The sequence below is a fragment of the Podarcis liolepis genome (assembly GCF_965112155.1).
Source record: "Podarcis liolepis genome assembly, chromosome: 6".
Classification (NCBI taxonomy): Eukaryota; Metazoa; Chordata; class Lepidosauria; order Squamata; family Lacertidae; genus Podarcis; species Podarcis liolepis.
In genome coordinates this window covers 58619105-58763283 of record NC_139559.1, presented here as the reverse complement: position 1 = coordinate 58763283, position 144179 = coordinate 58619105, and the positions used below count along the sequence as shown (strand labels likewise).

At 42.5% G+C, this 144179-nt stretch overlaps 4 protein-coding genes and 2 long non-coding RNA genes across 11 annotated transcripts in view; 4 read left to right on the top strand and 2 right to left on the bottom strand.

Moving 5' to 3' along the window:
- C8B (complement C8 beta chain) overlaps window positions 1-14309 on the top strand; it is a 33685-nt gene extending 19376 nt beyond the window's left edge. Inside the window, exons 7-12 of the mRNA XM_083509934.1 lie at window positions 3728-3968; window positions 7243-7371; window positions 8715-8878; window positions 10544-10697; window positions 11927-11995; window positions 13229-14309. Coding sequence (XP_083366060.1) covers window positions 3728-3968; window positions 7243-7371; window positions 8715-8878; window positions 10544-10697; window positions 11927-11995; window positions 13229-13374 — 903 coding nt within the window. The 3' untranslated portion in view covers window positions 13375-14309. The remainder of the gene's footprint in view (window positions 1-3727; window positions 3969-7242; window positions 7372-8714; window positions 8879-10543; window positions 10698-11926; window positions 11996-13228) is intronic.
- A 3738-nt stretch (window positions 14310-18047) lies between these two features.
- Window positions 18048-22558, top strand: LOC310710037. The gene is made up of 2 exons (XR_014527744.1): window positions 18048-21530; window positions 21581-22558. It is a non-coding gene; the product is annotated as an uncharacterized lncRNA (long non-coding RNA).
- On the bottom strand, window positions 20620-52419 carry C8A (complement C8 alpha chain). Its single transcript, XM_083510305.1, has 11 exons — window positions 52077-52419; window positions 42482-42578; window positions 40964-41108; window positions 38178-38316; window positions 37516-37705; window positions 35673-35873; window positions 33250-33490; window positions 27360-27494; window positions 26206-26363; window positions 23425-23647; window positions 20620-22938 (listed from the first exon to the last, which is right to left on the bottom strand). The coding sequence occupies exons 1-11, from the start codon at window positions 52190-52192 to the stop codon at window positions 22787-22789; spliced, it is 1797 nt and encodes a 598-aa protein (XP_083366431.1). The 5' UTR covers window positions 52193-52419; the 3' UTR covers window positions 20620-22786.
- Window positions 52420-63885: 11466 nt separating this feature from the next.
- On the top strand, window positions 63886-103318 carry FYB2 (FYN binding protein 2). 5 transcript variants are annotated; one of them, XM_083510293.1, is made up of 19 exons: window positions 63886-64021; window positions 70638-71424; window positions 73180-73311; window positions 73799-73832; window positions 76233-76327; window positions 77256-77287; window positions 78035-78063; window positions 83929-84013; window positions 84393-84519; window positions 87222-87354; window positions 87462-87502; window positions 89661-89730; window positions 90158-90247; window positions 94007-94035; window positions 95113-95173; window positions 97586-97682; window positions 101109-101268; window positions 102225-102258; window positions 102598-103318. In XM_083510293.1, the coding sequence occupies exons 1-19, from the start codon at window positions 63989-63991 to the stop codon at window positions 102602-102604; spliced, it is 2076 nt and encodes a 691-aa protein (XP_083366419.1). In that variant the 5' UTR covers window positions 63886-63988; the 3' UTR covers window positions 102605-103318. The 5 variants fall into 5 exon arrangements, 4 of the variants coding, with proteins under 4 accessions (XP_083366419.1, XP_083366418.1, XP_083366417.1 ...); XM_083510292.1 differs by having other exon boundaries at window positions 63888-64021; window positions 102595-103318; XR_014527732.1 differs by having other exon boundaries at window positions 63894-64050; window positions 97586-98015; window positions 100005-101268; window positions 102595-103318.
- PRKAA2 (protein kinase AMP-activated catalytic subunit alpha 2) lies at window positions 69199-135617 on the bottom strand. Of its 2 annotated transcripts, none has more exons than XM_083510342.1 (10): window positions 135469-135617; window positions 129096-129237; window positions 127660-127753; window positions 124469-124613; window positions 123330-123417; window positions 122554-122778; window positions 121219-121720; window positions 115287-115413; window positions 113212-113450; window positions 69199-69215 (listed from the first exon to the last, which is right to left on the bottom strand). In XM_083510342.1, exons 1-9 carry the CDS (start codon window positions 135566-135568, stop codon window positions 113215-113217), a joined length of 1659 nt encoding a protein of 552 aa, XP_083366468.1. In that variant the 5' UTR covers window positions 135569-135617; the 3' UTR covers window positions 69199-69215; window positions 113212-113214. The 2 variants fall into 2 exon arrangements, with proteins under 2 accessions (XP_083366468.1, XP_083366467.1); XM_083510341.1 differs by lacking the exon at window positions 69199-69215 and adding an exon at window positions 104873-108863.
- A 5170-nt stretch (window positions 135618-140787) lies between these two features.
- On the top strand, window positions 140788-144072 carry LOC310710052. The gene is made up of 2 exons (XR_014527764.1): window positions 140788-140965; window positions 142548-144072. It is a non-coding gene; the product is annotated as an uncharacterized lncRNA (long non-coding RNA).
- The last annotated feature ends 107 nt before the right edge of the window (window positions 144073-144179 follow it).

Here is a 144179-nt window from a genome sequence, read left to right as displayed (position 1 = left end):
TTACTCATAACTATAGTCTGCTCCTGTAAGGTTCCCACCAGTGAAAACATCCTTTCGATTTCTCTCAGTATCTTTCCACCCACAGCCATTGTAATTCCACAGAGTTCCCCCTAGAGGGAATCTGATTACTTAATGGACTTTTCTCCAACAATCCTCTGTCCTGTTATTGTTTCTTTGTTTCCCACAATTTTAATTCAATTATAACTCCTTTTAATCCGGAGAGGTCTTAAGTAACAATTTTTCCACTATTAACAGTCCATTTGACAGCTTTGACAGCTGTCAAATTCTGCTCCTCTATACAGGCTCCAAAGCAGGTCGCTCCCGGGCCCGGGAGGGAGGGTTGTTTGCCACAAAACAAAGACTCTTCCAACACTCCACTCTCCTGCTCAAATTTGCCTTTCCAAATCTTGGAAGTTACTGTCTTTTTAAAACTCACCCTTTACAGGGTAGGCACTCCAGCTTAGCTCTTATATCGTTGCTCTGGATCGTCTGTAAGGGGGGGGTGGGGACTTCCTTTTGGCACACCCCCCGGTCGTCTCAAATTCAAAAGGTAAAAAATTTTTAAAGTTCAGTTCCAGATTACTCACGGGTTCTTTTTTTTTTCCAGTCCAAATTTCAAGGAAGGAAGTCAGCGCTCTCCAGTTATGGCTCGCGGCTTCGCTCAGCGGCGGTAGCGATCGACTCTCAGTGCCGCGCCGTCCCCCGTATCCCCTCCGTAGCCTTTAAAAAGGCTCTTCGCGAATCAGGGGGGGCGCTTAAGGCACCCGCCGAGTCTTCAGTCCGCAGGCATCCGCGCCTGCGGTTTTTAAGGGTCCCCGTGTCGCCGGCACGGCAAAGACCCATCCACCGCTGAGCCGATTCCCTCCGGAGCTCGGAGGGAATCCGCCATTTCCAGATCGCGCCAACCCGGAAGTCCTCGGTCTCCAACCAACTCTCAGCACCCCTACAAAACTACAGCTCCCAGAATTCTTGGGGGGAAGCCATAGCTCTTTAAAGTAGGTTCGTAGTGCTTTAAATGTATGATGTGGATGCAGCTACAATGACTTGCTGGGTCACATTTTCTGCAGTCCTGGCTTCATATGTAGGATTTCCATGTTGTCACCGGTGTCAGTGTTGACCACCTAGGGGGCCCTGAATCCAAACACTCTTATCTGCTTTCCCCTCCCATTTTATTTTATTTTATTTTAAAGTATGTTTTTATTGATTTATTTTAAACCTATATGCCAACTATCACATAACCTCATGCCCTGAGGGGGAATGAAGAAGATACAGTAACAGCTTTTTTCTAAAAGTTGTCGTATTTATTGTATGGTAATCTTTCCCCCCTTTTCTTTTTAAAGTGATGCCCAACCACTTTGTGAGGTCTTCCTGAAAAGTGATCTATATATACTTTAAAAACAAACAAACCGCCATACAAACAATAACAGAATGCTACACAGATCCATAATTTCAGGGAGGCTCCACAGAAAGAAAGTTGCGCAGTGATGTATATGGGCAGCAAGCATATATATATTGTGAACGTCTATGGAGGGATGTATGCAAAAGATCTGGCCATGTGAAAGTGTGCATTTCCATTTATTGGATAAGGCTACAGGGGATGTGTGAGAGTACCCTGCAGGTATGATAGGAATTTGACAGGAAGGCTGGGTTCAAAGCCCTAATGCCCCACCGCACACTTCTGCTTAAGAATCTGTTTTTCCAAGGGTACTTTCTGAGATGGCTGCCTTCCTGTCCTTGGAATTTCCAGAGGGATGTCAGCATGTGCATAAAAGGCCATGCTAATGTTAGACTGGTGAAACGAGACAGGTGCTGTCAGTTCAGAATATGGCAACAGAAGCAAAGAAACCAAGCTATTCTACTGCAGGGCAGTCATGACAGTAATATATAATGAAAACTGCTTGCAGGCCTTACATAGTTTAATTATAGACTGAAGCAAGCCGATTCACCTTGGAAGAGTCCACTGAAATGCCTTGTTCAGGAAAGCAGTGTGGGTTGCATGAAATACTCGCAGTTTCATTGCGGGAGGATGATACCGATCCATGTAGAATTTATTTCAAAAGAAGCCACTTGATACTTAAAAAGCAGGACTGGATTTCAGCACTGCAAAATTCTCAAATTCTTCAGCTCATAAAATTATGGGGAGAAGAAACCTTATTATCACTGATATGAAAAAATATTTTTTTAAAAAATGGTTATAAGATTTAGATACTTAGGCAACATAATTTTCAGGGGGGTGTTCCAGCTGGAACTCAGTTCTGGCACCTCTCAGGTGCCATTGCCATTTTAAGAAAATGAGGGAGGCATTCATGGTGAGTTTCAGCACCTCTTTTTTTTTCTAGAAAAATAGCACTGACAATTATTATTATTTTTTATCAAGTGCATTAGGAAATTTGATTCAGTGCCAGAATAATTAGTGTATTTTTAATTCACTAATTAAACTTGAAGATTTATTTTGATGAATGAATCATGTGAATACAGTTAGCTATACATATATCCCCCCTCCCCCCAAGTAAAATATACATCTAGCTGGCACAACTTTCTTGAAGGTTACTCTACTATTACATTTTCTCATATTTTTGGCTTAGACATGAGTCTGGATATCTTTGTCGCAAAGTCCATAGACTACCATACAACCCGGTGTTATTTCTGGCTTCACCCAAGGCAAAATCATTATTCAGTAGGGTTGGTGGGGCAGCACAGAACAGGCTTGTGAACCATGGCAGACTTGGGTACTATGGCACCCTGTGCAAAGCCAATATTTGGCACGCTCCACTGCCTTCCTAAAGGCAGTCACAGAGCCCTCCCACAGCCTTCCCAAAGCTGGAAAAGCACTAACTAGGCTTTAGGAAGGAAAAGGAAGGACTCTAAGAGCCTCATATTTCCTTTCCAAAGCCCATTGCCTCACTTGCTGGGCTTTGAGATGGCGCCCCCTTTTTGCACCATCCTAAATCCACTCCTGCTAGTTACCCAATGCAGAGGGCCATGTATGATTAGGCAGTGGGCCAAAAGCAGCCTGGGGAGCACATATCAGACATTTCTGAATATGAAAGGGGGTAAAAGGGGCTTCTTGGAGACTATGCATAGTGACTGGGGAATGTGCATATTTCTTGGAGAATGTACAAAATGCAGCCAAAATCACAGCTGGAGAATGTACAAAATTCAGTCAATCTATGCACATTCCCCAAAGCCTGTTGAGGAGTATGTATATTGACTAGGAAATGTGTACAGTTCTCTTTTCATGGAAGGATTATGTGCAGATTCTCCAGGAGACCTGATGAATGGGTGCAGTGAATGGGTGCACGCCCCCCCCATCTTTTATGAGAATACCTGTGCTTTCTAGAAACAACTAAAGATGATGCTGTTCCAACCAACTTTTCCAACCTTTGGTATCCATTTTGTATCATTTTAAAACCTATTTTCAGTTGTTTTTGTACCGTTTTAAAATCTATTTGTAGTGGTTTATAAGTCACCTTGAAACAAATGTAAAAGGTAATAAATCAATCAAAGCAGCAGCATCATCACCTGTACATTTATTTCATACTGAGGTTCAGTGTGATATATTTTTCATATTTTATTGTATTTCCAAAATGTATTTAATGCAAGCAGCAACACAGATTGTTGTAAATATATCTATGGATGTATAAATATATATGGGGGCCTGTAATGCAATGGTGGAAGACTTTACAAATATCCTATCTCTCATTTGAATGCATTTGCTTCAATTTAGTCTAGAAAATTTATTCATGCCCGTTCCGAACTGGAAGTTGCCCAATATAAACTGAAGAGTCGGAATTTAATGCTTCACCATGAGTTCTTCCAGAGACTTCTTCGCTTGCCTTTAGAGTACAGCTATGGGGAATATCGAGAACTCTACAGAGACTACGGAACACATTACATTACTGAAGCTACCCTTGGTGGAATTTATGAATATACTTTGATCTTGAACGATGAGCAGCTTCAAAGAGCAGGTATGTGGGCAGAGACGGCTGTAGACAAACCAGATTGTTTTATGCTGACATGGAACAATGTTCTGAACCCAGCATAGGTATTTGACATCACACAAGGTGGCATATTTGAGTAAAGCAATAGTTACCTGATTAATTCATTTTCCTGCAAAGAGATTTGTTTGTTTGATTTAGCTGGATGCTGACTGTCAGGCTCTTTCAATGAGAAAGCAACAAATATTTGTGATTACATGTCTGTATCTTTCTGCTGGTGACTTTGTTTGTTATTATTTGCTCAAAGTTTAAAACCATCTGTCTGATCTGAGCATTTACTATTATTATGTGGGATGCTGCTAATCCCACTATCTTAGACTCCCGAACCCAATGGACCTGGTTATCATTTTGACACAGAACTTTCAAGGCCTAACCATTTGGCTTATAGCTCTGTACATTTACACTGGGGGCCTTGGAAACTTGCATATATATTATTTAATTTTTTAATCTAGAATTTAATTCCTGAGTATGAAACAAGATAAATAAAGGCAATGTAACAAGTCATATTGATATTTAGTCCCTTAAGGAACAAGGAAGGTATTTATCTGACACCATGCCTTCCTGTATACAGTATTCATTTCCCTCACCCCCAAGAGTTGAGATGAAGTAATAAGGTTACAGAACCGGCCACCAAGATTGTCAAATGGCAAAATTGTCATTCATAAGAAGTTGGTGGTGGCTCCAGCTCTCTTTAATGGAATCCTTTCCCAAAGGAGGGGTGGCAGATGCATACAATTGGCCTTTCTGGAAAGTCTAAAAAGCTTCTAATTCTGGCAGTTTTAGCTCCATGTTTTAATACTGACTCCGTTTTTGTTTTGTTTTTACATTTTAGTGTGTGATATTGATATTGCTGCTTTTATTATTTTAGATCAATGCAAACCACTTGAAGGTGTGAGGTGTTTTTTTTAAATAATCCCAGCATTTATTACAAGGAAGTAATAAGTAATAAGTGGAAATTTAGTGTGGGATAATTATTGTTACATAGGTTGGTATCATGCAGAAATATCTGCAATGTTTTGTGTTTCCTTTGTTGCTTCTGTATGATAACTATGGCCTATAAGCATCACAGAAATGATGGTCATTTAAGCTACAATCCAGTACCAGGGAGGAAGCTGCATTTAACTTTGTGGAACATACTTTGTGCACACAGGGGTATATAAGGTTTCACTGTTAAAGTATTTTTTCAATCTCTTGAAAATGGCTTGGAAACACTTTCCAAGAACAATAAAGTGGCTAAATCCATTGATAAAATCTGAAGCTAACCCCCTCTCAATCTTGTAGGTTCTCTAAGGTTTCTAGTTGTGCCACTCCTCTCCATTTCTGTAAGCATACAGATCGTAGGACTCTGAGGAGTGGTAAATAATTTACTGGGATGACTCTCCTATCTGACATTGCTCTTACTGCTTGATGGATGGTGCTTTCACAAGGGCTAGTGTTTGTTGTGTAGAACAAAGAGAGCTTTGGGCTGTTAATCAATAGCTTCAGTCTCTTGTTTACCCATTGGCAACAGGAGCTTGACAAACTGTCTGTAGAAGGTCTTACTGGATTCCTCTCTATGACATGCAGTGACTCGGATCCAGAGAAGTCCATGCACACAAACAAAGCACTTCTGTGCAACCAGCATTTCTCTGGTGGCTGATGCTCTGGAAGTCCCGCAGCATTTTCCAGGGAGTTTTCAGGGGATGTGGGAGCTCAAGAGATGGGAAGCTGTAAAATTCCTGGTCGTGAAGATAAAACCTCATTCAGTGCTTCCAATCTCATGCAATCTGTTTTCTCATTTATTGGATAGCAAGAGGATAGGACAGGAACTACTAGCCCTTAGGCCATATCTGGGCCATGACACATCTAGCCTGTGGCCTCTCCACCTCAGCCCTCACACCCCTGTATAGAAATCAGACTTCCAGGGGAAGCACCCATTGGAGCCTATGAGAGCTTCTCTCACCCCCCAATCTAAGCATGATTGCTTTGTGAAGGGTGCTATTTTCTTTGGAAACATAGCTGTGGAGGGAGAGAATAGAATAGAAGATATTACACTACTACTGTTAGTGAAGAATTTATCCTTCATTGTGTGTATGTTTAGATGATAGATAGATATTGATGATATTGATATTGATATTGATATATAGATAGTAGCCCAAGTCTTTCTCTAAGGGCCAAGGTAGATGTGATATTTATTGCATACTTTGGCATTGTGCAGCTGTTTTTGTTTGTTTGTTTAACAAATAGTTGGGGAGCTTTAACTCATCATTGTTCAGCTCATGCATAAGCCCCTATTTGCAAGGGGGAGAAAGCTCCCGTTGGTGCTAATGACAGCTTTCCTCCCACTGGAAATAGCAGGAACAGAGGATTGATTCCATCAAGACCATAGGAGGGCAAAGGGTTAAACTCCCCCATTCCAAGTAGACAGGTAGGCACCTGTTTTTATATGGCCTTCTGGGGTGTTCTCTAGCTGTTTTCTGCTTAAAGGTAAAGGGACCCCTGACCATTAGGTCCAGTCGTGGCCGACTCTGGGGTTGCAGTGCTCACCTCGCTTTACTGGCCAAGGGAGCCGGTGTACAGCTTCCGGGTCATGTGGCCAGCATGACTAAGCTGCTTCTGGTGAACCAGAGCAGCACACGGAAACACCATTTACCTTCCCGCCGGAGTGGTACCTATTTATCTACTTGCACTCTGACGTGCTTTCGAACTGCTAGGCTGGCAGGAGCAGGGACTGAGCAACGGGAGCTCACCCCATCACAGGGATTCGAACCGCCAACCTTCTGATCGGGAAGCCCTAGGCTCTGTGGTTTAAACCCACAGCACCACCCGCGTCCCACTGTTTTCTGCTTACGCAGTGCCAATTGGGAGGAGCCTTGGCTTAGTGGTGGAAAACATCTGCTTTGCATACAGAAGGTCTCAGGTTCAATCCCCAGCATCTCCAGGTAGGGCTGGGATTGTTACCTACCTGAAATGCTGGAGAGTCATTATAGACAAAGCAGAGGTATGTAGAACAAAGGTCTCGCTCAATATGAGGCAGCTTATTTGGTTCCTATGATCCCATTTTCTCTCTCTGTTGCAATTCCCAGCAACGTGGATCCAGAGGGTCAGGAGACACTCCGAGTAGCTGGGGTTGGGTGCATTCTTCCTGATAGTGGAAGTGAAGTGTCATACACTCACACGGATTTCGGATCCAAACCTGTTTCTTTTAATAAATATTGTGCGCTCTCTCTCTCTCTCTCTCTCTCTCTCTCTCTCTCTCTCTCAGGCTACTCTTTAAATGATGTCCAGTCTTGTACAAATCACGGAGTCAAAGTTGGTGGAAATATTGAAGGTGTTTATGTATCGGCTGGAATATCAATTGCAGGTTGTGATGCCATTTTAAACGAAATTGGAAGTAAGTGAACCATGATCAAGGAATGTGAACAATCCACACACTAATTTAGAAATTTCATTCATGAACAAAATACTTGTTTCAAAAAGAAAACAATTTTGTTAAAAGGTGACTGCAATTGTTGATAAAACGTGAGTTTTAAGGGAGACAGTTTTGTAAAAAGCGTATTTTATTTTGAAATGTACCAGTCCATTGAAAAACAATGGGCTGCTATAATGTTTCAGTGGTTGTTACAAACATAGGAAACAGAAAATAGCAGCCCTTTTGTATATATCCTTCAAAACATACTAAAATAATAACACAAACGAAGAAAGAGAAAAGGAAGGCATAAAAAGGACCATCAGCAGTTTACCAAAGACACACTAAATAAATCAATTTAAAGTAAGGCATGACTGATCTTTGATAGTTTTATAAAATAGTAATTATGAATAGGGCTTAAAGCGGACTTCCCCACCCTGTTGCCCTTCAGATGTTTTAGACTACAACTTGAATAGCCATGCTGGCTGGGGCAGACTAGTGTTGTGATCCAAAATGTCTTGAAGACAAAATCTCTTGAGGACACCAGAAAGCTAATCTAGAGAATCACAAAGATACAATTTAAAAAATAATTAAAAATGATTGCATAAAACAGTGAATAATTCCTTACTCACTTGAGCTCATTGCTTATATTGCCTCTGTTTAACAATATTAAATTTAAGGTGATACAAGTGGACATTGCAGTGTCCCAAGCTGCTAAGTGGTGTGTTCCTCTTCACATTTCTGGACAACCTGGTGCAGGAATCTTGTGCTATTAAGGTCAGGGTTGGGGAAGTTTCAAGAGTGGAGAAGTCTTGATGGGCACTTTAAAAAAAAAGTTACCTCGCCTTATCCTGCTGTGCTATACTACTAAGACTTGATCAGGTGTGGATAACCTTTGGCCCTCTAGATGTTGCTAAACTATAATTCTGTCAGCCCCAGAAGGCATGCCCAATTGCCAGGGATTCTGGGAGTTGTAGTTCAGCAACATCTGGAGCACCAAAGGTTCCAGATACCTGCACTAGAGGTTTGAAAGGTTCAACCCTGAACATTCTGAAGCTTTATCATCAGGGGATTTTATTGCCAGGGAGTGTCTTTATAGATTCTGGAAAGCTTCAAAGGAAAAGAGCATTCCTTTTCCTTTCCTATCCTTCTGAAACATCCTGGGTTCATTATTAGAAGGAAGGATGGCATTCCGTCTGCAGCCTTGTATGCAGGAGGTCTTTCCACTTGTCCTAATCATTGCTTGATGTTACAGTTATCAGATGATAAATATTCATGTACGAATGCACATGTAATCTGAACTGATGTGTTTAATTGTGCCTCTACAGATAACACAGCGGAAAGGAAAATGGTGGATGACTTTGTCGCCCTTGTTCGTGGAGGTGCAAGCGAATATATAACAACACTTGCTTACAAAGACCTGCCCACTGCAGAACTGATGCAAGAGTGGGGAGATGCTGTTCAGTACAACCCTGAAATCATCCGGATGAAGGTGATGTAAAGCAATCACAATGCTATATTGACACACTGAAATGTGGTTGGCGATACAAGGCTTGTACAAATTTGCTAAAATTTAAGTATGTGAATTTCAAATTTTCACATTGGATTTGAAACTGTGATGTAATCAAGATGGAAAAATAAATTTGATTATATAATTGAAAGAGAAAAGACATGATCAATTAAATTTCACATTAGTTTCTATCCAGAGAAATGATTGGAAGCGGTCAGTAGAAGATTACTTTACAGTGCCCTGACTTCCCCAAGGAGCTCCCATGTCTCTCCTAAGGGTTGGGTGCTCTCATGGAAGGTGTCCTCGTCCATTTTTTTAAAAAGCATTTTCCACCCAATTCAGGAGTAGAGATTGGAGGATCTGTCAATTTTGGTTCCCTCTTTCGCATTTCCCTGATCATAAATTCAGTTCTCCACATTTTGCAGCAATGTGCAATTATCCTCATGAAAATTCATTAGCATTCTTATGCAAATTTCTCTTAACACAACTTTATATGCAGCTTTAACGTTTTTGCAAGCAATTTCCCAAATATATTTTTGTATGTTATTTCCCTCCCCCCAATGTCTTCATTTTTATGCACACTTACCCCATATATATGCATTTATACAAACATTGGGGGTTTTTTGTTTTTTTTTGGAGAACTGCATTGCAAAAATTGGATGTGCGAATTCTGAAGGATGGCTACACTTTTGTTTTGGAAAGTGAAAATTTCATCGCTTCAGCTTGAAATGAAAACTGAGTTGAATTTCTGTTCCATCCCTATTCCAGAGTGTTTACTCTGGAGGAGGAAGGGATACAAAAATCACCTTCTACTGGTCTCCTCCCATTGGCACATTTTTGGATTGAAACCTAAGGGTGGGCAAGCTGTAGTCCTTGGGTTGCATGTAGCCCTGAGCCTCATTTCAAAAGACCCTTGTAGGTTAACAGTTCAGATCTCTGGTGATAGCAATCTCTCCTCCACTTGCTGGGGAGAAAGGAGAGTTCAGAAAGAGAGTGAAAGCTGGTAACAGATAAAGAGAGAGGAACTAGGGCTCTGCCCACTGGCTGGTTTGTACCTTACCCACAAGCAGGTTGCCCCCCCCAATAGATTACCATCACAGGAGCATGGACCTTGACCCAAAAAGGTCCCCCAACTCTAGTTTAACAATAGCTATTAAAATCTGATTGCGAGGGGTGGATATAATGGATATAGTGTTCAATTATTAACTCTGAAGACAGTGACTGTGGAGGGAAGCTGAGCTTGACTCTTTTTCAAAGGTGCCACTGATGCCCACCCACCACTTGGTTTGGGGGGAGAGTAGTGATGGGTGGCACATCTGGCTCAGACCAATGAGGGGCTGTTCTGAGCCCTGGGGTCAGTGCCAGACCTGAGCAAACACTGGTGCTGGGTCTGAGGCCCACAGCCAGCATGGTCAGTGCTGATGGAAGTTATAATCTAAAACTTAAACTTATGTAACTTCAGTGGCCTGAAGTGCCTTTAACCAGCTGTGACAGATGCGACAACCATGGCTGTTTCTGGACAAGGAAAGCATGACCACAGTGGTTCAGGCATTGGTGACTTCAAGACTGGATGACTGCAATACACTCTAAAAACATTTTTAATTTAAAGTATATTACCACTTCTCCCCCCCTCCCCTCTCAATGTAGGTGGAGCCACTGTATGAATTAGCAACTGCCACCACCTTTGCAAATGCAAATACTCTGAAACAAAACTTGAGGCGTGCCCTGGAAGAGTTCCAACAGGAAACGAGTAGCTGTCACTGCAGTCAGTGCCAGGGCAATGGAAATGCTTTTTTGAAAGGTAAGATCTGGCCTCTCCCCTTTCATGCCCGACATCACTGATCAAGAGAGAGTGTGCTTTTGCCCCAGCTGTCTTCGTTTCCCCATTAAATATCATGAAGGGAATATAATAAGAAGAGATATTCATTTAAATGTCACTATTGTTTCGTGGGCAGTGCAGCGAGATATCGGACTGTGCCGCTTTGGCAAGTGGAATGTAATCTTAATCATTTACATTTAGGAAGGCTTTTCCAACTCAATTATGCATAAAACACAAAGTTGCAATCTGCTTGAAATCTCTTTCGGAAATAGCTTTGCTAAGCTTAGCAAGCTGACTAGCTCTCTGGCCATTAATTAGTGTTTCTCCCAGCTCTTGGAAGATGAAATGCCATCTGCAACTGCTAAAGACTGTTATCATTATCATCACCAGAGATTCTGCATTGAGTGCTTCCCCCACCCTGCTCATGTTTTGGGCTGCTCTTTCTTTGAAGATGACACTGGCTTCACTGCACAGGGGAAAGTAATTTTTGAATTGTAATAAAATGAGTCACTCGGACATATGAAGCTGTCTTCATACTTTGTTAGGGTATCAGTACATCAAGAATGATCGGCGCTGTGAGCAGCTACCCAATAAGTCCAAGTGCAAAGACAGGGAGAGAGCGAACTGTCTGATATCAAGACACACCATTTGTTCAGCTAGCTCAGTAGGGCCAGCTCTGATTAGCAGTTGCTCTCCAGGGTCTATGGGGACTTGCACATCACCTGCTGGCAAAACACGAGGCTCGCCAAGATCCTTGTAGGCAGCTGTACATTGGTGGTGGGTTGCATTTGGCTTGGTGCATCTCAAGTTCTGCGAGATCAGCAACCTTTTGGGACCCAGCCCCACCTTTAACTGAAGCAAGAAACTAGGGACCCCTTTCTTTCTTTACTGTCAGATCAGGCTTCAGTCTAGTAGTGGCTCCTGAACAACCAGTTGAAGGCTAGTGTTCATGATAAGCATAGTTTCAACACTACTGAGATAAGGGCGAGGAGCACTCCCATTTACAACCCTCTTGCAGAAGTACAAGGTCAGCTTTTCCTGTGTTGTTACTGCCACCTCTTTAGAAAGGATTGGGAAAGAGCCAACACTGTGCTGATTGCTTCCTACCCTTTCTGCACTACATTTTTTTTTCACCTGCTTCTTGAGGCTTTGTGTGTATATATAAAATGGGTTCAGAAGAATGGGTTGACTCTACCTACTGTGTTTTTCAGGGACTCACTGTGAGTGTATATGCCCCCTGGGACATCGGGGTCTTGCCTGTGAAAACACACTAAGGACAGGTAAGAGATTAAAAGGATTTTTTTTATATAAAGAAAAAGAACAAACTATTGGGTGAAAATGACTACAGAATGATGTATTTGTTTTTAGTTAGAAGTATTTACATACGGCTTTATATTTAAACTGTCCAAAGCCATTTGGAGGCTACCTATCCTTTTCTTACTCATTTAGGAAGGTTTGCCAAAGTAAAATATGATTCTATAATATGCATATTTTGTGGGTGGAGAGGGGGTGTGTCTCTCAGTTCTAATCTCTATTCTGAAAGCATTGACATGCACTATCCCAGATGCCTTCCAGATGTTTTGGACTACAACTCCCATCTGCCCCAGTTAGGATAGCCAATGGTCAAGGATAGTGGGATCTGTAGTCTGCAACCACCTGGTTGCTTTTCCTGTGCTGTACAAATCCTGAGATTGCCTAGAACTGTGTATTCCCTTGCTTGTTACTGGCCCTCTTGCTTTCTCCCTCCCAGCTCAGGGTGACTTCCTACCATAGAAAGGAGACCTTTCAAGATAAAGATCTAGCCAGCTAACTGCCAGTCTGTGCTGTTAAAGGCATCCCTCTGCAATGGTTGTCAGGTCCCCACCTGAAAAGAGATCTTTGGAAGTGTGGATTGAGTCAGTTCACAGACAGCTTGACCAGTGCCTTCGAGAACTCTTTGGCACCCCAGTGCTCAGGGCTGGGCAGCCTCCTTCTTGAGCAAAGACACCTTTGAAAAAATGTATCTGCTGCAGACTGGAAGATCTGCACTTTCAGAGCTCCCCCCCTGCTAATGCACGCATCTGTACCTCACATGTAAACCACCTGTACCTCTTGCCTGACTATAAATATTTACGTGGCCATTTTAAGGTGTTGGGTGGGTTAAGTTATCATGAGGCTATTTCTTAACCTCCATGTTCATGCTATGAATTGATCTAGAGAAGGCACCTTAATGAAGTAAGTTCTCAAGCTACTGCACCCTAAATAATGTTCCAGATTTTTAAACGAATCAGTAGCATGGTGTGTGATAAAGAAATGTCTTTTAGATTCAGGTGTAGTTATCAATTTCAAATCCGTCTTGCTCACAGCTAAATGTATCACTTTGATGCATGGTCACTCTCACTGTATCCAAGATGTTTGCTAGGGCAGAACCTAAATAAGGAGAGCTAGCAGAAGAGAGGAAGAGTGACACCAGGCCAGCACCAAATCTGTAATACTTTTACAGTAACCCTGATTTTAATCTTTCATTATTCCAGATATTGCTATAGATGGGAACTGGAGCTGTTGGTCTAGCTGGTCTGCAGCTTCTGGAGGACAACGGACAAGAAGGCGAGAATGTAACAACCCAGCAGTGCAAAATGGTGGCAAGCCATGCATGGGGCCAAGCACTGAAACTGCTTAGTGAAATATTTGAGAAGTTACTTGGAAGAGCAATAGAAGGGCCCTAAAAACGTTTTCTATTTTCCTCTAGTATTAATTCTAGTTTTTTACATCGTTATTATTGTTATTTAGGTAGACACTTTAAATGGCTGTGGTCTAATATAGAAACTCCCTTCAGGCATGGAGACTCTGACAAAAGTATTGATATATGTTTTCCTATGCAGTTCAATGGATAGAGGGAATCACATTGCATGAGCAGTGTTGATGGTCCCCTTGTGCAGGACTTTTCTGTACTCTTCTGAATGAATACATATGACCTTTTGAACCAGAATATAAATCATATGGAAAATATAATTAATAGATACATGTTCAGAACATGCAGTAAATATATATTTTCAATATCTGCCACTGTGTTTTTTTCAATTTCCATATATACAAAAAGTCATCTGTTACTCTGACATCAAGAAATTCACACCTTTTTCTTTATTTGGCTGAACTTCAATCGACTATTTCCCATGAATGCCTAAAAATACACTTTTTTCTAATAGTCACTGGAGGGTGCTTCATCCTGCTGAGATAAATGAAAGCTTTAAATCTCAATCACAGCAGCCTCGTCAAATGTGAAACTTGAATCCAATGTGGTGGCGATAGACTCAGTTTCCCATTTATTGCATTGAACGTAAATTGTTTAACCAATTAGATATTGCCTTAAAGGGAGAAAAGTGAATTGTGAAGTGCTCTCAAATACCCCTGTGACACCCAATAATTTCAAAACTGTGTTATAATGATATGCTTATTCATTGGATGATTTTCCCCTGCAGATTACCCTCTATAAGAAAGACCTTCGCAAGCAACCTGGAACTGAATGTAAAAATGAAATGAAATAAATTAAAATTCATAAAGCTTATGGGCAAAAACACTTGATCCACACAAATAAAGATTAACCATTATGCTGTACGCTGAGAGTCAGCATGTTGCATTAGGAGTGATGTAAAACAGACTAGGTCACCTGCTATGTGCTTTTAATTGTTGGGCAGAAGCAGTGTTGGTACAGGTGATCTTGCAGGTATCAGTACCACTCACTAAGAGGGGGAGTCCATGACTGCATGGCCCACTGTGGGAGCACTGGGTTGCCTCCACCGATCCATCCACTCTGCCCTGACCACACCACTACTTCGCCCTGCCTTGTAAGCAAGTGGCCGTTGCTGGAAGGCTATTGCTATGGCTTTGCCACTGGTGAGCTGCTCCTGCTCTTCCATAGCTATTTCCAGGCTCTGGGAAGCCCATTGAGCTCCCCGGTCTCCAATGACCTTCTGCTGGCAGGCCTTTGGCCTCATAAGCTGGCTCATTATGGCCACAGTAAATATGCTGGTTTTTATGCCCTTTGATTGCTGTTTTGTACTTTGCATTTTATTGCTGTTGGAAACCCAGTTGGGTGAAAAGGTGAAGTCCAAATCTGAAAACTAAAAGAGCAAATTCTGAGGTGCACCCACAGCCAAAGAAAACTGATTAAGTGCCAGCCATGGTCATATCTGAAGCAAGGCGTCACAATAGACCCTTTTCATGTGAGTGGTGTACAGAGAAAGAAGCAGAAAAATGATGTCCCTGGAATTTCCAGTGCTGAATTACGATTTGGAGTGTTTTTACACGAGCTCCACCACCACCTTGGCCCGGTTTCAGAACTGCTCGTCATTTTTCGAGTGAGTAAAGAATGGAAGTTGACTGAGCTGTTTTCTGGACAAGAGTAAATTCTTTTATGTAAATTTCACCATCGTTCCTGAGCATAAATATGAAGCAAAGCTGGCAAGAGGCTGGAAGCTCATTCTGCATCTATCAATTGCATCTGCTGTTTCAAACACACACCACATCATAATGCTGAATGGCTCACTGAGCTAAAATAAATCAGGACTCATGACAGCGTGGCAGCATTGGGGAGCTGGGGGGGGGGCTCAGAGACTTTGCAAAAAATAATAATCAGTGAGGTGTTCATCTCATTATGAAAATGAAGGGATTGGGAATAATCAAAATATTTTCTTGGGCTTTTTCCCTAAGACCATGATATTCAGCCAATTAATTCTTTAAACAGAGGCTCAATTAATCAGGAAACAGATTTTATTTTACTATTTATTTATTTATTTATTTATTTATTTATTTAATATCCTGCCATTCTTCCCAAAGGAGCCTAGGGCAGTAAGGACTTATAAATGTATAGTGCAAGTACTTTTAAAAAGGGTGAAACTCCGCATTTATTCATTTTTTCTCCTTTGCAATTACTCTGAGCATGAGTCACCAGCGTATATTTGCTCTGGATTAGAGTGCACATTCTCTGAGCAAAGGCTTTCAGTATTACAACAAACGATCCTGGCTACCATGCAGTATATGAATGACGACAGAAGTCGTTCTTGATGGGGATTAAAGCAGACAAGGGTTTTTCAGGGGGGCTCTAGATAACTCACCAGGCCCAAGGGGGGGGAATCAAAATATACACCACACACTTGAATCCAATGCTGGAAATGCCTCTTTGCACATGCACAAGGGTGGGGAAATGTGTCCCTCCAGATGCTGCTGGACTCCAGTTTCCATAACACCCAGCCAGCATGGTCAGGCATTACACGAGATACAGCCCAACATCTGGAGCACCAAAGGTTCCCTGTTTTTGCATAAACACACAATTTCCTCTCAGTAGAGGTTGGCAGGGTGACATTGCTTACCTGGCTTCCCGATGTGGAGCTCACCGCCAGCAGCTAGGAGGAGTGAGGCAGTGGGGAAGTCAGCACAGTGCAAATGCAATGGCAGGAGTGTTGGATTGGCTCTGCTGCTGCACTTGCACCTTCCTGACCTTCTTCCTGCCTCAGCTCTCCTCTTCTTTGTGGTTACCAGCAGCTACCTATTCATTGGGAAGTGACTAACCTCACTTACTCCTGAAGGAATTCCTTCAGCTATGTGTAGTGTTGAGCAGTACTGCTTCCTCTTCCATTCACTCACAACCCCACAACCTCTGGCCTGATTTGTCAAAATTTAAATTATGCTTAACATGCAAATATGTGGGTATGTAGTACTTCTTCAAAGAATGTCTGTTAAGAAGGTAATCTCTGAAGACATTATTATGCCCAAGTATTTTTCTCATGTGCAAGGCAAACCTCTGGAGATCAGCAGCCAATTTTTCCAGTGAATATTCTTCTCATTTTTGCTTTGTTTCGCTTGCGGTAAAAAGTAAATACTAACCTATATGGCAGCTTTCCAGAACCTGATGCTCTTCGTATGCTGTTAGACTACAATTCCTATGAGACCCAGCAGGGGCAGACTTTGGTAATCTTTGGTAAATATAGCTTCTGAAGTGAGCCCCAAAATTGGCACCCCCCAATGGATCTTCTTAATTATAGATCTTCTCGATTTTGCACCCCCTCAGCTTGGTTCCCTATGCGTGAGAACTGCCTGCAACACCCTAAATCTGAACCTGAGACCCAGCCAGCTTGGTCAGGTATGATGAGCATTGTAGTGTGGGAGCCACATCTTGAGATTGGTGAGGGCTGATTTCAGAGAACTAGAAAGTCACATAGAGGGAGAGCACTGTCATACAGACAGAAGACACCTTTCTCTGCCTCTACCATTTTCAGCAGTTCTCTTATCTAGCTATCTTGACTCTGCACCTTGAAAACCTAAGGTACACAGCCTCCAGTCATTTACTATACACTGCTTCTTCTTTTTGTTAATAAGCCTGTTTGTTCACATCTACATCTGTGTCCCATACCTTTTAACCCAAGTGCCACCATCACATGAGTCGGACACAGAGAAATAAGGTTTCCCAGAAATATGGGAATGCAAAATACGTAGGATAACAGCTGCCTCGAATGTGTGTCAGTATGTATATGGGGATAGAATTCCTTCGTTACAAGTGGATGGCAACTGTAGTATTATTATTTTTTAAAGAAAATCTCCTATTATGAGCTTTTAATTTAGGCCAGAAAATGGCTGCGCCTTATCTCATCTGGTATGGCTCACATGCTGGGCCCTTCAGCACAGCTTATATTAGTTTCTTTGACTAGCACTGTAAATGTGTAATTGCTCATAATCTTTTACAGGCCTGGCAGGCAGGTTCTCTTTTCTCTCTCTTTCTCTCCCTCTCTCTCTCTCCGCACTTCAGCTTCATTGCACAAAACTCCTGTTTTTCATTGTTAAGGATTTGTGAGCTTCGGATAAAATGTGTGTGTGTGGCAGGGGGGATGCCTTGGGCTTGAGGAGATTTCTCTTTGACATTTGAAGAGAGCCTCAAAAGGGGCATTTTTGCTGCCATTTGTTAGGTGGCTCGCGGTGTATAGCCTTCCTGTACATTTCCTTGTCTTTTTGCCAGGGCTCAGACATATTAAACTCTTCAGGAAGGAGATAGGAAATAGGGGCTGAATTCTACTGACTGAATTAAACATTCCACCCAGAGTGATCTCTGGTTGTCTTGCAGAACATGTTGCCAGCATACACCTTCTCCATTTTCAATTACTGCTAATTATTTCCTTTAAGACTCTTTTACTTCTAGTGTCCTTTTAAATACCATCCAATTTGTATACTGGAAGGGTGGGTCCCTGGTGAATCAGTCTGTTTTCAGTCTATGTCACATTTGCACATGTACATACTGTCCTATTTCTCTGTTAATTAGCATTTAAAAATATATATACATATAGACAAAAATGTGCATTTCATATCTACTAAAATATGTATCTTTAAATAGATTTTCATCCACAGTTAAACAGATTTTTCTCTCAAAATACGCATTTCTCCAAATACATTTACTTTGAATATACCTTTTTGAATGCATTTTGGCTTTTTGTGTGTGCTGAGAACTGTATCAGAAGTTCAGAAAGAGTGAAAGCTGGTTGACAGCCATGATGGTTACATACTACCTGTTGGGGATATCCACGTAGCTGCACCTTAAAGTCCTAAATAGTTTGCTACTATAGAATATTAGGCTTCGGCAATACAGTTCCAGATGTTGATATATACACAGGGGAGTCCTGTATACACATGCTGTACATACAGGGGATTCTTGTCATCTGGGCAGCCCAGGACCTCCAAACACACTGCCCAGGCCTGCACTCTGGAGAGGTCACTTTGCTGCTTCTAATGCAGCATAAACAACATGGGAGGCAGTAGTTAGCAGTTAGCAGTCTCTGCAGCCACAGCAGGCACTGTGATTCTCCAGCAATTTTACTGCATTCCTGGAGACACATTCCATTGTCTCTCGAGACAGATGGATACCAATACCAACAAAAACAAGAACAACAACAAGCCTGCTTGCCTGCTTATTTTTAAACATGATGCTTGCCAGATTGGTGCAGTAGTACCCAAAGTGTTGGCCTTGTAAGTGTGGGAATGATTCAGCCACAAATTATCAAGCGGTCCTAATAAAATCATTCTCTCTCAGCCTAGCCTACTTAATGGGCTGTTGTGGAAGTAAAATGAAACCACAGTCCTTTGGAACAAATTACAAAGTCTTCCAGATTTTGGGGTGGGGGATGTGATGAGAAGGGGTTGCATTTTTTATTTTTCAGAGGCTGAAATGTTTCTATAACTACAAGCTTGAAGAACACACAGAGGCTGGGTACAATTTCGTTTGGTGTCTGAGTTTCGCTCATTTAATTCTTTACGGACCTCACAGAAGCGTGATGAAGCCACCAGGCCCAAACAAGAGACGAGACTATATTTCCCAGTTATCAGCATCATGTGTAGCTTGTGGACATCTCCCTTCTCTGGCTGGGCAGTGCATTCTGGACATTAGCATACAGCAGGTAGCTACGCTGGGTCTCAAATGTAATGGAAGTATAAGCAACGCTGGGAACCACTGTTTGGAGCCTGGTGTGAGATCAGAACCTTAAAGGATTACTGGAGCTAATATATGTGGTTCAGATCTCTGTGAAAAATAGAGATTTTTTCCCCTTTATAAAAATGGCAAAATACTGCACCATCTGTACAAAACCATGAATTATTATCAATTTGAAAGCGTTATACAGCTGGTTTCTCTCTTTCTACAGAAAAATCAAATCTTGGTGTTTAGAACAGCATGGCATAGCCCTTCGAACAAAAGCAAATTGCTTTCGTTTTGACAAGAGCTAAAAAAAATTCCACACACAACGTTAAAAAAGAAGAAGACTTTTTTCCTATCTAGAAAGGTCACATGAAGCATTGGTCTAATCCTCCAGGGTGTAAAGCAGTCAAGTTAGTGAAGCTACGATAAATTCTAAATGCTCATCGATATACTGTTGGAAAACATGCATCTCAAGACCACGGCTGTTATTAAAAGGCATTTTGTTAAGTAGTGGCTCTATCCCAGTGTTCTCTCATTGTCCTGTCCATTTTGCTTCATCAAGCATGGAAAGTGCTGGGTGTACCTCCACATGCCAAAATTGCCACTGCCCCAACCCTGACCAAATAAGCAGCAGCAGCCCCAGTGTCAGGAGAGGATCTATGTCCCACCACTCTAGTCTCTTCCGGTGTGAGATAACCATTCTGAGTGCAGCTCTGTGTGAAGAATGTGCTCATTTTGTCCTTTTGCTCAGTTAGTTCCTCTTAAGTTATCCCAACTCGAGTCAAATGTCAGGGCCAAATAACAACCACTGGATACAGAAACATGCCAGAAAGACCTCAAATCCATTCCTTTTCAGGAGGAGCCAATATCTAGCCTTAGTGGGGACAGTGTGTCAAGCTCTTCTTCTCCTACTTTATAGGCTTCACAGAGGCATTTGGTTGGACACTGTGAGCATAGGATGAAAGGGCCTATTGTCTGATTCAGGACCGCTCTTTTCATGTAGTTAGATGGAGTCAGTCTAGGCCCTAAACTACCTACAGCAGCTGTAATGTGTAGCTCCATGGATCACGACATGGAGCACTGTTCACAATTCCAAAGATTCCCAGTTCAAACCCAGCACCTCCTGGCAGCCACACGCCTGCATCTAGCACATCAAAGTCAGAGGATATAGGTTTCTTTTCCCAGTTTTTGCACTCTCCCATTGGTCACAAGGATTGTTCTCATGGCTATTCTAGCCTATGGCAGCTGTTGTGTTCACCAGTCCATGCCCTCTAGTCCTTCCAGCTAAGCCGACTGAGAGACACAATCAACTCTTTTGGGCAGAGAAGCAAATGGAGAGGGGCTATCTGGAAACCTGGTTTTAAGCATGATGTTGCTTGATTTTCTCCTCCTCTATTATTGACAGCCAGTCCACCATCATGATTCTTTAATCCCTTTGCAAAATGCACAGCACAATCAAATGCAGCATGGTTGATATTCACTGTGTGCATTGGTTTGTTTGTGCCTGTTTTTATTGTTTTTTGCAATCATTCATTCAAAGCATATTGCTGTGGACTCCCAACTACAGTCTTTGGAATCAGTTCAATCCTGTGCATATTCCTGTACTGAGATTTATGTCTTGTTTTCCAAAAGGGCTCCTAAATCAACTGGACTGTTAACATCTCCAGCTCTGGAACCCTTGGAGATAAAATGCTGGTGTTCTAATAGATGATTCATGGCCAGTCTTAAAGGGAAAATAGCCTCATTTGTGCAGCAATGTCCTCTGTGGACAGGCTGCATGTGGCTATGATTCTTTTATTCATCATCACGTTACATTAAAATATAGCAGCCTCGATTTTAGAATCTTTGAAGTTGGCAGTGTATCTGCTTGGAACAAAAGTAAAGCATTATCCAGGTTTTCTTGTCCACTATTCACCCCTGTTTTGATATCCAGTCCATTCTATGTGAATCAGGAATGTGGCATTTTTCAAGCAAATAAACAGTTAATGCCATTAGCAAATGTATCAATTGAACGAATTAGATGAATGGTGTGTATGAGCCCTTCTTTCCTTTCTGTATAGCTCTCTGTGATGCATGTATAGGATGGAGGGTACCTGTGGAGCATTTTCCCTCTGCCCACTTGTAAGCATGCGCTGCACTATATGTTATGTAGTTCTGACATAAGTGACATCTGGTTGTGGGGGGGGGGTTAATGCTTTTATTATCTTTACTTTGTAACAATTCAGATTGATCCACTTTCTTCAAATAAATGCATATCTGCTGCCAACATTTCAGAACCAGATCGGAAGAATTTACAGAATGTGTTTTGATATGACTGCCAAAAGAGTTGCACTGAATTCTGGGTCAAATGCTTGGGTTGTGTGATTCCATGGGCTCCAAAAGTATTGTGTGTGTGTGTGTGTGTGTGTGTGTGTGTGTGAGAGAGAGAGAGAGAGAGAGAGAGAGAGAGAGAGAGAGAGAGAGAGAGAGAGATTTAAAAAGGACGCTAAGGTTTCCTTTGGGATTGAAGACCTAGGGGACTAATTGTCTGGAAGGGCTATCCAAGTGGAATCAATTGTACTTAGAAGAAGCACAGTATATAAGGGTGCAATATTCTTTGCACAATCTAAGTACCATGTAAGGATGAGGATTGCTTTGTTTCAGAAATTTGTTCACTTGATGGTGGTGAATGGAAGAGGCAATGTATATGGTCTGCTCAGTGACTGCGATTCTCACCCCACCAATGTATCTCTACACGAGTCTGAGAAGGAAATGTCACATCAAAATGTCCTAACAGGACTCAGGCTTTCAATAGACAGTCTTTGAAGACTGTGAGGACCCAATCATCACATGACCATACCTAGCACTATTTTCTCCCATCCAGGGTAACATTTTTGTTACTATGGAAGTAAAATGGCAGTGTTAAACTACATGCATGAGCTCCTGATTTAGCACACTATTGCAAAACTAACACAAAATGGCATTTTGTGGAGGCTAAATAAGAAAAACAGGGCTTTGTTAGACTGCTGAAATGGCCCAGTCATAGCAACAAGGGGGGGGGGGCATAAAAAGTGGTTATAGGAATCAACCGTGAGATTTACAGACACAATAAACTCTGGTTGTATCCACTTGGCCTTGTAGTGAAGTGGTTGTGTAACACCTTGTTCCTCCATGCACAGTTTCCAACTGACTCCACACTTGCCACATCATCGAAATGTGGAAGTGATTTAGTTGTAAGCAGGTCTCATGGTGGAGGAAATTGCACAACCATAACCCTGAGGCAGCTCATCTACACTCAGTGCTGCTCCGCAAACTGAAGGTGCACGTGGAAGGTGAGCCTATGGACAGCCCTGTTGTAACTGTCAATCTGTGATATTGCAGGCCAGTAATACTCACTGCAGTCCCTTTCCTTTCATATTTTGTTTTAGGGGGAAAATACTATATTCCTTTTCATTGCAGCCTTATACATGACAACTAGAATAGCTGCCATAGTAGTTAGCCCCTAAGCACTGAGCCCCCTCCCCAATCCCCTCCCCTTTATTCATTCTGCTGGTCACCTTTATCACAGATATTAATGGCCCAATGCATTTGACTCAGCACTCATACCATAATTTTCTTGTTTGGCAACCCAACTCATTAACCCACTCATGACAAGATGTTAGCATCCCTGTATTTCTACACTCTTCCCTGCGCACATGGCTCCACCATTTTGTGGAACTGGGTTGATACACTGTCTTGTCCGCCTTCTAGATCCAGCTTGGCAGGGAGTCCATGGTGTCCAGCAGCTCCAACCACCATCCGTTGGACGACCTGTAGCACAATACATTATACGTACAAACTTAAAGACAAGAAATGGAACCTTGCAAAGGCACCTTGAGCAAGACTTGCCAGGAGGACTGGCCTGACCCTATGCAGACTTAGGTGCTCCAAAACCTGCTGAAATAAATCAGCTTAGGCACACCCACATCTGCCCCAGGGATGAGGCTGCAAGACTTTAACATTAATATTCAGTTGGTGCCATACTTTGGCTCAGGTCCTGCCGCCTCTGGTATGATTTATGACTCTGGAACATTTGTTACCTCTAAAACCTTCTTTGCTTAACCTGGCTTACTTATAATAATCACTTGAGCTGTTAATTTTATTCCTGTATAAGGCCCCTTGGGTTGCCTGGCATGCAGGATGATCAAAGGCATCGAAAAGAGGTGTTGATTGATGGATAGATCTCGGGAGGTATCAATTAGCCAGAGTCAGAATGATGTATTTAGCAGACCTTTCCCTCCAATGGTTTCACCTTACCCCTCTGTCTTGTGTTCTCACACGCTGGGCCTTCTGAACCCTGCTGGCACTCGCAAACACAGGAGGACCCCATCAGCACCGGTTCACCGTTGTTCTGGCACGGCCCACAGCGGCAGGCACTGAACTCGATTAAGTATTCATCCAAAGCTCTCTTCAGGTTTTGCCTTTTGGCTTCAATATTGGCAAGGTTGGTTCTAGGCAATATTTCAGTTATGGGTTGCAGCTGTGGAATAACAGATGGGGAATTATCCGTGACGTTGCTAATGGATGGGTAAAGGGTTGGAAATGCAATACCCAGGAGAAACAGCTTCTCAAAACTGGCAGAATAACTGTCAAATAGTAGCTTGGAAAGCCCTTTGGTAGGCTACCTGACGATGCTGGGCAGTGGGTGGCCTGAAGAAAACTTCTCACTTACTAAGGACACCTCACACAGTCATATGTCCTACTTTACAGAGATCAGCCCTCTATCTGAAAGGCTATTGGAAGACTGAAGAAATTTGAAGGGATTTCTGGCCCAAGTTTTAAGGAACCGTAAGAAGGAAGTGTGAGCAGGGACCTTGCAGTTGCCCTGCAATAGTCAGCACTTGGACAGTAGACTGAGCTTGCTTGCAATTCAGGTCACAACCTCCCCCATTATGCTGTGACATAGGGCATAAGGCACCCACACCCACAGAAGGACCACACATCCTCACGATCAGTCTTTGCAGCACAAGCCATCATGTACCACAAGCAGAGAGCAGGAACACGGCAGAAATATGCTGCCAGGGCAGCAGTTCATCTTAACAAATGAAAAACAACTTCTTGCAGAGCAAAGCAAAAATCCAACCACAGAAAACCAGGATTGCCCTGCACCTGATCATGGAAACCATTTTGTCTCAAACCTCAGTCAAACAGTCATCCTGGGGTGGGTGTGTAGGTGGGTGTGTATGTGCATGTGCGCAAAGGAGGACAGTGAGCCCCCCAGGAAGGAACAGCAAAGAGCAAGATATAGATACAAATAATGCTTAGAGCTGCCGGGACCACACAGGACAGTCTGTTTGCAGAGGTTTTGCTTTCTGTACTTCACAAGGGCGGTTCGGATTTCCACAGAAGAGCTGCGACATGGCCTTGAAAAATGATGTTTCGGAACAATATTTACACAAGGCCTTTTAGCAAACAACCATGAGTCAAGATAAGGGGACATTCAAGTGGACATAACTAATTATTGGGTGCTTGAATCCGCTCCAAAAGTACAAGCACTGGCAGAGCTCCTGCAGCAGCCATTTAAAGGTTATAGAGTAGGCTACAGGCAAACAGTAGTGTGTTTTGGGCAGCATTAATGGAAGATCTGTGCAGAGAATACCCAGGAACTGCTAAGAGCCTTTTCTCGTGATGAGCCTCAAAAACAAAGCACCATCACCCCATCACCCCATCACCTCAAACTTCCTCCCCACAATCACTCTGAAGCCCCCTCCCATTCGCCTGTCCACACAACTGCCAACAAAGCAGCAGCTCAGCGGGGTCCTTCTTCAGAGTGAGGCACTATAGGTGAGATCATCCATAGTGCACTGGATGACGGTGGTAAACAGGTATAATGGTTTTAGGTCACTTTAAATAGTATCTTGTCCCCATTGCAGCAAAGGAGCGGTGGTGCAGGCTCCATCCATGCGGCCTCACTCACAATGCCTTCCTCTGGAGGAGGACCTTCTAGAGCACATCATGGCTTCTTTCTCAGCTGCCAAGCCAGAACCCTCTTGGGTGCCACCCCACCAAGCCTGGCTCAGCAGAGAAATCAGGAGCTTCTGGTACTGCCAATGCTGCAGGGTGTGCAACAGACAGGTTGCACACCCCCTTCGGGCCACAGGGCTGTCCCTTTTACAACCACACAGTCTTCAAACCAGGGGCTAAAGCTTGAGAAACATGGGCTGTGGGAAGAGATTCTTAAGGCCTCCACTCACCTCTAGCCTTTTGTGGAGCTAGCTGCTCACTTGGTGCTGCACAGCTAGCCTGCCTTAGAAGTCTGATATGGATGGATTGCAACACTGCCTCCCCATACTCTGCTCCGCAAAGCATCTGCACCAAATGCCCACCTGAACTGGGAGAGTATCCTTGCAAGCTTCGTATCCACCCATCTCTCTGCTGTCCTTTATCAGAGACCGTGCATCAAAGCTGCATGGTTGTAGATGCACCCCCAGCAGGACTTCTTAATACCCATTGCTCCACAAGTCCACTCCACAAGTCTCCTGCACCACTTCCATGTCACCTGTCTGTGCATATGAATCCTTCTGCAGAAAGGATTCTTTAGAGCAGGCATGGCCAAACTCGGCCCTCCAGATGTTTTGGGACTACAGTTCCCATCATCCCTGACCACTGGTCCTGACAATGGGAGTTGTAGTCCCAAAACAGCTGGAGGGCCAAGTTTGGTCATGCCTGCTTTAGAGCTGCACTTGGTATCCTGGGGAGGGGGAATGTGCACGATTCTGCTTATCCTTTTCCAAGAATTATATAACATGGATGAATATGACTGTTTAAAGCTTCTTTTTGACAAGCTAGTCGCCATATTGCAATGAACCGAAACTTCGATATTTGAGATAGATTCTGTGTCTTATCTCCCTTGCTTCGAAGGTGCTGCTTTAAAAAAATGCATTTGCTCATTGTGAAATAGGTCAGCAGATCAGTGGCCCATTACATTTAATCCTGTCCTAAGATGGAATAGCAATAAAAATATAAAATGATCTGGTCTAGTACACTTTCAATCCTTTGGAGATGTGGCATTTCTACAACTGAAAGAAAAAGGCTTACCTCAAAATCAATAACAGTGGGATTAAGTTTTAATGACCTCCCCCAATAACGGTATGCATTGGCGTTCCAGCTTCCCATCAGCCTTCCAATCGAGGCTGCGTCTCCGCCTCGAACCCGGGGAATAATATCCTCGATGGCTGCCTTTTCGTTTTGAGTGTCTGGAAAGTTGGGCAATGAAATGGATTACTGTTCGCTTCTATGAATCCACTAGTGGAGTCAAAATTGGTTCGTCAAGGTGACTCAGTGGAGGACATTTGCCAGCAAGGCGCTATTACAAGGCGATGTAATAGACACTCATAGAGGTAAGATGCCAAAGGAAGCTCAAATGCTCCTTGTGTGCTCCTGAGCTCACTTAGGAGGATCTTTATTTTATTTGTTATTTGTTTTATCTAAAGGCAATTCAAGATGAGAGTAATAACAGTATTATAATAGCATCACATGCATTGCACTTTTCCAGCTGCAGGTGGTAAAAGTGCCTGAAAATGCCAGACAATTAAGGATTTTAAAATTAAATTATTTGCTGTTTGTTTGTTTTACTAACGGGACACATAGGATGACATTAAGGTTGCAAATGGTGGTCTTGGTAGCAGCTAAGTGACTGAGCCACGAACAGGCATGTCTTTCCTCTGAGCACAGGGTCTCAATCCTGTCAGGAGCTGTGCTGCAGCATTCTGCCCTAGCTACATCCTCCTGATCAAGCACAATAGAAGCTCCATATCGAGTGCCTTGTATGAATGAAGCGTCATGAGCACTTAACAGAGCAGCCCTGTTTAGGGAAGTTTTTAATAACTGATGGTTTAATGTATTTTTAACCTTCTGTTGGAAGCCGTCCAGAGTGGCTGGGGAGACCCAGCTGGATGGGTGGGGTAGAAATAAATTATTATTATTATTATTATTAAGCATTATCATTATCAAATGCACCTCTCCCTAAACACGATATGGAAGTAGGCCCCACTGGCTTCTACAGCACTTTCTACTACACCAGCCCCATTGGAAGAAAGTGGAGGGTATAGGACTGTTCTTGTGGGTGTGGTCCTTGAGATTACGAAGGAATGACTTTAGCAAACGATTCAGCTTTCCTGGAAGAAAAATATACCCTTTTCAAATATGAAAAAGAGGAAGAGGTTTTTGGAAAATGTGGATGCATTTCCTACCTGTGTTTTGGCCTGCATCCTTTGAGCAGTGTTTGAGGGACACCTTGGCACCTATGGTTATGTCCGTATCTTCAAGGTTATAGCTTAACCCTAATGATCCACCAAAACAGAAGCTTACCATGTCCCTTGTAACCCCTGAAGGAAAGGGAGGGAAGGCAAGTGTCAATCACAGTTTTATATCCCTAGATACTGACTATAAATCTTCAAGTGTTAAGATGTTACTCAATACATGTATGCAAACAATAACTCGAAAACGTACAGATCCATTTGAGCTACTTTTCATTAGTCACTGTCCGAGGGAGAAAGAAAGAAAAAATCAATAGCTGGAACCTGGAAAGCTATCACCAGTGAAGCAGTAAGTACAATTCTGCTTTCTGAAAACAATATAAATTTTATTCTATAGTTGCCACCGAATAAAGCCCCAGCCCATATTTTTTTTAAAAAAAGGTTAGAAACACCACCAAGAAATGTGTGAGGGCAACTGAAGCTACACATTCCAACACTGATTTGTAATCTCAGTTTTGAGAGAATTTGCTGCGAAAAGGCTCAGTAGTCATTTGGTTACATTGATGTTACGACAGGCAAAGAACTTCATTCATTTTCCATCGGAGTCAGCAGCAGAACGTCTATTGATTTCTTCTTCTTCTTCTTCTTCTTCTTCTTCTTCTTCTTCTTGAAACATAGGAGGAGCCCTGTGGAGCCCTGTTTGTCTCCCATCAATTGTAAAGGGTGATATTTCTTTGACAGATCATACAGCATTGTTGCTCAATGCTCTCTGCTGGGTCATGTCCCCTTTCACCTCCCTCTAGTATCTGGCTGCACCATGTACTTAGAAGGGGATGTTCCAACCAGCAGTGTGGATCAGAGTCACTAGAAGGACTACCAGCTACTCAAGTTATTTATTTGCTTTGGTGCTGCTAACATTGTGCTTAGGGATTGTACAAAATGTAAAATAGCACTACTGGTATACACACCACTGCAACCTTAGCATGACAAGAAGGGACCTGGGCAAAGACTTTCCCTGGCCCCACCCCAAATCACAAGTGCCTCTAATCAGCCATTGAGAAGTTGGATATATGTGGACAAAGGAGTAAATACTATATAAAACTGTGGAGCATTATAATGGAAAGGATCCAGAGCAAACTCTAGGCTTGCATGCTTCTCCTCTCCTCCCCTCTGGTGTGGCCACGAGGAGACTGGAAGCTTTTAAACTGTGATGAACCATAAGTATGGCTTGTTGAAACAAGGCAGCTTCTTCTACTCCATAGTTAAGACTAACCACAGTTTGTCACATTTGAATGAAACAACAAACTGTGTTTAACTAAAAATGAAAGCAAAAGTTTCTGAATTATTCTCCTTGCAGCTGCGATGAAGGCAGAGACTGAGGGAGAAAAGGGGAACACATGAATGGAAAATTTTAATCCAAATCAGCTACTGTTATGAGATTTTAGTTAAAGCAGATGCCAGAGTTAATCCACAGTTTGGAGTTTTGCTTTTTTTCAATCCTGAAAGTGTACATGTTAAGATGTGGGGCTTGCGCTGTTTGACGAGACTTCTAATTAACAGAAGTTGGGGCTTCTAGCTCCCTAGCGAGAAGGCTCTCAATAAAGTTATAGCTTGGTCAGTTCTTTACCACAGCTAATAAAACAAATTTCCCCAATTGCTGAATTTATATTCATTTGGTGCCTGCTGACAGTGTATTAATAAATCTATAGTATTCAATGGCTTGTGCTTAACTAGTCTACAACTGTTAACAACACAACCGAGTGAAATATATTTACTGTAAGCAATAGGAATGATTATTGTTTATCACTGTTTGAGTGCCATAAAATTAAAGTTGAACTACACTCTGATTAATTGATATATTATTGTTCCTGTTAAGTAATTATTTTCAACAAAGGCCAGTCAATACAATTTGTTATTGGTTGCCACAGGGGGGAAGAATCCAAGGCTGATCAATCTGAATGCAGCAGAAGCAGCAAAATGATGATCATACAAAATATTGGCAATTTAAGGAAGGAGTAAACAAGATTGCTTATTATGGGATGCAAATCCAATGATATGAATATGGCCCACCAATTAGATTGATTTATGCTTTTAATTTTTGAATTAATCACAAAAGGGGAAAAATCTCTTTCTGTGTAGTGATAAACCACAAGTAAATTGCATTGTTTCTCAGCAAAGTCATAAAACAAAAGTGTTTTCCTTCAAAAGAAAGAGTAAAATAACACTGGGGCTGCTCACGAGGATCCTGCTTTCCTCTAACTTCCTTGCAGATCGACAAACCCTCCTTTTCATAACAAATGACAGTTCATTTCATTCCTCAGTGGACCGTGTGGTAAGGCACCACTGCTCCACCTGAGCTCAGGTGAGTCACATCACTGCTGCTCCCTGGGAGGTAGAGAGGGAGGGGCGTGGTGGCTATGACGTGGGTGAGGTACACTGGAGCCAATCTGGTCACCTGCCGGTGCATTTGCACCACACCAACCTTGCTGCCATCTACCTCTCCACCAACAGCAGTGTGACCAACCAGCGTTCAGGTGAGCATGGGGAATCCCACCGCTTTCATTACAGTGGTACCTTGGGTTACATACGCTTCAGGTTACATACGTTTCAGGTTACACACTCCGCTAACCCAGAAATAGTACCTTGGGTTAAGAACTTTGCTTCAGGATGAGAACAGAAATTGCGCAGCGGCAGCGTGGCGGCAACGGGAGGCCCCATTAGCTAAAATGGTGCTTCAGGTTAAGAACAGTTTGAGGTTAAGAACAGACCTCTGGAATGAATTAAGTACGTAACCAGAGGTACCACTGTATTATCTTTTCTAACAAGTTTAGGGAGGTTTTTAATGTTTGATGTCTTATTGTGCTTTTAATTCTGTTGGGAGCTACCCAGAGTGGCAGATGGGCGGGGTATAAATAATACAATCATCATCATCATCATCATCCACAGGAACTGTCATCAGATAAAAAAAAGCTAGGATTGTATGCAACTGCAGTTCTACATGCACCCAAGTGTAGCATTTGTTTTGTGGGTACAAGGTTCTGCTTTCATTAAAAGAAGAAAAAAATCAAATGGAACAACCCCAGGTTTCTCATACCAAGTCAGAGCATTGGTCTCTCTCGCTCATGGCCTGGCAGCAGCTCCTGGGGGGGGGGGGCAATTTCCCTGGGGATGACAGAGATTGAATCTGGGACCTTCTGCCTTGCAACTGTAAAAACATGCTTGAAAGTGCATGGGCAATATCTGGTTAAATTTCAGAAGCCAGAATGGGCGGCTATGGGAAATTGCTGCCAAGTACATGTACATAGGATCACAGTCTTAATCTAGCAATTGCTCCGACCCTGACTGTGAAGGCAAGCTTCAGCAGTCAAGCCCTCGAGGCTGTATTTTCTGCGGCATTTCATCAGGCCATCCATGCCGGAGTGGGTACCAGTTGCATCCATCACCAGCATATTTAAAAGAAGGGATAAAAACCCATAATTCTTGAGAAAACATTTGCTTTCAGACGCTGGCCGTGCTGAAGCAAAGGGCTGCTGTTCACTGAACCATTGATTTGCGTCTCCTTACTCAATGTAGCACTTAACCAGAGCACCAGCTTGATAAATGTGCCCTCTTTTTATGGTATGCACTGTAGATGAAATTATACAAGTATCCTACATAAAAGTAAAAATTATGTCCGTTCTGGGACACATTTTTTGTCTCTTTTAGAACTTCAACTTCCCTCTTCCTTACAGTAGGGCCATCTTGTTGCAATAAATCACAGCACTTTTGAAATACAGTAAGCAAAATATAAAGTAAAATAATGGCTCTGTCTAGATGCTGCTAATTCATTCTTCCTCTTCACTTGGCAGTCAGCTTCCTGAAGCCCCTCTTGGCAAGCTCTTTTCTTTATCATTCAGCCTTCATGTCCAGGAAAGACACTTTCCCAAGAATATTAAGGACAAATAAATTAACGGGAGAGAAGGAGGGATGATGGGCTGCAGTTGGCTGGAAGGGGACTGGGAATTTTATAGCAGTCTCCCTACTCCCAAGCAGGAACGGGGATTCAATTCAGTTGGTGAACTGACCTAATTTACACTTTCCAAAACAATAAAAGGACTGAAATGCAGGCATCCTTCAGAATTCACATTTCTTCCAAATTTGGAAATGCAGTTCTCCAGCCAAGGAATGTGTACAAAAAAATTAAATATGGCGGTAAAGTGTACATAAATGTTAGTGAAAATAGCAGATGAAAATGCCCTATATTAGGGATGAAATTGCTTTGCAAAAATGTATATTAGGCAAAACTGCATGCAAATATGTATATATTAGGAGAAATTGTCACTATAATGCCAGTGAGTTTTTAGGAGTTTTTTTTTTAAAAAAAAAGATAATTACAAGCTGTTGTGGAAATGTGGAGAACTGAGATTGGAAAGATTGGAAAAATGGGAGACAGAGAAACTCATCCAGAAAATCACTGGGAATCCTGCTGACCCTAATCTAGGTTTGATAAAGACGTAGGCAGTGGCACAAAGAGAGCGATAACAGAGTGCACAACTTGCTAGTAAGTTGCTAGTGATGGTCCCTGCCCATGATGGTGTTGCCAGTTTGCTTTATTATGAGCTACCTTAAGTACACTTCAGTTTAGAATGCTGGGATATAAATCATTCAAATAAATAAACAAGGGCTACAGTGGGTCAGGATTCTCTTTGCAGACAGTAACCCCTAAACTTACACACATTTAATTGTGTGCCAGGAGTTTCTGCAAACAACCAAGATTCTTGTGAGTAGCTGGGCATTCTCCACCTCTGCTTAAAAGCTTGGTGAGTAGGTGGGGAAACTTGTTGGAACAACTTCACAGTTCCTGTGCAGCTGTGCAATTCTCACTACTTATCTTGGATTCATGAACCCTAGCCCTTGCTCTTAGACCAGACTTTCCCTGCTAACCCTTTGCCTTGTAAAACCTTCTGGACTATATCTGGCTCTTTCCTCACAACTGAATCTGCACTGTTAATCTGCCTTAATAAAGCATTACTTCCATGCCAGGTGCACCTGCTGCTATGTTTTGGGTGAGAGCCAAGACACACTGTGAAGACCAGGGATGCTGAACTAGTCTCCCTAAGATTAGAGATACCTGGCTAAGCCTGGTGTTGCTGGTGTCACCCTTTTCCGTAGAGAATCCCAGCATGAAGTCACCAAACCAGAACCTTTGGAAGAGAATGTGAATAACTAATATACTGGTATCACAGAAGGCACAGCAGGTTTTGGGTTTTTTGACACAGTAGATGGCTTTGCAAAAATGAACAAGAGAATCATGTTATTATAGGAAATTTCCCATTGATGATTAGAAGGGTTTATGCTTCAACTATCATGAAATGTGCATGGCAACAACTGCAGAAGCTTGGCTACATGAACACAAAGTGTAGGCAGAACTATGCTGTCTTTGGATGCCTTCATTTGCTGAAAGCTGAAGCTAGCAGAACTCTGTCATTCTGCAGTTTGAAAGCCACCTTGTGTAAAATGGTAGGTGCAATGCCAAAAACATTGTTTGTTTACACTTTATGAGTCAAGAAATGCCTTTGAATTTATCTAGGTCTGTCTGCAGGATGCTGTCTCGTGCGCTTTGAAATGCAGAAATTTCAAGGCTAAAGACAAGAAATTCCTGGAGTTATCATTGCTGTTATTTTTGCTATACCTGGAAGGAAATTATTTATTAACTCCAAGACACAAGTTTGGGCATGCAAGTTCATAATATTGTTGAATAAAAGAGCAGTGTGTTGAATAGGAATCTTGAGTTTCTGGGTCATTACAACATACTGCTGAATCAATATGCTTTACGTGTATCAAGAAATTAGTTTCCTCCATCCTACAATGTGCCAAGCGGGTAGAATAAATTAAACCTGCAAACCTCTTTTTCTCATCTCATCTTTGTTGACCACAAGGATGTATTCGAATATGCCTCCCATGGTCCCAGATGTCATAAAGTGGGTGCCATACTCATTAATGAACCTGGCATACATTCCGTAGTTGTACCGATCTGGAAGCTCCATCAGAGACTGAAGCATCTCCTCATCCAGGACAATGTCCTCTCTTCTCATCTTGAAACGGGCTGTCTGTACTTTGGTAAGAGCTCGAATAAATCCAACATTCTGTAGATGAAGCAGGGCAAAATACATAGTTTACCCACTTTTTTCTGAAGTTATATCCTTCTTTCTTTTTGGTGGGCACCAAAAGAGACCAATAGGGCAAGGCTGTGCTCTTATACCAGGGGTGCAGAACCTGGGGGGGGGCAAATTTGGCCCTCCATACCTCTCTACCTGGCCCTTGGGTAGTGGTTAAGAGTGGTAGACCTGTAATCTGGTGAACCGGGTTCACGTCTCCGCTCCTCCACATGCAGCTGCTAGGTGACCTTGGGCCAGTCACACTTCTCTGAAGTCTCTCAGCCCCACTCACCTCACAGAGTGTTTGTTGTGGGGGAGGAAGGGAAAGGAGTATGTTAGCCGCTTTGAGACTCCTTAGGGTAGTGATAAAGTAGGATATCTAATCCAAACTCTTCTTCTTCTTTCTTAGGCCATTCCACCTCACCAGACCATGCTCCTTACCAGCCTACCCTGCACCCCCCTCAAATTTTATTGCCAAGCTACAATGTGTTTGAACAGTGATACACTCCCTTGTAGCCTGGACAAAAAGGAGTGTGTGGGTATAAACCTGTGAGTGTTGCATGGCTAGAACGTAGTCTGCTATACAAAGGGAAGAGTCACATCCTTTGGCCTCTGGCCCTGTGCATCACTTGCATGTGGGTCCTAGCAGGATCTCCACAGGAGAATGTGACCCTCAGAGTGAACAAGGTTTTCCACCCCATTTTATACAATCCCAGTTTATTTCAAGCATGAAGCAACACATGTTGGGATGCTTGAGAACATTTCCCAGTGGGTGATCTAAAATGATGCTGTGGATAATGATCATCTGATTAAACAGCAAACTGAAGGAAATAATTTCTAAAGATGGAGAAGCAACTCTAGTTATAGAGTACGAATGAATGAAAAGATCTCGCCTGTTGCAGGGCTGACTATATCTTTCTTTTCTTTGTGGAACAATCCTAAGCTACAGAGTTTTGGTTATGTAATTATGACCTTAGGGGATGTGGGTGGCGCTGTGGGTTAAGCCACAGAGCCTAGGACTTGCCAATCAGAAGGTCGGCGGTTCGAATCCCTGTGATGGGGTGAGCTCCTGTTGCTCGGTCCCTGCTCCTGCTAACCTAGCAGTTTGAAAGCACATCAAAGTGCAAGTAGATAAATAGGTGGCCACATGACCCGGAAGCTGTGTGCTGGCTCCCTCGGCCTGTAAAGCGAGATGAGCGCCGCAACCCCAGAGTCAGCCATGACTGGACCTAATGGTCGGGGGTCCCTTTACTTTACCTTTAATTATGACCTTGGGGACAGCTAGTGGTGATATGCAAGGCAGGGACCAAAGGATACATGCCATTTACTATGAATCCTCCAAGCCTAACTGCCCCTCTCCCTGCAGATCCTTTCAGGAACTTCAGGAAAGTATTTTTCAGACATCAAAGGGCTTGCAAGGGTTGCAGAGCTGATAATTTAATTTGGGGAGGTAGTTTTTCTGCTCCCTTACAATTCAATCTGTGCTCCCTCATCCATTTGTTCATAGACAAATGCTGGATCCCTTGGCCTGAAAAGCGAGAGACCCCATAGTTGTCTTTGACTGGACTTAATCATCCAGGGGTCCTTTACCTTTTTTTACCATAGGTCCCTGCTTGCAACTACCCATTACACAAGGTTTCCACGCTTAAGCAAGACAAAACACAAAGCCCAGTCCTGTTTACATCTCTGGATTTCCCAAAGATTTCATATCCATTAAGAAAACAAATGCTTCTCGCAGCCATTCACTCAGGTTTGCACTAATTTAAACAAGATATATTTGTGACATTGGAACATGTTCCCCAAAGACAACTGTTGCTGACGTGCAATTCTTTAAATTCCCCCACTCTGTTCGCCACTCCAAGCACTTACTCATTTATATACTTAATGTCACCATGAAACAGGAGGGATGGGGCGAGATGGCATGCGTTGTTCTACTTGTAATTCAATTTCATTCCCATTACAATGCTTCTGTTTGCTTCAGTGTAATAAGGAAGGCAAACAGAATTGCTAATGATCACACGTGCAATTACATGAACAAATTAAGGTAGGATGATTATTGTTTCAAGGGGAAAACATGTGGGCAGGGAAATAAAGCAATATCAGTAACAGAGTGTTTGGGCGATTTAGCATCGCAGGAGTAAGAAGGCCCCTCCACCTGCTTTCTCATTACCTTTGCTGCGTATTCAGTAAAATTTCTCAGGGTCCCATGACCCAATGATAAGCCAATGCCTATACTCAGAGACAAAGGGACATCTGCAGGGCTTATGCCAAATGTAAAGCCAAAACTTCGAGAGGTGTCCTTTTTTATGGCATTCAGTAGGTCCTTGGCATCATCAAAATACTCTGAAGAAAAGCCAGAATCAGCATGTGCCTGAAATGAAAAGAGAAACATCTTAGCTGGATGGAGATATTTTAGATTAGCATATTGACTTAATGGGGGATGATTCTCCTTTGCTCTGGAGACTCAACAAAAACCAAGCCTGAGCAGTTTTCAGTGGTACTGCAAGACTTTTTTTTTTAAATGCTAAAGTTTGGTGGCATAATCATTTCAAATGATGCACCAGGATGACATCTTGTTTTAACTCATTGTTGCATTTTTGTAAGGATTTTATATGACTGGATGAAGTGTCTGTGTGGTTAGCCTCTATAATGAGGCTGGGGAACTTCTACTTCTTTGGCCAGTCCTCGCCTACCAGGGAGCCCAGTTTGGGCCACAAGGCCATTTTCCCTAAAGCCATGCCCATTTCCTGCTACCACTGTGTGGGAGGATGGGGTTAAATCCTGCATTGGTCACATACTCCTGTTTCCAGCAGGGAACAGGGCTGTGCAACCAAGGCAGCGGGGTTCAATCTCTGTTCATCAGCTGATGAGTGGGGCTGAAATCCTGATCAGTCCGGGTTTTCAGCCAGAAGCAAGGGGCTGCCCAAAAGCCCTCTGCAAGAGCACTTTCAAGAGAATTGTGCACAGACCCCTGTGCAGCCCACAGAGGATTCAATCAGAGCTCCATGCTCTTGGTCAGAGAGCAGAGAGCATCTTTGCATGCAACCCTCGGGGGCTTTGATGCTGCAGGGAACTGCCTTTCAAGAGCCTTCCTGAAGACCCTGGACAAGCAGGACCTGCAGCAGCAAGCCCTCTGTTCTCAGCTGGAGTGTTTCCACACAACTGCCATTCCTTCTTCCTCCCTGCTCCCACCCCCCTGATTAAACATGTGATCAGGAAGGGCATGGTGGAAGAAAGGAGACTACTTTACAGAATTGTTTCCACCATTTTTTTTATGGAGGCCACTGTTTCCCCACCCCAGTGCCCCAGAACAATGCCAGAGTTCAGGCCATTTCAGAAGATACAAAACGGGGGCCAGGCTGCCAACACAATCACTGACTGCCACTTGCCAGAGGTGTCATTTCACCTGCAGTGGCATCAACCCCTCAACCCCCCCCCCCCAAAAAAATAACAACCCACTTAGGAGGCACAAATGAAAAGAGCTGTGCTCCTGTCACTTCTGATGGTAAGCCTTACCACTGGGAAACTGTAGGATAATTTATCCTTCCCCTGGAGAAATCAGGTCTCCCTGATGTCTCTATCCTCAAGTAGGAGACTTTGGAGAAGCCATTTGTGCCCAGTGTATAGAGGGGTGTGCACATCAAAAGCATTGCATGTGGCATCCAAGTTTGGTAGAGGAAAGATGCATGGGGGGCCCCACTGGTAAGTGTCTTACAGATAAATCTGCTAGAAAGGGTTCAGAGGGATCTGCATATGCTTCCGCGCTCACATATTATCTGGTTGATATGTGGATAATATGTAATAAAGAGACCCCCCCCCAAAAAAAATATATATATAACACCTAAAACTGATATGACATGCTAATGTGATATTCTGGACAGTGGAAATTTTTAAAAGGTAGCAGTAAATGATATGGAACTTCAGAGGAGCTCACGTGTTGCAAGGGTCTATATTTGGCTGAGGTCCAATTGCCCACTCAGCCTTACCGCTAATGTTGGCCTACAAATACTTACAAGAAACTGATAGTAGTGGATGTTATATGGCTTTCGGAAATATTTCTCATCATCCCCGTAATACAGACGTTCACATGCCGCATCATACTTCAATTCTCGCCATTCTCCGTTATAGACAGATTCACACTGGCCTCCATAGAATGCAGGATCGTACACTATCTGTGCCTCTTTTTGTGTAAGGATATTGTATCTTTCAGGAGCAAAAGAGACAGGAGCAGGCATGTAAGGAGAGTTTGCTAGTGCTCTTACACACACACACACAGAGAGAGAGAGAGAGAGAGAGAGAGAGAGAGAGAGAGAGAGAGACTCTCACTTTCATTCCATACAATCCTTCTTGTTTCCTTCTAGGCTCATCAATTGTAGTTTGAATATAACAAACCACAATTCCTGGTCTGAATTTAATGCAGAGTGTGGGATCGTGGTTTGTTTTCTGCCAGTGCTCATGTGGAAGAGCAAAACAGGCACAATTTGCTCATGAGTTATAAGACAAAGTCCATGAAAATAAATAAACACATGGACTCCTGTTTCTCTCCTTTATGTAAGAAGTTTTAAAACTTGGGAGTTCTCTAAACTACACAACATAGCAAGTTAAAATTAAAGAGAAAATTTCCCAATGCTTAAATCATGTGTAAGAACCATAGTACTTAGGTAGGGCAACTCACCCCTGTGCAACTTTACTGATCCCGGGGACTGGATCCAGATCATCACAGAATCTTTCAGCATCCTCACAACTTGCCTCATCAGATTGATCTCTGCAGTCTGGTTCTCCATTGCATACAAGGTGGCGTTTAATGCAGCGACCTGCAGCACAGATAAAGATTTGTTATCCATTTCTAGAATCCATGTTTGCTCTAGCTAGATAAGGCTGGACTTAATGGTTCACTTAAACCAAATCACAAAGATAATGTAGGACCTTGCTCAGGTTGTGCTGTTGTCACTTTCTGACTGAGCAGGAGGTCTTTGTGAAGAATACTCAAAGAGAAATATGTTGAGAACAGGAGTGGTTTTGTGTGTGTGGCATGGAATTTCCTTTCCTATTCAGACTTCCCAGTCAAATGCAACAAGATATCATGTACAAAATTGCACACGACTCCAGGTGTCTTTTTATATTGACAGTGAAATGCACTTAGAATTTGAATTGTTATGTCTTCACATAACTCTGAAGTTAATGGGTTTTGTTGCTTTTTAGGGCCCTATAGGGTAAGGTCACCAGATTTTTTTCAATGAATCCAGGGACGCTTTCCAACTTCAGTCAGAATGGATGGATTTTGTCAAGGGACTGATCTGTAAATCTGGGGACTGTCCCTGTGAAAGGGGAACGTTGGTAACCTTACTATAGGGGCCCTTGTGTCACCTGATTATTTCTGGGCTAGAAGCTGCTATAACACCTTTTAACCATACCTGCAAGGTATCACTGGGAGGAAGCAATGGGCAGAACACACCTTGCCATGCTGCAGGATGAAGCAACCATGAGAAGATAGGTGAAGTAGGAATCTGTGTCTGCAGCAAGGTTTTTAAAAGTGTTGGTCCTAGCAGAGGGGTAAATGTTTGGGCTCAGTTTCAGGCCTGCATTGGCAACTGGGCCTCACTTATTGGAGGCTTAAAGAGAGAGACCAGCCAGGAAACTAGACAATAACTTTCTTGTCTTCCTTAAACAAGAACAAAACAGCACGAGGGAACTTTATAATTTTTTATTTATAAAGTTTCAAATATAACAATAAAAGGAAAACATTCCATTTGAATTATACATCCAATTCTAATCTTTCCACTTTCAGACTTCCTTCAGTCTATCTGGAAATTTTCATGTTTTCACAATTATTCACATTTCTTGCATCTGTATTGTATTGTTTTGTTTTTTAACCAAATTAATCTTAGCAATTATTATAAAACAATATTTCTTTCAGCACGAGGGAACTTTAGACTCCATCCATAAGCAATGTACATATGAATGCAGGAAACTGCCTGATAAGGAATCAGGCCATTGCTTCATCCTGCTCAGTATGGTCTACATCAGCTTTTCTCAACCTTGGGTTCCCAGATGTTTTTGAACTACAACTCCCATCATCCCTGGCCACTGGCCATGCTGGTTAAGAATGATGGTGGTTGTAGTCCAACAACATCTATGGAACCAATGTTGAGAAAGGTCTATACTAATTAACAGCATCAGGGTTTCAGGCATGGTCCTCTCCCAACTCTACCAGGAGTTGCCAGAGATTGAACCTGTGATGTCCTGCATTCAAAGGAGATGCTCTACCACTGAACTACAGCCCCTCACCTGTGCCACCTAGGGAATGAACTATATAGTGACTGAATTTGTTGAGATTCCTGCATTGCAGGAATCTTTAGGATCCCTTCCAACTCTATGATTCAGTGAACTACACACTCATTACAAGAATCTCCTTTTCAAGACCCTGGTGCCCTTTACTGTATTCTTTATCATTCCAGACTTTGGAGATCTCTCTTTGTACGAATGAAGGAAAGCACATTGCTTCAAGGGTGCTCCCAAAACTAGTTGCAGAAAGAATCCTGAAACTTTTCTTGTTCTCTGCCACTGCGGTAAGACAGGAAAAGCTTTAGCTGGGCACCTTTTCAGTTCTAAATAATGGATTATGAATAGACCGTGTGCTTCTCCTTGTCAGGTTCACTTTGTCAAAGCTCCCAGGATGCATTTGTTATCCCTGCTTATGGTTTTTAAAAGCAACTATAAGCCTAAAAGTCTCCTGCTGCTACTTTTTGGAGAAATGAACACTGTCAGCTTAAAGAATGGGCTGGCGCTGTGATGTTGCAGAATGTGCTCGAGAAATTTGTTGCAATAATGATGGCTAAGGCACGAACACTCAAGGAACATCCTTAAGAGTAGATTCCTGCCTTCTCCTGCTTTAGCCAGCAGTGTGGAAAGTGTTCCTGAAGAAAAAGGCAGGTGTGGCTTTTCACACTATAACAACAGCTTTGCCATACAGCACTCAACCTGAGTGAGGAGCAGACAAGAAAGCAATTGGTGTATCAGTGGCTCAGCAAATCTGTACCCAGAGGGCACCATTTGGGCCAAAGTCCAGGGTTAGCTTGGCCCTGCAGCTGCAGATTTGCAGATCTATTGTTGCAAGCACAAAATGTTACACATGTGGAGATTGGCACAAATGAGGATACAGTGCAGCTGGTCAGGCAGTCATTCCAGAATCTGCATGTGCAGCAGAGCACTCTCTGCACACATTGTCCTTTTGAACGCATGGATCAAGCTCACCTCACGCTATGATAGGGCTGGCATGATAGGGCTGGCTTTGGCAGATCCTTAGGCGATTCCTTCTTTTCCTAGATGTCACTGTGCCCCACTTTAACTTTATTGCATGGAACAGTAGATCAGTACCTTTTCCGCATTCCTGAAATGGGTTAATGGTGTGGAGCAGGATCACTGGATCAGTTAATGGATCTGTAATGGCATCATACTCACCAGTCTCCTCACACCGAAAATCAGCTCCACAGTCTTGGCTCACAATACATTCTCCTGCTGACTGGCACGCAGCTTCATCCCAAAGGTGGCCGGTACATATGTTCCCCTTGTATTTGGCTGGCTGTTGCAAAGTTCGATATCTGTGCTATAATATGCATTTTTAAAAAAATAAAAATAGATATCTGCCATAAATTATATATATATACAAAACGATAAAATTTGAATTCAGGAGGCAATAAAAACAGATCTATACAATATTTTAACCTAGCAAGAGCAAGCATTAATTATTTAAGTATTAAAAATGTAAAACAAATTAAGGCTTTATCAGTACAGCTATGCCTGCCAAAACCAAAAAATTACTTAAAACACAATTTGAAGCTCATAGGGAAGAAATGTGAAGGGATGAGAAGGTTAACAACACAGCAGAAGTATTTGCAGTTGACTTTTTCCATGCCTGTCAAATCATTCCCAATATCTTAAATGGAAGAGTAACTTCACTGGCTGATTGAAAGCCAATCCAGTCATGATAGAATGTCATATGACTGAGAGTTCTACTGTATGTGTATACAGACTACTTGTCTGTGCAAGAGGCTTGCCCCGTGCACTCCATGCATATATGAAGCTGTCCAGGGACGCGGACTTAGAAAAAATATTGGGGGGGCCCGGGAAAGCTCATGAATAATAAATAAGCTCATGAATATGCAAATAAAGTGGCTCCGGCCCCAAATAGGGCAAGCCACGCCCCCCAGCCAGCCGATTGGCTGGCTGGGAGGTGTGGCCAGTCGGGATTCCCCTGTTCTCGCGGGAGCTGAAACGAAGCAGCGAGGCAGGAGCCCCCGCCCCCGGGGATTCCCTAATCTCGCGGGGGATGGCCGGGGCTCTCAGACTAGGGCGCGCGGCTGGCTGGCTGGCTGGCTGGCTGGCTGGCGAGGGACGGCGGCGGCGCTCTGCTGGAAGGGCGCCCGAAATTATTGGGGGGGCTGAGCCCCCCAAAAAAATTTTTTGAGGGGGCTCGAGCCCCCTCAGGCCCCATGGAGTCGGCGCCTATGAAGCTGTCTCCATTCCAGCAGGGCTCTTCTTATATCCTTCATGGGCATCCTGCTTTGTTGAACTGCTGGTCACATAGACCATCTCCATCTCTCAGCTTAGGCCCATTGGTTTTAATGGGCTTGGGTAAACATGCATCTGTTTTCAACTGTAAACCACTGGCTTGTATTCAGTGTAGTGTTAAGTCACCATTCTACCAATGCAATGATTTTCACTTATGCAATGGGACACTGTTCCCCTGATGCACCCCCCTCTCAAATCTGTTCCAGGGGTTCCCTAACCCTCTGGAGAAGATTTGGGGAAGGCATGGGTTGTACAAGGAAGAAGAGGTGGGAGGTCCCATTATGCCTCTGGAAATCCTTGTGCCGATGGGACAGAGGTTGGATACTGCCCTTTGTGTTCAAAGTTTGTGTCTATTTTCACTGCAGGCAGCTATAAAGAACACTTGGCTATATTTGAGTGGATCCTTACTTTTCTTCCTTGACAAGGGAAACATTCAGTCCATCCTGACCACTGACTTAGGCGGCAATCGATGGGAGCAGGTGTTCCAGCTTGTCTTCTTGCTCTCCTGAGGAAAATAAAAGTGATTGGCAATGCTGAAAGTCCCTATATTGCACACTCCCTGTGGAAATCAGTTTCAGCAGGATACGCATGGCTGCAATAGATTTAATATCTACAGCTGAGGGGCCCCAAGATACCTTTTGAAAGGATCTTTCGCTGAGCACCTCTCAGACAGTCCTGCTTTAATTCAGGCCTAAGCACTGACTACAGGAAGTGGGGTGGGCGATTTAGACAGGTTCCTGAAGCTTTTCCTCCTCTTTCCCTTCCCACTGAGAGAGAAAATTGGGGTGTGTGTGAAAAAAACCTGATGCCTAGAAACAGATGAAGAAGTAGAGCATTCCTCCACCCTCACCAGAGCCCAGCAGGATGTCCGGTGAAGAAGTGGTTAAACTAGCTTCAGTCTCCCCAGCCCCTACATCTTAGGACCACAGCCATATTCTCAAGGCCCCCAGGCAGAGAGCAACTTTTAAGAAATTAGACTCAGTTTACACACTTACACACACACACACACACACAGAGAGAGAGAGAGAGAGAGAGAGAGAGAGAGAGAGTCAATTTTACAGTGATAGAAGTTTATATGTGAGGTTTCAAATGGACTCCCATGACATATTAGTAAAGAAATGGTTGAAGTGTAATTATATGTGTTTTGATGAAAAGCTGTTATTTCTCAGCAGTCATAAGCGAAAGCACCAAATCCTTGCAAATACCATATTTCACAAATGCATATATATGGGTGTCCTTTGCTGATGGTCACCAAATGTAAGAAAAATTAAACTCAGTCCCAATCCAGCGCAATAAATCTGTTTATGGAAGTAAGCATCTCTTGGGGCAGCCAGTGTGATTGTCCACCTTCTTATGTGCATTCCCAACTGGGGCCACCTGGAGTTGCACAGAGAATAGCCCTATTCAGGCATTCAAAGCCTGGTGCAATTAGAATTCTAATGGGAGTCTATTCACTGCCCTCCACCCTGTTGCATCCCCACCATCGAGCCACATTGCCACCCACATGTGGGAAGATGAGCATCTGCGGACCTTGCTGTACATAGAGACATCTTGGGTGCTTTTGAAACCTGACCATGCAAAATGTTGCAGTGTGGAGTGATGCTGTTCAAGATTCCAGCCACTCCATCCCCCCACCCACACACTCCAAAAACATCCCATGGACACTGAGTATCCTCAGGTCTCAGTGGGCTGTTTGGGGGTTCCCATCTTCTTCTCTCCCTTCTGAAAGGCTTTTGTATGTCTGCACACCTTGGGCTTCATCCAAGCCTACTGATGTCACCCTCTAGTGCATGGCTGGTGCCCTTTTGGATATGTAAGGAATGACACTCACCTCTGAACATCAAAGTCAGATGGAGTGATAAGAAAGCAATGATAAGGTGGAGGCACCCAGTTCAAAAGCCAGCAAGTTCATCAGTACTTCTACAGAGCTCTCTCTAACCCAACTTCTCCTGCTGAAATGATAGTACATGGTAGGGTGATTACACCGTGTCCTCCCATTTCAGAAGGGATGGGTCAATGGATTTCTAGACTGGAGTGCCACCTTCACGTGTAACCCAAGAGTGAAGATGCAAAAATATTTCCCAATACTAGCCCTGGTGATCATCCAATGTTTATTGAATGGATTTTCCCCCAAATTGATTTTTGAATTCTGAATTTATTGTTATTCACATTTTATACTGTATTTTATGCTTTTTTGTTGTTGCATCAATTAGGTGTTTTAAATTTGTTGTTAGCTGCCCTGATCCCAGTTTTCTGAACCAGGAAGGGTGGGGTATAAATAAAAAAAAATTTTTAAATTATTATTATTATTATTATTATTATTATTATTATTATTATTATTATCATTATTACTGCTTCAAGAGCAACTTAAACTTGCACAGGTGGTAATGGGAGATCAATGTGTGTAAACATGCCTCTGCATGCGGGTTGCCCCTCAGTGGGTCAGAGACTATTATGTGCACAAATACATATGGATATTACTGTGGGGTCCTATTATGTGTATAAATAATTCTGGATGTTAACTTCCTCCCCAGCACTAGGGGGAAAATATGACTCAGTTGTGTTAGGGGAAAGAGCAGCAAAACAACCTGAAGCACAGTGGAGAGATGCCAAAAAATTAGAAGGTTACAATCAAATCCTGTTTTTGGCTTCTTTCACAGCATCTCAGCACCAAAGTGCCAAGATAATGACATTTCCAAGTGCACGGCAGCCACTGCATTACAATAGCAAAATAAAATTAAACAGCAATTCACATTTGGATAATGCTTCAAAACATGTAGGTGAAACGAACACACGTTAGAAGTGCCTGATTTATGCTTCAAGGGATGAACTGCATGTCTACAATTTGCCCGCACACCTGAAATCAAAAGCAGTTCTTAGTATCGGGTTTGGGGCTGCATTAATTGTTTTGCTGTTAATCCTGCCCTATTGCATTCTCCATTGGTATAACTGGATAAGAGCAAATGTGATCAGTATACGTATGAGATGCATGTGGGAAGCTGTTTGCTGTGATAAACCTTTAGAAGTTCTGTCAAAACTAGTTTATTTTTGGTTTTTTCCACAATACACAGCCGGCTATTTGTGATTTTCCTTTTGTACACACTAAGGGTCTTCCCCTTAATTCGTCTCATTTTGGAGATAGAAAATTACACAGCCCCAGCAATGGCTATATAGTTAAGGCATCTGGTATTTTCTGCATTCAATGTTTTTAAAGCTCGGCTATTGTATTCCTTAAAAAAATCAAGATGATTTGTCCCATCACAGTATGCAATTGTCAAGGAAAAACTATTTAGCAAAAGTTGTAATCTGGTGAAAATTATCATGAGGATGCATTTGGTGCAGCAGTTTTTAAAATGGTCCTTTTAAGTGAAGACTTGACATTTTTCTTCTATATTTGTGACCATCCAAGTTTCCCCTTTTCGCCAGTTTATATTATGCCAAATGTCTAAGAGTATTGCTTTGGTCTCCCTTCTACTGGTCAGGTGAAAATACACTATGTATTCCTAAAGTTATGAGTTTTTAAAGTCAAGGCTTAGAAGTATGAACACTGAAAAATTGTGTGAGGAGCACAAAGCACACAATGGATAAGGAGTGTGGTGGAGTCTCCTTCTTTGGAGGTCTTTAAGCAGAGGCTTGACAACCATATGTCAGGAGTGCTCTGATGGTGTTTCCTGCTTGGCAGGGAGGTGGACTTGATGGCCCTTGTGGTCTCTTCCAACTCTATGATTCTATGATTCTATGACTTTCATGTTTTAAAAAATGGAAGTGGTTTTACTGTGGGTTTCTATTGATGAAAAGATTGGGAAGGCTGCATTCATCTATGAACAACGAATTTTAAAATTTAGATTAGATTAGATTAGATTAGATTATTATCTATGTTACTTTACAGAAAGCTGCCATACTTGAGGTATTATTCCTAATTAAACCTCCAGTAGAGGCATCCCTCATCACAACCTGATCTTATGCAGCCCCCAAACCAAGGGCCTTGTACATCCTTGGGGCTAAGGTGGTGGAGAGACCCTCTGCTTTCACCTTCTCCATCTCCTCCTCCCTGCCCTTGCTGCCTGATCCTCCCATACCTTTCTGACAACTCTAGATTTGCTCCAGGTGAACCCAACCCTATCTGGGGCTGCCTTGACCCAATGCAGAAGAGTCAAAATTTGGCCCAAATCATACCCATTTGGTTTAGGATTTGCGATTTGGCCAGATACATTGCACAGCCCTAGAATACCCTGCAAGTGTCCTGGAAAAACTGGGGCATCCTGTTTTTTCTTACAAGAGGACAGCAGCCATTTGAGGCACCATGATCTCATATAATTCACGCTTTCTAGGGGGTGAAATCACATGAGAATGCAGCACCCAAAATGGCCATCATCCTCTCATGAGAAAAATCAGAAAGATGGTGTCCCATAAATGGCATCCTGGGTTTTGCCTTTGATGTGTTGGACAACACTACATCTTATGCCCATACGATCCCAGTCTATTGCTCACAGATTTTGTGATTGTGTATCAAAAGCTGGATTATGTGTGTGGCAGTATATGTACATTAGTGGGTGAATGAAGGCTGGGCATAGATTGGAGTTTTACATAGCAACTATAGCTGGGAATGGCTGTGTGAATAGGCCCACATAAGCCTGTCCATGTAAAACAAAATTAACTGATTTCGTATTCCCATTGGTGAGGAATAATACAGAGTGCATTACTCACTCTGAATTCTTCCTGATCCTGTAACAAATTCCATATAAAACCAGGAAGCATTAGGCATGAGGCCAAATTTAACATTCAGGGCTAAAATGGATACAAGTGAGTCAGGAATGCTCCATGAAAATATACTGTGTCCTGTGGGTTTCCTTTAAAGCTCAACAAAATCAATAATAAATTCCAATGCAAGCAGATTAAATGTGTAGATGCAGATGAATTAAATCCATTCCAATACAAGTAAAATAGGCTTTTAAAAACAGTGCCATCTGCAATACAAACAACTGTTGGGCAGTCTTTGTGGCTTCAAAAGCCAACAGTACAGTACTGTAGCTAGAATGCTGGACTTGGGCCTAAAAAGTTGGCCTGTGAATGGTCTTTGGAAAGTTACTATTTCCTGCCTTCCTTCCTCCCTTCCCTAAAACTGGTAGACTGGCAATCAGTGTCACAGGGCCCATACACAATGCATGACATCAGCTGCTTTTGTTACCCATCCTGAGTTGAAAGGTAATTTCTAAGATAATGTTTGAAGCTCATGGATACAGTTTTTAGAGTGATCTCTTGAGCCTTTCCATTACACGATAACTGCAACATTCTCCAGAGATATCTGACAGGATTGTGTCGGATCCTGTTCAGCTCTGAAAAGGTAGGATGGTTGATTAATCCCCATTAAATCTTTTCAGATGAAGGTGCTCACACGATTCCTTTGAAATGCATGAGGCAGACATGACCCAAGACACAACCATTAATCTGGGCTATGGATTCAACAAGTTAGATAGATAGCCTGAGAGACAGACAGACAGCATATCTGCTGCAAGGAGGGTGAAAATTTGGGACTTACCCAAATAACAATGCAGCTAGCACCATGAGCTGAGTTTTAATTATTTATTTTAAACATTTATAACCTTCTCTCCCTCATAAAAAAGTAAGGGAAGCTAGCAAAAAAGTCAAACCATAATTCAACTTTATCAGCCGCAAAAAAACACTAAAGAGAACCGTAAAAATAACAACACAGAAACAGCTGCAGTAAAAGTTATTCCAAAAGATGCAGATAAGAACTTATACAATAAAGCAGCGATCCACCCCAAAGAAGCCTTTAAAAGGATGTGTTTCTTTGGTTTTTTAGTAAGTTCTTGATGGCCATTAAAGGAGGAGTGTGGCTGTGTTTCCCCCAGAAGCAACTGCCTGAGTGCAGGTGAAGCCATGGAAAATGCTTTCTCCCAGCCAAGTAAGTACATTTCAGGGGATGCTGAAACTAGTGGCATGGGAGAGGTGTTTTTCCCCCCCATATTTCATTTAATGAGCAGCTACCTATTTCACAGTCCTCAAACCAATACCTGAACTGAAACCCAAATATCCTTTGCAAGTTGCACATCTCTGAATTTTGTGATTCAGTTATGCAATGTGCACCAATAGGCATATAGAAATGAAAGTAACATGCAACATTGCATTACCTTAGGGGAAACTGCTTCAAACAATGTGCATACTAGTCAAAAGTGCATACAAAAATGTGTTTATTAGGAGGAATTCACACTAAACTGCTAATGCATTTTTGTGAGGATATAGATAGATAAATAGATAGATGATAGAGATGATAGATAGATGATAGATAGATGATAGATAGATAGATAGATAGATAGATAGATAGATAGATAGATAGAGATAAGATAGATAGAGAATTGAATCTAAGAGTGGGAAAATGAGGAATTGAGAGAACTGATAGATTCACCCATAGCTATTTAAGACATAAAGGCGGGCCTCAGTGAATGGACTGACCTGAGCAGGTCATCTGTCCATGACCATGGAACTATATCATGTTCCCCCACCTTCAGATTACCCTCATCCCATCCATCACAAAGCCCAAATCTTGAGAGGGCACTGCTGAAATTATCTGAGACAGACCCATGTTTGCCATGGCAGACATGAACTCCTGAGCTGCCCCGACAGAGAATTTTGGGCATGGAATATCAACATCCCCCAAATGGGATTAGGACTCTGGTCTTGTGTTTCTTGAGCAGGAACAATGGCACTCTTATCTCCCCCTGCCCCTCCCCATGCTGCATGGGAAACAACCTTTGTATCTTGACAAGACTTAAAAAACAGTGTGATGGGAGGGGTACATCCTCCATATGCTGTCCCACTAGTCCATCTCAGAACCAACCCACCCATGAGGCTGGGTGGGGCGGCCACCTCAGTCGGCATCCCCTCAAGGGGTGGCACACCTGTTCTGCTCCCCAGCTTTGCCACTGGTCTCCCCGGCCTCTAAGGTGTGATGGCCTGGGATTCCGATTCGGAGGATGAAACAGAAGAATCCCAGCCTGCACAGGAGTCCCCGCCCCCAGGGCCGGCTGAACTGGGGCAAGGCCTAAAGGCTGAAGAGCTTGCACCTGTGGCAGTGCAGCAGGAGCTGGCCCCAGGTGAAGTCCTCCTGGCCCCAGAGGAGCCTGATGACTCAGTGGCCACAGGTGAGCCTCCTCCAGGGCCCAGTAACCCTTCGGCCTCTCCTGATCTGCAGAGGCTTAGGGCAGAGAGGCGAAGGGAACTAGTTGCCCCCAGGAGGAGTGCTCGCCTTAAGGCCAAGGTAGGCGGGGCTCCTGGGGGTCGGGACCGCCCCTGACCTTAGAAGAGGATAAAAGCCCACTCATCCCGGCCCCAGGTTGCGGGAGCAACGTCGTTGTTGGCTTCGGACCTTCCTGTGATCCTGATCCTTGCTCGGCCTCCTGTTCCTGACTAACCGGTACTCCTGATCCCTGCTCGGCTTCCTGTTCCTGACTATCCAGTACTCCTGTTTCCTGCTCGGCCTCCTGTTCCCGACCATCCGGTGTTCCTGTTACCTGCTCAGCCTTCTGTTCCAGCGTTCCTGTTCCCCGCCCGTCTCTCTGCATCGGACCTCGCCCCGCTTCGTGTGGACTCTGCTACATTCACGGTACCTTACCCCCGGGGCCAGCACAGTAGGGCAGAGAGGGGCTGGTGGCAAAGCTCTGTGGAATGCCTAAGGGCAGAGAGGGGAGGCGTTCCACCATCCCGCTTTGCCACTGTCTCTCACACACAGAGACAGACAGACAGACACAGTGGTGTGATGGGGCTTTGCACTGGTTTCTCTTGAAGGGAAGAGCTGGAGCAAAGCCCCGTTACTGGGCAGGGATGAGAAAGCCCTGAAGGACAACCATCCCAGTGGGGAAGACTTGTTACAGAGTTTGTGCCCCCATCACAGGGTGGCAGTGGGGAGTTTCACCTCAGGTGCCCCTGGTCCATCAAGCTCAATATTGTCTATGTTGGCAGACAGCATCTTTCCGGGATTTCAGACAGGCAATCTCTCCCAGCCTCTGCTGGAGAACCTGGCAACCAATGGGGCACTGCCCTTCCCCTAAACATCTTGGTTCAGGCCCTGGTGTCTCCATTTACAAGGATTCAGTATTAGGTGATGGTGTGCCTGAGATCCCCAAGATCCACTGGTAGTCAAATTAGAACATGAATGGGGAACCTGTGGTCCTCACATCAGCCCCAGTCGGCAAGGCCAATGGTAACGGCTAATGGGAGTTGTAGTCAAACAGCATCTGGCCGGCCACAGTTTCTCCACCCCTGTAGTGGACAACATAGGGATGTATGGACAAGTAGTCTGATTTGATGTAAGGCAGCTTCCTATGTTCCTATGACATAAGTACTGTAGCTTGCTATTGGAAGGAGGAAGGGAGGGGGAAGAGGGCAAAAGTCCCAGTGAGCACAACTAAAGAAGCTCTTTGTATCTGTGGCCTTTGTGTTTCCCGCATTGAAATTCTGTCAAGTGACTAACAAGAGCCTGCAAGCTACAACAGTGTGAGGATGTGTCCCTTTGGGGTATATCCTCTAAAAGGAGCTTAGACAAAGAACAAAGCAAAATATGTATTTTCCCACTGTGAGACATAGCCATGATTTGCATCCTACATATTCCATAATAAGGAACACATCTAGTTTGATTATTCATTGATGGAGAAGGGGAGGAGATTGTCCCAGAATTACTTGTTATTGTTGGGTTTTTGACTAGAGCTCCATCATTATTGGTTATCATCTGTTAACGCCAACAAGCGGAACAAAACAGCAAAGACTCCTAGGGCACCTTAAAAACTGACACTTTATCCTGGCAGGAGTGAGGTGGTGTAGGCTAGAGCCTGTTTTGTCGTGTGACAGACAGGCTGTTTTTTGCTTAAGAGGCTGTGTATTTTTTTTCTTCTTCTTTTTGCAGGGTTATGGTAATTCTACTGATAATTAGAAGAGAGATTCATCAGAAGCTACAGAAGAAAGAACACTAAATGAAAAACTCAAATGCTCAAGAGATGAGCCTGTGGATACACATCAGTGTGTGTAGGATCAAATTGCAGGGTGTCTGTGGACAAGCAGCAGTCAAACAAAGAGAGAGAGAGGGGTGTAGGGGTGTGTGTGTGTGTGTGTGTGTGTGTGTGTGTGTGTGTACATATATTGTGGTGGTAGAAAGATGTGATGCCTCTATCCTTCAGCTTTCAGAAAAGTATTCAGTGAGTTCACCTTCACCTAGATTTAAAATGTGCCTCTTCATTATCCTGCTTTGTTTGATAACTTCATCAAACACCAAAAATCTGTTCTTTATTTGGTTTCTGTAAGGATTACTAGAATAAGCCTTCATAATTAAATGTATCTTTTCTTTCCTCTGCCTCCCCCCTCCCTGCGTCTATATCCCAATTATTACTGATACCACTTTTTGATCTTTCTACATTATATTTCCTTTGGTCCAGTTTGCAATTAGCAGCTTGGGAAAAGCCCCATAGAGTTTTCTTTAATACATGATTTAAATACATACGACCCAAACCCACACACAACATTATTATTTATTATTTATTATCCAATAAGATATTGAAAGAGAAGAAGAAAGAAGAAACGGCATCTTGATATATTTTCTCTCACTTTTGTCTGAATTACTTCATTATCACTGAAATAATATGAAATACCGTATCAGCTCATTGTGTTATGAAACAACGGCAGTTTAAAAGCTGCATATCAAATTAGAATATGTGAAAGATGAGAACTGAGGAATGAAATCTTCTTGAAGAAAAAATTGTAGTGCAGAAGGAAACGTATTAAAAAAGGTATAATTATAAGACGTCAAAATGGTTCATGTTTCAGCCCTCTCACCATATTGTGATGGGACTATTGTATAAATCGTTTTCTGCTAGCTGCTTAAAAGTAATAGGACCCACATGCCTCATTCTCAGTCTGAATTGATGCACTGACCAGATAGACAGCAATTTCTATATGTAAGGCAGTATCTTAAATTACATGGAGATAGACTTACCTCTGGGATGACAATCCTGTTAGCTTACTGTGTGCTGCAACTGTATCCTGACATGATAGTAGATAAGCTATCAAGAGAATCATAGGAGGAAAAAGCCTACTCAGATGGAACCACATTTTCTTTTAATAAAAACAAATGCTTTTCATTTTTGGTTTGGAAACCTCCAGGTACCTGTTTTGGAGAGTGAGCTTTTTAAAAAAGAAGGTTGCACCCTGAACTCTCATAGTATTGTGAATCATTAACAAAAGGCCCAGACATCACTGAAGGACATCACTATTTTGGAAATAGATTCCCGAACATTGGGCAAAGGGGGGAAATTGTTGTTTGCATACTAAAGTCAATGTGAGTGCTATCAGTGGAACTGAACTGAAACCCTCTGAGAGGTCATTAGGCAAAAATGGTTTCCTTTATAGAAAACTCCCCCATTGTTAAGGGAGCCACATTAAAAAATAAAGTTTTGGGTGCATGTGGTTGGTTATTGTTTGGTACTTTTTCAGCACACAAAAAATCTAAAATTCACAAATATGCTTGTGGGGGTCTGAACTGGTGGTGACTGACCAGCAATGACACCTTGGGGTTGTAATACTTTTGAATTCAATTTAAGTTTATTGTTCCAGCCAAAGGCCATGACAAACCTGCAGCAACAGTACCAGCCAATAAAACAAGGCAGATCACATACATCCATACTTCCATGAGGTAAGAGAGCGGTTACCAGAGATGTTGACAAACTCAAATCCAGCTTGATTTCCAATTAAACACCTCCAAATACCACAACAATCTAACTCCTTCCTCCTAATTTCTTTTGCAGCCAGTGCATAGAGGGCTGCTCCCTGTGCTGAAATAAAAAAATTAAGGAGATATATATATATATATATATATATATATATATATATATATATATGAGGGACAAAATGGTTTCAGGACTTTTTCTGTGGGGTTTCAGACATGTGATTTATATATGCAGTTATATATATCCTTATGATAAATGTTCATAACTGCATATATAAATCACATGTCTGAAACCCCACAGAAAAAGTCCTGAAACCATTTTGTCCCTCCCAAATTGACCTCAAATATTTCTCTGCAAGGTCAAAGAATGGAGAGGTTTGATCTTCTTGCAGTCCATGGGACTCTCAAGAGTCTCCTCCAGCACCATAATTCAAAAGCATCAATTCTTCGGCGATCAGCCTTCTTTATGGTCCAGCTCTCACTTCCATACATCACTACTGGAAAAACCATGGCTTTAACTACACGGACCTTTGTTGGCAAGGTGATGTCTCTGCTTTTTAATTCTGTGATGTAGGTATGATATTTGTGGGGGGTGGTCTTGGGTTACACCCCTTCTGTGATGTATGTATATGTATGTATGATGTATGGAGGGGTGGTGTTGGGCTCCAGAGCAAGGAGTTTAAAATGTCTATATAAGGGCAGGCACACCTTGGTTCTGGGTCCTCCTCCTTTCCTGTGTGTGAGGGGAGCACCCTGTTGCAACAGTTCAATAAAGATCAGGCTTACGAGCTGCTTTGCTTCTCTATATTCTCTGGTTGGCCTCTGTTATCTTCTCCTACAGATGGAGAACCTACAAAGGACTCTACAAGGGCTCTTGTGTCCCCCATAAGAGAATAAGGGCAGATTTTTGTTTATTACAGAGTTATGAAGCTATTGTTATCACTCAAAAGAAACGATCATTTCTGATGGGGTCTGTCTGCTTGCTTGTGTGAACAAAGGTTTCAGAAAGCAATTTCTTGGGTAGGGGCAGGCTAACAGGTGGCTAGTGGTGTCTTCCACCTGAAGTTGACTGTGTACAGGACCTTGTCGTAGCAGCCACCCAAGACTGCTGTGGGCGTCACTTGGAAATGCAGCTTTAGTTAAGAGAAAAGGTAAGAGGCGACATGAGTAAGAGATGACAAAGTGGCTGGGAAAACCCAGCCAGATGGGCAGGGTATAAATAATAAAATTATTTCTTACTATTATTAGTGATGTTTGTAAAAATTTGCATCACATGGAGCAAGTGGACAGAGAAAAGTTTTTTCTCACTCTCTCATAACATCCCATGGACATCCAATAAAGTGGAAAGTGGGAAGATTCGGGATAGATAAAAGAAAGCACTTCATAATGCAATGTATAGTTTAACTGCGGAACTCGCTGCCACAGGAGGCAGTGATATCAACCAACTAGGATGGCTTTAAAAGAGGATCAGACAAATTCATGGATGATAAGGATACCAGATGCTGCTGGCCATGATGACTATGTTCTTCCCTCACAGCTGGAGGCAGCAATGCTTTTGAAAAGCCGTTGCTGGAAACCACAGGAAGCAAGAGTGCTCTTGTGTTTGAGTCCTGCTTGTGCGTTTCCCCACAGGCATCTGACTGGACACTGTGAGAACAGGATTCTGGGCTAGATAGGCCATTGGCCTGATCCAGAAGTCTGTTCTTATGCACTCTGTGAGGCTAAGAAAAGGAAAAGCAATGTTACCGTCTTTTGCATCCAGATACTGGAGGATTTGTTCTCATTTTTCTCCTTCCTACACTGAGCTTTTAACATGCTGAGCACCTCCAGAGGCAGATGTTGCCTTTAACTATCATTAACTACCCTGAGTTGTCCATGTTGGTTAGAAAAATCTGGCTGTATGTAGAAATCAATGCATGCAATCTCTACATATGTATGCTTTGGGAGCTTGGTGGAATGGAGTAATTGAGTAGCCTGAGCCATACAATTTAACAGTGCCAAGAGATCTGGTGCTAGTAGCATTGCTTCCTTTTCAGTCAGAAGCACTGAACCTCATCCTTGACACAATATCAAATTTACTCTAGCTTAGGCAGCTGGAGGTAGTTGCAGAGAGGAAAGTATATCTGGATCTTTTAATGGCTTCGCATTCTGATTTAGGACACTGCCCAGGTTGGTGCTGTGGGCAGGGGGTACTTTTACACAACATAACTTCCCAAGAGTGTTCTACAGTGGGTGGGCTGATGATCACAGCTGCCCTTGGTACACTCTGAACATTTGGCAGGAGAACACTAAAGTCTTCCATGAGCTTCATAGAATTGGAATGGATCCTGAGGATCATCTAGTCCAGTGTTTCCCAAACTTGGGTCTCCAGCTGTTTTGGACTACAGTTCCCATAATCTCTGACCACCAGTCCTGCTAGCTAGGGATGATGGGAGATGTAGTCCTAAAACCACTGAAGACCTAAGTTTGGGAAAGACTGATTTAGTCCAACACCCTGCAATGCAGGAATATGCAGCTATCCCTTACGGGGATCAAACCTGCAACCTTGGCGTTATCAACACCATGCTCTAGCCAACTGAGCTATCCAGCTGAGTTACCATTTGGCAAAGTTAAAGGTAAAGGGACCCCTGACCATTAGGTCCAGTCGTGGCCGACTCTGGGGCTGCGGCGCTCATCTCTCTTTATTGGCCGAGGGAGCCGGCGTACAGCTTCCGGGTCATGTGGCCAACATGACTAAGCTGCTTCTGGTGAACCAGAGCAGCGCACGGAAATGCCGTTCACCTTCCCGCTGGAGTGGTACCTATTTATCTACTTGCACTTTGACGTGCTTTTGAACTGCTAGGTTGGCAGGAGCAGGGACCGAGCAACGGGAGCTCACTCGTTGCAGGGATTCAAACCGCCGACCTTCTGATGGGCAAGTCCTAGGCTCTGTTAACCCACAGTGCCACCCACGTTACCCTTTGGTAAATGGCTGTCTGCTCATGTCATGGGAGCTGCTAACCAAGTATCAGGACACATGTCCACTGACATTAAAAAGTAGGGTGTGAGGGTCCAGTCTATGTCCACATCATTCCTGCTAAACCAGGAGGTCTGTCCTGTTTAAGCTCAGATGAGTCAGGAATGGAGTGTGATAAGTAAGTTGCTGAGGTTGTCCTTTTTATTCCTTTGTAGCCAAGTCCTGACATTCAAACCAGTTCAGTGCTCAAGCCCTGGTGAAACCTGACTCATATGAAGCCAAGAATGTATTAAAATGCCAGTTTGTTGGCAGTGGATATGGGTCATCCTGCTACAAAAATACAAAATGATTGCTCACACCTTTAACTCTTTAAACTAATCTATGCCTCATTGGACCTCTGCAAAGTCACCCACACTTACCACCTGGCAACCCAGAGATTGTCATGCGGGAGAGCTTTGCAAAATAGTGCACTGCATCTTACGGAAGAATTCACTTAGGAAAAACAAAATGTACACAGTACAGGGCCCTAAAGGAAATGGCAATTCATTTTTCCCCCATTGCCTGTCTCAATAAAAGAGTTTCTAGCATCCGAGGCAGAGTGAGTTATTGCTCAGCTCATAACGGCTGTCATGTTTGCCTACTCAGTCACTGCATCACTGGGATCTAAATCTTTGTTTTCTAAAGCAATTTGAGAGAAGAAAGCGGCAACTTAAAATATGAAATTCACCTTTAATTCTATATGCTGAGTGAACCCCAGCCGCTGAGAATCTCTCAAGTCCAAAGCCTGACCGACCTTTAATATAAATGGCTGCTTTGCGCAGTCAAATGCCTCCCTTCTCAGCATCTAGAGATATTATAGAAGCATTATATCCATTTTCCGCCTCCTGATAGCAGCATCAGAAACATACCACATGTGATTAAAGTTATTTGTGGATCTTCTTCTAGAAATAAGGCTGCGGACAGCCTTGTGCAATCAAGCACATCTCCAATTTCAGAGTGCTGGTAGGTAGGTCATTGTAGTGTGTGTGTGTTGCAGGGGGCAGGAGGGGGTTAGAGCGATTTAAGCAGCGGAGCAAATTGCGGGTAAAATATAACAAGTCTCCCCATTGCAAGGTGTTCCATATTGAAAATGATAGTTAAAAGTTATACTTCCACATACGTAGAAGAAAATGAGGAGCTGAACTAGCCTGAAATACTGGTTGGATATCCTGCTATCAATCTGGCTGGCTGGCTGGCACAATGACCTTCAAGAGACTGTCCTCCAAGCTCAGTTTCCCACACCAAATCCAAAAGGCATAAAAAGAATCCATGCATGGTCACAGATCACAAAATTGCCCCCATCTCGGAACAGAATGTCATAAAATAAGACCCGTACCTGGATGTATGAAAGGAACAAAAAGGGAGAAGGGTGCTAATTCTGTCACACTGGACAGAGATCACGAGTCTCAGCACAATCCTGGTAGCCCTCTTACTGCAACCCTTTGTTTGCAATGAGCATAAAAGGCAAACAGCAGCTTTCAGTGGCAGCCACCAGTCACTAGTGGCACAGCCCTAAAGAGCCTTATAGGGTGGCAGGCAAGAGAAACAAATGGGCAATGACTGAGATGTGAGGCAGAAGGCTTGAAGCTGCCTCCACTGACTCATCAGAAATCTTGCACCCAAATGGCCCAGTTCTAAAAATGAATCCTGAGAACCAAATATCACACACACACACACACACACACACACACACACACACACACACACCACATTCCTTTGCTGTGGTCTGTGGAAATGCAATTCCTTTTGTTCAATGTGTGGATAAATGCTATTAGACAGGACTCATCCAGACTTCCTTTTGCGCTGCACTTTCCAGGTACAGGTTTAAAGCTCTGTGTCTGAGCAGGGTCCCCCCCCCCCATGCTTTCCCTGGGGAAAAAAACATGGTTTACCACTGAATTGGAGCAAGTGGCAATCCATGGAAAACTCATTTGCCATTTCCTCCGATGTAGTGGTAAAACACGAGTTTTCACAGGGAAAGAGCACCAGTACTATCCTCTATCTATCTATCCTCTCACTTAGACACACAGCTTTAAAGCTCAGACCTGTGCCTAGAAACAGAGTACAAAAGGAAGTCTGGATGAGCCCATCGTTATGTCATAAGAACACAGGAAGCCACCTTATATACTACATCAAACTCTTCATCCCTATAGTCCACATGGTCTACACTGACTGGCAAGGGCTCTCCAGATCCTAAGGCAGAGGTCATTCCTGGCACCTACTGCCAAATCCTTTGAGCTGGAAATGCCAGGAATTGAAACTTGGACCTTCTGCATGCACAACACGTGCTCTACAGCAGAGCAATGGACCCTTTCTCATGACCACAACTACCCATGTAACTGGGTGCTTCCACATGCTAGGCATGTTAGGCACACACCTAATATTGTTCTCATTTGCAGGTTGACACTCTTGATTTACCTGGGCTGTGAAACTAAATGGTAAAACAACGTCAAACTGCAGGAGAGATAGCTATTAAAAGTGGTGCAGGGAGAAGGGTCCTACTTTTTTACCTCCTGTGGTCTATAGAGTATACTGGCACCTTTAGTGACACCTTTAGATATCGGGTAGCAGAGTTGGGACTGTACCTTGAACCCATCAGGAGACATTGCTAATCTGAACAGGCAATACGAGGCTGGATGAATCAGTGGTATGACTCATCAGAAGTTGCATTCCATTATGGAGAGTGGTATGACTCAGCAGAAGCCAGATTCAAATGCTTTCTTTGCCTCTCCCCTCTGGCCTGTCCAGGAGACAAGAGAGGAAATAAAACCAGGATATTTAGGATTTGAGGTGCCTATTAGAAAAATTGTGGGGTGGCTCAAGTTGGTTGAGATTGTCCTGGACAAACTTGGGAAAGGTTGTTATCTCAAGGACAGCCCCATCTATGGACACAGCGAGCGGCATATCAGAAGCATTTGGTCAGACATAGGGGAAATTCAGTGCAATTGACAGCCCAGAAAACACGTTCCCATTTGTTTTGGTTTTTTCATTGTCCTGTTTGGCTAGAGCTCTCTTAAAAATTGCTGAGGGGAAAAATAATAGATGTGCAATAAATTTTATTGGTCTGGCAAATAATTTATAAGTTGGCCCAGTAAAAGTTTTCATTACCCACCTTGTCTGTGTTTAACTTAAGGATCAATAAGTGCTGCGGATATTCTCTCCCCCTCCTTCCTTCCTCAAATGCTGGAGGAATTACATCAAAGAAACCCAATATGGGTATCGCTAGCTTAGCTCACCCTCTAGTGGAGATTTGCAGCCAAACCCTTTTCAGACAACAATTTGAACATGACTGGCCATACCAAACTGGGATGAAAGGCACTTGCGGAAGGTTGGTGGAAAGCTGCAAGCGGGTCATAGGAGCCTGGGGTGCAATCCTGTGCCCCCTTTGGCAGCCATTCCCACTGAGCTCAATGAAACTTTAATTCAATAAAATATGCATATGATTAGACTGTAAAGGCCCTTCCACACACAAAAAATAAAACAGTTCTTGCTTCAACAAGGTTTGTTATGTCCACATAAAATTTACATTCAACAAAACACTCATTCACTTGATTTATTTATTGAGGGAACTCATAAAACTGCTTGATCAAAAGAAATTCCCCAAGCTGTGTGCAGATAGCATTATAGATAAATGAATGAAATGGCTAAAATACCTAAACCAATTAAATACAAATATGCCTAAAATCATCATTTATCACTAAAAGCAAAGGTAGAATCAATAAGACATTGAGACAAATGCAAGTAAAAAAATTAAACATCTGGATAGGCTTGCTGGAACAGACAAGTTTTCAGCAGGTGTCTAAAACAGAGCAAGCAAACAGAAGGTGGCCTGTTCAATTCCTGGCATCTCCAGGTGGGGCTAGAAATGTTCCACACCTGAAGCCTTGGAGAGCCACTGCAGTCAGTGTAGACAATGCTAAAGGAGATGGGACAATGGTCTAACTTGGTATAAAACAGCTGGAGGGCTTATAGAGTGCCACCACACTCGCCCTGTGGTCCTAGGATAAATCCAGGTGGATCTGTAACACTTGTCTCAAAATAAAAGCAAATACTGCAAGAGCAAATCCCTTTCTCCAGTTAGGATTAAAGTGTCCCTCATCTCATTCCCCACATCAAATTATATATTTTGCGCTTTTGTCACTCTCATGAGATCGCTGTGTTTCAGGAATGACATTGATTGTTGTTTTCAAAGGAGCATACAGTCTTGCTGAATCTTGTAGTAAAGCTCTCTTCCATTATGAGTCAGGCCTCAACAAGCTGATAAGTCAGTTTAGGAGTCCTTCCATAAAGCAAGAGAACAGAGCCATAGTTCAGCAGCAAAGCATCTCAGAAGGTCCCAAGTATCATCTCCAGGTAGGGCTGGAAATGTCCCCTGTTTGAAATGCTGGAGAGCAGCTGACAGTCAGGGTGAGCCAATAGTGTGGCTCAGTATGAGGCAACTTCCTATGCTACTCCCTTCCTTGAAGTATGGGTCCTACTTTCTTTCCTTGACATTTCACATTCATTCCCTTGACATTTCAAGGTTGGATTGCTTTGAACGTGTGTTGAGGACCAGGCCATTTCAGTGGGGTGGGGGTGGGGAATGTTTTAGAGGGTGGGGGTGATTAAAAAAAACCCAATCCTCCTGGCAGACTAGGAATATCCCCCCCCCCCCAGTTTAGAATATTCCATCATTCTTCAGCAGAGTTTCTTTTCTTTCAGCAAAGTAAGCAGCTCACATATATGTCAAGCAAAGCTTAAGTAATAATAAAACATTGTAACACAATAACATACTGTCTGAGAGAAACTAAAACAACATGAGGCAGGAATGGCAGTTGGCTTCTCTAACTGAACTTAACTGAATACCCAAAGGGAGGGGCCAATTCCATAGCACAACATAAAAGCCCCGCCCACCAGATGCCAGACATTCTGCTATTCAAATTAGGCCCCAGTGTTTTTCTAACAGAGAATCGGTTTGCTTTTCAGAAAGAAGCAGAGCTGCAATCAGGTGATGAACCAGCTCCAGAATTAAAGTAACAAATGACTTTCCACAGCTGGATTTCACTCTTCAAAGGGTTGGGCATCAGCACTATGAAATAAACTGCACAGCTCAGGTGATGATGGAACAGAAACATACTGTTGCACACCACCCTAATCTCCAAGCAGTGCAAGATTCCAGGGGTTCCAGGCACTTACCCAGAATTCAGTTTCCTGGGAACAAGGGACAGTGGAGACTGTGATGTCTTTATGATATATGGTTTATTTACACATATATACAACCTAAGTCTGTGATGGAAGGACTCGCAGCATTAACACCCCAAGAGGGTCTTGCTTCTCCAATAGCCACAGCCTTGGATTCAAGCAGAAAGCAATCATGGTTCTCATGCCCTGACCTCTTCCAATGGCCTACTTGCAGTTCAGCTCACACAAACAACTCAGCTCTGGTTATTGTCACTACCAGCCAGGTGAGGGAGGGGGCCCACCCATGGCCCTCCAGCACAAAGCAACTTCCTTTCTTTAGACTAATGACCCATCCACTAGGGCTCTTTAACTAGAAGCTGGCCTGGCTACTTCAACAATGGGATCCTCCATTAGATTTTAACCTTTGCTGGATCCAGAAATTAGAAGGGGTTTAGACAGCCTAATGCCTCCCCCCACAAAAAAACCCCTTCACACTCTATGGTTTCACTTCCCTTTTGCCAGTACAAGTGTGATTGTGAAAACTCATTCTCAGATTTACTGAATTCACAGCGCTGTGCTTATAAACAATTATCCACTAGAGAGATATAAAGTAATTGCTATGTCCTGTCCTGGGGGAAAAAAGTGATAGGTCAGATTCCAAGAAGCAGCTCACTAAAGAGCAGAAATGAGCAGCTTAATAGATTTTTTTAAAATAAGGCACCTTTCAGTGTACAAAGTGCTTTACAGTTCTATAGTTATTTACCCTTCCAATAACAACAACCCAGAAATGACTGCTTGGAACCCAACTCTGAGTCTCCCATTGTCCTGGCTCCCACTTTCAGACACAGGGAAGGAACGTACTGATCTCCGTTACCTGGCAATAAAAGCACAGCTCTTTTGCTCTGGGGAAGTGTCTCTTCCCATATCTTAACTTTGCATTTAGGCTTCAGGAAACCTGGTTGTACGGCGAGATTTATAGCAGAGAAAGCACTGCTTGTATGATGAAAGATGATAGCTGTCCTTCCTCAGGCTTACTGCTGGTAAAGAGGAAGAGAATGGCATTTAAAAAGACAGCCACACATCAAGGGTCAGCGTAAGGATGGGATGTTGACTTGGGGCTGAGTTATACGTTGCTGCCGCGTCAAGGCTGCTTTAAATTGCTCCATGTGGTAATTGTCAGCACGTGGTCTGCCATACACAAAACAAGGAAGGGCATTTTCACCCCAGGCATTCTGATTCCCCACCACCACCACCACCACAATAAAAGAACCTGGGACAATGTAGAAAAAACTGCCCATTCTCCTTGCATACAGATTGGCTTAAAACTCCCTGAACTTGGAAGCTATAATGCAGGGATGGGAAACTTGTGGCCTTCCAGGTGTTGTTGGATTACAACTGCCATCATACCTGGCCACAGACTATGCTGGATGGGGCTGATGGGAGATTGATTATTTAATTTTCATAAAGCTTATTATATTTAAAATATCTCTAAGCGGTGTACAGAAAACCGAAGCAACAACTGACAACTTACATAAATTTGCAGTTACATTTAAAAATGCTGCATGAATACAAAGTTACTAATCTATATAAATTCATTTTCCTTCTGACACACCCTCCCTCCTGGCCTCTGTATTCTCACCCAGGGCCCAAACAAACTCTCAGCTCACCCACAAAAGTCTCACAATGAGAAGAGTTCATGGAAATAGCAGCCATCACCCTAGATTCTCACTGTGGACTTGCTTTTTGTGGGCGGGCCCAAGGCAGATGGCTCTTCCTCAGTCTGCCCTCACCTGTGTCCCATTCAGCTGCACTCTCCACACCCAGTTCCAAGTACAGCAAATATGCAGAGTTTCCCAGGGGGTCCAAAGGGAGAGATAAGGGGCCCCCCTCCATTCTTAGTCCATCCTTCTTCATCTGCAGAGCTACAGGTTGGTTCCGCATTCCTGCTGCAATGCATAAACTAGCCTAGCCAACATTCATTCTTATCCTTTAATATACCTGTTGAATTATGTTAAGGATAGGTTTGTACCCTATTTCCCTGCTCAAATTGCTTGCTTCTTTCACACCTTTCCCTTTTTATCATTACTTCTTTTTCATCTAACTGATTTCCTCTCTTCTCTCCTTACTTTGTATCCCCAGTGGCTATAATTAGGGTTTTTTATTTAATTTATTTTGTATCTCTTTAATGTCTTACAATGACTTCTCTGGCCTTTCCCCCTCAAAGTACGAAGACCTCTCTTCCTGAACATTTCTGTCTCCCAGCCATCTTTTCTCAACATGGGGAGGGTCACTGGTGCTGGCATCGGTCCAACAAAAAAAAAATCTATGGCTACATCAAGGCGGGGACATGTAAGTGAGGAGACACTTGATAGACTTTGGAACTGAGGCCCACATGAAAGTAGCCCATGCCCCCTCCCCCATTTCAGAGAAGCTGCACCTGAATTTTGTGTGAGTGTTTAGTTTGATTTCTTGCATCTCCACAGAGAGAAATATATCCCAAACGACACCCAAATTATTGGCATAATTTATTTAGTCACAGAATCTGGGCTATGTGAGTGCAACACTAGTTTACTAGCAGCTGTGTGTATAGTGTGATCTCTGTTCCGAAATGCACTGCCTGCTCTGTACAGCCTTTCCCTCAAAATTCAAGGCCGTGCAGCCGCAACCCACGATGACAGTAGCATACCTTTGCTACACTAACAGTTCTCCAAAGACGGACACTTCCTCCATGGGCATGCCTGGTTCTTGTGCAACAAAAGGGGAGATCTGTTTGCAGGTGAAGCAAGTCTGCCTTCTCTCTCTCTCTCTCTCTCTCTCTCTCTCTCTCTCTCACACACACACACACACACACACACACACACAGTGGGTTGGGTTAGGGAGGAGCCAAGTCCTTCAGCCCAGGTGTGATCCTTCTGCATTTGCTCCACCTTAAGCCCACTGGCTCTTGCTGCAGGATTACTCTGAGCTGCCAGGAAGGAAGTTCCTTAAACTCCTCTGCTCTGGGAGCAGACTACTCACAAGCTCAAAAATGGGCTGCAACACTGAGCCATGTCAGAAGGAGGTATGAAAGCAAGAGAAAACATGGAAATGGTAACTACAAATGCTGCTCTGCTGCTTTTTTATGTGTCTTTCTGGGGCATTGCCTCTGTTTGCTGTTCAAACAGTTTTTCTTTAGCTTATATTGTAACATGGTGTGTAGCTCTATGTGGATCACTGCAAAGACCAGGGAGCCGGTTCAACGCTGGGGGAGGTTACCTGATAGGGAGGCATAAATGCTTTTGGGATTTAGCTCCCTATTATTACTTTTGCTGGAAACTCGTTGTGCTGGTCTTGTGGAGCTAAATTCCACCCCACTCTGTCCAGAGAAAAGAGATACCACGGTTGTGCTATAATGATATGGGAATGTTCAGGGTTAAAAACCAAGGCAGGGGGACATCTGTGGTCCTTAGTTGCCATCAGCCCCAGCCAGCATAGCCTGTGGGTCAGGTTTGATGGGAGTTGTAGTCCGGGAACCACTGGAGGTTCCCAATCAGTGCCTTAACCTGGCCACAAACGCACCTCTTTACTTTCTAGTGTTAGGGTTGAAACCTTATCCTTCTCAGGGAAACATGGGGTGCACAAAGTGCAGGATGTTTTATTGATGAAAGGTCATGGTCCTCTCATGCCTGAGACTACCTGAAGTGCTTATAAAAGGGTGGCCGAGCACAGCATGGGGTTGCCCCTTTCGGTAGTGTTTGTGTGTGTGTGTGTGTGTGTGTGTGTGTGTGTGTGTGTAAAAGATAGAGACTGACTGACACATAGAGAGAAACTATACCTGTTGAACTCTTTCTTCTGCACAGCTCTGCACTGCAGGAGCTCAGTCTCCCTCCTTTCGGTTTTAGTTCTGTTTCTTGTTTTTCCAATCTCCATGTTTCTGCAGCAGTTTGCAATTTGTTTATTTATTTTAAAATCCTCATGGAAATTCTTCCGCATTTTAGTACACATTTTTCCTAGTAAGTGCACTTTGTGCGCAGTTTTGACTAATGCACACATATTTGCAAGCAATTTCTCCTAATATGCATTTTAGTGTGCTAAAATGTGATTGGTAATGTAATTCATTTTTATGCACCCTTTCCCCTTATCATATGCATTTTTGTAAGCATTGGTTGGTTGGAGAAGAAGAAGAAGAAGAAGAGTTTGGATTTGATATCCCGCCTTTCACTCCCCTTCAGGAGTCTCAAAGCGGCTAACATTCTCCTTTCCCTTCCTCCCCCACAACAAACACTCTGTGAGGTGAGTGGGGCTGAGAGACTTCAAAGAAGTGTGACTGGCCCAAGGTCATCCAGCAGCTGCAGGTGGAGGAGCGGAGACGCGAACCCGGTTACCCAGATTACGTGACTACCGCTCTTAACCACTACAACACACTGCGTTGTAACCTTCAGAAGAGCGTGAATTTCAAAGGGTGGCTGGGTTTCAGCTTCAGAAACTATGAGTTTGATAAATCTGGCTTTAAATGTGTCTAAATTGAACTTTCCCCCCCATCCTTATTTCTGGATGCCTCCTTTTAAACCCTTTTGGGGGGAGGGGGAGCAGAACATAACTTTTAATGATTCTTTGTAACCATTGAACCATTTGTAAACACCATAGTCCTTTTCTTATTTAATGAGTTTGGGCTGCAATCCTTAATATACTCACTGAGAAGTACACTGAACACAGTGGGATTTACTGCTGGATAAATATGCCTAGGTTTGTACTGCTAAACTAACAGCCCTGATACACTCTTCTCTTCTCCCTCCCAAAGTCGTTCTAGTGTCTTTGATTTGGCTATGAAACTACCTGGCGAACCTCTTTCCATTTTGGCCTTTTAGTCTTTTGAGAAACTGTGGGTGGATTTGCAGGAAAACTTGCCTGAGTTTATACTTTCTGGATGTCATCAAACTTGATTGATGGTACCTGGAGCATGTGGCAAAATTCCAGCAATTGTGGCTGCTGGGGGTCAGAGTACTGTCTTGAGTAAACAAATGATATCTGCAGAATGTTCCTGTTGAGATTTACAAAGCCAATCAGTTCCATAAATAGGAAGCATAAGAGATTCCTGTAAATGGCGCTTTGTGGAACTGGCTGATTACAGTCTTGTGCAAAGTATTTTTAAAAAAACAAAAACTGGGGAAGCTGATTTGTATCTTCCAAATAGTATCTGGTATGCTCATCCCACCATGAAGCTCACTGAGCAAACTTGAGCAAATCTCACCTACCTCACAGGGTTGCATATTGAGCATAATATAGACCTGGGCAGGCAGGGGTGGGGGTGGGGGTGGGGGTGAGGTGCATGCTGCCTAGGCCTCTTTGGAAGGATGTGTGAAGAGTTGTTGCAAATGGAATCCCTGATCTGCATCCTTGATTGTGCAGAGTCAAAATTAATGCTCTCCACCCCAAGTTTCAAAGAGTTTTTCTGCAGTCTTAAACCAGTTACAAAACTAACATTGCAAAATACAAAGTAACACATTGCTCTTAAACTAGCAATACAGTCCAGTCTTCCTAAAGACCTTAACTTTCCTTTCTCTGCTCCCAGAGAGAAATCCTATACAAGTAACTTGCTTGCTCCAGGTCACTGAGCTAAGATGAGCTCCTGCTGCTGCAGGCTCTATTGTCTGTTGAGAAGCTGAGTTCTCAGGTGCCCCAGGGATTAGTCATCACTTAGCTGGAACAGAAATCTCTAGTGTCTCCTTCCGCATTTCCTAGATGCTGCCTAATGCAAACCTCTATTTTATTTCCGTGCATACGACCATCACATTTTATGCTCATTAAAGTTACATTGTTAACAGGAAAAATGAGATTAAAATGTAATAAATAATCTGGGAACTCATTCCAGAACATACAAACCCAGCAATGAGTCCTTCATGCCTTTTAGAGCTGAAGTGGCAAGTTTATTGCTGTACAGACTTTTCCCCTCTTACATGTAAACCGGGGACAGTGATCTGCCTGAGTGGCATAGCCTAGGTCGCATGGGAGCCAACTTCTAGGGGCCATGGTCCCTTTGGTGCCCCCCCCCATTGATGGGCATTGGCATTCAAATAGTATGCATGTGCCACATATTTTGATAGGTTATGCCGGGTGGGGCTTCCCTCCCCCAATTTTATTCAAGTTGGCATCCCTGCTGAGTGGTGAGCTGCAAACTTGACTTAAGCACTTGGCTTTCTAAATGTTGGTAGCCCTGTTAATAAGAGGGACGCGGGTGGCGCTGTGGGTTAAACCACAAAGCCTAGGACTTGCCGATCAGAAGGTCGGCAGTTCGAATCCCCGCGACGGGGTGAGCTCCCGTTGCTCGGTCCCTGCTCCTGCCACCCTAGCAGTTCGAAAGCACGTCAAAGTGCAAGTAGATAAATAGGTACCGCTCCAGCGGGAAGGTAAACGGCATTTCCGTGCGCTGCTCTGGTTCTCCAGAAGTGGCTTAGTCATGCTGGCCACATGACCCGGAAGCTGTACGCCGGCTCCCTTGGCCAGTAAAGCGAGATGAGCGCTGCAACCCCAGAGTCGTCCGCCACTGGACCTAATGGTCAGGGGTCCCTTTACCTTTAGCCCTGTTAATAGCTTCTACTTCCTGCTCTCTTCCCTTTCTTTCTGGGTGAGTTGTGGTTACAGCTGGTCAAGTGATCTAGGAGCACACCACAGCACACCATTCAACCTCACAGCCACCCCCAATTATTGAATTCATCATTCCATTTCTTTGCAAGCCAGCTTTAATGCTAAACAAGATGCCCCCTGACTTCTCAAGGCCTATTGTGTTCTCCCTCCCTCCCTCATCTGTAATATGAAAACACAGGGGAAGAAATGAGTTAATGTTGGTTAGTGGATTTTAGTAGTGCCCAAATAGTAGATTGGCAGCTAATTTCACCCTTTTCATCATCAGCAGGCTCTGTGTTAAAAACCAAACCACACTTTGAGAGTCAGGTTATGTACACACCATACCTTTAAAGCACATCCTGCTCTGCTCTGGGACCTGTACTTCACAGAGCTACAATTTGCAGCAACTACAGTTTGCAGCCTTCTTTGGGGGGTGAGTATGTGTGTTAGGTTCAGCAGCTGCATGGGGTTCAGCAAACTGAGCCTCAGCGTTGGCACAATCCCTAGTTTACTCTCTGTGCTACTCTCCACCCAGGCAGAAATAACTGGTAAATGATAAGTTGGAACAAATGAACTGAGAATGTCAAGGGCTTGGGTAGAACAGGACATTTTCAATGTTAAAATAATTAAATGGAACAGAGCAAAAACATCTGTCCTTGTTGTAAGTAAAAATAGTGAACTGAGGGAGACTGGAAACTTGAGCTTAAACTGCTACCGGTGGTAATATGTCCACATTATGGAAATGCTTCCATGGAAACAGTCAAGCACTTAATGCTTCTGGCATTCAGGGGCGAAGTACCCCAGCGAGCTCCTGGATGCACTGCCTGGGAAAGCAATAGCACCTGTGTTGCCCTTTCAGAAACAGGAAGAGCTCTCCAGGATTCAACTCTGTAGTTTTCAGCTGTGCTTTTAATGCATAATAAAATCACAAAGCAATTGTTACTTTAAAAAAAGAAGACGCTTATCTCTAGTTAGGGGGTGGCAACCTGGCAAAGGTTTCATTTTTCGTGGTGGCTTCTCTCTGCAGCTCTGATGAGGAATTCGGTAATAAAAGAAGCACCTGGTCTGCAGTAAAGCACCGTAAACAGTGCTGTGCATTTGAGCAGATCTTAAAGTCCGCCTGCAGATATTGCACCCATGCTGAAGAAACAATGGCATTTATTTTGCCTTGGCTTCCATTGGTTGTAGTCATAACTCAGTGTGACGTTTTGGATGAAGATCAGAGGGGTTTTGGTCTGTCTTTTCCTTTACGGAAATGTTAATTGCATATACATTCCAGACTGGGCTTGGGCATAGTACTGAGTTGTATCATACAGCTGGCTGCTCCAGTACAATCGGAGCAATTGAAACATCTCCTAGGTGCTTTGCATCATGCTGTGTAATGTGAAAATAATAGCGTTGACTAAAAGGGGTTATTCAGGAGAAACTGTTTTGTATTTAATAAGTTGGATGCAATTACGCAAAATTCAATAAAATCTCAGGACAAGGCTCTGCTGTGTTGCCTTCTCATTAAAGGCATCTGTGTCTCTTTTTCAGCATAATGGCGCTTCTGTCCAAGGTTGTCTTGTTTCACCTAATTTTCTGATCCAACAAGCTGTTGCAGGCGAGCACAGTTCTGTGCACAAGGCTGATCTGCATGGCTGCTGTTCCTCCTGCCGAGCAAGCACATTCAGATTTTTATAAGGCAGCTCACAATATACAGGTAGCTCCAAAAAGAGAGCGAGTAAGAAATGGCCACATTTCATGAACTGTGGAATTTGACATCCAGTGCCTAGTTTCTGAGGCTCCCAAGGTGTGCTGTGACATTTTAGATATGGGTGGGGTCACTATAGAGTAAACACTGTAGATGACAACGATCCTGTATTGTCAGATTTGTATATGGAAGAGAAGGCTATTGTAATCTCACCCATATCCTACAACTGTAAGTTTCCTTCAAGCAAATGGTGTCCTGATGCGATCTAATTGCAGAGTCTGGGGTATTGGGTGGGCTTGGGGGTTAGTTGGAGCAGGGGAGGGAAGGATTTGTTCTCAGTCAGTTATCTGAATACACCTTCACATCTGCCGAGTAGAAATGTGGTGGTCTTTCTCCCCCTTCCCTGAGCTGCTTTGGTCCAGGCCCAGGTGCAGTGGAACCATTGGGGTGGGCGTGCACACAAAGAAGGCACAAGAAACCAGTATTGGCATCAAATAAGGGGACAGCTTTTATTGATTACAGATTGTTAATGGATAGCAGGGGTTGGCCATTGTCAGAGGTCACCACTATTCCGAGAAATCACCCTTGGTCACTGGCTGGGGATGCTAAGCCCCTGAGATGGGCATCTGGACATGAAGCACCCCCCAAATTCTAGAAATTATGCTTTGGTCCAATCTCATCCCACGGACACAGCTTCCTTGTGAAGTTGTCAGTACCCCAGCAGTGCCCATCACTCACAATGTCCTGTGCTCCTCTTTGGGGGGGGGAGCGTCTGGGTCCATTTAAATTGCCCACACTGTCCCTTCATGATGGAACCAGATGCTTGGCAACAAATTGGACAGATATGCCTAAATCTATTTTGTGTCATTTTCAATAGCAGTCAGTCCTATGTCAGTTTGTCTCATTTTTTGCAGCCTTAAGAAAGGGGCAGGCATGGAAAAATCTGCATGTAAACTGTATGCATTTTGTACACACATATCCTATAAAATACATACATTTTCAACATAGGGATTATATATTTTATGTGCACAACTTCAGCACAAAATCCACCGTGCATAATCTGGCAGTCATATTCCAATCCACAAGCACTTTTGGGAACATTAAATAAGGCCAGCCCACTGTGAAAAGAGGATGAACCCAATTCCTCTCTGTATCTAGTTGTGCACTGTCATCAGGTAAGCTACAAGAGGTCCACTGACATCAGAGGGGCCCCATCAGAATATACTTTTCACATGAACCTCCTCTTTCCTGAATCCAGACTTGATTGCATAACCATCTCACCCAGTACTACACCAGTCTGGGTTCTTTTTCAATTTGGTTTAGAACTGCTTTGTTAAAAATATGATTGATAGTTTGTCTCTTGTATGCTTGGCTATTTTAGGAAAGAGCTGGAGACTTCCGAGCACTTCGAGCAAAATTTCAGAATGATTCCAATTTTTCCAGTGCATTGCTCCAGCCTGTAAAGAGCCTTCCTGCAGAAACCCTCCCTCGGCAAAATACCGATGGCAGTCCCGCATCCCATCCTAAACCCAAACCATTGTGCCGACGACAAATTCCAGATCCTGAGCAAAAGACAGCGCCCTTCAGTTATTTATCGCAGAAGTCTGAAATAGTACAAATCAAGCCTGTTGTGCTACCAAGGGCCCGGCTTCACGAATTGCCTGAAGTCAGGAAGAATGAAGACAGAAAAAGCAAAGACATTATGGAGACAGTTTGTGCAAGAGTTGTACTGGTGGAAGATTCACCAAAGCAACGTCCAGCATCTTATCATTGCCTTCAAGAAACTGCACCGGCAAGCAATTCTTTCCGCAATACTCTGAACATCTGGGAAAGCGCTTTGTTGCAGAGTGACAAAAAGGGGTCCGAGACCCCTCCTCAGCGTTCAAACAGAACAACGTCTCTTCCCCAGCCCAAAACTGCGAACGTTGCTGTCACTCCAGAGGTTCCAGCAAAAGCAGCTGAAAATGAGCAAGCAGTAGTGCTTTCTGCACCAAGCACCCCTTCTCGTCTACAGGTCGAACCTGTTCCATTTCCCACAGTCTCGCCACCTGTTCCACCAAGAAATGCAAGCTCAGAAACACTGGCCCACGGTGCCATTAAAGTTGCTGATTCCCCCCAAGACGCTAATGACTTAGACAGGCCAAGCAAGACCTCGCAATGCTCAAACGGTAAGCCATGTTACCTGTCTATATTTTGTAGCCCTAAGTCAGTAGTGGGCAACAATACTTTTGTGTTAAAGAACTTGCCTATGATGTTTCTAGCTAAAAGCCACTCAGTTCAGGATAATGTGAGTAGGTTTTATATGCTTCCTAGACTTTCAGAACAGAACATGAAATGTACATGGGTAGTTCCTACATTGTTTTGAGCAAAAAATACCCTCGCTGCTTAATTTTTCAGAAGGTGTGGCATGAAGAAGGGTACTTGTCCAGCTGTGTTGTTTAAAAAAAACTCTGGAGAAATGTTTAAAATGTATTTTTGATCAATCTTCACAGCTGGAGAGGGTATGCAGTAAAATAAACTGAGATGCTGCTAGGTTATTTTAATCAGTAGCCCCTCTTATAATTGCACAATAAGGGCAATGATAAGTGACCTCTTTCTTCCTCCTAATAATCAACTTGTACTTGCAGGCACTGTGTTAAACAATTGGCAATCTGAATGCATTCTTTATTTCTGCAATTTGACCAGTTTCCTGAAGTGAATGTACCTAGCTGCTAATCAATGTCCATTCTTTATAAATATTAACACTTGTCTGCTGTCATGGTAACTTTGGAGTAGACGTTTTGGGCCAGACCAGTACTTGGGAGTCCAACATTGAGGCTGAAACTAATCTTTGCATTGCCTTTTTGCTAATTGAAGAAGAAGAAAAAACCTCCAGCCAGGAAGCTTCTGGTTTGACATGCTGTCTTTACAAAATCCAGGACCAATGCCAACTACGAAAAACATCTTTTTTCTTTCTTTACTGGAACAAGCTGCCTTACAGGAACTTAGCATTCAGCAGCTGTTTTGCCAACTTACAATGAATTGCAGGTGACTAATCAGATAAGGTGTGTGTGTGTGTGTGTGTGTGTGTGTGTGTGTGTGTGTTCCAGGATGCTGGCTAACCTTTCTGTGCACTTTGCCAGCTTTGTACCATGCCAAAGGGCTCTTCCTATTAGTCATGAGTGCAGTTTAAATTGTTGCTATGTGACAGAACAGTATATTTGCCAATATGCACAGGTTTCCTTTTCTGATGGCTTTGACATGTAGAGCAAAGTGGTCCACAGAGACCCCCAGGAAGCCTATTACTTACACAGCCCTACTCTATTGGACTCCTATAGGTCAGTGAATGACAAACTCTGTAATTACTCTTGCCTACTGGGTTACAACTCTGCCAAGCATGCTCTGACAGGTGGGAAGGAAGTTCAGGCTTGTGGTTAGAATCCCTGTAGCTGGGTAAATTTTTCCTTTCTTTCTCAAAAGAGCAATTAATTTTGTGAATGCCGTGTCTTGCATCCAGGTTGTCGGTTCCCCCACTTGAGAAAAATAATAATAATAATCCAATATCTGCTGTGTGTGCACCTAAGCAATCAAGAACCCATTTCGACAGCCAAAGTGTCAATGTATGTCAATTCCATCATTTGGAAAGGGGCAACTGTATCTGCCAAAACTTGAAGAAAGGAACACCGTGTTTTTTGTTTGGTCTGTTTCACTCGGTGCTTTTTTCTGGGGGGTATGCAGGGGTACACATACCACAAAACATTTTATGAACCTAAGTTTGACCTCATTGAGGGGCAGTATTTCAATATGAATAGGGGAAAAAGAGTACCTCTAAACACTTTTTTTAGAAGAAGAAAAAAGCACTAGTTTCACCCATTGCAAAATTCCAGCATGGAAGTTCATTCTCCCTACCAAAGCATTAATATGGTTTCTTCCCTCTGTTACAGAAAGATGGCATGAGGTTGAAAAAAGCCCAAAGCCCAAACCACTTCCTTCCATTATTTCACTTGGTCCTCCTCCAAAGAAACCACCAAGGCCTCCAAACGTCGACCTTGGTCCCTTCCAGAAGAACATTCCAGGTAAGGCATTCTCTGTTTGGATTTTAGGCATTGTTAAAGCAATGGCTGGTGGATGCTGACAAGAAATTGAGGTAATTTCCAGTCAAGAACAGGAAGGAGCACTTATCTCAAATGCATGTCTTGGTGACCGAGAGGGAGTGTGTACATGGTTGGGTGGGCTACTTTGAACAAGAAGAGGCATGATTTTTGTGTACATGCATCCCATCACTTGGTGGCTCTTGGTGGGAGTCAACCTAACCTACCCCTAGGTATGCCCTTGGGGACAAATGGAAGTGTAGACAAGCTCGAAGTCTGGAATCAATCCTGTCCATTTACTGCCTGGGTTGTCTTCTCCACTGCAACAGGCTTGTTTGAATTCAACTTCTTCTGGGACTCTTGCTAGGATCAAGGAATGGAACCACCAGGACACTACATCACTAAATCTCACTCTGGCATACTGTGTGGTTGCAGTTATTGTTTCCTTTACATTACAAAAATTTGTTTTCAGATGCTGTGGATGACGCCTACATGACTCCTGAAACGTAAGTGCACCTCTCTTTATGTTGCCTGAAAATCTAGACTCTTAAGCTCTCTAGATGTTGTTAGACTCCAACTTCCAGCAGCTCCAGTCTGTGTGATCAGTGATCTGGGTGGTGGGAGTTGTAGTCCAACCACATGTGAAAGGCCACAGTTTCCCCATCCCTGCTTCAAGAAAGAATCACTAACTCTCTGGAAACCAGGAATGCAAGTTGTTTCATATTCAAAACCAAATAGCTAACACAGGAATCTGTCAAAAGAAGCTTCATTTCATGTACTTTCTTCACTTTTCCTATTACAAGACTACAGACCCAGTTCTGCCTCATTCTCTTTTACATCTAGCTGTCTTTTGCTGGTACTCCTTTGAACCTGTGGTGAACATAAATGTATGTCTCTCTGCACTTGCTTTTCCTCCCTCTTTAAAGAGATCTGCTCCCACACAGTGTTTTCCCTATCTCTTCCTTCTCTCTGGCTTGACATTTCTGAAGTTAGAAGCTTTGAGGCCTGTTCCTGTAAACACACACAAGCTAGTTTAATCCGCAGGTGCTGAGCACTAACTTTTATTGTTATCGCTGGCTGTCAGCAGGCGAGAGTTTTGATTGCATTTGCTAATGTTTAGGCAGCAAGCGTGGGCTTAAGCTGCATAAGTTGTTGTCTGGTGGCCTTTGTTTAGACAGCCTTTCGAGAACGGCTTGTGTTTTTGGACCTTTCTCTCTGTGTGTATGTGTGTCTTGGATATCTGGTGCTGTGGGGAGCAGATAAAATGTGCCAAAAGTAAATCTATACTGCTTATATCAGTTCGGCAAGATGTGTAAGCTGGTGAATAAACTGGGGCATTGACTGCAGTGACATCTTGCAGCTTTGCTGAGGTTGGAGAGATATGCTTCAACTTAGCCGGACTAAGCTAGGACAAAAGACAAGTACCCAAGACCTAATGGTTGCATTCACACACCAACATTGCTTCTCTGTACAGTGGTACTTCTGGATACACACACCTCCGGTTGCGTATCCTTCAAGATGCGAATGCGGCAAACCCAGAAGTATTTTCCCGGGTTTCGCAGCAAGTGCATGCGCATAAGCAGTCCCTCCGGTTGCGGAAACCTCGGGATCCGACCGGAGCTCCAGAACGGATCCTGTCTGCAACCGGAGGTATCACTGTATAGGATCCTGGGAACTGTAGCCTATGCCTCACAAAGCTACAATTCCCAGCACCCTTAACAAAATGCTGTTCCTAGGGTTCTTTGGAGAATGGTGTGGACTTTAAATGTAAGATGTATATGCAAAGGTGCTGGGGTGAGTGGACGTTAGTCCCAGGCAAGTTGCCATTTAGCAACTGGTTCACTTTCCATAGAAGCCTGGTTTTATTAGTTGGGTTAATGTATACATCAGAAACACTGTCCTGGACAACAAAAGTATATTTTTAAAAAAGACAAATGTTGGATGTAAGATTGCAAGCATCCCTGGCACCTGGCTGAATATTTGGCAGCTTCTTGTCTTTGGCCCAGCTGACCATCTGCAAACCTAACACTGTAATACTTACACACAACAAGATCATGTTGGCAATGCTGCTTCATTGATAAACAAGCTGAGCTGCCTGCTTTGGGACCTGTGCGCGACACATTTGGCTCTGCCGAGTCCATCTTTTGAGATGATTTATGGATAAATCAGTCAACAAATGTGCTCCTGGCTTGATGAGATAGAGGCGGGGATTTTTACCCCTTGGGTAGCTGGCAGATTCATTCATTTGCTTGCTTCAGTTTAATAGCATGCTCTTTAAAAATATGCCACTAAATGTGGTTTATTGTTGTTTGTTAGCATTTCTTAACAGTATGTTGGGAAAATAGCTCTTAGCAGGAGACAGGAGGCTGACTTGCCCCATTGGCACTGAACCACAGGAGATGCTCCCTAGACATTGATGTCATCCTGCTTGCACCTTTCATGAAGCAACCCCAGAAACTTCTCTAAGGCTGCCCTTTGGGCCAGTTTTCTCTCCAATGCCTTCTGCTGCACTTACCCCTTTCTATGTCCCAACAGTGCTCCAAATGTCTGGCAAACAAAGTTTAGTCTTCATATGCAGGGCTGTATAGGCAGCCAGTAAGTAAGGTCCAGGGCCCAGTCTCTTAATAGATACGTGTTTTAGAAGTTTTTGCTGTGTTGTGCATGCAGTTCTTAATATTTCAGAACTTACAGGGCAGTCATCCACTGTTGTTACATATTCTCTCTCTCCCTCCCTCCCTCCCTCCCCCCCCCTCTCGCTAAGCTTGTATGGTTCTGGTCAGTATCTGGATAGGAACTTTAAAGTCTGTCACTCTTTGAGGAAGGCACCTCTTCAGAGAGATTTTAATCCTTTCATCTCCCCCAAGAGAGTCTCCAAAATAATGATGCTTTCCCCTCATTTCTCTTAGTCCTGAAACAGAGGAACTAGGCACTTATGAAGAAACAATGTCCTACCTGAAGCTGCCAGAGAGTTCCACCAATGCTGCTCAAGAAATTACACATCGTAAGTCTATTAACAGTTGGTATGCTTATGCCATGCATGCTGTGTGGGCAGGCTTGGTACTGATGGCTGGCCAGGTCAGGCACCAGCTGGACCTTCCTGCACTGATATTCCCCATCTTCCTCTTCAAGTTCCCAGATACTTTTAAGGAGTGGGAGGGAGTGCCACTTTTGAATAGGAGCCAAGTTGGGTTCTGAACGGTGGTGGCCATATGCCATTTAAAGTTACTCAAAAGTCATTGCTTCTGTTTGTTGTTGTTGTTGTTTGTTATTATTTTATTAATACCCTGCCCATATGGACGGCTTCCACCTTACATAAAAACATAATAAAACATCAAACAATAACAACTTTTCAATAGCTGCCTTCAGATGTCTTCTGAAAGTTGTGTAGCATCCAGTTTGGTTAGTGTTGCAGTGAACCACCTTTGAAAAGTTAGCTATCCTCACACAACAAAAAACTCCTGGCTCTCTGCTTTGTCTGGAAGTCTTTGGTCTCTTGCTTTTGCGTAACTGGTGTCACAGTTCTTTATCCCTTGCTTGTTAACCTTTAACCCGTCTTTTTAGCTTTCTTCCCCTCCCCCCCTTTTAACCTTTTATCTTTGTACCTGTATGGAAAATCTCAAACACTTCACTTGCATAATTATCAGGGTTTGAATGCACGTGACAATAAACTATATCTCTAATTATACAAATAATGCATGGAGTCTTGCATGTGTAGCTGTCATTTAACAATAAATAAAGCTAGGACGCCTTTTGGTATACTAGGCTGCAGTTATATTGTGGGATGGTTCCATAGCTTATAGCAGCCCAGGTGAGAAATGTTGGGTAACCTACCATTGCAGCTTAAACTCCATATTATGATTAGTGGCTTTAATAATATTAAATGAAATGAAGATGGAACATACTAATTTTTACAAAAATATTTACTCTAGCTTCCAAGGCTGGGAAAAATGAGAATATTCAGGTATGTATTCTCAAACTATGGTAAGTGTGATGTACAAAATCAGAGCACATGAAGGGAGGGGAAGTAGGGAGTGTGTGAGCACAGGGCTCATATACATAGCTCCAAATCATGGTGTTGCATCTGATGTAAAAATGCAAATGTCCTATAATACTGAACACTATTTATAACACTGACCAACTGATGTGCCATCACTCCTTTTCACCCCCATTTCAACAGGTGAACATATTACCAAGTCTACTAAAATGGGCATAGTCACAACGTGGGAGGTTTAGTACAGAGCTGAAGCTGCCTGTGACATTTTTTAAATCTTTTGCGAAGAGACCTGGTGACATGCTTCATCTATGTAAATGAAGAACACTGCCTGGGATCCAAAGGCCCACACACTGTCTTGCACATGGGGGCTTTTCAGCCATGCATTTCTCACCAGCTGACTGCCTCCCTCTGTGCAGACCCTTCAGAGTGGCAGACCCTCTGGAATGCCCATCAGTTTGTTGTCAGGGACTTAGCCCAGAAGGGAAAATTGGCAGGCATGCACACCTCTGTACGCACATGGAAACACACTGTAATTTCGTGTCGTCTTTGGATTCTGGCCATGTTTCATATTAAGTACGTGAAAGAACAGACGTAGATCAAGATATTTCTTGAGTAAACATGTTGCTTCAAGACAAACAACGCTGCATTGTTGCCTGATTGACCTGACTTTTCAGGCTATGAAAGCTGAAGTTCTCTTCTTTGTGTTTTGCACAGAAACAAAGTTTTCTCCTTGCCACACCTAGGTAAGTGTATTTTCTGGAGTTTCATGTTATATTTTTGCCCTTGCTTTCTTAAAGTAAGATACCCGGAGCAACTGGATTTTAATTATTGATTTATTTGACTTAAAACTGAAGCTGAAGGAATAAGGAAGGTCTATCTCTAATGTGTGTGAATTTAGAACCTAGGCCTACATACCACCAAACATTCTGTAGTGTATCCAGGAAGGTAAAGGAGCTACACTGTGACCTTGGTGTAACACTATATTTCATCTTTTATTTCCTGACAGGAGCCATTGTACCTTTATTGTTTGACCAGCCATCTAAACATTTTCCTGATCTCTGTGCCAAGTAGTGCTAGTCATAGAATTGTGGAGTTGGAAGGGACCCTGGGGGTCATTTAGTTCAGCCCCCTGGAATGCAGGAATTTCAACTAAAGCACCCCTGACAGATGGCCATCCAACCTCTGCTTAAAAACTTCCAAAGAATGAGAGTCCACCACCTTCAAGGGTGGGGGGGCGTTCCACTGTCAAACAGCTCTTACTGTCAGAAAGTTCTTCCTGTTGTTTAATCAGAATCTTGTATTTTGTACCTTGAATCCATTGGTTCAAGTCCTATCCTCCGGAGCGGGAGAAAACAAGCTTGCTCCATCTTCCACGTGACAGCCCTTTAGATATTTGAAGATGGCTATCATATCTCCTCTTGGTCGTCTCTTTACCAGGCTAAACATACCCAACTCCCTCAACCGTTCCTCATAAGGTTGCCCTCCTCTGCACGTGTTCCAGCTTGTCAATAGCCTTCTTATATTGTAGCACCCAGAACTAAACATAGTACTCCAGGTGTGGTCTGACCAAGGCAGAATAGAGTAGGACTAGTACTCCCCTTGATCTGGACACTATGCTTCTGTTCATGCAGCCCAGAGCAACGTTAGGGGTTTTTTTTGCTGTTGCATCACACTGTTGACTCATGTTAAGCTAAGACCCTCTCTAGATCCTTTTTCCATGTACTACTAGCAATCCAGCTGTCCCTCATTTTACATTTGTACAGCTGGTTCTTGATGCCTAAGTGCACTACCTTACATCCGTATATATTGAAATTCATTTTATTAGTTTGGTCCAGTTCTCCGATCTGTTAAGGTCATCTTGAATGCCGATTCTGTCTTCAGTGGCATTTGTTACCCCTCCCAGTTTGGTGTCATCTGAAAATTTGATGAGCATCCCCTGAATTCCTTCATCCAATTTGTTTATTAAGATGTTGAACAACAATGGGCCCAGGACAGAACCTTGCAGCACCCCGTCTGTCACTTTTTTCCAGCTTCTCTGCAAGAGTATCCTGGGGAACTTTGTCAAAAGCCTTACTGAAATCAAGATACGCTATGTCCACAGCATTCCCCTGATCCACCAAGCTTGTAACTCCATTAAAAAAAAGAGATTTGTCTGGTATGACTTGTTTTTGAGAAACACGTGCTGGGTCATAGTAATCATAATTTTTTGTAAGTATTTTTATTGATTTTACAATATCATTCCAATAACAGCCTCATTATAACAATGCCAATTTTATCCAATTAATACAATTATTAAAACCAATTATTTATATACTGAATTATACAATTAAGTTAAAGTGGCCTCCTCATGTGATAGATTTGATGGGTTCCTTTTTTATTATTTTCTGTGTTCCAAAATCTTAATAATTTCCATTACATCCCCTTCAAGATAATAATCCCTTATACAACAGCTACAATCTTATGGTTTCACTTCATGTTGATTTATTAAGTAATTTATAAAGTTTCAAGTGAGTTACTCAGTCTGTAATCATTGTTCTTTCCTGTGTGTGGTATTCCCCACCCCCACCCCGTGATGTTGTCCCAACCATATATGGTGCTGTGTCCTTCATTCTTCCAACTGTTGATATTTCCCATCATGACTCGGGGGAAGCAGTTATCTCAGTTTTCCAAAAGCCTCTGTGTCACTTCATCCCATGATTCAAGAGCTTGTTAGAGATCCCTCTGTTCCAACAAATAAACTGTCCTCGCCATTTTTTTCAACCTAGGAAGAGTGGTCTGATTCCAAACTCCAATGATTAATATGGAAACCTCTGATCTTGCAGCTGGCAGACTCCTTTCCTTCTTTCAGCTGAACATTTATAGCCAGTTATCCTTCCAGTTAGAATACATTCAAAATTGTCTGTCTCCTTCACTTTCCTTTGAAAATAATGGAGAGTAGGGGTGTTTTCTTTCTATATTCCAACATAGTCCTTTCAAAGAGTGAAACTTCCCTCCCTTTCTCTCTCTCTCCATTCCACTCATACACGCAGTTCAAGTTTGATGCTAAATTCCATGATATTAATTCAGTTCCTTTCAATCTCACATTTTGTATTATATTTTAATGTTGCATTCCAAAGAGGGTTGCCAAATCAGAAATGAAGAAGAAAAACTTTGAAGAAAGAACCATGGAGTCCCCTCCCCCCACTGTCTCTGGCACTGAATGAAACCTTATCTCAATTCCAGCCTTTAAATCCTTGCAGCCAAAATGTTCTGCAGTTTGTCATCTCATTGCTCCTAGCACGCGCCTGTACTTTACTCCAATTAAAGCCCAATTAGCAGGATATCCTCTGTTTCCAGGAACGGATTGGGGGGGGGGAGTCACGGCAGTCAGAGTGCTCCATGCACCCAGTGCCTTTGCCTGCCCTCGCATTCCATAGGGAGTGCCAGACTGCAGGGCAATCCACCTAGAGAGGAATTCAAAGAATGAGTTCCCCCCATCATTCTTTGTTTATCTCTGTCTGTAGCTCCCTGAGATGTCAAGGAAGACCTCCATTCCTGGCACAGGCAGAAACAGGAAGCCTGGGTCATAGCATTCAAATTATCCTTTTCTAAGTGCTCACAGACCAACTGTTCTAGGACCTTTACTGGAATCAGTGTCAAGCTCTCCGGTCAGTAGTTACCTGGGTCTTCTTTTTCCTCCTTTTTGAAGAAGGGGACAATATTTGCCTGCCTCCAGTCTTTAAGGATCTCACCTGTTCTCCAAGAATTCTCAAAGATTATAGACAGAGGCTTGAGATTACACCCACAGGCTCCTTTAGTACCCTTGGATACCCTTTAGTACCCATCAGGCCCTGGAGATTTGAATTTAAAGGAGCTAGGTGTTCCCTAACCACCTCCTTTCATATCTTGGGCTGCAGCTCCCTCCTTGCATCATTTATTCAGTTACCTCTAGGTTGGGCACTGCGTGTTCTTTCTCTTGTTTCAAATCTAGCCAAAGAAACCATTATTATTATTTTTAACTTCTTTTACAAGCCATTCTGAGCTTTGGTCTGCCAACCATCTCCCGGCAACTGTTGGCTACTTATGTATACTCTTCCTTCATGGTTTTCCCTTTCTTCCATTTCTTATACATTCCTTTCTTACATCTCAGCTCATCTGGATGCTCCTTATGCAGCCACATGTTGCTTTAGGTGTCTCTCATTTTTCTTTCTTGTTGGAATTTTGAAGGCCCTTGTGCCTTCAGTATTTCACCTTTAAGAATTTCCCATCCATTTTGGACTCCTTCTCTTTGAGCATGGGACCATGGGACTTCGATCCGTAGTTACTTAAGCTTTTTGAAATCAGCCTTCTTAAAGTCCATAGTGCATGTCCAATTACATTCAACTTTCTCTTATCTGTGTATAATGAAACCCAAGAGATCATTATAATTTCCTCCCAAGGTTCCCTGTAGTTTCACCATCAATCAGTTCCTCCCTGTTGGTGAGGACCAGATCCAAGAGAGGTGGTCCCCTTGTTGCTTTTTCTACCTTCTGTGAAATGATATTGTCAGTGAGGCTATTAAGGAATTTGTTGGACATTATATTCTTGGCAAAGTTTGAGTTTCAATAGACAGCAGGGTAGCTGATCAATAGATCAATAGAAATCAATAGATATCAGGGCCCTATGACTACTACATCTTTCCTTTTGGAATGTTTGGTAATCTGCTCTAGACATACTTGCATGGCACAAAAATAACAGTGGTGCCAAATCACTGTAAAAATGATCCTCCCAAATTTAAGCACATTTGGTGGTATTCAGGCAAGTTTTAATTAGAGTAGCAACATTGACATTGATTAACATGGCTAAGTTAGATCCATTAATTTCAGTTCACCTACTCTGAGTAAAACTTGGTTGACTATCGCTCATTAATTTCCATCACTTTTGAACAAGTGAACTTGACTGTCAGCAATAGACATAAGTGAGATCAACAAAGGCAGAACTGGCTTGACTGCGTCCACTGATGGTGATGGGCTTGCTGGTTCCTTTTTGGGTGTGTGGCAGATGTTGCTGGGGACATTTAGAAGCATACTGTATTGCTGAGCCCCTGATAAAATCTGTTGCCATGAGGGAGTGTTGCCATGAGGGAGGCAGATCAAAGGAGTAATCTACAGGTATCTTCTGAGTTTGTTGGAAAACTCTGAATAGATTTCACCCTCATTCTGTCAAAGAACTAGTTCACCTAATGCAAATCTGGAGTATTATAAATTAAAATAGGTTCTGTGAGTCAAAATACACTGGTTAACAGCATGAGGGAGCAAACCTCCTGTAGGCAAAAGTTTCTGTTTTTGCCCTCTATGAGATGCTGCAATTTCAGTGCTAGAGCATATAGCCTAGAACAGGGGTTGGCAAGGTTGACCTTGCCAGGGCTGGTTCACTCCAGCGGAGATCCCTCTGTGGGCCGGACCATGTGTGAGCACGCATCACCGCGATTTCTGGCGTCTGCGCAGACACGATTTCCGGAGTCTGAGCATGCACAGACACGATTTCCGTCCCCATGCCATGCTGCGCTGGTTTAGTGCAGTGCGTGGGGACTCACTAAGCGGGTAGCTTGGTTCGGGGGCAGCTCGTGGGCAGGTTAAATGACCCCCATGGGGTTGCCTACCCCAGCCTAGAACATGGCTATGCTACATAATGATGGGCATACAACCTTATTGAACTGTCAATTAGTTTTGTCTCCTAATAATGGACAAAGCAGAATGAAACTACTGTGGAACACGTTACAGAGTTAGTCCACTTGATTACTCATCAGACTTTGCATTTTCATATATTTTTGTGATTCAACTCATTACCACCTGTTTTTATCAATCCTAATTTTTACAGCTGAAACACTAGAAAAATGGCATTCTATAGCAACTTAACCTGGGTGTTTCAGTGGCCAATGCCTTTGTGAGGAAAAGACAGTGGTGGCTTTGACAGGTCACTGAAGGAGGTGTGTACATGTGAGCAAGGGCCAACAGGAAAAGGAGTAGCTGCCACAAGAAGGCCCAGTGGGGTATTAGCCGAATAGCAGGTGATAAGACAGCACCGCAGTTCAAACAAACTATAGTGGTACCTCGGGTTACAGACGCTTCAGGTTGCAGACGCTTCAGGTTACATACACTTCAGGTTACATACTCCGCTAATCCAGATATAGTACCTCAGGTTAAGAACTTTGCTTCAGGATGAGAACAGAAATTGTGTTCCAGCGGCGCAGCCGCAGCAGGAGAGCCCCATTAGCTAAAGTGGTGCTTCAGGTTAAGAACAGTTTCAGGTTAAGAACGGTCCTCCAGAACGAATTAAGTACTTAACCTGAGGTACCACTGTATATGGATTGTTTTGAAAGTTGCAAGATAAATGTAAACTCCAATACACAGCTGCTCTAGGGAATATGTATGACTCTTGATCATTCCCACCATTTTGCAGTCCAGACAAAATTCCCAAACAGGAATGTATATCTATTGTAGTGAATAGGATTGAAGATATATGTATAGTCTTATTCTAAAGCTACCTTAGATGTCCACTGAAATATATTTTGGCTCTATATTAATGTAGACCTCCATATTATATTTATAATATTGTGGCATGAGTTACAATATATGTTGAAATTTCAGCTCTAAAACAGAGGATACAGAAGAGAGAGGACCACCCTGGAATCATGAAACGACAAAACGCCAACAAGCTAAAGAATCAGCCAAGGTATATTTAAATAGAAGCACATAAGGGAATACCCTGTGGTGGTGCTACTCTTTTAGGCCTTAAAGTACATGTGCATAGCAAACATCAAGTATGACTCTTAAAAATTAGTCAGTGGAAATGCTGGTGATCTTTCATTAGCTCAGGAATAACCATAGTGGACCCCAACCTTTTCCATATTCCCTTTATGTTGGTCTGTAGAGCAACCACCACCACCAGATGATTTCTCAAACCTTCTCACAGCCTTGATTTCCAAGCTGGAAGAAAGGTGGGATGCAAACATGCACAGATAATGACTGTCACGTCATTGTTTGATATAACAAGAACCAGGGAAGGAATGTCTTGAAAAGGCTATAACCTGTTTCACAATGTTTACTGTTAGATTTGTGCCCCAGGAGCTATGCTCGCTAAACCAAAAATCACTGGAGAATATAGAGGTGAGAAGGGCATACTTCAAGAGGAGACAGCACCATCTTTCGCTAGGGTACAGCTGGCAAAAGATGGAAACGGTGAGTTACTTTTTGCTACTACTTTAATTTAATCTGAGTACAGTACGGTTTACACTGTGCAGTTACACCCCCCTGGGAAATATGGAGATGATGATTCTGGTTTTGTCTTATGGGGTTGTTCTAACAATCACAGCTAGATAATTCATGCTTTAATTGCTCCATAAGGTGCGATATATATTTTTTCCATGAGAACAGTTGGAGAAGAACCCAGAACTTGTATTAAATAGATAAATGGGGTACATGGCTGTAATTCCCCCCCCCCCAATCAGGTTTGTCTGATCAGCTAAGAATAGAACAAGACCTTGTTTTCTAAATTATTCCAGTCCTGCTGTGCAATGACTTTAGTCTGAGCTTGTCTTGTCACTCAAACAATGAGCCCCCTCTCTCTTATGCATGCGGATTCTCTTGGCAAAAAGTTGGTGCTGCCTTTAAATGTTGTGATGACACGTGTGCTGTTTGTGAATCTTCTCTGACAGCTTCCCTAATGTAACCTGTTCTGCTTTCAAATATAAAAGAGCCTCGCCACAGTGTTTGTGAGCTGGAAGCTGGGCTCGTTTCATGCTGTTACATCTTTTCCAAGTATAAACACTGCTGTGTTAAAGCTTAATCCAGCCGTTAGATGCATTTGCGACTCCCACAGAAAGCCATTAGCCTGCCTCAGCAGGGTTTGTATGATAGCGGAGAGAAAACAGAATGGAATAGTTTGGGTGGGTGTGGGTAGGGTTTGAATGCTCAAGGGCCAAATGTGGGTCTACCTGAAGAAGATGAATGGGGAAACGCTTTAAATTATGTTTCGCTCCCTTTCAAGGAAAATATGAAACATATCCTTTTTTCCAGTTTGTTATCATCATTTCTATTCTTTTCAAGTTGCTGTCTTCCAGAGAACAACATATCCGGATTAAAAACTTGGAAACTAAAGAATGCACTTTTTCCTTCTTTTCATAATAAATGACCTCTTGTTGAGTGTTATCTGCCCCAGTAGTTCTCCACCTTTGCAAGTATTGAATATGCCCTCCATCCTAATTGTCACCACTTTAGGCTCTTTTAAATGAAAAAACACATAATGGCAAACAACTATTATGACCTCAATAAAGCTTTTCAATTAATTTGTAAATGTGCCAAAATCAAAGGAGGTGGCAAAAAATATTTATTTATTCCCCCAATGTAACCCACCAATAATCAATTCAAGCAATTAATTCTAAGAGGTATTCAATATTAACTTGTTCATAACTATAAATTCATTCATTTCCCCAATGTACCCACCAATCAACCCTATTAATCAATTGCTAAATGTATGGCATATATTTTTATTTATAAATAGAAATTTATTCATTTCCTCAGTAGACCCAATGATAGCCCAACTAATCAATCAAATTACAACTAAATACAAATTTATTTATATCCAACTGAACTCAAATGCAACCCATTTGAAGTAATCCTCAAATGAATTAAAATGCAAACTTTCATAGATACAAATGTAGCATATTCTGTATAGAATCAGAACCATCATTCGTATAATCCAGTGAATTCCCTAATCTCTGTAAATAAAGCTATTTATATATACAGTTCATTTAATGATCTGTTATTTATATTTATTATTTTATTTATTTGCATTTTTTAAATAAGCTAGTGGGCATGAGTAGCAAATCCTAAAACAGCCTCCAAAGATCTGCCCCTAAAACTTACTTAATCCAGTCCCCCACCCAAAAATCAGGCAACCCTCGTCCACAGAATTTATTCCCACAGAACACTAGAAATACTCCCTGATAATGCCAAAACTCAGGCGCCCGAATGAAATCAGTAATTAGGGTGAATGAAGCCCATCAATGGTCCACAGTATGTAGTCCGCTAAAATCCAATGAAGGGCCTTCAATCCACCATGCCATGTATTCTACCTCCTGCCAATAAGCCCTATGCAGTATCAAAGTCCAGAAAAACCTAGGCACAACACACCTCTGCAGACAAACCAGCAGAAGCATGGAGGGCAAGGTCAAAACTTGCTGTTTCCATGCCTTGCCACCACTTGTTCTTTTAAATGCACCTCACACTAACTACCAACCAAGAAATAACAGCAGGGAAACATTGCCAACCAAGAAATAACAGCAGGGAAACATTGCACTCAGTGGCAATCTTGTGCTTGCCAATGGTCATAAATGCCTCAGCGATAACACAGCGCTCCTAGAGATGTGAAGCAGAAGAGGACAGCAGAGGAAATGATCGAGCCGTTTAGAGGAACATTCTTTGTGGACGGACCCCTTGGGTAGCTCCACATCCCTTCCCAGTGGCCAGTGTCTCCTAGGTTGGGAACCACTGCTCTACACATCCATCCTCAAGGTTGTGCTTTTGTTGTTACCACAGATCCCACCCAAAGTCACCCTTTTGATTAGCTACTGTAACATTATGGTCAAACCTTAGGAGAGAAATGAGATACAAAACTGGATGTTGTTAAACATCAGTATGCTGTAGCTTCTCAAGCACTATTGAGTCCTAAGAAGGCTGGAAGCATAGCAGGCAGTAAGGACTGAGAATGTTGGTTGGCTGTAGATTTTTGAGGAGGCATGCGTGGAGAGGTTGATACACTCATGATAGTCCTACCTGAGAAACGTAGGATTCTGCTTTGCGATTGCAGCATTAAGAAGTTTAGGTAATGCATCAATTTTGTATAGGCTCGGGAAAGCTTGTAAGCAGGAATTTTGCTCTAGTTTCAGATGATTATGTGTGCCTGGAAGCCTTGAAAACAGATGAAGAGAATTCAAGTCTGGCTCCATGGACTCCCAAAGTGGTGCAAGTTCATGAGGAAGTGTATGATGACGTGGAAGGAATACAGAGAGAACTGTGAGTACTAACAGAGTGTCCAGGTGTAGATGTAAGTTTTGGAAATGTCTTTCGAAATCTGAAGCACATATTCATCACAACTCTTTTTAAAATTGTTTCTGTTGCAGTCAAACTTCTGATGCCCACAGCTCACTGACTTCAGATACCTGTAAGTGTGAAAGTAACACTATCCTTTTTCTTTAAAAAAAATAAAGTTATTAAACAAGTATAACAAGGGTTATAATAGATAGGTGGAAATAGCATGTATAGAATGCTTTTTTAAAAGCATTATAATCCTAGTTCAGAACACCTTTGCCAGTCCAAATTTGTGGTCTCCTGATAACCTCTGGTTGATGAGTAATGTACAAAATAGGAATTGGTGTTCAGTCTATTTTCTTATTGTACAGGGTAAAACCTTCTAGGAATCAGAAATAACGCTTTCTTCTCCATCCATTAAATCTCTTGAGGCTGCATGGCAGGAACAAGGGCCTTGTAGCCCTCCAGATGTTGCTGGGACTACAACTCCCACTATTCCTGACTATCAGCTATGCTGGCTACGGCTCATGGGAGTTTAATCCAGCAACATCTAGGAGGACACAAGTTCTGCATCCATGCTGTATGGAGTTGTTATGATGTGACTTCCGAGCATGTCTAGTTCCCGCTAATAGGATGCACACTACATTCTGCCAGATCCCTTTGGGGCTGTCTTCAATGTTTTCTTAATCTGTTTATGCACATGTTCAGTGATTTGAGAGGTTCTTGTTCACCGTTATTTTGATGGGACCTTTATTATATAGCTTTTTGTATTACTACAGTTTTTTACTGAAAGAGCTTAAGGCAGCATACCCCCTACCCTTGCTTTCCTAAGTTAGGCCAAGTGATCGTATGGATCCATCACAAAATTTTACTGAGTGACTTTGGGTCAGTTATTATCATACTTTGAACAGGCCCACTGAAATCAATGGGGCTTAAAGTTAGTGGCTAACTATCTCCAACTATGCATGAGCCAAACCCCTTGTGAGTGAGCAGATTCAATTTGCCTGCTTAACTATATTTGAAGCAACTGCATTTAAAATGTTCAGGGGTTATAATCGTACTGTCAGGGACAAAAATGGCCCTTTTATGAGAGACTGATTAGCCCACAATAATACTTAACAGCAGCCATTCTGTGTGTGATGGTGGAAGTCATAGTTATCCCTGTTTTTTAAATGTGTCTTTATGTTGAGGTTTAGTTGAGGGGAAAGTGCTAGTTTCTAATCTGGTCTTCTGGTTCAGTTATTTTATAGACTTCTCTCTTTTTGCTCTGGGAGTATATGGGCTGTATAGTATTAGCAAAACTTATTAAAATAAGTTGGTATTTTAAAGACACTAGTTAAAGCACCATATAGGTATAGCTCATTTAACATGTCCTCATGTAGAGGTTTATAGGTTGAATAATTCAATGCTTATTGACCTTCCAATAGTTCCTTTCTTTTATGTGGAAGTAGTCCTGTTGGTTATTCCCCTTGAAAGATGTGCTGAATTTGAAATTCACTTGACCCTTCCTTCTCCTTCACAACAATTTACAAGGCAATCCATACACACACACACCAATCTGCCATGCTGGAAGGGGTTTGGATGAGGCAGAGGTATCCCTCCATCCAGCCCTGCTCTGTCACTGCTCTGCTTCTGAGGGCCCCACTTCTCCATACCCAAAGAGTAGGCAGGCAGAAGCTACCACAGGTGGTAGATAGTGGACTCCACCCCCATGCCCAAACAGGGCATTTCAGGGGAGAGGATGGAGCTAGGCACTGTTGGAACAGAGATGTCCCTGTGCCATCATGTGATGGCAACAGGTCTGATCCAGGTGTCTTTCCTTTACCAGTTGGGGAGCTGGTGCAGGGAAGAGGCATTTTTCTTGCCTTCCATCTGCCCTGGCCAGCTTGAGCACCATACAGGCAGCAACCATTTTGCACAGGTGTCCCCCCACATAAGCCCCCCTATTCTGCTCTCCCCACCCCCATTCTGCCCTCTCCCAGGCCCCAAAGGACCTGCAAATCGGCAATTGCGTATCAGTTGGACATGCAGAAAATTGTTGCCGTCTATAGTACTGTAGTAGTAATGTGGATGCAGCGGTGGCTGGCCACCAAGTTTGGATTGCAGAGGGGGTTACTCCTTAAGGCTTAAAAGAAATGCTTGTGCTATGTTAATAAGGCATAATAAAAGGTCTGTTGTACATTAAACTTCGTTGCTACATCCCTTAACATCTCCAAGCATTTGACTTTCTGTTCAGATAATAATTCACTGCTGGGAATTGTGTTATTAAAGAGATCTAAATGTCTATCAAGTTTCAGAGTATGCCTGTGAAGAAACCTATGAGGATGTTCGAAGTGAAGGCTATAGTTCAACCAAGTCAGAGTGAGTGCTTTGTTTCCTGTCTTTTACCTCAGAACTGGCAGTTTAAGTAGGTTTTCATACACTATGAAGGGGAAGACCTCTGAATTTTCACTTTTGAACACCATTGGTGAAAAGGAAAATTACAAATTTAAATAAATAAATAGTATTTAGTAGTCCCTCAGAACACCCATGTTCCATTTAGACCTCTATACCATGGATTTGTCTAACCCCTTTCAAATACCTCTTAAGTTAGTATAAATGACTACATATTGTGGTATTGAATTCCAGACATTAATTATGAATCTGCCATGATCAGAATAACTGCCTTTTGCTAGTCTTTACCTTATTGCCAATCAACTTCACATTCATAAATGGTGATAAAGGATGAATGTGCATAACTTCCCAGTTCTGGATTTAATCTTATGTTTTTATCCTTTTCTTTACCTAGTGATGTCAAAGAAAAATTAAAGGGACTTGGGAAATTTTTCAAGAAAGGAAAATTCAAAATGAAAAATTCACACTTAAAAGAGAATTCACGGTATGTAGTCTTAATTTAAATCAACAGCTGCCCTTTATCCTGAAAACAAAGTAATTTTCCTTGATTTACTAGCTGGCTTCATGTGCATATGACTATAAAACTGCCTGGTGCCCAGAACTGTGTCTGTACTGAAAAGTTGTCAGCCCCCAATTCTGGCATTTGGAGAGACGAAAGGGCAGCTGATAATGTCAAATGCTTGCCAATACTCAACAGATAACACTGGTCAACAACAAATTTGTTGTCTGCATTTTCTCAGCTGATTTAGGATGAATCTGATGCGCTGAATCCAAAAATCACATTGGTTTTGCTCAGTCAGGTCAAGTTTTTGAGCTATGGCCACATGTCTTTTTTTACGTTTTTGTTCACATGTACGCTTGTGTGGAGCATTTTAGAAGAAGTTGGTGGGGGTAAAATGCCTTGTCAAATAATTGGTTTGATTGGAAATGATTATTTTAATGACAAGAAGTATTCAGGTCCGATAGTTCTAGGTGATTGTCAAAAAGGGATCAGTTTGAAGTCATAAAACCTCGAAATCTTCCATAAATTGGTCCAGCAAAGCATAAAGTTGGAGGATCAAAACTAAGTTAATGGGGCAGCGTCCCCACGAAGTATCCTGATCTTCAATCAGCACGTCGTCCTGTAGCTCATTGTGATGAAATTCCAGTGCCTATCTTCGGAGAACTTCCTGACATTAGTGACGAAGATGCCTCCAGTGTTGAAGGACATGAAGAAGAAGAAGTGGTTCTTGAAGATGATGCTCCACATCCATTTTCCCAAAAGGAGTTGAATGATCTAGTTCGCGACCTCAGCTTGTCAAAGGATTCTGCTGAACTGTTGGCATCCAGATTGAAGGGAAAAAACCTCCTCTCTGACGGTGCTTGCATCAGCTTCTTGCGCAACAGGCATCAAGAGTACCTCCATTTTTTCTCGGAAGAGAAAGACTTGGTGTACTTTGCAGATATTGCACAGCTTCTGCTCAAGCTTGGAGTGCCACAGTACGAACCCAAAGATTGGAGACTGTTCATTGACAGCAGCAAGCGATCACTGAAATGTGTTCTGCTACACAACGGCAACCAGTTTGCCTCTATACCCCTGGCTCACTCGAGTACACTGAAGGAGAACTATGAAGTGGTGAAGTATGTGCTGGAGAAAATTGGCTATGATCAGCATAAGTGGTTTATTTGTGTTGACCTGAAGATGGTGAACTTTTTGTTGGGACAACAGTCTGGCTTCACCAAGTACCCATGTTTTCTGTGCATGTGGGATAGTAGGGACCGTGCTCAGCATTACACGAAGAAGGACTGGCCTGTGTGGGAGGAATTGGTGCCTTGCAAAGAAAGGAGCGTCATCAATGACCCTCTGGTGGACAGAGACAGAGTACTCTTCCCACCGCTGCACATCAAGCTCGGCTTAATCAAGCAGTTCACCAAGGCTCTGGACAAGGATGGTGACTGCTTCATTTACTTGTGCCAGGCTTTTCCAGGATTGACCATGGAGAAGTTGAAAGCTGGCATCTTTGATGGTCTTCAGATCTGTCAGCTCATCAGAGATCCAGAGTTCGGAAACTCAATGAACGAAGTGGAACTGGAAGCGTGGAAGGCATTTGTTCTGGTAGTGAAGAACTTTCTTGGCAACAATAAGGCCAGAAACTACGCAGAACTTGTCAAGAACATGCTGACTGCTTTCAGAAACCTGGGCTGCAACATGAGCATCAAGATGCACTACCTAATTTCACATATGGACCGGTTTCCTGAGAACCTGGGTTCAATGAGTGATGAGCAGGGGGAGGGATTCCATCAGGACATGAAAGAGATGGAGACCAGGTATCAGGGTCGCTGGGACGCAGTCATGATGGCTGACTACTGTTGGACTCTGAAGAGAGACCTCCGTGCTGCTGAGCATTCCAGGAGTTCCAAGAAACAGAAGTTCAAGCCCTGAAGTTTGAAAAATGGTGAAGCAACATGCAATTTACGTGTACTTACCTTTATCAATGCCCACCATTCAGTTTACAGAAAACCTGACCTGATGGAGAGAAACGGATGCCATTTCCTGATTCAGGAGTGCAAAAATACCCTAAATCAGTTGTAGAAATCTAGACAACATTCAAAAAGTAAAAAATTGTTGCCCAGTGTAATTACATTTTATCTATTTTTGTATCTCTTTAGGATCAAAACACGGGGGAATATAGGAAGCTGGCTGAGAGAGACCATTACTCTATCTAGTTCAGTATTGCCTATACAAGTGTTTCCCAAACTTGGGTCTCCAGCTGTTTTTGGACTACAACTCCCATCAGCCCTAGCCATCAGGACCAGTGGTCAGGAATGATGGGAGTTGTAGTCCAAAAGCAGTTGGTACCCCATGTTTGGGAAACACTAGTCTATACTGATTGGCAGTAGCTCTCCAAGGCTTCAGACCAGAATCCGTCCCAGCCCTACCGCAACATGCTGGGGACTGAACCAGGGACCATCCGCACATAGAGCAAATGCTCTAGCTACATACCTCCCCTCTCCCCACCCTTGCCAGGATTCTCAAGAAAATGATTATGTAACTTGTAATTCCAGGATCTGTTGTGCAGCCTGCCAAAGGAATTCTAACACCTTGAACAGTTGTTTCATGCTCAGCTGCTCACTAGTGCTTGCATACATTTCAGCTGACTTCCTTCTGCATCAGCCTCTCTGCATAGCTGGCTCACCTTAGAATAGTGTAGTCATGTTAGGCTCCCCTCTTTGCCCACTCTTCTTCCACTGGTCCTGTGATCTTGTTGCTGCTCAAGTCAGTAGGAGCTCTATTGGACAAAACACCCCCAGGACTTTACAAATGTAACTCTCTTATAATTAACGTACCTGCTGTTAGTTACAAAATGGTGTTTGCCATGATGGATATATGGATACGTAAGGATCCCCAGTAGTGATGTATGGAAGTGAGAGCTGGACCATAAAGAAGGCTGATCGCCAAAGAATTGATGCTTTTGAATTATGATGCTGGTGGAGACTCTTGAGAGTCCCATGGACTTCAAGAAGATCAAACCTATCCATTCTGAAGGAAATCAGCCCTCAATGCTCACTGCAAGGACAGATCCTGAAGCTGAGGCTCCTGAAGATCCTGAAGATTGAGGGCACAAGGAGAAGGGGATGGCAGAGGACAAGATGGTTGGATAGTGTTCTCGAAGCTACCAGCATGAGTTTGACCAAACTGTGGGAGGCAGTGGAAGACAGGAGTGCCTGGCATGCTCTGGTCCATGGGGTCACAAAGAGTCGGACACAACTAAACGACTAAACAACAACAAAGGATTTTTTTAAAATGAGTTTTAAAAGAGTTGGGTTCAAAAGGAGTGTATGGCACAGATGGAGAGACCGCAGCCCTCTGGGTTGGGCTCCAATTCCCATAATCTCTGATTAACACTGGTTAAGACTGATAAGAAACAGAGTCCTATGTGTAGAAGTCAAATAGCTCATGAACTCTTGAGGCCACTTTTCTCCTTGTCTTTTCATATATTCTATTCCTCCCTGCAGCATTGATTTATTCTCGGTGTTACTTAGCCACGTTAGCATAATACTGTAAACAGTACTGGATATGGTTAGGTAGCAGATGTTTAACAATTTGTTCTAATGTTCATCCAAAATGTAAGTGTGATGAGAAAGTGGATATGTTAGGATGCAAAAGCCTTCTTCAAAGTCTTTAATTGCATACAACCAGTACTGAAATTTATGAACCATGTTGAAACACACAACTTAGATTTTGTTTTGTTTTTCTCCTCAGCATCCTTTCCAGTTCTGCACCAAATCTGGGTAAGCTGATGTGTCCCATACTGGAAACTGCCTCCCTTTTGAACACATTGGGGTTGTGGAGGTGAGGTGTCTCTGACACTGAGGATGGAGAAGTAGACAGGTCATGAGATGTAATTGCTGGTTTTTATAACACAGCCTATAATTTACATCATAACAATTGTTTACAACTAAATGCAACCCAGACATATTTTCATGCACCTACTGCCACTGATCTTACAGGATGAATCTGCCTTTGTGTGCACTGAAAACTCACAGAGCTATATTTCATACAAACAAGAATTTTATTTTCAAAGGTTACTGCTTGCTTAGCAATTTTAAGGCTTATTATACAGGTGCTGGGAAGGCAAATGACCCTCATGCCACAAGCAAGTTGCCTAGGATTTGAGAGGTGGCAATTTCCCTGATTTGAAGAGCAGGTTATCCACTTTCTAGATTTTTGAACAATTAGACGCTTTGTGAATTGATTTAGATGTTGAGGCAGGTTTAATTTCCGATTTGTGCATTAAATGGCTTGTAGAAGAGAAACAGGAGATGGAGTCCAGCCCCTGGATTACAGTATTGTTTGTAACTGAGTTAACTGTTGCAATGCTGAAACTTTAATGGACAGTTGCTCATCTGTGTGTGTTTCCCTTTTCTCCCATATCCTGCTCCAGATCAGAGCTAGGTGGTCTTGCACCCCTGGCAGAACCATCCAGATTGCACCCCCATCCATGGACAAATTAGTTCTTCTTTCTTTTCTCCTCAAACCCCTTCCTCCACCCATTCAATTCACCCAATTTTAAAAACCATTTTTTATGAGGCAATAATCAACATTTTTATTTATAGACACATTTATGGACATATTTTAGCCGATTTGGCACCCCCCTCTCGCCTGTGCCCCTGGCAGGGCCCACATCACCACCCCTTACCTATGGCCCTGCTCCAGAACACTTTGTCTCCTTTTGTGTCATGTCTATGAGATTATAAACCTGTAGGCAGGGGATGTGGCCTGTTTAAAAATCTTTGTACAGCACTTAGGAAAGTTTAGGTACATTGTAAATGACAGATAATAACATCCACATGTGCTTTTGACAACAGATGTTATGGCCCCAGAAAGCATGGTGTATGACAACATCGACGCAGAACAAAATGATACAAAGTAGGTAAAAACTGTGATAAATGACATTTTGCTCTCATAACCAAAATTCTATTGCCAGCAGTAGTGTTATGTAAATGATTCTGCTGCTCTGAAGATGGACCTCCCGGTAATGCTTGCTTAATACATAGCCCACAGTGAATTTATTTGAGCAAGAATACCTCTAGTACTCCATTTTGAGCCACACCATCTGCCTCGGAATATGAAGGATATGCATTTGGTTTTATTTATGCTACAGTCTCAGCAGATCTTAAGAGCATCCCCTTTGTACAAAGGGAGCTAGCGATTTCTGAAAATTATTGGCATTCTCCCCAAGCAACACATTTCTAGCAATCTTTGGAGGGGCCATGATAGCAGGACAAAAACAAAACAAGTTTGCAGCATAGATGTACCCCATAGACTGCTTTTCGTGTGGATCCAGGATACCCCCCCCCCCGCCCAGTTTGTGAATTGTGGCAATGGCTCTAGGTTAACAGATGTGATGACAAGCTTGAGTCTTGAATCCATGGTGGTGGTGGTGGTGGTGGGTGGGTGTGCGTGCGTGTGTGTGTGTGTGTGTGTGTGTGCGTGTGCACGCTGGCTGCTGGCACCTGTGGTCACATCCTGCCTAGGAGGCCTCCCCATGTGGAGCTCTGCAGCCCGCCCCCCACAACCTCCCACACCACATGTAAACTTGAAAAAGCCTCCTATTGAATGCAATAGGAGACTTTTCTCAAGCCTAAATACAGAGCCAGGGGGCATTTGAGGGGAAGACTTGCAGCTTGGGAAGGAAGGGTTAACCCTCCTGTCATCATACACAGTGACACCCCCCCCCCAAACAAAACCACCCCCTGCCTCAATTAAATTGCAAATAAGCTTCAAGTTTTCAAGTTTAATTGCAGTTGGATGAGGTGGGGAGGTTATAGAAAGTGTGTGGATGTGTGTGTGAATGTTAGTGAGAATGAATGAGTGTGTGCACTGCATGTCTATATTAATGTATGTATGTGTGCAGTGTGAGAATGTATGTTGGAGATAGAGATGGTGCAAATGAGCATGATAAAAAAGAATTAGTTTTTCAGCAGCATGAGAATAATTGACTACTAAATGTATAACTGTCTCTTCGTGGGGTAGAAAGCCATGGAGATGAAATTCATGCGGCATTCGAAGGAAATTTTAATTTTTGACATCTGTTCTATGTTTACATTTTTTATATATATAAAAAAATCCCTTTCAGCTCTATAGCTGAATAAAACTGCTTGGTTCTCCACTTGCAACCTATTGAACTGCAAGTCTGTGTACTGCTGTAACTACATGATTCCTATTGGAAAATGTTTTTGTGATTCAGTGGTGCATGAAATGAGGCCTGTTTGTGTGGGGTATTGTGGTTGATCTCGCTGATACTCATTGTCTCTCTTTGGAGCATCAGCATTTTTTGCAGCATGTGTGCCATTAGGAAACTTGGCGTTTCCCCTTTTCTCTGGAGAGAAAAATGAGATTCATAAAATGGGAAGTTCCTCAAGTCAAAAGAGAAGGGTTGGTGGAGAAATGTTGACGGCCCCAAAATGCCATGAAAAGGTGTATTTGTCATTATTTCCTATTTGCTTCAGGAAGCTATGGGAATCTATCCTAAAATAAAGCCACTCTCTTTGCTCCTCACTAAATATTAGTAATGGAAAGCCTTGAAGCAACTGTAGTTGATCCCCCGCTTCACAAACTATAATTAGTGAAAATAAATCGGGTTCTGAAACCATGCTTTGACCGTACCTTGTTCTCTCACTAATTGTAGTTTAAGCAAACTGGATGTTCCTGTGTTTGGACATCAAGGGAACCATGGCTGGTTTGAAATCATGTTTGATAGAAGCCCAAGGCTCTCCAAGGCTCACTTCTGTAGCAACAAATCATGGTTTCTCATTGCCTCCAAACTAGGTTGTAATTTTTTATTTCTCTAATATTTGCTAGTGTCCTTTTGTTCTTCTGTCCTTTTGGTATTTAAAAAGTTTACGTGCATACATAGACACAATTCCTGTATTGTAAAGCTAACATTTAGAGATGCAGGATAGAAGTAATTTAAATTGGATATAAAGTCTATGTTGACTAGAAAATACATTTGGCTTAATAAATTTTCTCCCTTAATAACTTTTACAAATGATATCTTCTAGATTAAATGGCATTCTTACAAGAGACTCCTATGCATGTTATTCTGAAGTATGTTCAGTGAAATTTGTGACATTTTCCTTTGCATGTCTATGCAGAAGTAAGTTCCACTGAGTTCAGTGAGACTTGCTTCCAGATAAGTATACTCAACACGGATGCTTTCTTCTCACTTGTGAAAAGTGCTTTTATATGCCTCCATCTTATTCCAATACCATCCCACTTTTGTTCTGAATTGCTTACATTGAGTTGCTGGCTTATCGTATGTATATTCTTTCTTCATAGGCCTTCCTCAAGAAATTTCTTCAAAGTCAAGAAACATGCTTTAGAGAAGAACAGCAAGATGACAAAAGAAGAAAAGCAGTTTAGAGAGAAGTTCATGGTAGGTTTCCTTATTCTGTTTTTACAAAAAGCTTGGAATATGTTGGCATGGTTACCTGCAATGAAGAGTCAACTCTTGCATGTGTATGGTGCATGAAAGTCTATTGCACAATCTGTCACCTCCTGTCATGTACAGAACTGTGAGCTGCAACGTTCCAGAAAACTGTTCTGTTTTAATTATTTTGTCATTAGTTGCATAGGTAATTTTTCAGCAGTTTGCCAAGGATTCTGGGCGTTGGTTCAGATAGAAACCTGCGAGCTGCAAAGTATAGAAGTACCTGAAGAATTGTAGGCTGCAGAACGCAGCAATCATTATGGCACACGTTTGCTAGAAGTTCTGTGCTATATCAATCACTGCACAGACACTGTCACAGTAAATAAATCCATCCGGTTTTACCCCAATCAGAAACCCTGGATGAATAGAGAGGTCCAGTGCCTGTTGCAGGAAAGGAACAGGGCTTTCAGGTCAGGCGAGGTGCAGCTTTACAGTGTAGCAAGAGCAAACTTGAGGAGGGGTATTCGACGGGCAAAATTGGATTATAGGCTGAGGATTGAGGATAATTTAAGGAGCAACAACACAAGACAGATGTGGCAGGGGATTCAGCATATTACCAACTACAAACCTAACCTTGGTGCTGTCGACGGTGACCCCTTGCTGGCAGAGGAGCTTAACCTCTTCTTTGCTCGCTTCGAGAAGGAGCCACCTGAGACGCCGGTATTACAGCCACCAGCCCATAGGGGCCCCTCATTCACGGTAGAGGAACATGAGGTGAGACAGGTTTTGAGGATGGCGAATCCGAGGAAGGCGGCTGGACCTGATGGCATCACTGGAAAGGTGTTGAAGGGCTGTGCGGATCAGCTGGCGAGGGTCTTTACTAAGATCTTCAATAAGTCCTTACACCAGTCTATTGTCCCACCCTGCCTGAAGTCGTCAACTATTGTCCCTCTGCCTAAAAAATCCACAATCAGTAGTTTGAATGACTATAGACCAGTTGCACTGACTCCAATCATCATGAAGTGTTTTGAGAAACTGGTGCGCCGTCACATTATTTCCTGTCTTCCATCAACTTTTGACAACTACCAGTTTGCATACAGAGCAAATAGATCCACAGAAGACGCCATCAATACCACTCTCCATGCTGCTCTGTCCCATCTGGAGCAGCCGGGGAGTTATGTGAGGCTGCTGTTTGTGGATTTTAGCTCTGCTTTTAACACTATCCTCCCCCATAGACTGGTGTCCAAGCTAGAGGCGATTGGACTCTCCAACTCCACCTGTCTCTGGGTTTTGGATTTTTTGTCAGAACGTTCCCAGAGGGTTAGAGTAGGGTCACACATGTCCACAGCCCTTAGCCTTAACACCGGCTCACCACAGGGTTGTGTGTTGAGTCCCCTGCTCTACACTCTCTATACGTATGACTGTACAGCCATCTATTCCAGCAACAAAATCATCAAGTTTGCTGATGACACTACGGTGGTAGGGCTCATTTCAGGAGGGGATGAGTCCGCCTATCGGGACGAGGTGGAGCGGCTCTGTGTTTGGTGTGGAGAGAACAATCTGGCTCTTAATACGGCTAAGACCAAGGAATTGGTGGTGGATTACAGGAAAAAAAAGGCGGACATTCAGCCCTTGTATATCAACGGGGAACGGGTGGAGAGGGTGGCGGAATTCAGGTTTTTGGGAGTAGCTATCGATCAGGGCATGACTTGGAGCGCACATACCACTGCTCTGGTGAAGAAGGCCCAGCAGAGAATTTATTTCCTCAGACTTTTAAAGAAGAACAATCTGAGTGAGAGACTGCTGGTGTCCTTCTACCGAGGCTCCATAGAGAGCATTTTTACATACTGTATTTGTGCTTGGTTCTCCAGTTGTACAGCTAGGGAGAGGAAGGTGCTCCAGAAGGTCATAACCACAGCCCAAAAGATTATTGGTCATCCTCTCCCATCTTTGGAAGAACTATACGGTTCCCGTTGTCTTAGGAAAGCAAATAACATCCTGCAGGATTCATCTCACCCGGGACACTGTCTGTTTGCACTACTGCCTTCTGGCAGGAGATATAGAAACATCAAGTCAAAGACAAATAGACTGAAAAACAGTTTCTATCCAAGAGCTGTGGCCTTTTTGAATGCTGTAACTCGATAGTGTGACCTGGGAGTTTGATGGGTGTGGTGTGGGTGTGGCTGGAATGTGGTTTGTTTGGTTGTTGTTGTTGTTTTGCTTTTGTTGTTTTAAGGGATGGCATCCAATTTCGTTGCACTTTGTGCAATGTTGCACTTGTGTAATGACAATAAAGAATCTATTCTATTCTATTCTATTCTATTCTAGAAACATACTAAAATAGGGCTCCAATACAAGGAAATGTTTTCTAGATCTGATGCTGATGTTTCAAATCAGCTGCTTGAGCCCAGTCAGGAGTATTTCCAGCTACTTATATGATGTCTCTAGTAAGCCAGGACATAAACCTCCTAAGAGGTTATCCCAGTTTTGACGCTTGACACTTTCCAGCAGCTGAACAACCTCAGGTATGAGGGTGTTTGTATGATCTTTATAGTGTTTTAGGTGGTGATGGTTAGGATTTACAATGCTGGAGACAGCACTTGTTACATGTTTCTAGCTGTCCCCTCCTAATGTTTTCCATAGTTTATTATTTAATGGAGTTGAACTGAAACAGTCTAATTTTTTTAAAAAATCTAGTGTTCATTTTCATTTTAAATCTGCTTCTGAGACTTTGAGAAATCAACCTTGCTGCTGCTATATTTTGGGAGCCCTAATACCTGGTAAACGGCGTTTCCGTACGCTGCTCTGGTTTCGCCAGAAGCGGCTTAGTCATGCTGGCCACATGACCCAGAAAAACTGTCTGCAGACAAACGCCAGCTCCCTCGGCCAGTAAAGCAAAATGAGTGCTGCAACCCCAGAGTCGTTCAACACTGGTCTTAACCATCAGGGGTCCTTTACCTTTACCTTTAATACCTGGTGGGCTGGATACTAGGATTATTTTTAAACAAACAAAACCAAACAAACCGTAGGCATCATTCATATATTTCATGGTCTATTCAGAAGGCTGCAGATCCTCTCTAATAGTGATTATAAATGTTCAAACTCATGATATAGCCTGAAATCCAAATAATAATACAACTAGTTATTCTGCATGCCCAATGAAGGTTTGGCCTTGCATTTCTCAAACATTCATCCATATGCTCAGCCATCCCGATGCTGTGTGGCAGCCTACTGCTGAAACATGAGACTTTGCAAAGCAGCTTGTGATGTAAGTTTGTGTATATCTTTTGTTCAAAGAGCCATTCAGGATGCCCAAGCCCTTTTGGCTACCTATGCTTAATTGAAAGTAACCCCATTATTTTCAATGGGTCTTTTTCCAGTAAGTGTACTTTCGATTGCATCTTTATTTATTTTCTTATTCCCTTCTCTCAGTATGATAAGGAGATTGGGGTAATCAATACCGCAGTCGCACACTGCTCAAATACTTTGACCAAAGGAAAACTTGACTTGAGGATCACGGCAGGCGAACAACTTGAAGTCATTGATATTACGGAAGGGAACCAATTGATATGTCGGAATTCTGAAGGCAAATGTAAGTTTTCCGAGTGGTGTTGAATGGAACGGCCATGTTTTAAGCAGAGCGTAAACAAAACAGTTTACAACAAAACAAAACAGGGACACGGATGGCGCTGTGGGTAAAAGCCTCAGCGCCTAGGGCTTGCCGATTGAAAGGTCGGCGGTTCGAATCCCCGCGGCGGGGTGCGCTCCCATTGCTCGGTCCCAGCGCCTGCCAACCTAGCAGTTCGAAAGCACCCCCGGGTGCAAGTAGATAAATAGGGACCGCTTACTGGCGGGAAGGTAAACGGCGTTTCCGTGTGCTGCGCTGGTGCTGGCTCGCCAGATGCAGCTTTGTCACACTTGCCACATGACCCGGAAGTGTCTCCGGACAGCGCTGGCCCCCGGCCTCTTAAGTGAGATGGGTGCACAACCCTAGAGTCTGTCAAGACTGGCCTGTACGGGCAGGGGTACCTTTACCTTTAAACAAAACAGTATGGGTGGGTGAGAGGAGAGTTGGCAGTCTCAATTATCACAAACTGGGCATTGGGTATTGCAAGGAAGCAATCTGAATGTGTAAGTAGCTCAAATGAAATTCTGGGCTCCCCAGACCCTTCTACAGCTGAGAACCAGACTCCCTTTTCTCTAGAAACCAAAACTCTGCTACCAATGATGGGCTATGGATTGTTTACTTGGATCAGTATTTGACTCTGGCAGTTCGAATTAGGAAAACTTATTCTTGGCTTATCTTTGACTATTCACCAGTTTTAAGGCATTTACCGTATTTTTCCGTGTATGACTAGGTCTTTTTCCTTAAAAATGTCAAAGGTTAGGGGGCATCTTATACAGAGATACATCTTCTCCCATTTTCTTAAATCTGAGTCCCCCCAAATAAGGGGCATCATAGATGGAAAAATACGGTATGTTTGGAGGATTTTGCATATGCCTAAAATATTAAGATTTATGAATATAATTTATTTTATTCTTTCCTAGATGGATTTGTGCTACTAGAACACTTGAATTTCAGGTAGGTTTTGTGTATTTTTTATCCCGATGTTAAGAGAACAATTTCATAAGCATTTTTGCTTGAGGTTTAGTGTGGCAGGATCTGGTAGTTTTGTATGTTCTTTGAGACAATTAAAGTTAAGAGGCTCCTTTATAATTTTATTTTGGGAATGATTCGTGTTCTTCCGTAGCTGCATTGTTTTATACTTTCTGGATGCTCCATGATCATATTTTAAAGTTGCTGCGTTCTAAGTCAAACACTATGGGAGTTGCTTCTTTTGTTTCCCAATGTATTTACCACTGATAAATAAATACCCATGTGCAAAGCTGGGATAAACTTGTGCCTTTTCTTTTGTAGCAGACATTAGTACTGTACATCTGCAGCACAACTGTTTCCTATGAAGTGATGATGTATCGATGGCATCCACCGAAAATAAGCACCAGTAAGAAACTTCTTTGCGTGGGAAGAAATAGAATGGAGTTGTTGATGGCAAACTGAATGCTAAGCTTGAATTCTTCAGTAGCTCACAGTTAACAGCTGCCACTTGCTTGAATGATAGACAAGGAGTTGAGCATGGTTGCTTTCCAATATTGCAAGTTCAAAATTGTTTTGCAAGTTCATGCTGTGCCATTTGTGTGACTTGATAATTTAGATTCTAGCTAACTGCAGGGATCCCAAGACCCTAGCGCACATAGTTAATGAACCTGCATATATATATAGGAGGCTTTCGTCGGATTTTGTTTCCAGCTCCCATCCCCTCCTGAACAAGAGGATTTTCAGTTATGACAGATGGAGAACATGTAAAGTTCCTGTGCGTGTGCAGAAATCACCTTGGTTCCTTGGATCATGGCCAGCATACTTACCATTTTGTGTGTGAAACAGCTGGTCTGTGTGTGTGTTGTCAATGATGAAAATGTAAGCCTTGGCATTTGTCCTGTATGCTCCTATATTAAATCTGCATCAATCCCTGTACATATTAGATGTGCTGTTGGCATACTTGAAACATTCCTTGTAGATGTAAATAAAATGAAGTATGAATTGACATTTAATAGATTGTTTTTGAAGGCGATGCTGCTTAAAACTTGGCTTCCTGTTTTTATTTAACTTAATCTGTAAGTAGCTTAAATAAAAGAAGGAAAGTAGCTTTGAGTTAAGAACAAATGGCCATGGGGGGGCTAGTTCAAAGATGAGAGGCCTTGACACAAATGCATGTTGGCCTCTTCTTCTGGTTTTGTGGTAAATGGGCTAGTTTCCCTCTAGATTTACAATATCTTCACAGCCAGGCATCCCTTGGTAAACTGTGCAAAGAAGGGTTGAATGGGAGTATGTGCAATGAATATCTGAACTTACTGTAGAAGAGGGTCTCCCTTGAAAAGACCCTTTTCCAGGGTCTCCCTGAATGTTGGGAAAGATGGAGGGCACAAGGACAAGGGGATGACAGACGACGAGATGGTTGGACAGTGTTCTTGAAGCTACCAGCATGAGTTTGACCAAACTGCGGGAAGCAGTGGAAGACAGGAGTGCCTGGCATGCTCTGGTCCATGGGGTCACGAAGAGTTGGGCACGACTAAACGACTAAAGAACAACAACAACATTCTAGAAGACTCACCAAACAAAGTAAAACTAATGCAGATTGGTAAAAATAGGCACCTTGTGCACAGAGGCCTTGAAAACTGCATTGTTTCAAGTTTGCACAATCAAATTAGAGTTTCTGTTTGTTTCAAGATGTTGTTAAGAGATTTTATAACAATTGATTGGCTTTGTTAGAAAACATGTTTCATTATGGAAAGCCAATTGTAGAAATGGCACTTGTTACAATGACCAGATAGTACAGCATGTGGGGGAATTCTGAATAAAAGCCAAATCCCAGTCTCAAGCAAGAACTTCTTTAGAATTTGATACCCTGGAGTTTTGATTTTCTAACATGTGGACAGAATTAAGTGTGCTGACATGCACGCTTGCTTTCAAAGTGGCTTAAGCCTACAAAACACAGCTTTGTCAGCACAAAATATTGAACTTCCATAATCTCAGGAGAAAACTCAGAAGAAATGTGGATTTGTGTAAATCAACAGTTTCCACATTAGATAAACTTATCGTTAATTACTTTGACTTGGCTTGTCAGTCTCTTTGATATGCAACCACCGGAGCTGGATTGTAGGAATGAAAAATGGATTATTTTGATGGCAAAAATTGAGATATTTCCTTGATAGTCATGTCAGTTAGCTGAATTTCCCTACACCGTGCTACAATCTGGGACTCTTTTTTTTTTTTTTTTTTTAGCAGAAAACCTATTTCAGGCCCTGTACCTTTACATGGGTGCCTGAAGTTGTTGTTGGGGAAAATACCATTAAATAGTATGTGGGAACAAATTCTAGATTAGCTTTCTGTCCTTATTTCTAGTGGGCAATACGAATGGGCTTTCCTTAATATTGTGCCTGCCTTTGTGCCACCCCGTGATTATTTTTCACTTTTAATGGCAATTCTCTGGAAACTCGCGTTTTCTGATAACTTGCTAAGCATTTTCTTCCACACGCTGCTCCCTGGTAATTCAAGACATACCTCACTTTGCTATGAGCAGACAGAAGGTATCTTAAGTCCTTTGATTTTATCACAAGAACAGCTCAAGCATGTAGCATTTTGTAAGATTCTCATCTCTTTATTAAAGTGCAAATGTCAACCATGGAGTAATAATCACAAACAGTGTGGTACAATAAAAGGGGAGGGGGAAATCAACACCAAAATAGGTCAGTGAAACTGCAGCCACCCAACCTTCATTTTCTGCTTAAGTTACAAAACTAAACGGGCAGGGAGTAGTGCCTTCCCTGCAACACTGTCATATATGCAAAACACTGATCGGTTTTAAGATCATCCAGACTTGCTTTCCTATCTGAACAGGGAAGCAAGCTCAGATTGGATTTGGACATGAATGTCTGAGAAGCGAGACTGAATTAAAATTTGAGCCATAAGATTCCTAGGCTTCTCACCCAGCTCTTGCAGTCCCCAAAAGACCTTTCCCCTGGCTCCTGCTCTCCAAAACTCAATCCTCTCTACTTTTCAGGCAGAAGTGGTAGAATGCAAGGGCCCTTCCTTCTTTTCCTCTTTCTCTCTATTCCTCCTGTACTGATAAGCAGCATCCTGGAAGCTCCAGGGAAACATGAAATATTTTATTTCTCTCAAGGACCAAAAGGAAAGATGAAGTTAGTTTCAGGAAAGTGGGCTAGCAGGTATGGCATCTGGGAACTCTGAAAACTGGCTGGACTTGGAGCATTCTTTTGAGCCCTCAGACTAGCTCTAAATATAATAATTTGGGACAACAATTGGGAGATCAAAGTTAATCCACAGGTACGTTTGAGAGAGCTTGCCTATCTCCGCTTTTGTCCACTAATGAAGGTTGGGTATCCAGAGTTCATGGCATTCCTCCATTTTTACATAATAGAAGCTGCACGACACAGGCTTCCCTGCTATTACTCAAGTTACAAGTAGTTCAAGGACACAGTTGTCAGGTGGCCTGCAGTTTTGTTGTGCACACCAAAGAAGAAAATGCTGCTAGATTTACAAAATATACATACAAAGGTTTCTTAACCCAGAAAAACTGGGTTCACTTCCAAAGTAAGAATAAACACTACTGTATCATTGGTATTCATTTCAGAGCTTTGTGAGGTTAGGATACATTCACCACTTAGGGAGAGAAATGCATTAATGAACACTGAGACACCAAATAAATAAATTACATAAATAAGTTTGATCAGTTAAGGCATTTTCAGCAGGAGATTCAAGGCTTTTTGAGGGGAGAATATACTTTATCTGAACGCAAGGGTAATAGAGAATTAGAATATTTAATATTGTGACCAGGTTTCTTGTCTAGTAAATGTGTGTAAAGAAATATTGCTGTTGAATGCATAGAAGACTGCATTTACTAAGGGTTTAAATTCTTAATTTTACAGTAACTTAGAATTTCCACAACCAGAAAAATCAACACATTGCAATTTGCCACATAGCTTATGACGTTCTTGAGTCAAAGTCACTTGTGTGCAAGTAAGAGAAATTACATTTGGGCTATTAATTCTTCCTGAAAGCAACTGTCACCCCTGAAGAGACAAGACAACTTTTTGAACTGAGTAATGGCTTGCCTTTTCGGGCATGGGAGCTGCTTTGGAGAAACATCAAAGAAAGGCATAAGAACATTGACTGTTACTTTTTGCTTGTATGCTGACATGCTTGTAGTGTAAGCCATAGCCTGGTACCTGATCTAGTGTGCATAGAGGAAGTTCTCCTGCCCACAAATGTTTTCTTGCTCACTTCAATGGAAGGGCAGCCCTACATGTGCGAAGAGCTGTACCTGTGGACCTGCTACTTGCTTTGAAGTGAATAGGGCATCCATCAGAATCTCCTCCTCTACATTGTACGTAGTGGATTGGGACACACTTTAGCTTCCTATAAAAGCATGCCAAATCTTAATAGCAAACATGTTAAACATTGGATGGCATGAACCCGAAGCCCAAATAAGTCACGGATAACCTGGGGCTGGAGTGGAGAAAAGAAAGGAGTAACAAATTATTTTTTTAAAACAGCTGGATAAAAAAAATGTTAGGGTAGGTGCCACAGTATTCAGCCCCAAGACCTAGGAAGCTGCCTTATACTGAGTCAGAAAATACTGGCTCAAATAACTGTGTATTAACTACACTGAGTGACAGCAGCTCCGCAGGGCTTCAGTCAGTCATCTTTCCAAACCCTATGCTGGGGATTGACCTCTGGTCCTTTTGCATATAAAAAGCATGAGCACAAATACTGACCTATATGGCTCTTCCACAATGGCATCCCAGCTGCTACTCTACAGGAGGTTTCCAACAAGAAGTTTTATCCCATGCAAATGCAAACACTGAGGCAACATGAGAACACAGCAAGCACACTTCAAGTATTTAAAAAATCTGCACCTAGGGTACTGAAGGCAGCGCACTAAATGAGTGGAAATGAATCATTTGTGATTTTTAGCAGCTGATATGAGAAGGCACGGTTTTGTATTCTCTAGCTCAGGCTGATCTTCCTCCTGAAAACAATATGCTACCACTGATAATAAACGGCAAATTGCCTAGACTTACTAAGCTACGTCTGTAAATTATGTCATATGACTCAGTGTGTGGTGATGCGAAGAATTTGGTGCGATTCTACCACAGATGCAGCAGGGACCACTGGGGGGAAAAATTCGTGCAAGGTTAGTACCCTTACTGGAAACATAGTTTAAAGACTACAGAATTTATGCTGTATTATATTGTGCTATTTTAAATCCTTACTCATCCAGTGTTCCTTCTAGAAAATAACTAGTGGTTTCTTATCTGCAACACGCCATTAAACTAGCAGCTGAAAATTGTGCTTTAGTGCTGAGCTTTGCATAAATGCATCTATTCTGCTTGCTCAAATACATATTTGCACGTGTGTGTTGGCTATCTGCATACACTCCCTTGTCTTACTGGAATTAGGCTTGAAAGAAGCCTTCTCTTGTAGTGTGGTGTGTGGATGGTGCCCACAATGATTTGCCCACATGGCAAATGTGTTCACGGACCCCAAAAGGTTAGCACAGCCTTTTTAAGGGCAGAATAGCGATTAGTCTTTAATGCCGGTGATCACTTTGGCAGATGTTTTGATGCACCTGACACTCAGATGCTTCTAAATTGTAGTTCTAATTCTTGCCACAGTGGAAGTATGACAATGAGGATGTAGCCACACAAGATGTGGCTTTTTACTATTGGCAAGCAACGTCTGTGGTGCCAGATCTCGGCCAATGCTCCCAGATGCGACTGACATTACAAATAATTTATAACCACTCAGAAATACTAATAAAACTATTCTCTGTCTCTAGCCTGTGGTAGTATCAAATTATTTATTTAAAAAGTAGCACTGATTCTTCCCCCCTCCCCTGCTCCCAATATTAGTAGTGTCTTTCTTAAAAAGAGGTAAAGTGCAATAAAAGTGCTAAATTTAAAAGTAGCAATTTAAGAATTTATGTCTGTCATGTAAGTAAGGGTTAAGAGTTGGCCAAGGAAACCTGTTCCTATACACTATGCCTGGGAAATATTTTAACAGCCCAGGAAAAGACAATGACATTCCACTCAACTGGTAGTGGAAATAGTTATATTGCTAACTCTTCCCTAACACTACCTTTCTTCTCCCAACTATTTCCTTCGGCCAAACTGATGGGCTCCCTATATGGAGTGAGCTTCTGCTTTCAGAGCATTTCAAGATGAAGAATTGGGGGCTAAGTCAAAGAAGCAGAATTGCACGGAATATAGCCTGTATTTCATGTATTAGTTATGTGAAGGGGTTCTGTGAGATTAGCCCCTGATACTGCACAGCTTACCCACACTGGCATCCACACACTGAGCACAGGTGGGGTGCTTGGGGGAGCCTACACATGTAGAGATGTACGCACAGAGGCTTCCCCACTTACCGTACATGCCTGTGTTCAGTGTCTGGGACAGGAAAGCTGTGCAATGTTGGGTGAGCGGGGCCAGCGGTACAGCCTGCTACTCCTTCAGTCAAGGCGAGTCCTTTCCTATGACTGTGTGAAGTAAGCCATAGTGCCTCCTAGGAAAATGAATATCCTGCAGTAGTTCAGAACCAACGGGACACTGAAAAACAGTTTTGATAAAACGATGCGGTAACAATGATGCAGACGACTTGTTTGGCAAATGTTTTCCCACAGAGGCTTTTGACTAAAGCTGTGCCAACTGTTCTCCCATTATTACTATTTATTTATTTTTAATAACTGTTTATGGCCCCAGTGTAGTTTTTTGGCCCTCTTGTCTTGACTTGGAGCCTATTCTGCTTCCTTTTAGTTTATCGGGCAATTGATATCAAGCCCACTATAAAATTAAACAAAAGCAGCTAATACTTATTGAGAGAAAAGTGACATAAAAATCCCTCCCCAAATATTACTGCAAGATCCACACAAGCTATAGCTTTGTCATCCTAAAAGCAAGGTTTTTACCCTTTAAAAATGGCGTGTTATTGCAAATTTAGTAAACCTGATTCCTTCAGCTATCCTGCAGAAAAGGAACAATAAAACACAAGTTATTCCTGCTTTATCAGTATATCAGTAGAGGTCACAGTCAATTAAGCTTTGGAGGTACACTGAAGCCCTGAGGTCTGGAACAGTATTGTCAAATTTACATTCCAGCTTTCATGAAATAGCACACGGAAGGGATTCTATCCGCTCTTATATTAGAAAGGTAAATTTGGCTGCTGTCCTGTTTTGGGGGGTTGGGGGGAATAGCCAGCGTCTTTGTCACTAGGAAGAACATTCAAAATGAAATGCAAAACTCAAACAAACTCCTTAGACCTCAAGGGCACTGGCCTGTACCATGCAGGGAACCCCACACAAGGCTGCCAAAATATATTTTGGTCAACGTAATGACAAGTCTGTCCGGAGCAGCCTCCCTCTGTATTATAATTTCTCATTCAGTTGCGACACAATGACCATGAGCACCTGTGATTTGTGGAGTATGAAATACCTTTCTTTCTTTTTGCCTAATGAAACAGCACATTATATTATATTTACCACTGTGAAGGGCTACTTCAGGGCCAACCGTACACCATTTGTGAAGAAAGTGCATCCTGAGATGGCAACCCAATGTTGGGTCAGCATGGCTGATGCACTGCAACATTCAATACTGATTATCTGCCAGCTGCCCTACTGGAGAATGCACACTACACACGGACAGAAAACATTCAAGACACAAAGCTCGTCCCACTGCAGCTCTATGTTGGACTAGCTTTGGCTCAGTCATTAGGAAGAAGGAAAGCGGAAGCTGATATGTTTATAATTCAACAGAAGTCTGAATAAAGGAAAAGGTCAAGGAGGGTGAGGTATGGAAACAATGAGACGCATGTCTTATTTTTAGCAGATGTGAAGAGCTGGTTGGAAGCAACAAGGCAAATTGAGAAAGAAGAGGGGGAAAGACAACATAACGATGGTTCAAGCACTGAAAGATGTTGACGATCTAACTGTAGAGAGAAAAGGAGCAGACTGGGAAACACTCCTGACTCCTAGTAAATTTTCAGATCTTGGGGATTACAGAAGCCTGACCCAAGTCTCAAACAAAGTACACACCTTGAGGGGCTGAGTCCACTGTGGATTCCTAGTTATCTCTCTTATGACATATTAGTATGTTTCAAAAGACAATAGGGCCTGGGAGCAACTGGTTCTTCCTGAGCACTGAATGCCTGGTCTTCATCAGTGGAAAACAGATTGTCTAGCCTTTATGGCAAACACAATCTGCCCTGCTCTTGCTCCCACAGCTGGCTGTGTAGCGGAATGCTGACCAGCTGGGCCTTGTGACAAGAAATGCACTCCTGTATCTGAATTTTTAAAAACTTATTTGGTTTGGTTTTTAAGGTCATGGATTAAACATTTTTAAAGCCCTTTTTATGATTGTCAGTTATATACATTTCAATAGTTTTACAATTATTCTAACATTTCAAAACTCAACTTCCTTCCTCCTCTTTCGGAGATTCCTTAATTTTATTTTTATCATTCCCTGCATATTCTAAGTTAACTTATTCTTTTACTCATCTGCTTTAAATATATACTCTTATGAAACTGCAGGTTATTACAATAATCCTGCCAATGCCCTTATCTGTTTACAATTAAGAAGTCATTTCTTGAAGAGGTTATGCTGATGAAGATCTGTGTTAGAATCAGGATCAAGCAGATATAGTAAAAAAGAGGAATGAAGCCACAGCAGAAAAAAAAACCCAGGCTCAGTCCTGAACGGAGGTCCATTCATCTTGCGAGCCAGGATATTCTTCATTTGATTCTTTACCTTAATGCTCCTAATTTTATCCATTACCCTCTTTCCTGCTGTATTGCTGAATACACTCTCTAATTATCTTGCTTTATGCTGGGGAACAAGGGTGTTATCAAAGGACCTCACTCCTGAAGAAAGATATAATTTTTTCTCCCCCATCCCACTATTATGAGTTTTACATAGATGGTTACAGCAATCTTTATCTGCTCTACAGCTGCCATGGGGTTAATGATTGCTCCTCATTTAAATATACAGGCCTTGCGCTTTGATATTTCTGGTACAAGGCAGGGGCTGCAATGATTGATGGAAGACTAATAATGTGATTAAGAGCAGGCTGCGAGTATTGCTTATGGGATATAGTAGGTGGTCTGAGCTTAACAAGCCCAGGACAATGAACAGCAGTGAGCACAAAATGGTTATGAAAGGCTGTAGTGGAAAGAATTCCTTTGGAGGGAACAGAGACTCCCAAATGCAAAACTTTAATTAAAGCTGTGAAAAAATGTTGCTGTGGGATGTTTACTAAATGAGACGGTAGCCCTGTGCAACCATGTCACAAAAGGCTTTTTCCAGCATTCAAGTGCTGACTAACTTCTAGTGATTGCCCGCTAGCAGATTCAGTATCCAAAGAGGGGAGAGCAAAGGATACATGTATACACACCCATCAGTCACTTCTGGGCAGCAAGAGAGGAGGCAAGGCGGGTCTGGTACATGAACTGCAGGCATATATTATATGTGCGTGTGTGTATACACACACAAAATGGTGTCTCCTTTTGTGCACCTTGTTAGCACTGTTGCTGTATAATTACAGCCTTGCACTCTGCATACTGACCCATCTCTTTCATTCTAACAGATTTGTCTTTTGAGGATGTACAGCAGGGGTGGCTAACCCGTAGTCTTCCACCTTTTGTTTGTTTGTTTGGGGCAACAGGTCCCCCTCATTCCCAGTCACAGCAATTAGGGCTGGAGTCCAACAACATCTGGAAGGCCTCAGGTTAGCCACCCATGATCTACAAGTCTCTACAAGGGTGTGAAACACCCTAGCCGTAACCAAAACTATGTTAAGAGTGTGCAGAATTCAGAAAAGGACTAAATCAAAGGATATATTGAATGGAGAACTGCCTGTGCAGTAATGGTAATACCCGATTCTCTCTCTTATTTTGCCACAATATGACAATAATATAATAGAGTCAGGCCACTGTTGTTGACTATAATGGTCAGCAGAATTTAAATCCTGCTCTCCACTGTTTTAGGAAATTGTGGGTTTTTCCTGCTGCGGTGCATTACTTTACATTAAGTGTGCTTAGAATGGAGGAATGCACTTGTAGGCTGCAGCTGTTCATTCATATGAACCTATGAGCAGGGAACAAGATTCCTGTTGACTTCTGAACATTCAAAGAGCGCTTCCACGAGGCGGGGACTCGGGAAGGGAGAGAGAATGTTACACTGCAGCTTGGCCACAGAGGCTTGTCATCAACTGTTTCCTAGCCAGAGATGCCTGAGACTAAAACCTGTAAATATTTGATATGTGGGATTGAAAACATTCAAAAATTGCACTTCTCATCGAGCTACGGTCCTTCTACAAAAGGTGATTTTACATGTTACAGTAGGTGAAAGAACAGCAAAGGTGAACATTTCTTCCACATGCGTAAAGTGAAAATCAACCCCATCAGAAAGATAAAGTATACATTTTCTGAAATCATTTTTTTCAGAATCCTTTGGAGAAATACTCAAGTATTCAGGAACATTATTGCACTGATATGTTTACAATGGCAGGGGCACTGTGGATTCTGTGACTGGAGACATTTTTCAGATTTTTGGCAGACGTTGCTGTTTCCTGCATAATTGAAGCTTAGTGTGGCAAGCGATGAGACTGGACAGTGACCAGCTGTTGGACAATGGGCCCAAAGTCCTCCTCCACTGCTTTCTACCTCCACTTCTACCACAACTTCTATCACAACTATTCCAAATTCCTTGCAAAAAGAATGAAGCAAATTCTGCAATAAAGATTACATAAAATCGAACACATTTGCCTACTTCCCGTAATAAACATCATATATTCTGGGTACCGAATCTGGGATTTCTACCTCAAGGATTAGGTTCCTTGCTGCACGTGCCCAAATGATCCTTTGACATGCAGCTTTTGCAAAGAAATCAAGCTTCTGAATGATACCTGTCAGCGAGCCAGCGCCATGATGAGACTGGCACACATTTCAAAGAAATCCATGGTGTGGCTACCGAGACGGGGTGTCACCGAGGTCATGCTTCCGGTCAAGGAGCCCATGAGAGACCCAGGAAGCGACTGGCAATCGGCGGTGGCGGAATCGAGACTCAGCCTCGGTCTGTGCAAGCGGGCTGCGGAGCAGGAGCGCTGAGGTGTAGAAGAGCCTGACCTTTGCTCCATGACATCATCTTGAAGGCACAAACAGAAAACAAAGGTTTTTAAACATCTGCTCAGGCTGATAGGAGGCTACTGTTCCTTTCTCCGGCAACTGACTTTGCTCCTATGCCTTTATGGCAGTCTCTCTTCAGAAGGTGTGGCTTGCAAGAAGAGACTGAGATAAGCTTGATATGCGGAAGACATTTCAGGATACATATAATAAACTACAGTGAAACCCATGCAACCATTGCTCACCCATCTCCCCCACGGCTCTCTCATATTATGTTTGGGGAGCGGGAATGAGCCACAGAGCAGGAGTTCCTGTGCCACAAAGATCGCATGAGAAGTTTAGGATCATAAAATTGTAGAGTTGGAAGGGACCCCAAGAGACATTTAGTCCACCCCCTGCAATGCAGGAATCTCAGCTAAAGCATCCATGACAGATGGCCATCCAACCTCTGCTTAAAGACCTCCAAGGAGAGTCCACCACCTCTCATGGAGATCTGTTCCACTGCCTAACAGCTCTTACTGTCAGAAAGTTCTTCCTGATGTTTAGTTGGAATCTTCTTTTTTGTAACTTGAATCCATTGGTTTGGTTCCGAGCCTCTGGACCAGGAGAAAACAAGCCATTTCTGCCTATCTCCTTCAAACCACACTTTCTCTGCAAACTCTTGACGAAGACAGCCATTGCATCTCCTTTTGTGCTCTGTACACTGCCAGCTGACTCTCCCTCTTGCTACATCTTTTAAAATATTCTTAATCAAGCCTAATACTATCCTTTCACTTTGTTTCATCTGCCTCTCTTGTGTCCCTAAGGTTGTAGCCTATTTCAATGGAATTTACTGCTCTTCAAGCTTCCATCCTGCTGGCTTTAAAAGGACGCTGCTGTTGGACAGCTGCGTTCCATGTGTATTCACTCAGAAGTAAGTCCCACTGTGTTAAATGGGCCTCGCTCCCAACCAAGTATGTCTATGATTGCAGCCTAAACTGCACATTAACTTGGGGAAGGGGAATCTGTGGCCTTCCAGATGTTGGATTTGAATTCCCACTAGCTCAGCCATCATAGCCAAAGAGCAGGTGGGAGTTGCAGACTTTTTCTTCGGAATGCACACTTAATAGTTCATATTTGCATCGTTTTATTGAATATTTAAGGTGCTTTGTATTTTACTGCAAATCGCTTTGGGATGCCTCTGTATGTGGGAAGAAATTTAGAAATATAATAGAGTAAACATATAGAGAGCCACAGATTGACTATCCCATATTTAACTGGGCTGGTGCCAAGGAAGAGGCTGTACCGCTTCTGAGTTCTGTGGGGGGAAAAGCACTGATAGTAATTAGCTGAATATTCACAAGCTTTGACTGTCGTGTTGAAATGTGTAGCTTTGATGATGAAGAACCTTACGTAAAACAGCTAAGAAAATTGCATAAACATCTACAGTATTATTTTGGACACAATGAATAACTGAAGTGATTCTTAGCTGTAATGAAAGTGAAATTTACTGTACTGTAAGATTGCAGTGCCCCCAGTGGCGCAATGGGTCAGTGCATCCAGCTACTAACCGGAAGGTTGGAGGTTTGAGCCCACCCAGGGATGGCTGTGGGCAGGATTTCTGCATTACATGGGGTTGGACTAGATGACCCTTAGGGTACCTTCCAACTCTACAATTCTATGATTTTATGAATTCTTAACTGTGTAAAAGTCCTATAGGACTCCATGGGGTAGTACTGCTGGAACAGCAGTCCTCACTAGGAGATATCATAAAGTAAAATAAAAAATAAAAAGAGTAGATGGGGAAAGCGGGTTTAAAACAACAAGAAAATAACTTCCTTCGCGCTTGTGGTTTTATTCTACAACATTTCCTGCTTACCATCAATGCTTTTAAAGTCCAACAGATAGCTGCGATTGTCAACCTGATAAAGCTGCAAACTCATTTTCACGTAATTTCCCGTCACTGGATTCTTTCTGCGGACTCTAAGATGATAGGCATTCACCACCTAGAACATGTAATTGTCTTTCAGGAAAAATGGGTTTATGGCACAGGAGAAACAGTCTTTTTTCTTTCTTTCTTTTTTTTTTTGCAATTTCACATTTCAAGAAAACAACTCTGCCTTAAGCATAGGCTGGCAGTGCAATCCTACACTGGTTTGCTCCCAGGTTTGGAGGTCAACTGATGGCATTCCAACAAAGGTTTACTCAAGAGTAGACCCACTGAAATTCATGAACATGACTATGTTAGGTCTACTCAGAATAAACCTTAGTTGACTATTACCCTCAGTGTCCTTTAAGAAAAGAAAATATATTTTCAAAACACTTCATAACCACCTATCATACCCAGAAATGCTTTTTGTGCAAGGATATAAAATGCAGCCCCTCTTTCCACTTCTGGATAATCAAGGTTAGGTTTGTCTCACCTAATACACATTTGCAGACTGGGGACGGAGGAAAGGCTGGACACCAGTCTAGCCTACTTCAGTTCTGTTCTGTGATGACCCATTTATAGCTACAGTACTCCAGTTTATAAGAGATCTGCAAATCCTCCCTTCAATACAATGGTTTTGTTCATTCATGGAATTGTCTTTACCTCCTTGTTACGAAGCATTCGTGAGTTCTGATTAGAAAGGCTCCATTAAATAAACAAATATTTGGCCCTGAAGTCAGCCCCAAAGCAATCACTTGGTTATTGCAAAGCAATCACTTGGATTTGGAAGGTTTCAATAATGTATTTGGTTGGCATGCATATCTGTGGTATGACAAGGTTAAAGCACATAAAGCGTTTAAAAACCATATTGTCAGAAAAGCACTGTTTAATGTCTGGATAAGATACAAAGACCTGTTAGAAAATAAAACCCCGAGATGGCTGTCCCCAATGGAAGCAAAGGCTCAGAAAAAAACTCAATATGGAGGCCAAATGGCCGAAGTATTGGGAAATTCTGGAACAAGAGGGAGACAGATTAAAACTGCAGAGTTTTGAAAAATTAAAAAATAGAGTGTGAGATTGGCTCCATTATTATCAAATAATGGAGGCATATAATTTGGACAAAAAACTAGGCTTCCAGGTGGAAAAATCAAAATTGGAAACAGAATTGTTAGACCCCAAAGTTAAGAATCTGTCAAGAATGTATAACTTGCTGTTGAAATGGAATACTCAGGATGAAACGGTGAAATCTGCTATGATTAAATGGGCACAAGATGTTGGACATAACATTATGATGGCTGACTGGGAACAGTTATGGACCACAGGTATGAAGTTTACGGCATGTAACGCCTTAAAAGAGAATCTAATGAAAATGATTTACAGATGGTACATAACACCAGTCAAGCTTGCAAAAATCTACCATTTGCCCGATAATAAATGCTGGAAATGTAATGAGACTGAAGGTACATTCTTTCACCTTTGGTGGACATGCCCAAGGATTAAGAATTTCTGGGAGATGATTTATAATGAAATGAAAAAGGTATTTAAATATACCTTCCTGAAGAAACCAGAGGCCTTTCTCCTGGGCATGGTTGGCCAACTGGTGCCAAAGAAGGATAGAACTTTCTTTATGTATGCTACAACAGCAGCAAGAATACTTATCGCAAAGCATTGGAAGGCACAAGATCTACCCACCCGGGAAGAATGGCAGATGAAGCTGATGGACTACATGGAATGGCGGAAAAGACTGGCAGAATCCGAGACCAGGGAGAAGAGTCAGTGGAAGAAGATTGGAAAAAATTCAAAGTATATTTACAGAAATATTGCAAAATTAATGAATGTTAGAAGGATGCTGGAATGAAGTTATATGGCTTTAGCAGAAACGTTATAAAGAATTAAGTAAAAATAGATTGTTAATGGACCAAAGTGGAAAATTTAAGGTTAGATTGTGTTAAGATAAATTATAGAACAAAAATTGAGAAAGATGGAAAGGATTTGCTGAAATAGCTAATTGAACTAGAATACAAAAAAGGGAGGCGTGAGGAGGTCGATGAAACAAGTAAATGAAAGGTAAAGACACGGAAATATTGGATGTGTTTTTAAATGTTTTTGTTTTTCTGGTTGTTTTGCTGTATTGTTTTTTGTTTTTATTTTTGATGTATTGTAAGGTATTGTTCTGTTTTGTTTAACTTTTTATTGTTTCTTTCTTCTTTTTTCTGTAACTTTCAAACCTCTAATAAATATCATTTTAAAAAAAAGAAGAAGCAATCACTTGGTTAAATAAGCCTATATGAATAACGGGCCCTAACTACAGACACAGACTTTTAAGTTTTCCAGTAACACAGCACACGGTATTACTACAAAACGAACAGAAAGGAAGTAAAATGCCAGATCGATCAAGGTGTTCCCTTCTGGGTGACTTTGATTGTGTGCAGGTAGACAATGGAGTCTCGCCTGCCGGCCCCTCCCCACTGCCACTTCCCCATCACAGAGGATGGAGCCTATACACATGCACCCGGATCCCCCTTTAGAAACATTTCTCTCCATCACACCACACTGTTCAGATGGGGCACGAACCTCAGGGGTGTAGCTAGCAGGCTTTCTATTCAGAAAGTCCAAACTGGGCTCCTGCATCGTACGCTAAACCCTTGTTATGTTCAGGCACGAATGGATAACCTGCAACCCTTCGAATGTAGTTGAACTATAAATCCCCTAAGCCCCTGCCAGCATAGCAGGGTCCTTAATGTGCTAGTTAACCCATCCCACTCTCTGATGCTGGTTCTTAGTTTTAAAAGAGATGTTCTCTGAGGGGAAGGCATTCCTGGAAAAGCTCAGGCATGGAACACGGCAGGCTGTTATAGACTCTCTTCCACCTGCTCCATTCCTTCCTGTGTTTTTCTTCTAAATATCCTTCATGGAAACTCTTCTCAAGCCTTCTTCCCTCCATCATGAAAGGGAGGGTTTTCAACATGAGGAGTCAGGTAATCAGAGCAGCAGTCCTAGTCCCGCCATCCATAATATAATATATAATAATATTTATTATTTATACCCCGCCCATCTGGCTGAGTTTCCCCAGCCACTCTGGGCGGCTCCCAATTGAGTGTTAAAAACAATACAGCATTAAATATTAAAAACTTCCCTAAACAGGGCTGCCTTCAGATGTCTTTTAAAAATAGGATAGTTGCTTATTTCCTTGACATCTGATGGGAGGCTGTTCCACAGGGCGGGTGCCACTACCGAAAAGGCCCTCTGTCTGGTTCCCTGTAACTTCACTTCTCGCAATGAGGGAACCACCAGAAGGCCCTCGGCGTTGGACCTCAGTGTCTGGGCAGAACGATGGGGGTTAAAAGAACTACAAGCTTCTCTCCTATTGGGCTTCTAGTTAGGAGGGCTATGTATTAGTGAACGAGAAAACCAACTGTACAAAAGCGGAAACTGGCATTGACCACATTATTGGGGGGGGGGGGTCCCATGGCCTATTTCTATAAGCAACAAGTTTCTAGTCATTATGACTCTAACAACAGACAACGTATGGGACAGCTGAATTGTGATGATTAGGAGGCAAGGTTTTCTCTACCTACGTAGTTCTGTGCCCTAACAATGACTAGAAGTATTATTCCAAATAAGCAAATTGTTAGATTATTTCAAAATAAGCAAAGACATGCAATTTTGGCTTCGTTTTAAAATGTATAGGTCACAGAATTCTCTTTCCTTGGCATGGAATGTTGGTTCAGTTTGTACAGGATATTGGAAGCAATCCTATGTACACGTACCTGGGAGTGAGCCCAACTGAAGACAGTGAGACTTACTTTCAAGCATACATACAGAGGATTCGCTGAACATTTATTCATTTTAGAACACCTGTACCTTGCTTTTCTCATTCAGCAACAGGCAAAGCAGCCAAGAGAAACAAAGAATCAAAATGCACACAACAAAACGTAATAAAGGCGATACCAAAACAGCAGCAGCAGGGAAATAATCAACATCTAAGCAAGCAGAACAGGTAAGGAGCACAGGTTCCTTAAATTAAAATTTGTATGTATTTATCTTTAGTGCATACGCGGTTTGTTTTTTAAGCAGCTGCTTCAGTAAACATATCGAATGTAGCATATGTCAGTAAGCAAGGCAGCAGAAGACTGCGTTTCCATTTCTTACTGAGGACTTGAAGTTAAATCAGAACAACGAAAGAAAGTGAATCTAATGATGCTTCAACACTAATTCTTGCTCATAAACCACTAGCTCAAAAAGGTGGGGTGGAGGCATACACAGGAAAACAGAAAACCTCACGAAGATAATCATTAATCCTCAAGATCAAGCTCACCCCCAAATGTGGCTGGAAGTGACTGACATTAAGACTGTGAAATGAAGGGACCTTATGTACAGGGAAATACTGTGGAAACCAGCAACTACCACAGTTCTGTGGCAAAAAGAAGACTCAGCTAATACCAAGTTATTTAAGACAGATTTAAGGGAACAATATTGCATTTTCACCTCTGACCATACAGTTCTTGGATACCATGTAGAAATAACATCTATTTATTAGGAGCTTTCAGTAAGATTATTTACCCAGAAGGGAATTAGCTACTATAATTAGAAATGTGGAGCTCCTGTTATCCTTACCACTGTGCAAGGCAGAATTATCTGCCTATCCTCAAGCTTAGGAAGCTTAAAAAAGAATGTTTTGTCCCCCACCCCCTTTAGGTCAGTAATTAAAAATATACATTATTTAACCGCTTTGAAGGTGCTAATATTCACAAAGAGGATGATGTGAGAGTAAGCTAATAATAATTAACGATGAGACATGACGAATACTATCATGGCCATTAGAAGACTGTTCATCAGTGCAATTCTAACTCCCAGGTGCTGATGGCTGGAAGAGGCTAGAATGGCTTTCGGATGCTTCACTGCCAGCCACTGAACCAGAGATTCCAGCTGTGCTGGGCAGAAAGCTGCGGACAGCAGTTGTCCCAGTGGTGGTGAGGCGGCCAGATCCAAAGTCCTGCACAGACCCAGAGGGGACCTAACCTCAGGCCCCTCTGCTGCACCAGCCTGGGTCAGAAGTACAGAGAAAGTAAGAAAATGAAAAACCGTGTCTGTGTGTGTGTGTAAACCGTGTGTGTGTGTGTGTGTGTGTGTGTGTGTGTGTAGGCCTTCCACCTCGGGCAGCATGAGCTAGAAAGGCTTGGGTTGCAGTGGAAGATCTGCAGCTCCACTTCTCCTCCTCAATCTCATTTAGGATTGCTATGCCTGTTATTATTAATACAGCTGGGGACCTGGAGAGTGCCTACTTGCCCATGTTCTGATAGTTGCTGGAGGCCCTCTTCCAGGTGTCTCCACTACCAGGTGAGGCAGGTGGTCACTGGGCCTCCTTGTTTGTCATGCCCCAGTCCTGAAACTGCCTCCCTGGGCAGTCTGGCCTGGTCCCTATTCTGCTGTCCTTTCTGCACCAGGCGAAGACCTTTACACTCTACCAGGCTGCGAACCTTTTAACTCTGATTGAATCTCCCTGTTCACTTTATCCACTGTTTAAATTCCTTAAATATTTCTTGTGCATTTTATTTGTCCTGTTCTCTTGATCTAAGCTGCTCTGAGAATTATTATATTGAGGGGGCAGCATTTGAATGCATCAGCAAATACATAAACAAAGCCAGTTAAATGAGAACTTACCGGAGGCATTAATTAATTAATTAATGCATTATTAAATATTATTAATAATGCATCAGTGCACAATTAATTAATGCATTGTTTAATCTGAATGTCATTTAATGCCAAAATAGGCTTCTAAGTTGTTTACAAAGTATTAAAAAACCTGGTATGCAGATAGTAAAATATAAACTTCCATTATCAAACGTTGAATAGCATTCAAAGAATTCGTATTCCTTACCTTCCACTCAAAATCTAGCAGTTTCATAGCACGGTACACTTCAGCCATGATGTCATAAGGCCTGCTTTGACTCCGTATTCCTAAATGCCACTTGGCTTTTTTCACAGTCAACGGCTTTGGCTTAGTGGTATTCAGTGCATCCAAGGGACACTTTCCTTTGGGAGTATCTGCTACGAGAGGAGGCATCCGTTCCGGGTGGGGCTTCACCCCCGGAGGGATGTGCATAGTGTCATCCATGAAAGAGCCAGTGGGAGGGCTGGAAGCAAGGTAGAACTCACTGGCTTGGTTCATGATTCTCCGATTGTCAATAATAAGGTGATAAGCAACCGCAAGCTGGTCTTGAGGATCCCCACTGTACAAGCTGGTCATCACCTCTGACTCAGTGCACTCGAATTTTTCACAAACTTCCCGCACGGCATCGTCGTCGATAACATTGGCGTCGTAAGAAGGATCCTCTGGAAACAAGTAACTGGGCAGTTCTTGTTTGAACCACTCGTGTTCTCTAAAAGGAATCGTTTCTCTAATGAATAATAATACTGTTTATGCAACATCCTAGATCTGACTCATCATAAAAGACCAAGCATGGCACTAAAATGGTAAATGATAAGTGTCAAGCTTTAACCCTCTTTAACCCTTCTGAGTTCAAAGGGCTGAGGTTTCGAAATGCGCTGCTCTGAGAAACTACGGACCCAAAGAGTTTAGCAGGAGTAAAACAAGCTGATTAAAGGAAGAACTATAAATTATTTGTCCCTTACAGCACATGGTGTAGTGACCTATGTGCTATAAGGGACAAAGCAGTCTCAACAACATTCTTTAGTCATATACTACACTGCATGTTCTCACAATGGCACCCAAGGCTTCAGGATATGGCATTCCTGGTGATATTGGGATGAGCTGGAAACAGAAGATGAAAGAAACACAGACAATGCTATGGTGGGTTGTAATTTTGGACCATATAAATAGTTTGACATGTACTGCTTAGTTGAGGGATTTTAGCCATCCTTGTGACACTTCTGATTATTCAAATGCTATGCCTATCTCTTGCTATTTCAACAACTGAGGTTGCATTAGGTGATGTTTCATCTTGCTTTCTCCCAGTCACTCCTTATGAAATATTGTAAAGAACATAGCAATAAAGAGAACGTAGCAACAATGTAAGCTGGTTAGATTAGATGTTTTCCAAACTGTCAGCTCCATTCCCTGTTCAGCCAATTTCCTTTTTTAAAATTATTATTTCTAAAGGACATATTGGCTGATTATCTCTGAAGATCTTCTCAGAGATCATCAAAAAAATATTAGTATGGAACGAGTTATAATTTTGGCACCAGACCTTACCGGATGTCCTTGATAGTTGCTCGTTTGAGTGGATCCACCTGCAGCATGTGCATAAGGAGGGTGGCAACTGAACGGTTGAGGTATTCGGGAATGTAGAAGACACCTCCACGGATCTTTTTAAAGAGGGTTGGGACATGCTCATCATCAAAAGGAAGAGTCCCACAGAGGAGAGCATAGAGAATAACACCACAGCTCCAGATATCAACCTCTGGGCCAGCATACAATCTGAACAAAAGGAAGGTGCCATTAACCAGTTCCTTAAGACATTGCAGTATCTTGCCTGAAGTTCCAAAGGACACCCTAAGTAGCTGGGAGAGGGAAAAAGGAAGCAATGCTAAACAGTCGCCTTGAATCCAAGTGACAACTGGAAGCGCATCTGATTACAATAACATCCTCCCTGAACTTATTTCATAGCCTGTTCATCATACTGGAACTGCTCAAGCCTCTTCTCTTTGATTGCTCTCCCCTACATTCTCCAAAAATCCTTAACATTTCTCTCGAGTGTTGCTTAGAAGTGTCCACTCTCTTTGGACTTGCCTTGGTGCAGTCAACAGAAATAACCTCGGTGGTCAATTCCTGGTATCTACTTTAAATCCTTTTGGTGCTATTGTTTCTTGCTTAAAAACAAACTGTGCAACCAGAAGGACAGAATGCTGCCATACGAACATTACCTAAGCACATATAAATGACCACGAACTACTCAGCTATATGAATGAATCCCATGTCAAAAACATGCCTCTGATCAAAAGGGTATCCATTGGTCTTTAATGTTCTACCTTCCAGAGATGACTTCTGGTGCTGCATAGTTGGGCGAGCCACAGCTGGTTCGCAGGAATTCGCCATCTGACATCATGTTGGACAGCCCTAAAAGGTTGTGGAAGGGAGAGAAAAAGAGAGACTCATTTGTTGACATTGCTAGAAGAGAGAGAAGGGTATTTGTGTGTGAAATAGCAAGGGAGGCAGAAGGGAAATATATAGATTAAAAAATTTAAAAAGGCTCTTAGAACTGTGTTGCATTATTTGCTTAAGAAACAATTCCTTACAGGTAGAAAGGTCTTTGTAAAGATCTACTTCAAACTGAAAGCTAGATTCTCAAAGCTTATTCTAAGCATTTCCCCTGGAGAGAATTCAATGGACCATCTTTCCTCAGGTTCCTTCATCTAGGTTACTCAAGAGCTGGAGTAAACTCTGTGCAATGGAGGCCTAGAGAGGGAAGGCATCTGTACGCCCCAAGGGGAAGAGATGAGGACCTCATGTTTCTATATGTCTAGCATGAACCTGAATATCAGTGCTATACAATCAGTCCTGTCCTGTCTGCTTTAAGGGGCAGTATTATGGTCAATGGGACAAAAATAAATAAATGAAACCTGATAGTATAAGAAGCCACACGGAACTGCATGAAATATTGAGAGGAAATGTTAAAAGTGGCAAAGATCCAAAATAATTTTGTAAATGATTTCTATTATATATCTATAATCACACTGACAACAAAAGGCTGCTTTCCCTAGAGGTGATAAGTGAATGTCTGAATTGTATTGTTTCAGTCTGCAGGTGAAGGTTCATATGGCTGAGTGTTCCACCATATAAGATAAAGAAAAAGATGTAGAAAACTAGATGCCAGGGAAATGGCAAGGCTAGGACCCTTCTCCCTGAAATCAACTTATTATGTGCCAGGATTTTTTTTAAACTTTCAGTATGGAGAAGCATCCAGTTATGTAAGCGTCCACCTTCAGGTTTAATACTCAGTGAAGACGGGACTAATGTTTTCAACTTGGGAAGTTTTTCACAGTAGCAAAGAAACTGCTAATGGTGATGAAAACTGATGCTGGGTTCTTTGAAGGATGTTAGCCCTGAGACAGTTCAGCAATTGGCATAGAGCTGGTCACATTTCTGGAATGCTGCTGGGGTCACATACCAAAATCAGCTATCTTGGCATTCATGTTTGCATCCAGCAGCACATTCTCTGGTTTTAGGTCTCTGTGAACTACCATATGCCGATGACAGTAATCTACAGCTGACAGAATTTGCTGGAAAAGACGCCTGGCTTCGTGCTCTTCAACCTAGAAAAATGCACAGGAAGGGAAACAAGGCTTAATGTTTTTTGTCCTGAAAGGATACTCAGCGAGACAAAATGTGCCCCCTTAATGGGCCACAAGAGACAGAATTACTGTAAGCAACACTAAGCAAACAAGTAAACAGAGGCGAGCCATCCCAAGGAGACATTCCATTGCACTGTTCTCTTATAATTAAGTGTGTCAAATAATTAAAGGCCTTTAAGCTTTAAAACTGTGCTGCTTTGACCAATCAATTGTTCACCTCTGAAAAATTTCTCTGCTACAGATTGCAGCCCATGGCAGTAATTTTCCAAAGGCCTCTGCAAACTGAAGAAACTAGATTGCCCTTGTTACTTTTGCTTTCTACTCCTTGACTGCACCCAATTTGGAAAAACCAAACATGGGGGCCAGAGACAGCAAAGTAGAAGGCCCTGCCTCTTCATCTCATACTTTTGAAATCAGGACTGACCTCTAAGGGTGGCCATACTTGGGCATCGGCCAAAGCCCAAGACTTGGCCCTGTTGTTGCTCCTCTCCACTGCTGCAACTGGTTTGTTTGTTTACTTTTCATTTTGGACTGGAGGGGGATGAGGAAATAAGTGATGGTGGCAGTAATAATTAGGATCAGCAGGTACTGCCACCTGCTTGCTAGCTCTTTTACTGGCAAGTCAGCAAAGTGTGGAGGACAAGGCCCACTCAAGGAAACTTGCCCAGGCCAGAACCTTAAACCTAAAGCCAGCACAGTTAAAGATCTGCTCCCCCCCCCCCCGGCTATTGGGGATGGATCTACAGTAGAATGAAATAGGAATGTGCCAGAGTGGGGTCACATTTTCACCTAGTCCCACAGCTCCATAATGTACTAGTGTTGTTGAAATAAGCCTCATGGTCCCCTGCCCCTATCCCTCAAGCATATGAGGAGAGCACCAACTAACTACAGTTTCCTGTCATGCCTGAACTTGAGAAACTATGGTTTATTCAAACTACGGTCTGTTAACAAAGCAAGATATCATATCATGGTATGATCCTGGTTTGTTTAAACTAAACACAGAACAAGTCACAGTTCCTTCAGTTCAGACATCACAAACTAAAGCAAAAGTAGAAGTTTTTAATCTCTTCTTCTTTGTGCATATCTTAAGAGAAAGAGAGTAGAATGAGCTATACCAGACCAAGTGAGAGAGATCATATTTTTTATGGCACCTACCAGGACCAGATTTAGGTTTGATGAGGCCCAAAGCTACTGAAGGTAATAGGGCCCTTTATATGTCCAGCTGTCCTTTGTAAACAACAAATCGTCACTGTTTTTTTGTGTTTAATATATTGTATATGGTAATTTATGGACCTAATAGGTATCTAAAACCATTTGCACATGTTGCCACGCAAAAAGGCCATGCAGAATGTAGGCACCCTATATATAGAAATGACCAAACCAGTGATATTTTAGGGAGCAGGCTAGCAGGCAGGGCCCATTACTTACAACATAGGAGCCTACACAACACAAAACACTGTTGCTGTATATAGGTTTTATTTTATTTGGTTTTTTATCTTATATTTTGGAAATGTACATCCAATTGTTCTTTTTCCTTTAATTTTTTTTGGGGGGCCCAAGAGAGTGGGGCCCTAAGCTATAGCTTGTTTAGCTTATACGTAAATCCGGCACTGGCACCTACCGATACACCCCACAAGGAAAACAACCCTAGGACAACAAGGACTATTCCAGGCTAGATCCTTCCTGGTGTCCTAGTTTTTATACTTGCAGGAAAGTCCCATCCCCCAATTAGAGAGCATTCAAAAATGGCACCCCTAGCTGCAGTCTCAGTCTGCAAGATCCTAGCAGTTGTTGTGAAACAGCCTGAGTTGACTAGGTCTGTTAATAGAAACACTATTTTTAAACTGAATTTAGGCCATTAATGGATGCGCCTCACCACTTAATCATAGTGGTAAAACAATGGTAATGATAGTACATACTTAACATTTTACATATTTCTATAACAAGTATAATTATATAGCAGATTATAATATCCTCTCAATAAATTATGAACAAGGGATCAAATTAGGAAATATTATGACTACAGGGTACAAAAATTCAAATACTGAATTTTATGCAGTCCAAGTGGTGAGGTGACAATCACATAGCATGCAGCAGGGAGCATTTCAATTCTGCTAATAGCTTCCAAAGGATTAAAGAAAAAATAGATATGAGATCCTCTCTAACCTGTGAATTGGCGCTATGGAAAGAGCACAATCCTAAGCACGTCTATTCAGAACTAAGTCCTGCTGAGTTAAAATAGACTTATGTACATGTGTACAGGAGTGCAATCAAAATCTGTTTATTATTACTGCTTTTGCATAGAATTTAGATTCTATGTTTTAAAAAGCATTTAATAATTTCTATTTCAGGGAAAATCTGGGCAACAAAAATAAAACACTGTTCAACCATGAATTGTGCTGATTGGCTGTAAAATGTAAATTTACAGAGGCAAGCACTTCTGTCTTGCTTCTGAGCTTGAACTATCACCTACACTCTAGGAAATTCTGTGGCTCATTGTCTTTTCTGGGCAATTATATAGTAAACTGATAGTTATCACTAAATTATACTGCAACGGCAAATAAATGCTCAGCATCGTCTGAAACGGCTGTTCTACTAGTCCAATGTCACCCAAAAAATTGCACCACCATTACAAGCACACATGTCAGAACATATTTAGGATTGGATCACTATCACCAAACTGCTTTCATTTGCCAGAACGCATTCAAATATAAAGAGCCAGGAAGCTGCTACTGGTTATTGCCTTGCTTCTTATATGTTTATTCAAATGATATGCAGTTCAAGGCAAGATGGAGCAGCAAAATGTTTGCACTCCAAGACTGTGTAGGACACTGCAGTGCCATCAGGCCAGTTGCAAGTCATTCCAGATAGGTCTGTGATGAAGCCAGTTCTATTTTTGGCCTTAATAACCTTAAAAAGAACCCTCATTTAGCAAAGATATTATAGATCGGTAGAATTCACTTCCCTCCCGCCCACACATTTATCCTTAATGGAAAAAGTCACTTACATGTCCATGTTTACAGATGTAATCAAACAATTCCCCACCAGACACATATTCCATTACCATGAAAAAATCTGTTGGTGTGCTGATGACCTGGTACCTAACAAAAAGACACACAAAAATTATGTTGTTTTTTATCTGCATCTTTTTCAATAGTGAGACAAGAGCTAGTGCTTACTTAATCTTACTAAACTAACATTTTCCTTAAAATTAGCACTTCACGCATAATTGCTTTCCACTTCTTAAGGTGAATTTTATTATATTCTTTATGATAAAAGCAGATATAAACTGTTTCTGGGCTCTGACGGATTTACCTTTCTTCTTCCATAAGCTTATTGAATCTCTTGGAATCTTTGCACAATAATTATACCTCACTTATGACTAACCCTCTTTTCAAATTTCCATTGTGGCTACAAATGTTCAAGAATGTTTGAAAAGATGGGAGATAATACTCAGTCTCGAGTAATATGGTAAAACTGAATCGTAGTGGCAAGAGGATAGGGAAGTCCAAGTATAATAGTCAAAATATTTTACTTTTCAGAAATCCATTTTTGCACAGAACCACAATATCCCAGAGAGTGAGATGCACATCTAACAAGAAAACTCAGTTGCTTCGCCCAAGAAATTGCTCAAATGCGCATCAAATCCTTCCATAAAATCCAGGAATTTACTTCAAATCCATCAGCTAGTCCAAGTTTTATTTCTGTTCCTCAGTGAGCACAGAGTATAATCCAGCCATTGTATGTTACTATCACAAGCTTCCAGATGATGAGATGAACGTTTTACAACAATATTTTAGAACTTTCCCTCTACTCTAATCTGGTAGTCATAAATTAACAGAATCCCAATAGAGATCCTGCTTACTGTGGTTCAGAAAAGCAAAGGCTGTAGTTCTAAGTATAAGTAAAGGTAAAGGGACCCCTGACCATTAGGTCCAGTCGTGGCCGACTCGGGTTGCGGCGCTCATCTCACTTTATTGGCCGAGGGAGCCGGCGTACAGCTTCCGGGTCATGTGGCCAGCAGGACTAAGCCGCTTCTGGCGAACCAGAGCAGAGCACAGAAACGCTGTTTACCTTCCCGCTGGAGCGCTACCTATTTATCTACTTGCACTTTGCCGTGCTTTCGAACTGCTAGGTTGGCAAGAGCAGGGACCGAGCAACAGGAGCTCACCCCGTCACGGGGATTCGAACCGCCGACTTTCTGATTGGCAAGTCCTAGGCTATGTGGTTTAACCCACAGTGCCACCCGTGTCTAGGAAGTAAACTCAGTGGAGTTCAGTGGAATTTACTCCAGAATAAATGTGCCTGGAATTGCATTGCAGGTTACCTTTGAAAATATTAATTCAACACACAGTAAAGTAACAGGAGCACACAGGGTCCCTGAGAGCAGTATCCCCATTTCATGCAACATACAACAATGGGAGTAGTGGCAGCAATACTTACAATTTAATAATATGGGGGTGTCGGAAAAGCTTCAGATTTTGGATTTCTCGTTTGATCTTCCCAACCACATCCAAACTGCGAATTTTTTGCCTATTTAAAATTTTGACCGCTACTTTGTGCCGTGTGAGCTGGTGTTCTCCAACTAAAAGAAAGAAAGAAAAGTTTCATGTTTTATTGAAGTACATATAATGTATACTGGATAAGAATGACAGTCATGAGGGGGTATTTGGCCCGGAACAGAAACAAAAATCACAAAAGGTAATAATATAATTTTAAGTCTAAGGTGAAATGTTCTTCCCACCCCAATTTCATCATCCTCTTCGTAGGTTGTGAAGAAGGATGTTAGCTGCCAGTGATTTAATTTTTTATTTTTATTTTTGCCAACAAGGGCAAATGGTTCACTCCAGTGAGCAAATATGCTCCCACTGCAGTTGAAAGCCACTTTCTCTCTTTTCTCACAAGACACAAATTTGAGATCAGAAATGGCAATATTTCAACCTCACAGAATATGTGTCTGTGACATTAGAGTGGCCATCTTGGGGGCAAAGGAACTTTAAAGGGAGACTTCAACTTGAAACAGTTGGATTACAATGCATCAAGAGTTCAGTGCTATTATTTATGGACTGGATTAAGACAAAGGTTTTTTGTTTTTTTTAGTAAAGTCATGTGTTAATTGGCTTACAAATGCCAGCATGTCTGAATTAACATTTTATGAATCACTGCTGCTAATTACATAATTATCACTGTCTGTGCTTTTCTGCATTTCATTTCCTCTGACCTTACTGTTTACAGCCCTCCCCGCAAACATATCTGTAACTCAGAAAAGTGTGTGTCATGTTGCAAGAGACCAACGTGGCCACCCCCTCTGGAAACGAAAAACAAACAAACGGGAGTTTTACAGAATGTCCCAAGCTGTAAGGTTCTAGCAGAAGCCATTATGCTTGTTACAGCAAACAATGAAATGCCATTTAGGATACAATTCACTGAACTCTCACACAGCTTTGCATTCTAATTTAAAAGTCATGGAATGTTAAAACTAGGCAAGAGACTATCTGTGACAGTGACTGTGGCCCCGACTAAAGAACGGAGCAGAGTGGTAAAAGCAGTAGCTGTATAGGGTGAGCAAGTCGCTATTATTAGCAGAGATAAGAGCAGTCTGAAATTCTTTCCTCAATATGAGTGTTCTAAAAATAAAGTGCTTTGCCACACTTCCAAATAAAAACACTTGGGCTTGTTTCCTTTTTATGTACTCGGCTAGGCTAGGAAATGTTAACAGGATGCTATGCTCTGCATCGCACAAGTGTATTTATTTATTTTACAGATCAACCATATTTTTATCCTCCCCTAATAATGAAGTAAAATACAAAGTGTAGATTAAAATCCATATAACAAAAAGGTTTCAGCAACAAGAAATAAATGAATCAGGTTTTAGATTTAAAAATCAAGAGGTTACATTTTTTTCCACCTGTCACCAAAGAGACTGCAGAGAGCATTCCACAGCTGGGGTACCACTGAAAAGGGGTTTTTCCTCTAGCTATATGACCTATGGAGCAGTGAGCATTTATTCTGATTTGTTTGCAGGGAGGCTAGACAAAGGTACATGAAGGTAGCATTATCCACCCTTTCCAATGCATTTCCCCATCGCATTCCTTTTTGCAAGAAGTCTGATATTTGGGGAGGAGGGCTTGTTTCACAAAGGCACTAAATCAAACCAACCCTGACTGTGCAACATGAATATGCCCGTATATGGTTGAATCCCACTTGACAATGGGTGCCTCTAGTGAAAATCTATGCCTCTATCTCGACCTTTCTCTAGCAAACATAAACCCTGGGAAATGTTCCCAACCAATTGCTGTGAAACAACAGGAGGGCTAAATAAGAATTATCATTCCTTTTCCTGTTATGGAAATTCACTCTGCTCCATATCCCTCGATTGCCTGCTGCAGCCACTATGCAGTTTCATAAACAGCCAAACACAGAGTGAAACCAAGTCCTTCAATATGTTTCTGTGCAAACTTAAGGTATTTGCTTCAACAAAATGGGTGCACATCATATAGCTTTTCATGCTTTGGGTGACTAAGTGTGAAAGAGGATTTTACTTTTGTGCTTTATGCAGCTGCATAAAAGCGGGGGGGGGGGGTGAATCTTTTCTTACCATTGCTGCAATATGATGCAGATGCCAAAATAAGAATATTTTTCTTATATCTACACAAACACTAAAACATGCAGGGCCATGTCAGCTTTAGCATCTGGTTACCCCTTCATATTCCAGGTTGTAACTATGCTCCCAGGATCCTAGAAAACCCATGCTTGGCAACTTTTGTTCCAGCCCCCTATTGCAGTGCCACAGCCAAAAAAATATGGGCCACAAATTAGTCTAGTAACAGTTATCCTAGTTTGATCATTCCTATACCTCTAGCAGCAGCTTGTTCTGCATACATTAGCAGGTGATAATGCGTTCATCTTGAGCCTCTAAAAATGTTTACCTGCGACTTCCTGAATGCTACGTTTGTATTGTACAGGAGCAAAGCACGACATGTTTCCTGACAACTGTACTGTTAATATTTTGCTCTGGGAGATGAAACAACAAAGATGCCAGCTGTATATACACATGCATGAAATAATCTGGGCCTTAGAAGTAGTGGGAACAGCACTCACTGAGTTCACAGCTTGCTCCTGCAGCTGAACTCACACACATTGCACGTTCTTTTGAGGATGCAGCTAAGGCTTGTGTTTTTATACATGGGGAGGGGGCAGAGTGAGGGCCTAATCACCCCTTGATATTTTAGGGAATAACTGAGTGGGAAAGAGACTAAGCACATGATAGCAATGCTGGTGATCACTGAGTGAATGGGTGATAGCCAACATTAGTCATACTCAAAGTAGACCTATTGAAATCTGCAAGCAAATTACTTAAACCTATTGGATTTCAGCGGGACTACTCTATAACTAAGGCTGAATATCACCCAGCGGGTATGATACATCCTTGAAATTGGAATTTACTCTCTGCTATTTCTGTCAGAAGGAAGTCTATCATCTTATGCCAGTGTGGTGTAATGCTTAGAGTATTGGGCTACGACCCGGGAGAGCAGGGTTCGAATCCCCACTCAGCCATGAAGAAGAAGAAGAAGAAGAGTTTGGATTTGATATCCCGCCTTTCACTCCCTTTAAGGAGTCTCAAAGCGGCTAACATTCTCCTTTCCCTTCCTCCCCCACAACAAACACTCTGTGAGGTGAGTGGGGCTGAGAGACTTCACAGAAGTGTGACTGGCCCAAGGTCACCCAGCAGCTGCATGTGGAGGAGCGGAGACACGAACCCGGTTCCCCAGATTACGAGACTACCGCTCTTAACCACTACACCACACTGGCTCTCACTGTGTGACCTTGGGCCAGTCACCATCCCATGGTCTAGTCTACCTCACAGGGTTGTTGTGAGGACGAAATGGGTGGGAGGGAACCACATACACCACCTTAAGATCCTTGGAAGATAAAAGGTAGTACTGTATATAAATGTAATAAATAAATGCTTATCTGGCAGCTCCCAGATCAACAATGTACTGGTAATTATGTTCCAATGGGACAAAGTCCCAGTTGTCCACTTTGGTGACCACTTTAGGATGATCTATTCTACAACCTGCTGTAGTTCACACAGAACATTTGCTAAACTCCAAACCAGCAAAGCAAACAAACCAAAGTATTAAGCTGCAACTGAGTAGCCCATCTTTCATTTGTTATCAATAAAAAAAAAAAACTACATGTGTCTGTTTGTGGTTTTCTTAGTGCCGATACATTAATAATTAATAATAAACAAGTCTGCTTTGTAATCCATCGTTTGCTTACAGCAAGGAACTGATACAGAGATATTATTGTTTCGCTCCCTCGGGACTTGTTAAGCCTACTTGAATGTCTGAAGAGATGCAGGCGAGAGAGACAGTGTTATTTGTTGCGTAGTGCGGTAACTCAGGTTCCTAATATAACCATGAAGCAGAGGCACAACAACTCCCTATGATACACTATTTAACACATGTGTGTGTGTGTGTGTGTGTGTGTGTGTGTGTGTGTACACATCTGTGTTTTAATTAAATGGTATAAGGCAGGAATTCTGAAAGACAGTATTTCCCTCTGAGTAGGTCTACTCAGAGGGTGACCTTAGCAACATTATAGGAAATGGTTCAGCTCAATTATTACAATGGTCCTTAAGAAAGTTAGATACTAGCTACTGTGTGCTGCGCCCTAACCTTTCACACCCATTGAAAAACAGTTTTTTTCAACCTTGCAAATAAGCCCATTAAAGTTACTAGCCCTAAAAAATGTTTTACTAGCCCACCCACATTAGTAGTCTATAGCACACCAATGAATGATGACAACAATCCTATACATATTTATTTAAGACTAAGCCTCACTGAGCTGTGGGACTCATTTCTGAGTAAAATATGCATAGGATCAGACTGTTAAGGGGAAAAGAATAAAAATAATTTCCTGCTTGGGATCAAATCTTGCTCCCTACAAGCAACTTGGCAAGTGGCAGTTGACAAGCCTGGACTTTATTTTGCAATGATTGGGATATGATTTGGGCAGAGTATGACAGATGGAAGGGTCTGTGTGATTAAGACATCAATGTGGTTCTGGACTTAAACTGAGGAAACTCAGGTTCAATCCTCACGCAGCGACTGAGTGGCCTTGGGCAGTTCACTACTTTTCCACTTCAAGCTTTTTGTGACGATAAAATGGGTAGAATGAACCATGATTGTCACCTGAGCATCTTAAAAAAATGTAACAAATATGGCTGCAATCCTGCTTATATTTACCTGGGAGTAAACCCAACTGAACATATCTCACAAATATCTCACAACAACAACTTCATAAATAGTAATAATAGTAGCAATAGCTTCTAATAGCTTAGCATCTCTTCCTGAATTAGCCTCTTTGGTGATAAAACAAGATTTTGTGGACTACAGTTCACTTCAGCTTTAACACCTCAAAGTCTGCTGAATTTATAACAGCATAAGCTTTCATGAAGTCCAGTTCATTTCAACTGATGATGCCATAATTAAACTGTTAGCCAAGAGTTTTGTGACCTAACACAGCTATTCCTCTTGGAACTGTTTCTTTGGTGACAGCATGCCCATGAAGTTTATTCTAAAAGGCTACTTCAGGGCAGCCAAAGACCAAGGTGATGTGAGCTGAAGATGTCCAATGTTGTTGCACCTTGTGCAAATGCTGGAGGGAGCAAGATGTGTACATGCCAGAGCAGCCAGAGGCAGGGCTCACAATGCAGTGCACATCTTACAGGAAGGAAGGGAGGAAAGGCTGTGTGATTCATTAACTGGAGGCCAAGCAGTGTGGGTAACCGCATTCGGCTTGCACACGTTTTGCCTCTATTTATCCCCTCCTGTCCTTTCCACAGTGTCACGTTCCCTTCTCATCAGGGCAGGGACCCCTCTCCCTGACACTTTTATTTTGCTAAAGCATATATACACAGCTCATGTGTACTGTCAGCGCTGACTGAAAGAGAAAAGAGGAAGGTATGTGTGCTGGAGGCTTGCCAGGTGCTCCCGATTTCAAGCCAAGAGCTTTTTGTCTTCTAACCCTAGGAGAACTTCCAAATATATCAGTTGGTAGAGCATGAGAAAAAGACCCTGACTCTCTAAGCCCCTGTCATCATTCCCCAGCATCCTATTGTGGGGTTTCTGAAAGCAGCAGGGAGGAGAGTGCAAAGGTGTTTATGGGAGGAGCTGGGGGGGGGGGGGAAATTCTGGACTGGGTGCCTGGCTGAATGGAAGGTCAGATGAAAATGCAAAGCAGGGGTGCCAACTTGAATGGAATATTGGGGGGGGCAGGTAAGTCCTGCCACACATAACTGATCACATTCCATGACATAATTGATCACATATACACGTGTGTTTGTGTCTGAGTGGCATTACCAGGGGTGCCAATTTGACTAAAATATTGGGGGGCCCAGGTAAGCCCCACATAACCAATCACATGACATGGATGCCATTTGAAGGGCAATGCCCATGAACTTTGAAACGGGAAGGGGGGGGCTCAAACATTTTTTTGTGAGTTGGCTCCTATGCCGGTGGCTGCCTCAGATAAAAAGGGATATACTGTGGGGTGGGGGGCACCGGGGTGGGGGAGGTGTTCGCTTCAGGGGGTGGGGAGGGGGCTCTGGGGAGGAAAGGTGCAGGATGGAGACGGAGGGGTAACTGAGCGCGGGGCTGTCGCCTGGTGCCTGCGGCGCGTGTGCGTATATTGGGGGGGGGGGTGCGCGCTGCGCCTTGGAGAGGCGCTTCCTCGCGCCCGCGCTCCATCTCTCTCCCTCCCCTCCTCGGCTGCAGCCCCGAGCCCGCCCCTCCCGCGCCCCATACTCAGCTCTTGACTTTGCCGAAGGTGCCGACCCCCAGCGTGTCCCCCAGCACGTAGTGGCCGATCTTCACCCGCCCGTCGTGCTTCTGCGGCTGCTTCTCAGCCATCTTCGCTCGGCGCTGCCGCCGCCGCCGCCGGCCGGGCCGGACCACAATGCAGCAGGGCAGGGCCGGGAGGGGAGGCGAGGCGGAGGCAGGCAGGCAGGCAGGCGGCGCGGAGAGGGAGGGCAGGAGAGGGAGGGGGCCAGGTAAGGGACGGGGGGCGCTGAGCTTCTGGAGGCGCCGGGTGGCCCCCAAGGGAAGGAACTTATTCTATAAAATGGCATCGAAAGGAGAAAGGGCTCGTGCCCTCCCACACACCCCTGCAAGCTTCGCTGGACTAGACTGTGGGTACGGCCTTGCACTCGACACATGCTCAGAGACAGTCTTGCGGTTTTAGGTTCTTTCCGGATCGTAGAAGCACAGAACTCAGGATCATCTAAGTCCACCCCCGACCCCTTGCAGTGCAGGAATATACTGCTGCGTTATCAGCACCACGCTCTAACCAAGTGAGCTATCCAGGCTCTCTCTTCCTTATCTTACTGTTACTGTTTTATTTTAGTAAGCCGCCTTGTGAAAAATCATAGAATTGGAAAGGAGCACAATGATCATCTATTCCAGCCCCCTACCATGCAGGAATCTTTGGCACAGTGTGACCCTGAGATTGAGAGTCTCGTGCTCTACCAGCTGAAAGGAGGTCTATCAATATGTCACCGATATTGCAGAAGGAACATTTTGTCCACCTTGATCTTGTGCAAGGGAACACAAGCAGAGCTGTCCTTCCATTGTTCCTTGAATAATTGCCAAAGGAGGAGCTCATTCTAAGTCTCCATGCTTGGGTGTTTTTCTTTTCTCGATAACTTCCTGAGCTGAAACTTTGCAGTGCAAACCGTTTTAGTCTGCAATCCAGTTATACATGGATAACTGGAAGTAAGTCCCGTTGAACTAAAAAGAGACCTATTTCTGGGTAGACATGTGTAGCATTGCTCTGTTAGACCCTCACATTAACCCTTGAACAGAAGAACAGTGGTATGTATATATTGTTTTACCACCTTTTGAAAAATATGTTTGGCACGCTGCTGGAGTGGAGTTGGTGGCTGCCAAATGTGTGGTTTTGGAAGTATCCATAGGAAGTTGAGTGAGACGGCTTCTGGCGGGGAAAATGCAAGCTGGCGGAAGTAGATAAAAATCTGAAACGACATTAAATGTGCCAGGCATCTATTTTCGTTCCTCAGGTTTGCTAGTTTTTAGCATTGGTGATCAAGGATGATTGTTGGCTGCATTTCAAAATTTCATTTTTCATTTTCATTTCACTTTTAATTTGTATACCGTCTTTCTATTTCACAATACCCAAGGCGGTTTCCAAGCTGAAGAAACAAAGAATGTACACCTTATAACAATCTAATCCAATACAAAAATGTGATAATAAAAAAACTTTAAAATAAGCAACTTCTATCAAATAAAGTAATATTCAAAAATCCATTAGAATAGCATAGAATATTAAATATCAGCATATAAAAATTGGAAAGTATTATAATTAAGAGTAGATTTCTGTTTAAACTAATCAATAAAACAACGGCAAGTTACAGTGCATAAAGTAATACAGTACAATACAAATTGAGAAGCAAGACTGGAGGGTGGGGCAAGGCAGGTGGAAGAAGGCCTTGCCTGATGAAGACTTTCCCCTCACAGTTCTAGATCCAAAGATTCAAAAATTGTTCAGAATCTCATTCTTCAGTAGAGGAAACCTATAGGCTTGTCTGAAGGCAGCAGTTGATATCCTGTCATTTAGAAAAATGGGATAAAAGCTTAATTGGTTGGTTGGGGGGGGGGCAGCAGTAAGAGCAAGTGAAGCAGCAAGGGAGTGTAAATGGCAATAAATGTCAGCCCTCCCGAGTTAGTATTAAGCACAGGGACTTTGCAATTTAGAAAGAATGACTGCTACTTGTTGGGATATTGTTAAACACTCTGGTCTAGAGGGAGATAGTAGGCAGCAGAAGACAACTGTGTGTTCTCAGTTTGCCTATTTTGGCTCTGTTGCCTATTTGGGCACTCAACACCTGAATTCACTATTATGGGTAGTGCTATCAGATGACTTGCTTGGAGCACAGAGTTCTTAGACAAATGAATAGAGGGAAAGGTCAGCAGAATTAAGAGTTGGTGCCTTTCCTTTTTTAAAAAAAACAGCTTTGCCTACAGGCATGCGATGTTGTTGGTTACCAAATATCCTCTATTAATCAAGGGAGAGTTTAATATTTCTTTATTTATTTTCCAGCTACCTAGCACCCACAACTCGTAAGTTGCAATTGAACAGAAGTCTGTCTGTTACAATGCAAGGGGTCATAAGTATATTGGCAATATAAGGTGCATTAATTTTTTAAAACACTGTTTCCAGTTCAGCCTGAAACCAAATTCAGATTAAATACATAACCTTCTTCCTCAAATATAACTTCAACGCATTTTTCGGGTTCTTTGCCTTAAACGTTTAAGGTTTGATTGTTCCTTCTTATACTCCCATCAAGATCTTGTCACTATCTCTTCACACACTTTTTGCTAGTTCCTTGAATAGATTTCCTCGTAGATGATCTTATGCAGAGGTTGTTTTATGTCCCCACCATTTTCAATTATTCTCTTGAAGAATGCTGATCCATCTTCATAAATAATTATTTGACATGTCCAGAATGCACAGTGACACACATGAGCCCTCTCATTCTTTGATTACTTCATAACCTATTTGTATTGTTTACATTTTTATCCCACCTTTCACCCAAGAATTCCAAGGTGATGTACATTGTTCTCTTCCTCTGTGAAGTATGTTAGCTGAGTGATTGTGGTTGACCCAAGGCCACCCAGGAAGTGTCGTGGCTGAGTGGGGATTTGAATCCTTACCTCCCAGCTGCCAGTCCAGCACTCTAACCATGTTTTAATTTTTGTGAAGCACCTTGAAGCCATTGATACAAGCCAGTATATAAATAATTCTGAAGGGAAGGGAACAAATGCTTTGTAACAATGCCTTCTATCCCAAACTACTATACTTGCAGGGGCAGACTTTGGTAATGTGGTACCCTGAGCAAAGACAAATCGCCACCCCCACCCCAATATTTCTCATTTTCACAATAATTCATTTTTGTATATTTGAATTTTTTATGGAACTTCTCAGTAGGTACCCATATAAATATAGAGTGAGTGGTTGGTTGGTGCCCCCTCTTCTCAGCACCATGTGCAGGGGAACCACCCACACTGCCCTAAATCTGACAATTATACTTGCACCTCCTTTTAAGAGACATAAGGGGGTTGTGAATAACCAGCTACTAAACTTTCAGTCCAGGTTCTTATCTATTGTTTTCCAGACAGGCAGTGTATGTTACTGATGTATTATCTTGGTTCACACACAATTAAGGTACAGGTAACCCACAAAAATTGCAGCGGTTTCATTTTTTTCCTGGTCCTTCTGCTGCCGCACTACCTATAGCTAGGGACGTGGGTGGCGCTGTGGTCTAAACCACTCAGCCACTTGGGCTTGCCAATCAGAAAGTCGGCGGTTCAAATCTCCTCAATGGGGTGAACTCCCATTGCTCTGTCCCAGCTCCTGCCAACCTAGCAGTTCGAAAACATGCCAGTGCTAGTAGATAAATAGGTACCACTGCTGCGGGAAGGTAAACAGCGTTTCCGTGCGCTCTGGTTTCCGTCACAGTGTCCTGTTGCCCCAGAAGCAGTTTAGCCATGCTGGCCACATGACCTGGAAAGCTGTCTGCAGACAAACACTGGCTCCCTTGGCCTGAAGCGAGATGAGACCACACCCCATAGTCGCCTTTGACTGGACTTAACCGTCCAGGGGTCCTTTACCCTTTTTTACCTTACCTATAGCTAAGCCATCATTTGGCTTAGCAGTATGTTTGAACCCAAGATTGTGGTTTATCTTACTCCAGACAAACTACAAACTATAGCCACCATCTATAGGTTTTGTTATTTGTTTCTTAAAAGATGACCTTAACAGATTGTAGAACTGGGCGCAAACTAACAAAATGAGTTTCCATAGGGAAAAATGTAAGGTTCTACACTTAGGCAGGAAGAACCAGTTGATTAAGGGATGTAATAGTCCCACTGTGGTCTGCCTTGGGATTATAAAAATGGAATATAACATCAAATGGAACTGTGTGTAAAAAAAGGAAAAAGGAAGGGAAGCTCTATTTTGCAAAAGGTTAATGATGGAAACTTAGAGCTGACTCTTCCCCAGCCTTTATTATTTACGAAGTGACCTGAATAACACTAAGAAGACTTGGAATTTAATTTAATTAGAAGTATAATTGCTCATATATGTTCAGCTGGATGGAAGGATGAAAGGAGTCTGTGAACTGTCAAGGAACTGAAGGTTCTTTATCGAGTCATTCTTCCCAGGCTGAGAGGGAAAATGGTGGCAACAGTTTATTTACTGGGACAGAGTGACTTTTGCAGTTGTTGTTAAAGTTCTTGGTGCAAAACAACAAAGCACGGGACGGAGTGATGGAGAAATTTCTGAAGCAAAAATGGGATATCGGCTCCACCCAAAGTATGACAGATAACAGTAACAATTGGGGGAAAGACATAACATCTTACAAGGACAGGACGAAACACCACGGACAGAATAATTGCCACACACAAGAAGAACAAAGATATAGTTTGAGTTCCTCACTTTCAGTTTTATAAATCATTTAAAGTGTCAACACAAATAGAAGTTACGGTATTAATATTGCAGTTGTATAAGGGATTACTATTATGACCTGAATGTAATTGAAACTAATAAGATTTTGGGATGCAGAAATAAAATCATCAAACCGTCAAATCTAGCACATGGGAGGTCACTCTTAACTAAATTATATAATTTGGTATTTGAATGATTGGTATTCATAATCGTATTATGAATTGGTATTGCTATAATGATGCTTATTATTGGACTGTCATTGAAAACTAACAAAAATTTCTTACAAAAAAAGGATGCTAGACTAGATGAGCCTTTGATCTGGTCCAGCAGAGATCTTATGCTCTATGTTCTTGTATCAACATTGACTAAATATTAAGCTAAAGCCCAGTGACTGTTCAAGATCACAATTTGCAAAGTAGAATTTTGAAGAGCTTTTTTTTTGGGGGGGGGGCAACTTCATTTCACCAAAAGTTCATAGCAAAAAAATTCTCCCACATTTTTAAAAATACAGTTGTGGGAGCAGGGTGTTTATTCCCTACCCACTGTCACCCATTCAAACAGCACGCACTGTCTTGTATTTCCTTCTCTTTAGGATTAATACAAAAGCGTCAGAAGGAGCACACATGTTCACCACAAACTGAAACCTGTTTTATAGCCATTCCCTCTTTACAGGAAGGCCTGCGGACTGACATTCTGTGAGAGGTGCTGTCAACAAAGAATTATCCGCCCTCTTGCCAAATGACAACTCCTGGGTTTCTTTGAGGGAAGCCGTTGCAGTTAAACTGGTAATAAAAATCAATAAATATTTGTAATAGAGATCTGCCCTGAAAGTACAGGAAGTCTTGTACAATGTCTATCTTAGGCGTTTCAGAAAGGGAGTGGGGTGGGAATATTCTTAGGAAATAATCTTGTGAACAGGGCCGGATTTAGGTTTGATGAAGCCCTAAGCTACTGAAGGTAATGGGGCCCTTTATATGGCCAGCTGTCCTTTGTCAACAACAAATTGTCGCTGTTTTTTGTGTTGAATATATGCTATACGGTAATTTATGGACCTAATAGGTATCGAAAGCCATTTGCACATAACTAAATATGCATTTTATCAAAGTAATTGATGTAGAAATGAGCAAACCTGTGATATTTTAGGGAGCAGGCTAGCAGGCGGGGCCCATTGCTTACATCATAGGAGCCTACACAACACTAAACACTGTTTCTGTATGTAGGTTTTATTTTATTTTTATCTTATATTTTGGAAATGTACATCCAGGTTTTCCCTTTAATATTTTTTTTGAGCCCCCCAGAGAGTGGGGCTCTAAGCTATAGCTTGTTTAGCTTATACGTAAATCTGGTACTGCTTGTGAACATACCTTAACTGGTTCACACCTACCTTATTTAAACTTTTTTCTTTTTCTTTTGTGATGCTAAATTCAATTGTCTTGTAACACCCTATTTCAAGCTGATTTAGCCAACTCAAATTATTGTTTGTTAGCTGTTAATTGTCTGGATCTGTTTCATTTTTTGCTCCAGCACAATTGTGACACTGCTTTCTGTAGTAAAAAAAATAACTTTTTTTAATGAGCCCTTTTAAATGCAGTGTCTCTCTTCTGATTATTTTAAGTGCCATTCCCCCTTACCCTCTCAGCAGAAGTAGTTCTTTAAAAAAAAGTTCACCTTTAGTCAATGGGGTGAAAAAGGATTTATGAATTAAATAAAAATAATACGCATTCCTCCTGGAAAGACACATTCCAACTTTTCCCTCTTTGCTCAATAAAGCAGCATTTTTGTGGCAGTATGCCAGCATTTTTATGAATAGAAGCCTTACTTTCTTCATCTGCAAGGAACAGCTCTGAAATATTAATTAAAATGAAAGCCCCACATGAGACGCTCCATAGCTGTGCTATTTTTAGTCAAGGATAAGGCGTTTTTGCAATGCGAGTATTTCTTTGAATGATTTATTCCAAATATATTTTTTTTAAATACAGGAAAACTGAAGTATAATTTACAGTAATATGCTTACTATTGTTCTCATTATTTCTGGTATCAACACAACCCCCTTAAAGGATTGTTCTCACAGCAGCCAATATAAAGAACATTAGTTGCCTGTTTAAATCCTCAGTGAATATTTCACAGCTCAAGTGAATGGAGGGGGTGCAGGGAAGCAAGCAATAAACATGTCAGTCTAGAATCTAGCTTTTTAAATAAAAAGGTTGAATATAGTGGCATTCAGCAGACTGGAAATGGGTGGGAAGATTGTTTTCATATGTAAACAATTCCCAGCAACCTTTTATTCTGTATGACAATGTATTCACTATCTTACATTGGAAGACATTGTAGCATCAATTCTTAGTAAAATTGTGGTTTCTCTTATAGGATTTGGAACAGATACCTACATTATTGCTCTTCCCTCTGCATCAATAATAACCACGTGCAAGAAACCACTGTTTTCAAGGCAAGATTTCTCAAGCGCAACATTATCTTTCCAACAGTGAAGAAACCATGTGATGACACAACTTGGTTTCCTGTTTTCCGCTTTTTATATTTAAAGGTTGCATGATTTATCACCGATAGTACATATAGGATAGCAAAATGATATTTTTTTTAAAGGAACCCTGTTAAACCATTTGAAACAAACGTACCTAAATAAGAACAACTCAACAAAGTAACTACATGCACTAAAGAGATTATGTACAAGTGTGTGCATTGGTTTAGCAGCTTAACGAAACCGTAGCCTACTTGGTGGCAAGTCAACATGTCAAGTCCCCAGTCCAGGATCAATCCACATGTCCAAAGTTCAGCAGAGAACCTGGCTCATCCAAGCTGAGGACCACCAACGGGCAGTTGAGCAGACACAGCATCTCAGCTCAGCTGCCCTTTTATACATTGCAAGCTGATTGCAGCATGTGGGCCTGATGAGGCATGTGACCCTCACCTGTTTGGAGCCTACTCAAACTGAGGAATCACAAACCTCCTCACCAAACTAGTGATCCCCAGCTGGCCAGCTAGGGAGCTGGGCTGTGGACCTTTGCCTGCCTCAGCCTCCTAAAGCAACCCCTCTCGCTGCTCCCTATGCCTCAGAGCCTGCTGTGTTTGTGGAGACAGGGGCCCTTCTGGCTCTGGTGATGGGTCCTGCTTCTCTGGTTCCTGTGCAGTGACCTCCATCCCCTCACCATCCTCTGTCACCCCATGAGTACTTCCTACACCAACCCAATTCCCAGCTTGCCCCGGCTAAACCCCATGCCAGAATCCTGTTCCTTCTCTTCCAACTCCCCATCATCCTGCCAGTTCAGGGCATGCAGCTTATATTTGTCCTATATCCTACTGCAGTCTTCTTGTAATAGATTTCACTGAAAGCCCAGTCTGCAATGAATTCTACCTCCAGTCTGACTTTCCTGTGCTAGGTTTATATGCCCTTGCTTTCTCAGTTCTGCCTTGTCTCTCCTGTGGTTGCTTAGCATGTGGTTTTTTTTTTAAATTAATAACATTTTATGTAGTTTGATTGCAGGCATTATATATCTATGCATGTATTCCATATGATCACCCATCAACAAATGTACCCTGGGTAGCTTACAAAGACGACAAAATTACAAAATAGAATATAAAATACAATTTTGATGGCTACCATTCTAACTTTCCTATTTTATACACAACCACCTTCCCCAGCCTGATGCTCTCCCATAGTTTTATACTATATTCCCATTAGCCCTAATCAACACACCATCAATGCCAGCCAACATAGCTATCCTGGCTGGGGTTGCTGGGAGCTGAAGTCTGAAACATCAGGAGGGCACCAGGTTGGGGAATATTGCTACAGCCAGCTACCATTGAACTCAAGGGGATTCCTTGCATAGCGTTGCACTGTGAATGCCACTTGATGATAATAAATGAAATATTTGATTAAGGTTCCTTGATTTAATGCCTTTTTTCCCCTTCAAAAGATGGTGACTATTGATTTTTTTTAAAAAAGAAACAGTCTGTCTATCTCCTCAACAGCTCATAAATCAT

What these genes read in the sequence shown, in the direction of transcription:
- C8A (XM_083510305.1), bottom strand. Translation starts at nt 52,192, where the DNA reads ATGTGGTTCCATCTGAGTAGGCTTTTTCCTCCTATGATTCTCTTGATA. An exon ending in TCCACTACTATCAGTTTCTT is followed by an intron (nt 35,874 to 37,515) that starts GTAAGTATTTGT and finishes TTTTCATTTCAG; the next exon opens with GCACATGCTGATTCTGGCTT. An exon ending in TTACTGAATACGCAGCAAAG is followed by an intron (nt 33,491 to 35,672) that starts GTAATGAGAAAG and finishes CTTCATCTACAG; the next exon opens with AATGTTGGATTTATTCGAGC.
- FYB2 (XM_083510290.1), top strand. Translation starts at nt 64,009, where the DNA reads ATGTCAGAAGGAGGTATGAAAGCAAGAGAAAACATGGAAATG. An exon ending in GGAAAAATGAGAATATTCAG is followed by an intron (nt 77,288 to 78,034) that starts GTATGTATTCTC and finishes TGTTTTGCACAG; the next exon opens with AAACAAAGTTTTCTCCTTGC. An exon ending in CAGTTCTGCACCAAATCTGG is followed by an intron (nt 94,036 to 95,112) that starts GTAAGCTGATGT and finishes TTTTGACAACAG; the next exon opens with ATGTTATGGCCCCAGAAAGC.
- PRKAA2 (XM_083510342.1), bottom strand. Translation starts at nt 135,568, where the DNA reads ATGGCTGAGAAGCAGCCGCAGAAGCACGACGGGCGGGTGAAGATCGGC. An exon ending in CCAGAAGTCATCTCTGGAAG is followed by an intron (nt 122,779 to 123,329) that starts GTAGAACATTAA and finishes CCTTTTGTTCAG; the next exon opens with ATTGTATGCTGGCCCAGAGG. An exon ending in GGACTTTAAAAGCATTGATG is followed by an intron (nt 113,451 to 115,286) that starts GTAAGCAGGAAA and finishes TGTGCCTTCAAG; the next exon opens with ATGATGTCATGGAGCAAAGG.